Source organism: Cavia porcellus, unplaced genomic scaffold, assembly GCF_034190915.1.
Source record: "Cavia porcellus strain 051 isolate PalLab524CR breed Dunkin Hartley unplaced genomic scaffold, mCavPor4.1 scaffold_12, whole genome shotgun sequence".
Taxonomy (NCBI): Eukaryota; Metazoa; Chordata; class Mammalia; order Rodentia; family Caviidae; genus Cavia; species Cavia porcellus.
In genome coordinates, this window is record NW_026947495.1 from 4915123 (window position 1) to 5059301 (window position 144179).

At 36.3% G+C, this 144179-nt stretch overlaps 1 protein-coding gene across 6 annotated transcripts; it reads right to left on the reverse strand.

Annotated features, from left to right (window-relative positions):
* Positions 1 to 9809: 9809 nt before the first annotated feature.
* Kcnj16 (potassium inwardly rectifying channel subfamily J member 16) lies at positions 9810 to 72613 on the reverse strand. 6 transcript variants are annotated; one of them, XM_013142293.3, is made up of 2 exons: positions 72413 to 72613; positions 9810 to 13296 (listed from the first exon to the last, which is right to left on the reverse strand). In XM_013142293.3, the coding sequence occupies exon 2, from the start codon at positions 13200 to 13202 to the stop codon at positions 11943 to 11945; it is 1260 nt and encodes a 419-aa protein (XP_012997747.1). In that variant the 5' UTR covers positions 13203 to 13296; positions 72413 to 72613; the 3' UTR covers positions 9810 to 11942. The 6 variants fall into 6 exon arrangements, with proteins under 6 accessions (XP_012997747.1, XP_063114783.1, XP_063114785.1 ...); XM_063258713.1 differs by lacking the exon at positions 72413 to 72613 and adding an exon at positions 71089 to 71812; XM_063258715.1 differs by lacking the exon at positions 72413 to 72613 and adding an exon at positions 51500 to 51521.
* Between the last annotated feature and the right edge of the window lie 71566 nt (positions 72614 to 144179).

Consider the following 144179-nt stretch of genomic DNA (forward strand, 5'->3'; position numbering starts at 1 on the left):
CGACTGCCTGACTATCCACTATACTCAATCGTAATGTATTTTCCTAGTCAGAAGGGTCTGGGAAGAGTACTTAAACCTTGTCTGCCTTCACCCAGCTCCCGTGAATAACCTGCACCCTCATCTGGTTATGTGATTTCTTATACTGAAAGTGGCAGCAAAGAGAACAACTTCCCCTTTCACTCCACCTATCTATCTCTACCTGTGTGTGCTATTTCCTGGCTGTGTCTGCCACTAAGATGACATGGGAGTGCTCCCTGCGCCTCCATACTAGGTCCATCTCTTCTCATGTATTCAAGGGCTTTACTTCTTTAATTATCCTCCCTCTCCTACATCATCTATTTTTTCCTTAGAGAGGGATCATTCCCATCTGTTCATAAACATACTGAACTACCTCCCACTACCAAAAGGGGTGGGGGGGGAGGAAAGCTGCCTTTGATTTTATCTGTAGCTTTTCCTCTTTATACCACCATTTTTCAAAAATTATCTGCTTTCTCAAATCTCATTCTCCAGCAAGCCCCCTTCAGTCAGGCATTTACCTTAGGTTCTCTTTACAACGCCTTCAAGACTTTTTTCCGGCACTGACAATCTCTGATTGGGTCACATTCTTCATGGGTTTTTAAGTAACAGTTGCTTTCTGTCTTCTTTCAAATCCCTGGACTGCTCCATCTCAGGTACCTTTAATAAGCTCCCCTATGTCTCAGCCCCTCTAGTGGTGGGGTGGCCTGGCTCCATCTAGTACTTTTCCCCCCCACCCCCCAGGGAGAATAAAACTCAACAATACAAAACAGAATAAAGTCAATCAAAGCAAAGCGGTGAAAGTGGTACATAACATCAAAACAGGACAATAGGTCATCACCAGTGGTTACCATAATGTATCTTGTTATCTTCACACTGGTTGTCCATTTCATCAGACAGTAAAATCCAATAAAACAAAACAGAATAAAACCAATCAAAACAGAGGATTGAATAAAACAAAACAACAAATCGGAACAAAACCAAATAGTAAAAATAATACTGAATTCCAAAACTAAAACCCCTATACGTACCACACTGCATACTGTCATCCTCCTAATAGATGCTTAGACTACAGGCTCAGCCCTGCAAAGTCAGTCAAACAATACAAGCATTTAGTTGCTTTTAACGTTGGTTGCTATCAACTCAGCTTGTCCCGCGAACCAGCTGGTTGTTTAATGGGGCTGAGGGGGTAGTAATCTTGATTTCTCAGCCCTTGTGTTGGTGGGCTCACGGGAAAGGCAGTCTGGCTTTGCTCTTCCTGGGCTCCGCCTGGTTTGCGCAACTTACAGGAAAATCAAACTAGCTTCTTGACGTGCTCTTCCCAGAGCCAGCGTATCCTCTGCTGGCTCACCGAGCAGCGGACCGGCTTCTCTTTTCCTGGGCCCCCGCACGGTCCGCGAGGTGCACAGGAAAGGCCATCTGGCTTCTCTCTTTCTGGGTCTGTCCAGTATTATGATTCCCCTCCATTCCATTCCTTGGAGATCACGTAAAAGCCTGCATTTTAAAAACTGTAGCTTAGGAAGATGGCTTTCAAGTCCACAGTTTCAGCAGCTAAAGTTCTCACGTGAATGTCAAATAGGTATCTGAACCATGCCCTCCTCCAAACTGAAATTTTGCTACTCCATCAAATCCTCAAATCCTGCTTCGGGCACAAGCACTGGTTTGGAACTCTCTTTTTTCAGGGATCTACATGGTTTACTCTCTCTATTCTGTCTGAGCCTGTCAATATATGCATGGGTAAATTCATATTTTTTTCCAAATTCTTTCACAATTCATAACATTAAATTGTGTATTTGTTTCTTTCCTTTTTGTCTCTCCCACCTGTTCAATGAATGCAAAGAATTTTTTTCTACAAAGACATTATTACCCTTATAGTGTGTAGGAATAACACAGAGATGGCAAGTACTCAACATAGTTTAAAAATCAAGTACTGTGACTAAAAATTTACAGTCTACTGACTGTATTACTTTTAACGTTGGACAGAAAGGAAAGATGGAAGGAAGCAAGGAAGAAAGGAAGGAAAGAAGGGAGAGAAAATGAGAGATGCTAGTTAAAAGCAATTCCATGGTTTAAAATGACAATGTTGTTCCTTGTATTGCCCACAAAGTTTTTAATTTTTTATTTGTTAACAAAATGTTTTATTTAGCTCTGTATATAGTTCTCTGTGGGAAGTTGACTAAACACATCTTTTTTGTTCTTCCTGTCCAGATACTGACCCAAGTGGGTTGAAGAAAGCAGAAAAATCCTTCAAATAAATATTACGGTGCTTTGAAATGTGTAAAATTATATAATTAGTCTATATACATTTACAAAGTAAATATTTAATGATGTATTAAAATTTTGCATATTAAGAAATTGTCATATTTACATGATTATTTTAATATAATACTGAAAATTCATATCTAAATTATGGCTTCATTCTCTTGTGATAGATTGCTGAACTATTTATTAGATTCTCAATGGACATTCTCCAGACATCCATGGGCAAACTGATAGATAAATAATGTCAACCTACATTAGCTCCAACTGTATCTTATAAACGTAGACTCTCTGTGGAATAAGTGAAGATTCGGTATCTACTACCCATTCTTAGACCAGTGTCAACTGTTGGTTTTGAATGTATGCCATTTATAAATTCAATGGTTCCCATGATGTTTTGTGCAGAGGTATTTTTGCTAAAATACTCTCCAAGTTGTTCTTCCCAATATTATTCTGTATCAGTGAAAGCAAAATAAAAATTTAATAGGTTTATTTTCCCCCAAATTTAAAAAGAAAAGAAACAAAGCAAAGCAAAACAAAAAATTGTGTTCTTTTGTGACCACAAGGTGGCACAATGGGGACCAAAAATACTCTGTCTTCTAATAGAAATGCAATTATCAGAGACTTTTCATATTAATTATTAGTGCTGTGATTGCAATGATGGTATCGCAAAGGACCAGAATTAAAATATCTTCCAAGCCTTTGGTGAAAATAAAAAGGTCTTTTATTTGTCTTTTTGCCAATAAAATCACCAATATTTTGCATTCCTACAATTTTCCATCCCCAAGAGGGCAAATAGATAGGCAGGTCATTCATTTTTCTTATTGTTCAAACAAAAGAAATAACTTAGATGATAGCTTACATTTCTGGGGAAAGATACACAAAATTTTATGTTTTTTGAGAGATCTGAACATCAATTTATTAGTGTGGGAAGCATATAGTGTACACTGCTGTTCATTCAGTTACCGTCATTCCATGATCATTGTAACATTTATTTATGATGCAACAATAAAAGAGCCATTGTGGATATTTTGTCTTATGCTAAATGCACATATCTATTATTTACAGACTTCTATTTGTCTGATATCCATGCTGGACATGATATTGGGAAGAATACCCAGAATGTCTCAATTTGCTCTCCATCTATTTTATGATTGTTTCCAAGAAAGTATCTTCACAGTCAGTGGGTTAGGAAATCACTGAAGTCTGCTAAACTAGATGGTGTCATAGAGTACGTATGTTTTTAGTGGAAAGAAATATAGATTGAACAGGAACAGTTGTCTGCCATTCACCATAAAATCATTCATCTGAAGATGTGCCCCTTAATAATAATAATAACACAAAAGTTCACTAGCACTCTGGGTAGAACAGTGTTCTCTGACTTCTATAGGTAAAAAGTTCCAGCAGTTTCAAAACTTAATAGCATATTTGGGGACCTTTATTAATTTATGTCATAAATGTATGCTGCCTGCACCAGAATTTTAGTATTTTATTTTTGTTACAACATTTTTATGTCCATTTACTTTCTGACACTGTAACTATGAAAGCTATATTTCATCTATTTTATAATGAGAACTTTTGCAATTTCTAATACCTGTGAATTTTGCTTTTTAAAATAAGCCTGATGCTTTTTGTTTTATTTTGTTTTGTTTTGTTTTGTTTGTCTTTTTCCTTTTTATCGGTACCAGGGATCAAACTCACAACTGCCTGCTTATAAGGCAGGCACTTATGCCGCTGAGCTAAATCCCCAGCCCCCAAGCCTGATGTTTTAAAAAGAATAATTTCAAATCTGAAAATTTTGTTTAATAACTATTACATTCACTGAATGTCAGTTTATTAGTATGGGAAGCATACAGTTTACATTAGTTGCACGTTAAAGAAAGATTCTTAAAGATGTAGAAAATAATGTGAAATTAGATTTTTCAGCCAAATTCAGAATGGACAGAAATCACAAGAGTAGAAAAACTGAACTAAATTTCAAATGTGTCTCACGGCGTTCAGGGGTCTCTAATAAAATACCATAAACTGGATGTATCATCAACAACAGAAATGTGCATTTTATGGTTCTGGAGTTCGGTACGTCCAAAATTAAGGCAAACATTGGGTCTTGGTGAGTCCAGCTCCAAGTTCAAAGACGGTGCCTTCTCACTGTGTCCCGGTTGGGGGAAAGGCGAGTCAGCTCCTTCCTCTCAGGGCACGTCCGCTCATGACCTGATCAGCTCACCAGGGTCCCATCTCTTAGCACTGTCAGCCGGAGCAGTAATACTTTCATACATGAACTTGGGGACTACATAAAATTCAGACTATAGTCATATGCTAAAGAAAATAAAAACATTAAAAATAATCAGAGCTGCAAGTAGAATGAGAAAAAAATCAACACCCTTGTGGCATAAAGTCATTAGAGAATTGTCGTGGGTTATTTGTAGTGTATATAGTGATGGATTATTTCCTCGAAGCCCACAGCTCATGGTAGTAACCCTAAGAGGAAAAGTCATTTCTCATAGAAGCATGAACAAAATACATTTCGAATCATAGCCTCAGATATCCACCACTGCATCAAGATAAAATAATCTTAACTGTTATTTAAGTATCACATTCAGTAGCTAATAGTGTTTCATTTCCAAATTTTTCTGAAACCTACTACTGTTGAATCATATGTAAGAAAAGAGGGAGAAATCAATTACAAAGAAATTTCTACTTTCTATCTTTACTGACTTCCAGTTATGTGTGTGTACATACAGACATATGCTTGTATATTTAATCGTGCCCTGATATACTCCTTGGATTTAGCCTAAACTACAATTTGAGCATTTGTTCCCTACAGAATTTAAGGTAAAATATAATTTCTCTTCTAACAGTATCAAGAGGTGGGGTCTTTAAGAGCTATTCAGGCCATGATGACTCTACCTTCATGAATGAATTAATGCCATTGTCTTGGAAGTGATTTACTTAAAAGTCTATTTCTTTCACTTTCTGTATCTCTGTTTCTGTCTCTGTCTGACTCTGTTTGTCTGTCTGTCTGTGTCTGTCTGTGCCTCTCTGTCTCTCTGTCTCCCTTTCGCTGTCTCACTCTCTCTTTCTCCTTCCTGCTAGAGGGTAATACAGCAAGAAGTGTCTCCACATACGTTAGCAAGCCAGCAGCTCAGTCTTGGACTTTCCAGTTTTGAGAACTATAGCAGATAAACGTCCCTTTACTTCTTTTCATTATATCTTTGCCATTTTGTGATATTTTTGCTATAGCAGCAGAAAACAGACTAAGACAGCAAACAAAATAGATATTTATGCTCTGGAAAAACCTGAGTGCTAATGACAAGTAAAAAATGGTCCCAATTCATAAAAAGTCCATCTATCTAGAATCAGAATCCTCTTCTATCTGATTGAACCATGATCGTTCTACTAAGTATGTCCTACTTTAAGGAAGAAGATTTGCTTTTTGCCACTCCAAGTGAGTTCAAGGCACTTCATCTCTTCCAGGACAGAAAATGTAGCTCAGCATCTCCTGGGTGATTGGCTGTTTTGACTTCTTTCCTTATAGCCTCTTTCTTAAGAACCACATTTATTTAATGAGGAAAGGAAAAAGGCTGTGCTCAATTGAATTCCCTGTTCCCTAAGGGAAGCCTTGGTAGAAGACTGAATGTTCCTGCTTCCAAGGTGACAGGCCGTGTGGCAGGAGAGCAAGGGACTGAAAGGGTTGCTGGCCCAGGCCGGATACTGTAGCCAGTAAAGCCAAGGAGCTCCTATCTCCCCCACCCTTAGGAATTGCCTCTGGCGCCAAACAAAGACCAATGGGCTACCTGTGCATCCCTAATGCCCCCTTAGCTTCCACCCCAGGCGGAGGCTACTTATGTGCCTCACTCCACACGTTCCACAGAGAGATTGCTGGCCCCGGGGTGGAGATGCCACGCCCCAGGGGGTCGGGGGTGTTTCTCCCCGCATTCCCAAAATAAAGGTTTCTTATATTTTATACTTCTTATCTTTTCAGCCGCCACTGGTCCTCCTCCTCTTCCTCCCCTCCACAGTTCTATCAGGGACAAGGTGTGCCTCACTGTGTACCAGCACTTCCCTTTATTTCTCTTCCTTATAACTTTGCCATTCTGTGATCACAAGGTGTCAACTCCTTCTTTTTCTCTTAATTCAGTCATTTTGATTGCCTACATTGTGAGGGTAATCTTCATTCTCTTGGCTCTTAACAGTGGTTTGCCACTTATATTTTCTTTGCCAAACCCTAGTAAATCATAAGGACCAACCAACACTTCAGTAGCACTTGTAGAAAATGTGAAGCCTCTATTTTACAAAGACTCTTTAATCACGTTTTCCCTCTGGTGATTATAATACAATATTTCAACTTCCAGCAGCATCAAGACTCCTGCCATCTCTTCTGAGACCCTAAATTGGTTACTGGTCCTTGTGTCTTTCTCTTCAAGCCTTTTGTGTCTGTCTCTTTTGAGCAGACTAGCTTCTCTGAGTATGAAGTTTCTTCCTCTGTGAAATGGGATCTGATTAAAGGAGCTGATGATTCTGGAATCAGCTGCTGAAGGGGGCTACCTCTGTCCTTAATCAGGTCCCTCTCCATGGCTAGTGTCTCCTCCCCTGGCAAACTGATGTCAAAAAAATCAACAAACAGCACAATAAATCGTTGATCCCCAACATATGCCTCTAATTCTAGAAGCAAATGTGCATCTGATGGTTAAGGGTCACTTAACCACTGTGAGTGTTACATGTGACTAAAGTATTTTATGTAGAAGTTTGACGGTTTTTGATAGCTTTCTGTAAAGGTATTTTCACAATGACTTAATCACCTGGGACTCTTTGTGTCTCGAGTTCATGTTACTTCTTGTTTAAGGATGTTTTATAGGCCCCAGTGGTAAATAATAACAGTCGAGTAAAAACCATTTTTTGGCTATGTAATTTAGCAAGAAAATGTGTTTGCGCTTTCATCCAGAGAGCATGCTGGAATATTTTAAATAATTAACCTATTTCTCTGCAGCCTCAGGAGTCTCCAAAGTTTCCACCCACAGCCTGGGATGAGTGGTGAAAGGTACAGATTGCATTATTTATTTAGAAGATTGTCAAGCTCTATCCAGTTTTTGTCCCCCCTTGAGTGACAGACTCTTCACATCATGGATCCTTTTACCTTTTAGTATTCACAAGACAGAATAAATAAGTGAGACCAGACAACAAAAGGCAACATGCTGTTTTATTTATGTATGCTTTTTATTTTCTTTGTTAGGTTCCCCACAACTGAGAACCTATGCAAGTTCAAAGGGTGATTTCAAAGTCACAAATGTTGAACTTTAGGTGTTAGCCTCTGAACTCTCTCCAAATTTGCCCCCAAATGCAGGTGTGGACATTCTCAAAGAAGGGCTCTTGGGAAGGCACTGGAAGGCCAAAGATAACAGACCCCAGAGCCTAATCTCCAGATCCAGCCACGGAGTCTAAGAGTGTGGTAAGACGCTTTAGTAAACCCAGAGTAATAAGAGCATTTGAGAAGTTCAGACAGAGTTTCCTGCCAAAGTCCCAAAGCAACGCAGTCTAACAATGGCCTTTCAGCAACACTATAATGTATCTTTTTAGGAAAATGCCCCGCCAGGCCTCACATGCTCTCTGCTCACAGATTTATCCAAAATGACTGTCAGGTACTAGATTTTGTTTTTATAAACCTCATATCCAGGAGATTCTTAGAAGAAAATTTTTCAAGTTCTTCCTTTCTGTGTAATCTATGTGCTCCAAGTGACTCCCACTAGCATTTTGTATGGGGTGATTGAATTTTGCTTTTCTAAGCACTGGTCGTGAAACTCCTTTAAAAATGAAAGTAAGAGAGAGAAAGAGATCCTGCTGACATTAGAGAGGAGGCAGGGCTTTGTAATTTAGAAGACCATAGTGTAGCTGTGGTTTCTAGAAATCTTCAGGTAAACCTGACCTCACAAACCACACGGAAGACATTTATAACAGCAACGTCCAGGCCTATTATGGATGAGACTAATGGAATATTACAGGCTGGGTAGAATTTGACATTTCAGCACTTACACAGGAGTGCCTAGAGGATCCTCTAGACATATATCTCAGCCAGGGACTCAAAAAAAAAAAGAATATTGATAGTAAGGATTTAGGTTCCTGGTGAAATTCTAATGTTCTCTGTAATGATCTAAACTGACAGTCCGACTTGGCTGGGGTCTCCTGAGGTAGTATGAGTACAGAGCTTTTGTTTTTATTTTTCATTTTGCTTCTATTTCCCAAGTCTTCCGGGGCTTACTTTACCTGGAGTCCACAGTGAGTTCAGATCAGCAGACCCAGGGAAAGTCCCTAGATAGCAGTGAATATATGTAATACTTCTGGGAGATGGAAGAAGATGAAAGGCAGCCCCCCAGCAGGCCTGCTCAATCCTTTCATCAAAGTGTCCCAGCCACCAATGCCCAGAGGGAGTTCTATAACCAAAGTAATTCCTCCGTGTTTGTTTTACAGTAATAATGGCATTCTCCCAATGCCCTACAAAAAATGTATTGCTTCTATAGTGTCTGCGTCCATCAAATTTCATGTGAAACTTGCACATCTTTTTTTTCTTACCAGCTTTGTTTTCTAGGCAGTTGCCTGTGATGTGTTGCTCCCAATGTCATTCTGTGAACATGTTTATTTTCACCTCACAAAAAAGCCTGGAGTTGCATAATCCAGGGATGCAGTCTCTCCTATCTGTCCATTTACCCTTATAGGAATTGTCCTTAATGTCCCTCTCACTCACAGCTGCCAGGATACCAGCTATGAAATCTCAGGTCTAGATGAAGAGACCATGAGCAGAGATAGTAATGGGGATGTGGCAGCTAAGTCAGCCTTGGTAAAATAGTTTCTACAAAGCTCAACAGAGAGACCTCTGCTAATACCACAGGAGCCAGAATGGTGCCACTTCACCACACCATGACCCTCATCACAGGGAGCCAGGAAGCATAGGTGAAATTTGTATGTTTTTTAACCTGAATACATTACTGTTCCAGTTAGGAATTTGTTTAAAAGAAGCAGAAAGTAGGATATTTGATGAAAAGGAAACTTAAGTACATAGCTCACTGTTTCATTGTGGACACTGCGAATATCTGTGCCCAGGACCCGACAGTGCTTGTTAAATTGGTGTGGCACAAAAACACTGTTTCCTTCTCCCTAGGCATGCTCACTTCTCCAAACCTTTGTGCACAGTGTAAAATATCACATTGTTAGACAATGCCTCAATACCACAATTCATAATTCATCTAATTAACTCCTGTGAGTAATTTCATATTTAGGGAAAAAATAGACTACAGAAGAGAAAAAAACATTCAACTCCATCTCATCATTGACAGATCATTTAAAACAAGAAGTGTCCCTTGGCACACAGCCTTTCTGTAACACTTACAGAAGCCACTAATTGTTATTTCAGATAGGGCTGTTCTGCAAGCTGTTAAAATCCATAAAAGTGGTTTACAATGTTGCCTGTGTTCTAAGTGTATGAGACAGAATTCTTCTTAACAAATACAATTTACACTATAGAGAATAAAATTATACGTGCACACTTTTTAGATTATTTTAAAATCTTTATTATTAAGTAGCTCACTGGGGTTTCAAGGTATGTTATAAATTTACAACAGAATTTGAAGCTAAGTACTTACAGGAATGCTGATTTTATATTCCATTTCATATACAGGAGTCTAATTGTGGGCCCACATAGCTCTATAGGATGCATTTAACTGGACATCAATGCCCACATCCTGATGTTGCCTGGACAGAGTCCAGGAGGCAAAGCACGGTAAAGTGAAACTGATGTGAGTGATACAAACTAAAAAGAGAGATAAATCCTTATTTAATTATTGTGCTGGTGATTGTTTTCTATGTGGAAGATTGTAGCACTCTAATCTTACCAAGTGGTCGCTGCTACAAAATCCAAATCTACATTGTATGTGTAATTAAAAAATGGAATTTACATTACTGAGGCAAGACAGAAAAAATTGCATTAGTTATATTCTAATAATGATGTTCAGGAAAGTTTTGCAACCTATGATTTTAGCAATTTTTTTCATAAAACATAGAAATGAGAGACTTAAAGATCTTTAAAAAGTCACAGCATAGCTCTTAGGTAAGATATAGAAAGAAACATAAAAAAAGGAGGAATAAACAAAAGGAAAAACAGAAACTATAAATTAAAAAATCAATTTATATCTGTATATATTTCACTTTACTTGATAATCTTGGATTATCATTCGGTTCAGTTCATTTGTGTTGCTCAGCTTAGAAAGACAGAGAGAGACACATAGAGAGAAAAAGATGGAGACAAACGTACATAGACAGAGAGACTTTTCAAAAAAGCAGAGAATTTTCAAAAAATAAAAATGATGGAATAAACATTGGCAGCTCAACAACAGAAAAACACACAAATATTCCAAATCAAGCTAATAACTCAATTGATAAAGCCTGAAGTCACTCATATATGGTTGGATTTATGCTTCATGATAACTGAACATGATTGTAACCTGGAATACAGAATACATATTTATCTCATGCCCTAAAATATAAGCACTCTCATAACATTCAAATGGTTTATTTCATGAATATTTAATCACTTTAATTGTATAATATTTCACAAAACAGTACATTTAAATGACTGCTCCAAGTTCAAGAGTTTCTGAAAATCTGAAGTTTGAGTCATTTATGTCTACATAAAATGACAAAGAAAGGAGGCTTAAAGAACTGCTTCTCAGCATAAATAACACCCTCCTTTTATCCAGTCATTCTCAGGTAGACTGTTTTAACCCTTATATAGCAAAGAGTACTGCAACCTTTCAGGACACAACCAGAAAATATTTCTTCTTCATTGGAATGAAGACGTTTCCAGCTGCTCTCCATGCCCTTACCTCATCTCTACAATCCCATCCCTTCACCATGTCCTGAAAGAGGTGGGATGTTGGCATGGAAATCCAGGAAGGTCATGGCTTCATTTTGGTTCCAGATTCGTTGGAGTCAAAGGCAATATATAAGAGAAAAATTCTGCAGTAAATAATGATATTAAATTTTCTTCTGCCATGCTTAGTAAAAATAAATGCTTCAAGCACTGATTAATCATGAGTCATTGCCAGAACAAGTGACAGTGGAAGAATTCTGTGAACTGGAGGGATTAACAGCTTTATAACCACTACCTCTGTTTGTTAATAGCAAGAAACTTTAAGAAGCAGCTATAGTGACTCAGACAACCAACTGCTATAACAGTTGTATGTCTCAGTGTTCCAATGCTGAATGTATACTTTGCGTGTTTTGGCTAGATGCTTTTTATAAGAAATAACTTCCTATTTTCAAGTTTTATAGATCTTAAGACTTACATGCATCCTAATTTACCAGTCTTCCTACTTTTTCAGTTTCAGCACTTTACTCCTCATTACTGAATATCACATCTCTATCCAAAAAATCAATATGTAAGCTAATAGGAGAAGAAGTTTAATAGCATTCCTAACACAAAATTTTGGTAGCACAAAATTTAATAATACAAAACAATGGAAAATTTAGATTACCTTTCACCGAGTTTAACCTATTCCACTTACTACCATCACCATCCAAAACAGGTCTATTAATTTTAAGAGGCATATTTTCAATACTCGCCTTAAGATGATTGGATGATTAAGATGGGAAACTACATGCTAGCCCTCTTTGATGTGGGATTACATCTGGGATTCCATAGAAATTCTGTTTAAAGTGAGAAAAGCTTTCTGATAAGGTGGATCCTTACACACATCTCTGACTGGAGTGGTACTCTCCTCAGGGTTTTCACAGCCACTGACAATGGCAACTGCACTGAATGACCTCCGCCTGCCACTGGTGTCTGACGTGCAGGATTCTCGGGCTGGCGAGGCTTTCTCCATGTTGTGAAGCTGCTGGTCTTTCCAGTCTAATTGTTTGGCACTACAAAAAGGGGCATACACTTCCACGCTTCCCTCGAACTGCAGGCAGTTAACTTTGTAATACTTTCTCTTTACTTCCAAGACGTCGTTAAACCTGTGGCCCCAGAGAATCTCCCTAGGAACGTAGGAACTTCTAGACTGGTGAGATGTCCCAGTGGAATCACCTGTGTAGATAAATGTTACCAAAATCTCAAAATTATCTTTGGCCACTGCTTTGCGATCAAGGGCATACAGAGGGCTCTCATGGTCAATTTCATGAACAATAGTTACTGGTGTCACCAAAATGATCTGGTCATTGACTAATTTGAGGTCTTTAAAAGCCATTGTCATTCGCCCCTCACTGTCTTCTGTGTAGCGCAGAAGTTGAGCTCTAACTGTCCCTTCTACCACATGGTTGGGTCGGAAGTCACCAATACGCCACATGAGGCAAAGCTTCCCATCTCTCATGCCTATGAGTGCAAAGTAGCTGAAACGAATGGTCTGGGCTCTCTTCCGTGCTGTTGCCATTTTAGCCAAGGCTGCTCCAATGATGAAAGTGTTGATGATGCAACTTAGGATGGACTGAAGAATCACCATGAGCACTGCCACGCAGCACTCTTCAGTGACACAGCGGTAGCCATAACCGATGGTTGTCTGGGTCTCCAGGGAGAATAGAAATGCCCCTGTGAAAGAGTGCACATTGTCCACACAAGGCGTGATGTCCGGATCATTTAACAGATCTCCATGATGAAAGGCTATGAGCCAAAAGATGGAGCCAAAGATCAACCAGGAGAGAATGTAAGATAGAGAAAATATCACGAACATATGTCGCCATTTCGTGTCCACGAGAGTGGTGAAAATGTCAACCACATAGCTTCCCCATTCTCCAAAAATATGCTTGAAGTAGACATTACAGCTCCCATCTTTGTGCAGCAGCCGTCTTCTGGCTTTTCTCTTCTCAGCTATCATGTGTTCCGGGGGGCAGCCTGGGTACTTGGGGTCCACATTCACGATCCGGTAACTGCTGCCGTAATAGCTCATTCTTGCTTGTGCTCTAATGGCATTCAAGTGAGTTTTGTAGTGAAAATAATGCTAGGAGTGGTATTAGTGAGCAATTTGAGTTTTCAGTCACAACCTAAAAATAAAAAGGAAGAAAATGTAACATACTTTGTCTTTCAGTTTCTGTCTTTGTAGCAGCTTGCTAAATTTAGAGCAATTTTATGCCGTGCAAAGTGGCTAAGACTTCATTTGAACCGTAGAGACATTTGGTATTGACTTGTCATTTGTTTAGAATTCAGCTCAGTCATTACAGGAAGAAAACATGCAATTAGACAAAATAACATTTTTAATATTCACAAGGCTTGAGTAAAAACTATGATTATCGTAAGTGCTGTCTCCCTACTTTTTTTTTTACCTGACATAGAAAATATTTGCCTTCTTTTTGTAGATGCTTTTTGTATGACGGGATTTAGAAAACAAAGTAATCCATAGTTTACAAAGGCAAAATGCAGCTCAGATATTTGTCTATCAGCCCTATACACTTTCAAATTATTAACATCAAATGCTTTTGCCTTTAAAAAGATAGAGTAGAGTCTCTAGCTTTGCTTACAGTGGAATTTACACATCGGTTCCTAAAATAAATGATACCTTACCTGTAGCACCTGTGGCTCCTCCTGTCTTCCACCCAGGTTTTCTTCTTTGTATATTTCCCAGAACAGAACAAAACTAGCAAGGGGCATCTACTTCTGATTAAACTCCTTTTTCCCTAGCTCCACCTTAGGGTGATTAGAAATAAAAAGTATTCCTTATCCCCAGAGGAGTTAAAACCCCTCCCAGTGAGGTGTACAGTTGCTTCTGCCTTTGTCTAGTAACATTCATCTCTTTTTTTTTTTTTTTTTTTTTTTGGACACTGGCAGCTCTTCTCTTATTTTCTGAATAGAAGCCGAAAATTCGCCAAAGTTGCTGGTCTTGTTTCCCTCTTAAAGGGAGCACCCCACAATACAATTGGACACTTTTCTCTAGTTAGTCAATGTTTTTCTGATGTGTTCAGTCAGTGCTATGCAAAACAGTTTTTCTCCCTTCAAATTAGTCTTTAGAAGATCAAACTACAGTATGTATATTGTTCTTACCAGGCGTAGACCAAAGCATTTCCCAGCTTCAGTCCGGAAGTACATTTAAAAACTGTAAGGTCAAACCTGCTGTTTGTTACTTCCATGGAAAAAAAGACAGCAATGGTAGCAGCTCATTTAATGGTTTGCTTATTTTTAGACCACACATTTTAGATACTAGATCTGTGTAAGAAGGGAGACAGAGAATTCAGGGGCAATCTTATATGAGAGGATCCTGACATTCTGTTACAGAGAAAAAGCAACATGAACCAATACTGTTTCTGTCCTTGAGCTTCCTTGTGCCAAATAGGGAAACTGTTCACTGTTAACCCAGCACCTTCCTTGCTGGAAAATGGCAGAAAGAATAAGGTCCTCCCTGTGAAAAAGAATCATTTTTATCAACCTCCCAGCATCAGGCCCACTTTACAATAGACTCTTTGTTTAATAAACCACTTGCCAGGATAGACTGCTTACAGCCAGGAATTCTGTACTGCACGGATGGACTTCTCTCTGCCTATCTGCCTGCCTACTGGCTACTTCACCCACCCATCACCTCATCTGTTCTGAGTGGTTGCATCTTCCCAGTTCAGCCGCATTTGCAGGGGACTGGGCATGCCAAAGGCTTATTGGAAATGGCAATGTAAAATATTTTCATAAGGTTTGTTCATGATCATAGAAGCTATGAGAATGGGATGAATTATAATTAATGGACCATATGATTTCTAATTAAAGAGCAGATTTATTGATAGAATGACTTTCTTGTTAAATGCTTCCAATTCAGTTCCTTTTAAGGAATGACACAGATCATGCCAGGCTGAGTTAGAAAATACAGTTCATAAATCAGAAGCCACTGTGTGATTCTGCTTTTTTCTACTGCCAAAAGAAAAAGTTTTTATTTGAAATGCCATTCAGTTGGCACCCTTGTGAATACCAATGGTGCCACCAACTATTATAAACAAGATACTTTTCAAATATCTTCCAAAATGGGCCAATCAATGGATGAATTGTCTATTAAGTCATAGACAAGCCAATTTGAGTTTGAAGAAAATTAACTGGTAAGCAAAGTAATAATTTCAGACTTAAAAGTTAGCAGCTATGAGAATTCTGTTCAAACACACATTTTTTAATCACAGCTTCTCGTGTCGTTAATACAAAAGTTCATTTCAATTTATCCAGAAATAAACATTTGAATTATGTTGGTTCACACAATCTACTCATCAATTCTCTGAAGCTCCAATCATATAAATAATACTTATTTTTAGAGATAAATGTCTTTGAGCTGAATGACAGATCATAACTAAACTAATCATATTGTTTTACTTGTTTCTGCTCCTACACAAAAGAAGTATACAGTGGTTCTGTTTAATTTATAAACTCAATATTTCACATTTGCATTTCTTAGGATGAAAAATCAGCCTTAAAACTGTCTTAATGCCTTAATCACCTTTCCACCATCAAATCCATTACAAAATCTTTTGCAGTCTCCCAATTTTGAATATACTTCTTTGCACATTACTCTGTAGAAATTGACCTTGCCTATTATTTCCACTGGATCAAAACTACTGTTTTTAAATGGGAAATGGAAAGATCACTCATAATTACAAAACTGTGGGATATTAAATCCAAGGGTCAATGCTAAATCAGATAAAGTCTATTTTACTAGGCAATTAATGGCAAAATTAAGAAAGAAGAATAACACTGTGATTTTTTTCCTCTGGATTATTTTATAGATGGGTTACAGTGAAGCACAAGGCCTAATCACAAAGGTAAATGCCCAGAATGTCATCAAGGTTTGCTTAAAATACCAACACTTATACAAGTGCTAAAAGGCACCCTGACGTACCTTATCCCACTGGTATAGTGAAAGACAGAAAGTTAGTGGGGTCAGTCAACTCAGTCCTCAAGCCCACTTTTTCCTAACTTTCCTCTTCTGTTAAAAAGATGTTTCTTAATCTACTTTGACTAGAAGAATATCCTTTTAAGCCTCAACTTTCTAGGTCTGTGTATAAGTTCAAGAAATCTCACTAATTTAGCACATTTCAGGCAGGCACTTATACCACTGATCTATTGATAGGCATATGGCTGCTACCAATATTTAGCTATTATGAATTGTGCTGCAATAAGCATGGGTATGCATACATCACTGTTGTCTTTAACTTTTTTTTTTTTTTTTTTTTTGGCTCTTTAACTCTTTGGGGAAGAGAATAACTTGGTCAGATGCAATTTTTGTCTTTTATTTCTCTGGAATCTCCATACTGACTTACATAGTTGCTACACCAGTTTACACTCCCACTAACAATGAAGCAGTGCTCCTTTTCACCACAGCCTTCCCCACAACTGTTATTGGTTGATTCCTTAGAGATAGTCATTTCTTTGCAGGGAGATGCAATCTTCCTGTTGTATTAATGTGCATTTCTCAAATTACCATCGATGTTAAACATTTTTTTCATATATATATATATATATATATATATATATATATATATATATGGTTCTTTTTACTTCTTCATCTTAGAAGTGTCTATTCATCTCAGATGCCCATCCTTAAATTTGGTCTTTAAGTTTTGGAAAGCTAAATTTTTGAGATCTTTATATATACTAGATATTACTCTTGTCTAAATAATAGCTGGCAAAAACTTTCTCAATTTATAGGTTATCTCTACATACTATTGGTTTCCTTTGCTCTACAGAAACTTTTTAACGTGATGTGATCACATTTGTTGATTTTTGATATGACTTCTTGTACAGCAAGGATTCTGTTCAGAAAGTCTTTGCTTTTGTAAGTATCTTCAAGGACTTTACCTAGTTTATCTCCTAACAAATTAAGAGTTTCTGTTTTATCATCTAGATCATTGATCTATTTTGATTTTTGTTTAATGTGTGTGAGAGATAATAAGCCTTGGTTCAAACTTTGGCATGTAGCTAGCCAATTTTCTCAGCACAATTTCTTAAAATATTCTATCTTCCAGCAAACATATTTGGCTCCTTTGTTAAAGACAAGGTAGCCGAGTGTGCCTGGACTTGTTTCTGTGTCTTCCATTGTATTCTAGTGACTCATCAGTCTGTTTTATTGCCAACATCATGCTTTTTTTTTTTAATTAATACTTTAATTTTTAAAGTATCTTTGTAATCTAACTTTAAGCCTGGGATTTTGATTCCCCTTACTTTTCTTTGTTGCCAGAATTGCTTTTGCTATTCTAAGGTCTCTTCTGGTTCCATGTAAATTTTAGGATTGCTTTCTCTATTTCTGTGAAGAATACTATTGATAATTTGATTGATAATGCATACTGTATAACAATTTTTGAAATATGACCATTTTGACAATGGTCATTTTGCATATCCAGGAATGGGAGATAACTTTTCATTTTTTTAAATGTCCTCTTCAGTCTCCTTCAAAGTTCATAATAGAGGTCTTTCACTTCTTTGGTTAGGTTAATTCCTGAGCATTTCATTTTTCTTGATTTCATTGTAAAAGGTATTGTTTCCCTAATTTTTTGTCTCAGTAATTTTCTTGACTATTTGTTTTTGAGTGTTGACTTTGTATCTTGCTATATTACTGAATTCAGTTATTGATTCTAGGAGACTTTGGTGGGTTTTAGGGTTTCCATGTAATGATTCATGCCGTCTGAATTTCTTACTGATATCCCTTCTGTGTAATTACTGTTTTGTGCAGTTCTTTCTCTGTATAATTACTCTGGCTAATTTTCTGAGATGTGTATGGAACAGAAGTGGTGATAGTGAAAATCCTTGACTTCTTCCTGGTTTTACAGGGAACCCTTTTCACTTTTCTACATTTAGTATGATGTTAGCTATCATTTTGTCATAGATGACATTTTTCAGATTAAGATAAAGATCTTCTATACCTATTTTCTTCAGGGTTTTTTATTATGACTGCTGGATTTTGTTAAATTCTTTTTCTGCATCTAATGAGATAATCATATGATTTTTGACCTTGCTTTTGCTTATGTGGTATATTACATTCATTGGTTTGCAGAAATGGAAACATCCCCACATTTTGGGGATGAATCTTAGTCATGATGCATGATTTTTCAGACAATTTACTATATTCTGTTTGAAAATTTTCTCACCTATGCTCATTAAAGAAATTGACCTGTGCTTCTCCTTTATGGCTGGGTCTTTGCTTGGTTTTGGAATCAGGGTAATGCTTGTTTCCAGGATTGACTTTGGGAGTACTGCTTCACTTCTGATTTCATTTAAAACTCTAAGGAGTATTGACATTATATCTTCTATAAAGTTCATATTTAACCTGGCAGTGAATCTGTCAGGACTTAGGCTTTTGTTGGTAGTAATTTCACTGATTTTGGATTACTTAGGATTTTTATAACTTTTTGTTCTAGCTTTGGTAGTTCATATGTATGTAGGAATTTATCCATTTATTTTAAATTTTTCACTTTATTAGAGAACAATTTCTAAAATATTACCAATGTTCTTCTGGATTTTGGCTAGATGCCTTGTGATTTTTGCCTTTTTCATTTTTAATTGCATGGATTTGGTTCTTTCTTTTCCTCATTTTGGTAAAATTGGTTAAGGGTTTACCTGTTTTGTTTATTCTTACATTCTTTTTTTTTTTTTTTTTTTGGATTTTTACCGGTACCAGGGATCGAACTCATGCCGCTGAGCTAAATCCCTAGCCCCCAGGGTTTACCTGTTTTGTTTATTCTTTCAAGTAATTAATTATTCAATTCATTAAATCTGTTTAGTGATTTTTAGCTTCAGTTTCATTAATTTCTTCTCTGATCTGTATTACTGTCTTCCTCATATTTTCTATGAGTTTTGATTGTTCTTGTTTTTTGAGGCACATTTTACATTACTTATTTGAGAGCTCATTCTGCTTCATTGACATAGACTTTGACTCACTGCTGTAAGTTTTCCTCTTTGGAATTTCTCTCATTGTTTCCATAGGTTCCAACATGCTACACTGGCTTTATCATTTGAAGGTAGGAACTGTCTTACTTCTTCTTTAATTTCACTTGTGACCCATTGATTATTCATTAGGGTATTTTTAATTTCCATGTGTTTGCATAGTTTCTATAGGGTCATTTGACATTGATTTCTAGTTTTTTTGTGCTATGACCTGAAAACATGATACATTTTATTATTTTTGTTATGGACAACTATATAGTCTATCATGAAAATAGTCCATGTTCTACTGAGAAGAATGTGTATTCTGTTTTTGGATGGAACACTGTAGATATCTATTAAGTTCATTTGCTTGAAGCTTTGGTTCAACTCTGATCTTCCTCACTGATTTTTGTCTAGTTGATCTATCCATTACAATTTTACTGGTGCTTATCTGAATTTTTATGTCCATTAGTGTTTGTTTTATGAAAGTGAGTACACTGGTTTGGGTACATATATGTTTATGATAGTTATCTCTTCCTACTGAATTTTTTCCTTAATCAATGTGTAGTGACCTTCGTTGTCTCTTCTAATCACTATTTCCTTAATACTTTTGGAGACCACTAGGAAGTGGCTCTGAGCAGGATTTAAATTTTACTAATTGGCTTTCTATGTTTATCTGTGAGTCTGTCCTAGGGCTAGGCCCTTAGCCTGGTGAAGGAAGCTGATTCATAGTAAGTGAACCTCTATGAATCATGGTCCTGGCTGAGGACTATAGTGGCCTGTGAGACCAGAGATACCTCAAAGGGCAAGATAAGGCCACAGCTGTGGACACTTGGCTCCAACCCCAATTAACAGTGTAGAGACTGCAGCTGCAGAAATTACTCCTACAGTCTCACTTCTACCATGTCTTCCTGATAAGACAGTGCTACTGAATTGACTTGATTTATTAGTTGGAGACCTCCTTGAAGTGATTCCCAACATCCTATCATTGCCTGTGCTTTCCTCAGTTTCCCCTCCCCTTGTTGTTGGACTTCATAAATAAAGTGGGCGGTCCAGAGCAGCTTTTATCTTAGCTCTTGGAGTCACGAGCTTAATTAAAGGATTTTGACCCTCCTGGAACCCTAAAAAAATCATACAATTTGTCTGTTTTTATTTAACCTCTGGTGTATACTCGTTTGGGAGATCAGGAATCTAGGTCAGGACCCGATAGAATACCACTTCAACTGAAATTAGTTTAATTACCCCTGCTTTTTTTTCAGTTTTCTATTGCATGGAATATTTTTTCAATCCTTTTATTATTAGTCTGTGAGTGTCTCTTTCAATTAAATGTGTTTCTTGTATAGTGTATATCATTGCATTTTGTTTCTTGATTCCTTTATTTACTCTGTGTCTTTGATTAGGGAATTGAGACCATTCACTTTAGGAGTTACTACTGAGAGATAACGATTATTTCTTGTCATTGCATTTTTGTTTTCTGTACTGAAGTTCTTCTTGTTTTTCCTTTTGCTTAGCTTCTTATCTGGTCAGGTACATTCATTCTTTTTGATTTATTGGCATTGTTGGCATCCATGTCTCATGCTATAGTATACTTGCGCTATGGTTTGTATCTGGATGTCCCCTCAAATTTTCATGCTGTCATAGCTGGGGCTTTATCAGAGGTGGTTGAATATAGAGTATTTGATGCTGGGATTAAGGGTATATTATTACTAAATCAGTACACTAATTGGTTTGGAACTTTCTGAATCTCTGTCACCTGGATACAATGTAAGGGACAAAAAGAGGTTGTCTTCTCTCTTGCTTGTTTGCTTTTGCTATCTTCTCATTGACATGAACTGAAGTTCACTTGTGATGTCTCTCTGCCAACCCACTCTGACGTGGAGCCAGCCAATTAAGGACTTAAACTTCTACAAACTGTGAGCTAAATAAACTTTCCCCCATTAACATGTAGATGTTGGTTATTTGGTCTCAGCAACAAGAAAAGTAATTATGGCATCTTGGGAATTTTTTGTAATGCTGCGTGGGTGGTAATGAATTGCTTTAGATTTCTTTTCATAGAAGTGCCTCATTTCTGCATCAATTTTACAGGAATGTTTTGCAAGATACATAAAGCAATATTGGAAGTTGCTATCTTTCAAAACTTGAAACATTTTACTCCAAACTCTTCTGACCTTCAAGGTTTGTGTAGAGAAGTATACTGTGATTTTAATGGTTTTACTGTTATATGCAGTTTGATGCCTTTATCTAACAGTTTTTAAGATTTCATCATGGGATGGGGGATGTACTTTAAGTATAATGTGAATTGGAGAGATTCTCTTTTGATTATGGCTATTTGGGGTTCTGTATACTTCACTTATCCAAAAGTTTTTTTTTTTTTCCTTTCCCTGCAACTGGGAAGTTTTCTACTATTATTTCAGTGAAAAGTTTCTTTATGATGCCATCTGTATTGTCATCTGTTTTTTCACTTATTACAATTATTTTTAGATTAACCTGTATCATCTAGAAGCTATTGGATTAATGTTTCCTGGGCTCTTGTTCCTAAGGTCTCTGAGTATTTGGTCATTAAAGAGATCATTTCCTTCTAGTTTTAATGTTCTGTGCTTATACTGGTTGATTCTGCTGTTCATACTTTCAGTAAAATCTTTAATCTCCTGAATTTTGGACTGAAACTTTTCAATTGACTCCAATTCTTTGCTAAATTGATCATTAATATTTTGTTAGCTCAGCTATCTTTTTATTAGTGTCTTTTGAAAGTTCTTGCATCTTTTTGTTGATTAATTCTTTTCCTTTTTAATTATTATTTTATCTGATCTCACTGCGTTCCTCTCCAATCTGTTTTCTATCATCCTCTGTTCTGTTCTGAGTAATTCAGGTATGAAACTTGTGTTTGTCTGTCTCTGTGTGCCCTTTGAAGGGGTTTTAAGATAGTTGGGAGTTTGGGAAAGGCATTTTTTGCCTTATATTTTCATATTTCTATTGTTTTGTTTTGTGTTGATGTTGTTAGTATAAAGACTTATAGTTCCTTTTCAGTGATCTCATTTGGGAATCACTAGCCATAACCTTTTGTCATAGCCCCAAGATTTGACCACCAAATGATGCAATGTGATTAGGCAACAACCAAATTTCTAGGAATTTACTCTAGTTTTTCTAATGTCATAAATACAATCTCAGTTTTGGTTACAGAGAAACATAACAAGTCTCTGCTATTATCATGTGAATCATACACAGTAGTATTGTTCAAAACAAACTGGCTATAACTTGTAATAAGAACAGATTAAATATCACCCTTAGTCCTAGAGAAAAAATTCAGTTATTGTGTAAACCTCAGTCCAGTTATTGAGTGACAGCTAATAATATGAAATAAATTTGACAACTATACTGTATCTTCACTAATAGAAAATAATTTGGTAATTTTACAGAGTTCACTATCATAATATTAACAAACATTTACAGTTATGCTATTAAAAGTAAATATTTTGAGTGTGGGGGAATATAAGAGGGAAACTTTGAAGCATAAAACTATGAAATGAGAAGAAAATGAGAAATGGTACAAAGAATTTATTGAGGAATAGAACGATATTTATAAAATTATGTAAAAGCATTAAGAAAACAAACAAGAATTAGAATATAAAAAATGAGGTAGAGGGGCTGGGGATTTAGCTCAGCGGCATAAGCGCCTGCCTTGCAAGCAGGCAGTCGTGAGTTTGATCCCCGGTACCAATAAAAAGGAAAAAGACCAAAAAAAAAAAAAAGGGAAAAAAAAATGAGATAGAAAGATACTTTATTGGGAGTAAAAATAAGAGAAATTGAGAACAATTTAAAAAGGAGAAAAGCAAAAATGAAGAAAAAAAGCAGAGAGAAAAAGAGATAAGAAACAAGGAAGAAAGACAAAGTAAAATTTTTCATCTCCCAGTAAACTGGTGAAGAAAGGAGGACAAAAGAGAAAAAACCTTTCCCTTTCACAACATGTAGTTTATATTTTGGATCTTCTGCTCAAAAAGAAAGAACCACTGGGATAGGTGAAGGGAGAAAAGAAGGAAGGGAAAAAATTATATGTGAGTACATACATTCACACACACACACACACACACACACAGATTGTTAGATAATTATACTACCAGTCACTGCTAGTTCATCAAAAAGAACAGTTTGTGCTTTTGTTGTTCAATTGTTAGATCATTTTTAATGCCTATATCTTGTAATCTGAGCAACATAACTACTTTGAAGATACCAAAGTACAATATATTAACCATTATCAATCTATTATTTTGTTTGAAATTCTGTACCATCATTTTTATTCTTTTTCTTTGCTTTTAAATTTTTTTAAAATTTCAAATGTGTAATTTTCCTCTGCAATCAACAGTCACAACAGTAGCCAGGTCAAACATGTCCCAACTTATGCTGGTAGATAAGCAAGGCACTCAGACCCCGGAACCACGTGGGATGTGGTCTTCAGAGGCTGTAGGATTAGGGTGAGGGCACCAATGCTGCAACTTTTGAATCCAGAGCAATTTAGGTAGAGCCTGGTCTCTAGCTGTGGGGGTGGGGCCTGTGTCTTTTAGCTTAACCCTCTTAGGGAGTCTCTTGCCAACTGGACTATAGCTCCCTGACCTGGCTGTGTACCATGGCTGTCCCTCACCCAGTCAACACGGGAATGTAACAGTGGAGCCTTGAACTGAAGCAGTCCCTCGGTTGCTCAGAGTCCTGAGTTCAATCAACGTTCTCCCAGAAAAACATCAGACCAAGCACCTATCTGCAGGGCCTCGGGCAGTGGCTTGGGCTGGAGTCACTCACCAGGTGTTGCAGCTTACAGGGCTGCTGGTCCCTTCCAAGATGTGTTTCTCCTTGAAATTCTCTGCAGTCCTCTGCTTTCGCTTTGTTTCTTTAGATTATCTCTCCCTTTCTCACAAGTCACAAACCAGGAGTTGGAGAGAAAGTATAGATTGTCTCTTCCTTTTTCTTCATTGTATTCTGTCTCTTTAATTTCTCTGTAGGTTTTACTTTTCCTGGGCGAAACTTTCTGGTTCCTAGGGATCTATTCTTCCCCTCCCCCCCTTTTTTTCTTTATCCTCAAGTTGTTATTTTCCAGTGTGTGGTCCAAATTTCAGAGACAATGAGTTTTTGTTGCTTATTATGCCACCATTTTCCCAGAAACCCTCCTCATGCTTTCAAAGTTAACATTTTACAAGGTAAAACAGCTCTTGCAGACAGCTCTTCAGAGGTAAACAGATTTTCATTAGCAAGTTAAGTTTATAACACAGTTGCTGAGACTTTACAAACTTGAATCCCATCAATAATAAATTTCTATCTTGTTTCTAGCATCTACTTAACCTGACTACGTTACTGTTAATTGTCTACCTCATATAATTTGATATGTACCACAGACATGGTCCAGACATTTATGGTGATATTAATGTGTATGGCCTTTGAGGTTAACAAGGACTATCTCTACACATGAAGAAACTGAGATAGTGACACATGAGTCATCAGTAATCAAGTTACTGTCTTGGCAACTGTTAGATAAGATAAGGTTTGGCAGCAATGTGAGAACTGCTGGGCAGAGGGTAGAAAAGATGGCCCAGTTCTTAACACAATTCACTGTCTTTGAAGACAGACTTGGCTGGAGCTTTGGGGAAGAAGTGGTTACAAGGAAGGGGTGTAAAGAACAGGGACAGAAAGAGAAGAGGCAATCAGGTGGCCTGGGGGTACGCTCTGGTTCATGAAGAGAAAAGAGAGAGACAGAGAGGTGCTAAGTCAAACCTGAAATGTGAGAGTGTTTTTCTACTTTTTTCAAAACCTGTTCCACAACTTTTTGCATTGGAACTATGTGGGAGTCTCATCTTGCCTGGATTCTCAGAAAATATACAGATAACCCCAGAGTTCTCCATTCACTGCTCTACGTTTGCCTCACTTAGAACCTGCTGGATATGAATCCCCACTCTTCCAGCTCCCTGCCCAGTGCCTTAGCTTCCAACATTTCTCCCTTGTTAACAAGTCTGTGCCATTCTCACACTTCCTTCTCAGCCGCTGTCCTCCCCAGGCCTGGATTTGGGATGACCCTGCTTCTTTCTTTCCCTTTCTGATTTGTTCTGTTCTCCTTTCCAGCTCTCTATTTTGACCCTAATAAAATGTTTAAGTAATAATAGATCTTATCTTTCATGATACAGTGTTAGAGTTTCTTCTCCTGAATCAACAGTTTTGAACCAGTATATTATAAAATAGGTGTTATATAGGTTATAAGCAGATACATAGCTCGAGGGCTGACACCGGGAATAGAAAACTACCATTAGAGCTCTGCTAATAGCATTGACCTAAGCTCTTGTTTCCAGCCCAGTGTTTCCTTCAGTGACAGGTATGCCGTAATTATATGTCCTACCTCACAGGAAATGATGCTACATTATTGACAAACAAATTTGGAGACTGGGATTTTACTTCCCCAGGTTTTGGATGGCAAAAATATAACACAATCAATTTTATCATTACGAATCATATAAGGTATTGCAATATCACACTATGTCACATAAATAGATATGGTTATGAATTGTCAATTAAAGATAGAAACAAATTGTAACAAAATAATACAGATTGTAATTTCATACAGTGAAACTTAAAAATAAGACTGTAATAACAAATAGACAAAAAGAAAATCCCTTTCTTTCCTTTTCTTTCTTCTTTCTTACTTTCTTTCTTTCAATCAAAAAGAAACCCTGAATTAAAGCACAGACTCTATTTCCAGACCTGTTGTCAATTACCTGAACATCTTGTATAAGTTAAATTTTTCTGAGCCCCAAAGGATTCACGCATGATATAGGGGCATAATATCTCATATCATTAAGTTACTGTGAAGTTTGAATGTCACAAGCACATAGTAATTGTTCAATAATTATTGCATAAATTTGAATCCTGTGGGGACTCAATTCTTCTCTTTAAAATATAAGGGATTTTGTTTTAACCATCTCAAAAATCTTTCCATTGATATGACATTGGGGCATATAGAATATGGCTCCCAATACATGTTTCTATTTAAATTCAAGAATAATATTAATATATTCTATTAATAAGCTATTAAGACCACGTTTGTGTCTTCTCTCAAATCTTCAAAGCTCCAGAGAGTAGGTGATTGTTTTATCTTTCTAATAACTGTCCAACATGGCACATTCCTCATTCTACACACACACACACACACACACACACACACACGCACACAAGCAATTTAAAAGTTTATATTTATTTTGGAGAGCCATCCTAATGGAAATAAGACATACAACCCTGGCAAGGTAAACAGGTTAAGGAAATCCATAAGGTGATTATCATTTTTAATTTGTCTTGAACTCTATGTATACAATTGACTAAGCTGCTTCTGCTGGTTTCTTTTGTTCTTATTATGTTTGTTGACACAGTTGAAAAAGAGAGAGAGAGAGAGAGAAAGAGAGACAGAGAGAGAGAGACAGAGTTTTTACTGCAGGTGTGGAAGTGTTGCACAAAAGTGCAGAATTCCCTCTGACCAAAACCAAGTGGCTGAACATTCATTAGGCCTGGCCAGGGGTGGAGTTTGTTGGGAAGCCAGCCAGATGACACATTAGCAGCTGATTAGAGGAGCCCTGAAAAAGGAAGGGATTATTTTATCTTGGGCTGAGGCAAGAAGAAGCAGGAAGTTGATGTTCTATTGTTCCTGGGGTCTCCGACCATGTTGAACCCCCACCAGGATGACTCAGCTAGTCAGGGGGAGGCAACTTCCTATAGGCAGAAACCGATATCTTGAAAGCTGCCCTGTCCCTCCTATCTGGATGCCCATCCCATCCTATCTGGATGTTGACCTAAATTGCTTTTTCTGTACCTTGAGATGGATCTGGTTAGGTGAAGCAGTTATATGATAGGATAATATGGTATGTTCTTTTAAAGAATATAATTCATAATCCATCCACTAGTAAATAAAATATACCTAACCCAGAAGGTTAAATGCCGCATGTTTTCCCTAGTATGAGAAACCAAAAATATAAATGATTTAAACAGCAAAAAAAAAAAAAAGAGAGAGATGGTAAGAGACAAGGAAGTGAACTCTTTGGAGATGCACACTGATCTCAGGAAAGAAGAAAAAAGGAGCAGTAGGAAAAAATGATAGAGATCACATATGTATGTATACCAATCCCCCAAGATGGATAAAATTAATATGGATCACAAACATACTAATAACATTTTTAAAAAACATAATCTTTCTTTGTGTGTGGAGAAAAAGAAGTCCCCAATAACTTCTAAATTCCCTATTGGAGAATTTATTACTAATTATTTTCATCTGTTTTGTGTACTTGGTATTGGGGATTGAAACCAGGGCCTTACATATGCTAGACAAGTACTCTAGCACTGAGCTTTATTCCAATTCCTTTTATTTTTTATTTGCCTCCCCCTGACTAGCTGAGATTAAGGTCCTATGTGTGCCACCATGCCTAGCTGCTTCCTCCTCCTCCTCTTTATTCTTTCTTCCTCTTTTTCCTTTGAATGCACTTTTTACGGCAAATCTGCACCCCATGCCCACTCATTTCCAGCTGTGGAATACAGAATCCCACCTTTGGTTGTGGAGTATGCATGCTAGAGTTGTACATCAATAAATATGATAAGCAGTGCAGTCCTGACTACTATAAAGAAAGCAACACAAAGTACCAGTTCCAAGAAGCAAAGGGAGGAAGGAGGAAGGTTGGTTTTTCACAAAGCCATCAGAGGAGGAATAGGCATTTACCAAGTTCCTGTGACTTCAGCATTCAAATTGAGTGCAAGCTCTTCACACCTAGCCCTGGGGAGGAACTCTCCAGCTCAGACCCGTTTCCAGATCCTGTTTTGTTTGTTTAAGACACAATCACTATCTGGTTGTTAAGGCTTTTGCTATTTATAGGTATAATTTGGCTGCTGTGTCTCATGTTCTAAGCTAATTTTAAGACCTAGTTCTCAAAAGAACCTATCATCACAGGAATTTATCTGAGTTTCAGCATTGAATTCAGGCTTTACTAACCCATCACCTGGTTTCACCTGTTTACATAGTAGCCTGCCTTCTAGCCCCAGTCTGGCCACTTTGATGTGGAGGGATCATTCTAAGCCTGATGTATTAACCTCCTGCCACCAAGAGATGTAGACCAAACTCCACAAGACAATCTAACAGTTGAACTGATAAAAGTCATGACTGCAGAGAAAAAACAATTGGATTTTAGTAATTGTTCTATTGTATCTTAGTTGCTTAACATCATCATATTACAAATATCTTTAAGCCCCATTATATTTCTTTAGATCATAGGGACAACAGTTGGTTTATCTCCAAAGAATTTTTTTTTCAAGGAATGAGTGATATTGTATTAAAGAGGACAATAGCTAGTGAAAGGATTTTGTCCCAGATGGGACACTGTAGCCGGTGAAGCCTGGGAGGTGGAACCAAGGGCTCTATCTTGAGGTCACCTTTCCCACCCCTAGGCAATTTACCTGTGGCGCAAAATGAATACCAATGGGCTACCAGTAACATTAGTAATGCCCCTTAGGCACCACCCCAAACCTAAGCTACATGTATGCCCCCACTCCATGCGTCTGGCTGAAAGCCAGACCCCAGAGGGTCATGGAGTCTCTCCCCAAATTCTTAAAATAAAGGCCACTTTTATTTCATACTTCTTATCTTTTTAGCTGCACCAAAAATTCTATCAGATAGTTCCCTTCTGCTCCGAAAATTTTATCAGTGAGCACCTTGGAAACTCTCTTCATTTATAGTATGTTTTTAATCCCTAACCAGAATAACTATCTCTCCTCTAATTGCCTATCACAATTAGTTATCTTGTCTGAGAGATAGATATCCAGCGATGGTGTGAAAAATGAAATTGAGCCAACTATTAAATACAAGAGAAAGAAAAACTCTCCTAAGAAGAGCAATAGGCATTTACCAAGTTTCTATGACCCCAAGATTCAAAAAGGCATGTTTTCAAAGAACTGAATGTGTGCCAGGCTGGAGGAGGAGAGAGTTGAAGCTAAAGAGATCCAGAGTATAAAGATTTTATGGAAAGGATTAAAGTTTTGGGTCTTTAATCTCCCAAGAACAGTGCAAACTGTTGAAACACCTGAATTGAGGACTTGGTTCAGTAATTTTGTGGAGGTCACTTGGGCTAATAGAGCATTACTTGCAGAAATTGAAGAGAACACAGAGAGGGGTGAACTAGGAAATCATTTCAACAATTAGCTATGAAAATAGGTGGTTAGAATAAACATGATGCAGTCAGATGTAACTGATATAAACTCTTACTATTTGTATTTCTTTTTCCAGCAACAGTATCCTTGGAGTAACCAATCAGAATTCCTCAATTAAAACTGACAGAATCTTAAGGAAATGATACAAATATGTTAAGTGTTATTATTTCAGCAAACTATCAGGAGCCATGAGGCCTGTGTTAGATGGGGCATACACCTGTGTAATCAAGGAGAATGACACAGGTCATAATTTCTTAGCAGACAGTCCTTAAGAGCATATTTTCATTTTGCTTTATCTTTCTTTCCACTTATGAATCAGGATCTCTCTGTCCATAATTCCTTCTATGCAATAAGCTCTGTAATATGTTTTCTATATTTTCTTCTGTCATTGGGTTAATCAACGACAATGTGTTTGCTTGCATAACAAAAGTTAGTCAAAACTCATTTGAAGGTACATTTTTAAAATGTCTTCTCTGTGTAAGAGTATGTTCTAATCGACCTTTCCTCTACCTGAAGTCATTTTCTTGTCCCTTGAACACAAAACCTGACATCCTCAGTTTAAAGGAGGAGAGGTTTATTTTGGCTCACAATTTTAGAAGTTCTAGCCCATATTTGGCAGTCCCAAAACAGGAAACAGCCTTGTAGAAGAATGCAGAGGAGGAAATCTGCTCATATCATAGCAGCTGGTAAACAGAGAGAGAAGACAAGAGGAATCCAAGAGGGAGACATGTATTTCTAGACTCCATTGCTAGGGACCTACTGCTTTTGAACAAAGCTCGCCTCCTACCCAGACATTTATCTGTGGCACCCCCATGACTCAGGGACCCTTCAAAAGCACAACCTTTTAATGCATGAGGTTTGGGGGATGTCGACCGTAAACCATAACATCCTGTTACGCATACTATCAGCAGGTTCTAATACATTGTGTCATCTCCCAAGTACTTACTTAGCTGTTCCTCTCTGTTGTCAAAATTGCCACGTTTTCAATGGACCGTGTCTTCAGTGGTCCACTTCAAAAACTTCCTATCATTTTGCCCTTGCTTCAGTTTATTCTATTTTTTAAAAAAATTAAAGCATTAAAATTCCAGTGTCAGGGCTAAGGGTATAGTTCAACTGTAGAGTGCTTGCCTAGCACTGTTAAGGTCATGGATTGGATTCTAGCTCTGCAGAATAAACAAACTCCAAATCCTCCAGAGTCTTCACATTAAAACTGCATAATTGGTATCCCATACTCTTGACTTCTTTGCCCTTCTGTTTAAAGCACCTTCTACTACTCTTTTTGCTATTCTGTATACACATAGCTCTGCACTGCATCTGCCTTTCACTAATACAGAGCTCCAAAAATGACAGCTTGACCCCCAAACCTGAGTTACTAATTGCTTTTGTAAATAAAGATTTCTTGGAACACAGTGAATCCAGTTTTTATACTGCACTGGTTACACATTTTGCTGGACGAGTTCATGAATGTGCCACTTCGGAATGCTGACTAATTTGAAGTGAGGGAACTTGAAGGACAGTGGATGTTAAGGGCTCCTTTGGGTTCCTCTTATCTACCTATGGACAGATATTTCAAAAAAATACTAACTCGATTACCACTGACTCTTTCCCCTAGATTTCCTCAAGTGCAGGAAGTTAACTTGTGTTGCAGGAAAGAAAATTGTAGGCCCAGACCACATCCAATACACTTTGTCACAAATAGTCACCTATGCTTTTATGGACCCACTCATTATTACCTGAATCATTTATTTTTCCTTAAGATGCTTCCCATGTCTCCTTGAATAGGGTTGTGAACAATTAAATCTCACGATTTTTGGAATTCATTCTTTTTTGTGATACACATAATGCATATATATGCATATATGCCATCTACATATTCTTTCTCTTGGTATCATCTCTTTATTTTATAGACTTATTTATTGAACCCTCAGTGGGTAAAGGGAAAATCTTTTCTCTCCTACATCACTCAAACCCGCAGAGTTCAATGGTTGTAACAGAGACCACGTGGTCCAGAAAACCTAAAACATTTACTATCTTCGCTATTATCTTACTTTTGGTTCTTTACAGGAAAGTTCACCAAATCCTGTCCTAACACAAAAGATGGATGATTGCACAAAGAGTTCCTTGGTTACTCCATGGGATAGACTGTAAACTCTGTGAGAAAAGAACCACAACTTCCTATTTCCCACTACACTCACAGCAGCTAATGCAAGATGTGGCATTCAGATATTTACTGATTTTACTTTGAAGAAATGAATGAATAAAAATTGAACCCTACAAAGCCAAAATATATTCCAAGGAAATTTCAGTCCTAATAAAATAACCAGTGTTCCATGACATCTGAGTTTTTCAAATAGCAGAAATCAATTCCTTCCATTTACTCTCCCTATCTTGTCCTATAGTTGGCAGGTTATAGACAAATTTTTTAAATGTTTTTTATTTACAGGCTTTCTCAGGAGTAACTATAGATTCCAGTATAACAGTTTGCCACACAGCTCTCTATGCCACACAGCTCTGTTCTGAACAAGCTGGAGTTGAAAACATCCATACCCAGAATTAGTGTTTAATTAAAATTTTAAAGCCTGTTTATTATCAAAGTCACTCCTTTAGTCTCAGTGCATGTTATTAAATTGCCTTTTTAAAAAGACATTCTCAAGTATCTGTATTGCTGTATTTAATCTGAACTATTTCTAAAGCTCACTTAGCTACATGTGATAATATTCGATAAATTTGTTATATACTTCAAACCAGCAATTCCACATGTGAAAAACCATTCTGAAGAATGAATGAAGAATAAACTACATAAATGAACAAAAAAGCTTGACTACTTTGGAAGTCTATTTGTAGTGACAAAATTTTTGGCTTTAAGTTGGCTGTCTAATACATGTGGAATTGGCTAATAGTTAATGCTATAATCATATAATTACTCTGTGATCATCAAAAGTGAGGAAGTGGAAAACTAACAGAAAAAAATTTTAAACCAATTGTTTAATGCATTTTTTAAAATTACATAACAACTGGAGCACAGTATGATTTTAAAAATTAAAACATTTAAACGAGAAAAGACAGTGATATACAGTAAAATATTAGCTGTGATATTGGCTTGGTATGATTAAACTTTTTCTCCTTTTTCCTCTATTTACATATCTTTATTTCCAAAATTTTACAATAGAACTGCATGTGTTTAGCAAAAAAAGAAAGAAGAAAAGAAAATAGCTATTTTCAGCTTGCTACTTTGAAATGTACCAAGTCTGAGGCTCTGTAAAAAAGAAAACAAACCAATAGCAATCTAAAAGCATTTATTAGACCTTTTAAAAGGCAGCTATAAATAGCCCAAAGAGGCAGACAGTCTTACAGACATTAAAGTCAGACATTGATGCTGTAATTTTTGTTGGAGCAATTCACAGAAACAAATACAGTGACATTTAATTCCTCTAAGTAAAACCAGATCTCATTTAAAACAAGGGGTTGGGGGGACAAAGGAGTCGAATCAGACTTGGCCACTGGAGACCAATTGGTGAAATCACGAAAGCAGCTGGTAACAAATCAGGGCTGGGTCACTCAGCATTGGAACCAAACAGGCATCACCGAGGGGGCCCTGTCTCAGTGCCCCCTTTCTCTCCAATCCCCATTCCAGACCACACAAAACTTCTAGGATCCTCAGTGTGGAAATGGTGTAGCAAAGTTTGGTTTAGGAATATTTTATCTGAATATTTTAAAACAATTTTAGAAAGAAAATGTGGAAAAGCATGCCGTTTGCATATATATATATATAATTTACACCAACAGATTTTAAACCCAAAGAAATAGTCCTTTGGGCTGGAGATGTAGCTCAACAGCACAAGCGCCTGCCTGACAAGTGCAAGGTCTTGAGTTCGACTCCCAGTACAAAATAAAAAACAAAAAAGACTTTAAATATATGCATTTAGAAGAGGGCAATTATGGATTTGGGATATACATTTGCTTACATAGATGACCCTAGCCAATTTTTTTAATGTATCTGTGTGTGTGTGTGTGTGTGTGTGTCTGGTACAGAGCATCGGATCTGGGCCATCACACTGTGTTGCATCCCCAGATTACTTGATGTTTTTATTCTGAGACAAGGTCTCATTATATAACTATGTTATCAGACTGGACTTGACCTTGCCGTCTTCTTGCCTCAGCCTCCCAGAGTGCGGCAATTTCAGGAGCATGTCACCATGCCTGGCTACAATTCTTAATAAATACATGTAATGAACTCCACTATCTCACATAAAGGTCCCACAGGCAGGATAGTATGGCAGTGTTCCCTGAAGTGTTGTCACAACTCTCTTTCAAATGTCAAGGGTCTATCTGATACTTGTGAAACCTTGGGACACCCCTCAGTCACTCTTCCTTGATTGCCCCAGTAGATTCTTAAGCATACTCAAGCCTGAGACTTACTGACTTAAAATCTTAAGAATTGAGACTAGATTCTGGTAGATGTGAATCTGAGTTCATGTGTTTGCTTAATAACTAGTAAGACTTCACATTTTTGTGCAAGTTAATCAACCCTTTTAGAGCTTAATGTTTGTTTATCTGGAAATGCAGATCACTAGACTACTTACGAAAGCAAAACAAAGTGATGATCCCAAACCTCCTCTCATAGAAAGCAGTATTGGGTAAGTATTTAATCACAGTATGACTTGTACCTACAATTACATTCACAACTGAATCAAATAGTGATAGAACGTGGAATCCCCATACGCAGATCAATGTTATCATTTAAATACAGATTCCTACGGGAAAAGAGTGGATTGCTAGCGTGTTTTCTAATGTGAATTGTAAGATGGATATTTTCCAGACTATTTTTTTAAAGAATTCACTTTAACATCTAATTGCCTCAACTTTCATAACCTTCAGGAAGACATGACAAAACTGCCCAGAAGTGCTGCAAGTACCACAAAGTCATGTGGTACTCAGCACTCACATTTTATTATGGCACATTTTTGACAACCACATTTTTTTGCATTGGTTCCAAATGCCAGGTTACCTATGACTAACCTTTAATACTTCCAATTTAGTGTCATTTGAGAGTCTCTTTATTTCATTCGAATTGTTCATTCCAAAAACAAATGCGATTTATGGAAAGCATATGTGAATGTGACTTTTAATTTTCTCAAAGTTTGGTATTTATAGTATTTCAAAATCCAAATACTATCTCTGTTGCTATTTTCCTATTTGTGAGAACTGCTTGTGAACTGCCCTGTTTGGCAATTTAGAGAGTGTCTATTTATTAGTCTACTCCATCTGCCGGGAATCACTGCTTTGCTTGTAGACCAGGAACTCCCTGGATAGTTTCTACAACTTCTCTGACCTTTAAATGATTGCGTCTCTGTTTTAAACTGTCAAAATAGAAACTCGGGGCATCTTTATGGTGGGGGGGGATACAGCAAGTGTTATTGGTTCTTGGCTCAATTCCCACTTCCTCGGTGAATAAAGATAATTGAGAAGACCTTAAAGTAAAAGACAAAAGATTCTCCTAGAAAGATCCAGATAGACTGACTCTTGAGACAGTACATTAAGCTGTTCCTGCCTGTCACACAGTATGAGTTTTCTATCAGCGTGTGCCTTTTCAAGGTCCCTTGGCAGGAAAGCATAGCCACTTGTGATAGATACTAGAAGACATAAGTAGTTGTGAAGTGTAAATCTATTTGATAGACAGTTGGATGCCCATACATCTAATTTTCTATACTTTCTCCTCTGCTTAGACTTTTGATTCCAGTATAGCTGTGCCAAAGAAAAAAAAAATAAATAAATCTTTCCTGATTTAGAAGATATGAATTTCATTATCTATGAATGTTTCATTATCTGTGAAAGCAGTAGCAACCCAAAACAGTGATAACTTCCTTCTAAAGGGAAATGCTATATCCCAATATTTCTCAGACTGAAATATTCATGTGATGATCAAGGGAAATGAATCTGGGGGTATGGGAGTAGTTTTCCCTTAAACCTCACAATAAAGGGTATCTGTAAGCATCTCTGAATTATTTAGTCATATCTTGCAATGCCTGTAATGGTCAGGGAAGGATCATAGATATCACTTTTGTATATTCTTTAATGCAATCAATTAATATTTAACCATATCTGAAGTATTATGAGGTCTGTGACGATTGCCATTAAGGGGCTCAAACTTACCAAGTCTACCACAAATAGACTGCAAGGACAGTTTTCTGGGAATGGAGACCTCTCTGGTGGAGTAGTTATCAGTGAAGGGATGATGCTACTGAATTCCAAAGGGAGATGGCGGCATTAAAAACCTTTCCTAGCATCCACACAGCAGCACTTCCCAGAACTTCGTGCTTGTAGTTGGTGTTTCCTAGGCTAACGAAGGAGGCTGGGATCATAGAAAAGACAAAAAGAAAGCAAGAAACGGAATTGCACTTGACTTAGAGTACATCCGAGGATCTTGAAAGAACATCTCATTTATGTGCATTGCAGCTTATTCAAAATGATTTCCATTCCTTGAGTTCAAGCTGACAGATGAAAAATGTGTAATCAAGGGAAAGATTCTGGATAGTTGGGCAAAAAGTAGTTCAAGAATTTGAACTTTAATTCCTTGAGCTAATTTAGCCAGCACCCAATAGGCTTAAGAAGATTTGAATAGTGCTGGGTTTGATTTCCCACTCATAAATTAAAAGTTATTTCTTAGACAAAAATGTATATAGCATAGTCATATAAAAAAAGATTTCCAATATAATTTGAAAATTCAATTAGGTTTTAACTGCTGATTTTATTAAAGATTATTTATTGTAATTTTAACTGTAAATCACATGGACTCTTGATTTGAGGTAGATTGAAAAAGGGGCCAGGGAGGAGGTAAATGAGTTCTGTGATAATAAAATTACCTTTTTCTTCAAATTAATCAAAATGCCATCTTGAATAATAGACATCTTTTTATGAAAAATTCATTCCACTGGTAAGCTTTGGGGGTATGGTAAAATTTAAAAGTATCAATGGAAAAATTATGCTATAAATGAAAACTATTTTTTTTCCATTCATAGAGTTTAGAGTCAGGGAAAGAAATATCAGCTCTTTCACTGAGAAGTATAAACTTCATTGGCATTTATAGCTCCAAATGTTATATAACTTTCTTATACAAAAGACAGACTAGATGTCCTCATTGAAAAAAAAAGTTAGTGGGCTGGGGATTTAGCTCAGCAGCATAAGCATCTGCCTTGCAAGCAGGCGGTTGTGAGTTCAATCCCCAGTACCGATTAAAAAAAGAAAAAAAAAGTTAGCAACCAATCATCAGGTTGTGAGTGGTGTGCCAGATGCCTTATTCACAAACTATTAAGAAGTAACACATAATAGAAGAAGGAAATACTTGTCCTGTTATTCATATTTAGCTAAATGCTATTCATATCTCATAAAAACCAAAGAAGTTCAAGGCCTGTCCCACCTCACATCCCCCCATGTTCTCCTAGGATTTGGGGTCCTGGAGGTCAGGGTTACCTCAACATTGCAACACCATCTGCATGTCTGTGCATTCACTCTTTACTGAGTAAGATTCTTTGTGAACTCTGTTCGCATTTGAATGAATGGGAACAGAATTTCAACTCTATGCACTACTGGCCAGGAAGTCAACTACAGGGAAGTAGATGGTGTGGTGTAACCTTGAAGGGCAGCCTGTAAGCAAATGGTGATGCAATCAGGATTTCTCTGTGTGCTTCCAGCTTCTGCTTTTCATGACATTTACTCCTCCAACTCCGACCCATACTGCCTGATCTCTTCTTTGAGGAGCTTAGTGTCAAATACCATCAACATACTAATACAAAACCTAAAAACCAAGTTTTATTACAGATTTTATGTTCTATAAATTAATAAGTTAAATCTTAGAGCAATTAAGCAGTTTACTATATGTCAGAGAGCTGCCCAAAGAGCTAGGATTGCAATCCAACTCTCTGAAGTTAATTATAAATGGCAAGTGAAAGTTAATGTCATATCCATAGATGTGCATAGTTTTATGTATAAAGCTAGAGCCAGGTCTCTAGATTGAAGGTTATATACTATCCATCATTACAGACACTAGACTATAGGAGGTATTTCAGTCCTAGAAGTGGTGCTAAAGTTTTCCTAAAACACATCTATTCTACTCTACTTCAAGTATCAGCCCTTGATGTATGCAGCACTATAAACAAGCAAAAGAAGTTGACCAGCAAATCCTAACCAAACGAAACCATTAAGAATATAAAGTGATAACAAAAAAGAGTCTAAATGAAGCCCACACCTGGGCAGCATGCTTTCCATGAGAGCTGATCGAGTGATGGCTTCTCACAGAGAAAGATGTTTCCAAATGTGAGGCTGCACAGACAGTGGGCGGACTGGAAGAAAGGCTTCTAGTCTCTGGATGCCCTTTGGAATTAGGCCAAAATGTTCTAACATGAAGATAAACAAATCCAGTATGGTGATGTCACCGAGCATCCTGAGGAAAGCAGTAAGGATAAAGCTTCCTCCTGCATAGATCCAAAGTACACAGAACTCTCTTGGCATGAACTTCTCCTGCAGTCAGAACTTGAGTATTAGGAGGAATTAACACCAATCAAAGAGACTTATTGGTGGAAAACAGTGTGTGTGTGTGTGTGTGTGTGTGTGTGTGTGTGTGTGTGTGTGCAGACACAGGTGTATGGGTTAGGTTCCTGATTAGTTGGAGACATTCTAATCTCAACTACAGACAAGCTGTTTGTGAATAGCTGAAGGTTATTTTTGCTGAGGAACAAAGAAAATCAGCTTGATTTTCTCAAGGACACTTTTGATGTTGACCAGACTTGTATTCCAATTATTTTAGCATTGATTATCAGATACAAAAAGGATGGGGGTGGAAAATAAAGACCCCCCACAAATGGACTTTATGTCGATGTCAGCACAGCATTGGTAAAATAAAGAGAATTCATACCAAAACTGTAAGCAAGGAGGTATGTTCACTGGATAAAACCACAGATGAAAGAATACCTGAATTTCTGTTGTTCAAATTATGTAAGATTTGGGTCACATAGGAGGAATGAGTTCAAACCCACAAGAGTACTGCATTTGTTGCATTCTTGAAAACTGCTAAGAAAATAGATTTTAAGTTTTCTCACTGTAACAATATTAATGGTATGTGAGGTAATGCCATTCTATAATGTATCCATATTTTTAAAACCATTTCCTATAACAATTAATATATGAAATTTTCACTTGTCAATTAAAAATAAATAAATAAACCTTAGGATTTTTTTGCAACCTGAGGGGGTACATTTCCATCTTCATTTCCAAAGGAACTGTACAAGGATACAAGGATAAATCATCTATTTCCACCGGTATCACTAGAGCTCAGAATTTTTCAGGGAAAATTGTGTCTTCTATGCAGAGAGGTATATCTTCTAGCATGGTGGATGGAAGATATTCAGTGTTCTGAGTCTCCCATCCTTGAAGATCATTGCTACTGTGAACAAAAAGCTAGTTGGTGTGAAAAGCAGCTCATAGCACCTTGCTTGTGGCTCTAGAGACCAAAGAATGCTTTGCAAGATCTGAGAGTATTTATTTAGAAAGAAGATAGTCATGCCTACCTAAGTATCAAATCTGAGGCATATGGATTGATAGGCGATATAACAGTCAATTGCAAAGCCAAATTGTAAAGCCAAAAATTTAGGATGGCCACTATAGGGATGTATTTTCCAGGTATGTGGAAGTTCTGAGATTATAGGGCCCTTATAACGCAATGGAGCTATTGGAGCTTAGGAGGTTAGTGTAGACAGAAAAGAGTGGCAAGGCTCTACAAACTCTACAGAAAAGAGAACAAGGAATGGAAGGAAGGAAAGATACAGAATTGGGAATCTCAGAGATGTGAGCTCAGATAGTACCTATATAATAAGATATGCAGGTATTAGCTCATCAAACACATTTGTCAAAAAGTTACCAAGACCCTGGGATGGAAGGGCCTGGGGATAAAAATCTCCAGACGGTGAATGCTTAAGGGCCAGGCACAATCCCTAGCCAGAGGTAAAACTGCTATTAAGTGCCATATTCTTAATAACTAGGAGTTTATTTAACTCTCCCACCAAACCTGAGAATCAAGTATCAATATCAGCCCCACTTTAAAGACAAAGAACTGATGTCTATCTAGATGGATTGCTTCGGGGTTACTCCGGTAAAAATAGTGCAAGAGAGAGGTCATGAAAAACTTCTTGCAATCAATCACTAATATTTTAAGCTGACTTGAGCAAAATATCTTTTGAAGGTAAAATCAGGGTAAGGATGAGTCTTTGGATATAAGCTCAGGAAAAGAAAAGGCAAAGCCTAGTTCCCTGGACTGGGGTTAACTACGATAAATGCTGGTCAATAACCTGAGTTGTACATTAAAGCCACTTACTTGGGATCTTTAAGCAATGATCCATCTCAGAACACAGAGCAGGAAAGGAATGTAACATCAAACATCCTCAATTCTAAGATTTGAGGCGTTACAGACAGAGAAGTTTGGGTACTGATTCACTAAAAGCTGATCCCATGTTTAGCCCAGAAACCTAGCAAAGACAAGCAATGAGTCAAGAACAGTGTCAAATAAACTGAAGAAAACATCTTTCCCAAAAAACCAAGGCAGTGATTCAACAAAAATAATTTTTCATCCCCACCATATTCCCAGTGAAAGTAATAAAAGTTTGTTTAATTGGAGATATTTCATATCTGCAGAGTAATGCTGGCTTCTGGGTATCTCGTTTCTTGAGAGAATTCTCTGTAATGTGAACAGAATATCAGGAAGAAGAATGCTAAAGGAAATCTAAAAGATGTGCATTTGCACATTCAAAACCTTTACTAAGGACCAGCTGTATTGGGTGACCTACACGACCTGAAATAATTAGGAGATGACTTGGCTCCAGGTAGCTGAGACTTTTGCATGTAGATGTATAGCACTGCACATTCACACACTAGGGAGGGGACACTGCTCTATCACAGAGGGTAGGCGTGAATTTGTTTAGAGAATTCGAAGGGATGTAGGCTTAAGTCCGTGTGAAAAAGAATATTTTTACTATTAGTATCTCTAAAAGCTGAAGACTGAGATTATTTACCAGATTTGGAAAGTTGGTTTTAGAAATTTACAGAAGCATCTCCTGCATTTGTTAGGAGATGAAAGCAAGTAACTCTGAAGCTGGCTTTTAATGCTAAGATGTTAAAAGAACTTATTTGGTGTTATTTATCATTAACTTGTACATAGTATTAACCCCAATACTGTGGGATTGACAGTGGTGAAAATCTGTCCAAAAGGATTGAAAAGAAACAGTATCAGCAAGATTTCAACTTCTCAATAAAGGCAAAATATTTGAATCTTCTTTTTTTTTTTTTTTTTTTTTTTTTTGTCTTTTTCGTTTTTATCGGTACCAGGGATCGAACTCACAACTGCCTGCTTGCAAGGCAGGTGCTTATGCCGCTGAGCTAAATCCCCAGCCCCCTGAATCTTCTAATTAAAATTTAAAAAATGATTTGTTATTCCAACAGGACAGACCCTCCTACCTCATGCTGCAATAATATATGGACCTTTGTCATTCCACTATTTTTCTTTATTTTAGCTAATTTTCATATTCATTTTGTATTCTTTATTTTAGCTAATTTTCATATTCATTTTGTAATTCTGAACATAGGTCAAACTTAAAACACAAAGGAAAACATCTCAGAGTGGATATGAGTTTTCTGAGGGATCCTTGAGGAAAAATCAGGACAGTAATCCTGGGAAGGTGGCAAGAACAGCACATGATTCTGCCTTCGTGATCTTGGGTTCCATGGTGTCTCCACCCAATGTGATATTGGTGGTCCTGCTTCTTAAAGGCAATTTAAATTCATGTTCTGATGGTCTACATCTTCCAACCATCTCGGCATGATCTTATCACAATTTGCCACTCCAGATATATTACTTATTGTTATGTAAACCATATAATGTTTTTTCTTAATCAGTTAGAACTCATACTTGAAATCAGATTTATTCTGTGTGAATCTTATCTCTGATATTTACCTACACAAACTCAGATTTAGCTATTGTACTCCTTTTTCCCCTACCCCTTCAAAAATGGAAAGTATGAGAGATAAATCAGGTAACACTATAAAGCAATCAGTGTCTCTTCAATGTGTGTAGTGTTTGACTGGAACTCAACTACACATATAGCAATTTCTACTTTGGTAAAAGCAACAGTGGTGATAGGGCAGATGAAGCCATTGGGCAAAGTCATCTAAAAGCAGATGTTTTGATGTAGCTGTATTTAAAAGATCAAAATGTGCAATGTTTTGTCTTTATTATACCATGTAAACATAATAGAATGTCCCTGGCGCTAAGTCTTCCGGACCCTCATTACCCTCATGTCAGCCCATCCCAGCATACTTTCCCTGACCTCAACTACCTCACCAATCCACAGAGACTGGGTTCATCTGAGGGATGAGGCCAGTGTCTAAAAGCTAATAGTGGAACAACACCGGTCAAAGATCAGGGGTGATATAAGTCACCTGAACTACAACTTTGATATTGCAACTTTGTGCCACTTTCCTCAACACAAAATTGGCAAGTGGCTTGCATTTTTCTTAAAACCTCAGCACAAACCTGTGCTCCTTGGAATTTAGTCATTAGGGATGTCACTCTGTGTTTAACTATTAAACCACTTTCACGTCTTCTATCCAGAATTTCCTCCCCCTCTAAAATAGAGCTAATAAAAATTGCACCTCCATTTAGCTTGTGTTTCCTATGTGCCAGGTACCATATCAAAAGAGATTAAATAACTTCTATGGCATAGATAATATTCAAAGTTGTTGGAAAGGAGGCAGAGAGAAGCTACCTAACTTGGGAAGGTCATGCTGCTAATGAGAAGGCAATTTGAGCTCTACTTTCTACATTAAGTTTTCTAAACCTTTGGGAATATTGACCTTTGTGTCCCTGGGCTGTCTGGTCTATTCCAAGGATTTTAAAAGAAAAGACTACTGTTTTTCATAAAATAACATTTATGGTTAAACTCATGCATCTATTATAGTCTTAGAATTTCCATTTAGACAGGATGCATTCTTTCACTCTGTTCCCTTTCTCCTAGTGAAGTGGAAACCTGCAGACAGGGGGTGTTATAGCAGGTGTTATTTACTCCATAGCAACAGTCAAGATTATGAATCGAAATGAAAACAATGAACAGAAGGAAAACATTAAAAGTTAGCAAGCCTGGTGTTTGTATACCTAATGAGACACCTATGTTCAAGGAGCTTGTTATTTATTAAAGTTCCCTCTCAACAGTTGTTTTCATGAGGTGTTTTTATAGTGTTTCTCTCTATACTTTTATTTGTGAGGATGTAGTTAATTCTGAATTGATAGCAACATATTTCCTCCCACAGACTCAAATTTCTTAATGCCTTTTTGATGTTGCATCGCAACAGTGGAAGAGTGACAGACATCCAACCAGACGGTTTTATGAATTCCACAGGAAATTAAAGATTCACCTCTTCCACACTGTCCCACGTCAATGAGTGGTGCTCAGCTGCCTAAGTCATCAACCTCTTGGTCTCTTTCTCTGAATGTTACTTCCCTTTCCAGACCTACATATGGCTCTCATTCCTACACTGGTTCAGCACTCTCCAGAAATGATGAGAGAAGAAAGACCAGCTGCCACCATTGACCAAACAACAAGAAATAAATCATGACTACTGAGCCGATGGAAGAACTGCAAAGGTAGCTGTAAGCAGCACCCCCACACACAAAAAAGATGACATTAAGAGAGTAAATGACAACACTGGAACACCTTGTAATCCACTACACAGTCTTACCTTAGTGAAAGCTAATGAAGTTCATGTCCAAACCTAGTGTTTTTCATCCTGCAGGAGCACAGAAATGTAGGCATTTCAGGGTTCTTTTCTTTTTGCCAGTTCAGCACACTCTCTGACGCTGTCAGCACCTACCGCCATGGAGATGAGAAATCCCACAGCAGAATCTCGCCCTTTGCCTTTCCGGACACATTCACCACAGACAATACTCTGCTGAATACGCCGCTTCTCTCTACTGAATGGACACTTTCTTTTACTGGTTCCCATGCCTCCTCATAGTGGATAGTCTTGCCAATGGTGGATAAAGAAAATAAGAATCAAGGAGAAATACCCTTTTCCCAACCCCGTTTCCATCTCTGTCATTTGGTCACACCTCTGCAATCTTCTTCAATGGAGATAACCTCCCCAAATCAAACAGTGGTCCTCAGTTGTCCCTAAATTTGATTAGCCTGGAGGCTAAATCTTCTCTTACTAAGGCTTCCAGGGTTTTTTTTTTTTTTGCAAGTTTATCCAAGTATGAGCTTCTTAAAGGTCCATGACCCATTATTTGTCAAAGTAAATATTTTTTTCTGTGCAAACACACACCCTGTCTGACTATGTAATCCTACACCTAAGATAAATAGCTTCTTGCCCAACATTATTTCTTTTAATTCTCAAAGAAATGTGTGACAACCTCAGTAGTGTTCTTCAGGACAAAGTTCTGCCCTTCTTGAAAGACCTGGATTTAGGCAGCAGCTTGTTTGTTTACTTTCTCCAAGTTTAGTGAAAGAGGGAATAATTTTCTTGTTCAATGAGCACTCTTCACTTATTAGGAAGTTTTGTAACATGGAGTTAACTAAACATGCAAGTGTTGAAAGTTCTAGGAAACAGGGTGCTTTGTACTGAGATAGTGGAATTAAAGGAAGTTTAGAGGTGGTTAACGCAGTAGTTTTTATTGTGGTGAATTTGATTCATTTTCTGACAACCAAATGAAGATGCCAGGCAGACAACGTATCACTCTAGAATTCAGGAAAGACACCACAAATAACAGTATGAGAGGGAAAGCCAACAGTACATACATGGTGTTAATACCATGAGCATTGGTAAATGCACACAAGAAGTCAGAGAAATTAGAAAAAAGAGGAGTTCCAGCAATTATGGTCTGGGGCAACTCAATCTGAGACCGGGAAGATGAGGAGGATCCAACATGAGAGACAAAGATGGAGAATTGCTTGAAGCAAATAACAGAAAACAAACAAACCACAAGATGTGACATAAGATGAAAGTGTTACAAGGAAAGAGGAGTGGTTGTTGGCGTCATGTCCTAATGATAGGTCAAAGCAAACACTAAGCATTGAAAACTGACTTGACAACATTATCTCACTGGTGATCTTGAAGAAAGATGTCACAGTACAATTTTGGTGATGAATGCCTGGCTAGACTAAGAAAAATAGATAAGGCTAAGAATAAATATAAACAGTAGGCACCAAACTTTCAAGGAACTCTGCTGCCGAATGGAAAAATATGATGTATGAGAAGGATATGGGAATCCAGGAAAAGGGCCCTGCTGTTTATTTGTTTGATTTAATGTGGAAAATGTTAGAACTTTGTCACTTAAAATGTTGCCAAATTTTTTAATTACATAGATGTCTTGCTACTATGTCTGTATGTCATTTCTAAAAATAATTACTTTTGATAAACATGAAGAATGCGTCATTTTTAATCACACGGTTCCATGTGATTCCATGGAGTCTGTTATTGAAGCAGCCATTGATTCTCTTTGTTCATTTGGTGTTACTGATCAGTGGTTTCAAACAGTTATATAAAAAAAGAGTAATGCCATCATCTCTTTCTCCTTCTATCTTTTATACTATGTGAAAGACTTTGCCTGATTTCTTCATAAATAGTCCATTGTTTGCTTTTATAATGCATCAAACAACATAAACTACAGAAAACATAAATCCCATAACTTTTCAGCTATGAAAAGTATGAATTAAAATAATCCTATTATGAATCTAAATCTTAATCATAATCTATTTCTAAACTATTTCTTCCTCTAGAATACTGCCAGATAGATACCGTTCATACTCAACCTCCAATTCTTGAGCAAAACGTGTAGTAAATAATACAGCACTGAAGAAGTCTTCAATTATAATCATATATATACAGAAATATATTGGTATTAGGATTCAGTTGTAAGTCTAAGTCCTCTGTAAACCACAAGAGTAGATACAATATATGGATATTTAATAAATAATACAAAAGAGCTTTCATCATATTTATATAGTGTTTCTATAAACTTTTCTTTTCGTTTCCTTTTATTTCTTTTTTCTTTTCCTTTCTTTCCTTTTCTTTGTTTTCTGAGAAGGGGTCTTACTGCATTTTCGTGGCCAACTTTGAACAAAAAAGCAATTCATTTGTCTCATACTCCTTCTCTTGATTGTTAAAACAGGTGTTCACTGCACACTTCGATGTAGCTTTTGTAGCAGTGTTGAAGAGTTACCTAAATTGCACTTAACAGAGTAATTTCAAAGGCACAGAATACTTCAGGCTTGAGTTTCTCAACTTTTATGTTTTGGACCAGATTTTACTCTGTAATGTGTAGATGTTTTGTGCTTATAAGATGTTTACTCCCATTCCTAAACCTGTCCCACTGGATGCCAGTGTAACCCAAATGCTTCTGTTTTGACGGCTAAAAATATTTGATGAAGCCTATCCAAAGTCTCCTGAGAAGTAAAATCCTCCCAGATTGGGAAGCACCATTGTGGACCAAAATACCAGGTGAGTGAGTTTAATTTTTCACAAGTATAATGTGTGATAGAATATGGATTCACAAAATGCACAAATGTCTTTTTTTTTTTCATAAAATGCAACAAAGTCTATTCTTTAAAGAATGTAAATGTGTAAAATGTGTTCCAAAGAATACGTCGTTAATACTAACTTGACTAGGGTTCTGTGGCAAAGCTTATGAGAATGTATGTTATTAAGTAGAATCTGGATTTAAAAGAAAACAAGTAGAAACAAAGCACATTTGCATAGAAAAGATAAAGAAAACACTACCTTTTATGTGACTCATTTTAAAATTGTTATGTGACAACTTATTGTCCTAAAGAGTTGAGCCAGGGAGCCGCTGTGTCAATTACTTACTTTTTAAACTTACTCTCTGCCTCAATCCCCTAATCTGTGAAAGGAACATAATAAAGTATCTATGTCATGCAATTTACAAGAAATAAATGAGTTAATATTTGTAAATCACATAAAACAGTATCAGAAACTAATAAATGCCAGCTAAGAATTTCTATTCTTATTGAGAAAACATAAAAAAGAGATGGGAGTTGGTGGATGAGAGTGAAGTTTCTAGACAGTAAAAGAAGAACAAAAGAAGATGGCAATTATTAAAGGGATTCAAAAGCACAAGGAATAAACAGGTGTTAGGTGAGGACAAAGATATGCAAATAAAACATTTACCTTGCAGAAGAACTACACAAGGTATTATTCTGATAGTCAAACAGATAAATTCAATAAATTAAATAGAGAAAAGAGAATTATCTGACTTCTATGCAGTACCCTGTAGATACTAGGTAGTAGGTAGAATTTTTAATTTTGAGATGTTTCTATAGCCCAGAACTGTTAAACTATAAAACAAAAAGAAAAACAATCGTGGTGTGGTGGCACATTCCTGTAATTCTAGCACTTGGGGGGCTGAGGCAGAAGGATCCCTGTGAGTTTGATGCCAGGCTTGGCTATATAATGAGTCTAAGACCAGCCTGAACTACATAGCAAGAATGTGTCTCAAAAAAAAAAAAAAAAAAAAACCAAAAACAAAACAGAACAAGACAGGAAGAAAGAAAGAAAGAAAGAAAGAAAGAAAGAAAGAAAGAAAGAAAGAAAGAAAGAAGAAAGAAAGGAAGAAAGAAAGAAAGAAAGAAAGAAAGAGAGAGAGAGAAAGAAAGAGAGAGAAAGAAAGAGAGAAAGAAAAAAGCCTCTGTAAACCAGGCATAGTGATGCATGCCTGTAATCTCCATACTCTGGAGACTAGAAGAGCACAAATTCAAGACTAGCCTGGAGTACATGGTGAGTCAAATACTAGCCTGAACCATATAGGGAGTGCCTTGCTCAAAACAAACAAACAAACAAACCACCCCTAAAAAAAAAAAAAAAAAAAAAAAAAAACCCAAACAGTTAAATTGTTCTGTTTCAGCCTCATCTGCAGTTAAACTATGCTGTCAGCTAGACTTACGGTAGCATATGCCACAAATGCCATTCATTCTTGAGATCTGACAGCTTCCTGTTATTCTATCTGCTTGACTGCCATAGGACATGGAGGAAGTGTTTGAAGTCCTCCTTAGTAAACAGCGTGTTCCCCTGGCAAGGCTCTCATAACACTTCCAGTTTTAAAGTTACTAGCAACTTCCTGAGGTTATCCCCTTTCTTTAACAAACTGTGCTCCTTGATTATCCTAATACATATCAAAATCTGGTATCAGTAGTGAATCGGTTAACATTTATTTTCTCTAAAATTAGATTTAATAGTGAAGTATCATAAAAATTTCTGTTTAGATTTCTCTTTCTGAATTTGAATTAATCATTTCTTTTTCAGTGATTTTTATATCTACTCCCCACAACACACATCAGCAAGTGAGCCCCCTCTGAGAATTGGCAAGATGACTGAGTTGAGTAATATCATGAGTAGATTCAGCTCATAACAAGCATCATCAGAAATGTGAGAATACATTTCCAAAGTCGTTTTACTATGTTCTCTCATGGTGACTCAGTCTCTGATCATTTCATGGATTAGGACCTCCTTGATCCTTGTGTATTCTGTTCCTGTCTTACGATGACTCCACATTACCAAAGAGGAAGTCCTTCCTAAACTCAGATAAAAATGTGTCTCCCTGTGGATTTGCTAAGACTTTCCTGTCCTGATACTGTCCCCAGAAGCTCTTCAAAACAAGTTTTGTACTACTTCCATCTGTCAGCTCTTCAGATAAATAAAGATATCTTGCAGTCACTTCTAACCCTCTAACTCTGACTTCAGTTTTTCCTGTGAAAAATCTCCAGTCTTCCAGTATTTCTAATACCCATCATTTAATCTCCTATGGAATGGTGAAAAGAGTAGGGACAAATGTTATAATCCTGAGTCAACAGGACAGCAGGTATCAGCCAGGACTGCTAAACAGGTCAGTGTATTTATAAGGGATGGAATGCTGGTAAATTTGAACAGCAGTTTCCACTAGAATCACAAAAAGACTGATTTGTAGACTTTCCAATTTCTGCAGGATAAGAATTTGTATCACAAATATTTCACGTTACTGAAATGAGGGCTCAGATTGCTGTGTTTAAGATGTGTGTACAATTGGCCACACTGCATTATTAGTCATGTATTAGAATTTGCTCCATATATTGTTTTTTTCCAGATGTAATATATCTTAATTTATTGTTATCAATGCATTGCTTGAACCTCCCAGGATCAGTTAAGATCTCACTGAAAACTCTACTTGAAAGCAACGAGGAACAGAAGTACGTAAAGACATACGGAAGCTTCTAGCTACTAATTTTTGGGTCAAAAAAATAGACCCTTAAGTGTTGCTACTAAAAGTAAACCGGGGCAAAGTCAATGTACCAGTGCACATTCTCATTAAATCATATACACCTCAGAGCACTTTTTTGTGCCAATGAGCAGTATCTGAAGCTTTGTTTTTAATTAATGGAAGGGAAAAGCAACTGGATTTAATGAGAACTAGATTTAATAGCAAGAAGCTGTCATGTTAAGAGAGATACTGTAAAATGATTTATCTTAGAGTCTTAAAATATTTTCCTATAATTCAGTAAAAGCCCTTAAATCTTTCTGAATTAAGAAGACTATAAATATTTAACTTAAATTCTACCAATGACTATACTAAACATGTGTAGCCATTTCCATGCCTAGGTAGGCTCTTAACTTCTTAAAACCCAAGGATAGGTTTGTTTTTGTTCCCTAGTGACTCAATCCGTTCTCCAGTAGCTACTTGTTGAGTCACATTTCCCAAGGGTGCAATTTATACCCTTCCTCTATCCTGAAGAAAACTGATGGAGACAAATTGAGTTAGTACTGAATAGGAATTAGCAGGAAAAGTTTTTTTTTTAAAAAGTTCCCTTAACTCATCTGAGGATCTGGGACAAAGAGAACTAAGGAATACAGCTGGAGTGGTGAGCGACCTCTGATAAATCTGAACACTTTACATTACTGTAAGGGAGCATAAAAAGACTCAGTCCTGGAGATGAACCACCGTTCGACTGGCATGGACATAAAGTATTTCAGTTTGGCAGTGAAGTGTGTGATGCTGTTGATGAGAAGGAACTGGCCAGGTGGGAGATAGAGAGGGCAGTAGGCAGTGTGTGGCATGTCGCTAGGAAGAAAGGAAAGGAAACAGATTGATGAGATGCTTGGGAATCAGAACCCACAACAATCAGAAATCCATTAAGAAGGAAGGCTGGAAGGGAAAGGAGACAGAGGAGCTGAGTAGAAAACAAGCCCCGGAAAAGAATGGTCCCAATAAAATTAAGTCTCCAGACTGAATGTAAGAAGTTGGTGAAGTTATTTTCCTGTTACGTAGGAATGGGCAGTGAGCAGAGGACCCAGCAGCAGAGATCTAAAGAGAATGGAAAGAATTTGAAATAGCCAAAGTAGAGGATATTGAAAAATGTGGCCTGTGTCACTGCACAGAGGCAGTGTTTCCTCAAGAATCCAACAGACTAAGTGACCTGAAAAATAGTTCCAGGTGACACTTCCCACTCCTCTCATTTCTAGTGAAACTCATCAGACACAATAAACACTTCTGATTTAAAAAAAGAAAAAAACCTAATAAGGTAACTTATTCCATTCTTGGTTTCCAGTTTGACCACTAAATGGCTTTTTGGGACAAAAGTCAGTGAAATTCCCACAAAACATTTGTTCCAAAAAATGTTGGTAGGGACTCCGGGTATAAATCCCTGACATCAGCAAGGAGACAGGAGCACACAAACAGCATGTGTGTCCATGTCCTTTGTGGGGAACTCCGTAATTTAGTCAAGGAGCAAACCCTGGTGAGATCATGTCTCACTTGGAATTACATGGCTAACTCTGTATTTGTAATCATATTGACAAAAATGCACGTAAAATAACCAGAAATTTTTTCCTTTGTTTGATTCAGAAATGTTTGTGTGTGCATCATGTCTGCAAACTGAGCATTTTACCATGTCAAGGAATTTAATTATAATGGAGTTCAAAAGTGAACAGAAAACATTTAGAATACACTACCTGTTTGATTGGCTGGGTCATGTATTTGTCTATCTTATGGAATATTTTAAGTGCAGATTTATCTATACTCCAAAAAATAAAGTTTATATCTGAAAACCTTGACCGAGTTTTTGACTGTAACCTGCTTAATTAGTAGAAGCCATCTAAAACTCTGAAATCAAAATTCTCCTAATTGTCTGATTGAAAGTCATGCTAGTTCTGAGAAGGTTGATTTACAGAATTATGAGAAGTTACCATCTCTCTGAATTAGAAGACAAGACATTGACTTTCCTCATCACTCAAAACATGTATTTTCTTTCAGTAGTGCTTATCTGATATCTAATAAAACCTGAAATTATTATTTCCAGCTATTTCCAAATCCTACTTCTGAATGCTGGGTTGCTCCTTCAAATGTATGGAAGCTAGTTCACTTGGAAATAACCCATTTAAGTATTACAGATTAGAACTTTGCTAAGTTTGCTTTACAGAGATGATGTTTTTTTTTATTTAAAGAAAAAACAAAACAGAAAAAAAGTAGAAATAATACATAATTTCAAAAAAATAGACAGTAAGAAATCACTAGTTGATAATTACATATGGCCTTCTTAGTGTTTTAATTTTTCAGCAATTCTACAATGCAGGTACTCAAGTGATCGTATTAATTTTTAAATAAGCAAATGAAGACTTAAAGATGTTAATATGCTATTCCAAAGTCACACAATGAGCAAATACCATTGGTAGAATTTGAATTGATACCATCTAATATCAGAGAATCATGCAGTTCCTTAGTTAATAAATGGAAAAATAGAAATTCTGAAGAAATAGAGCCAAGTTGATATATAGACTGGTGGATATCATTTTACTTCTGAGGAGACCTAGAGAATAAAAACCAAACCCAACCATTCAAACTAGGATGTGCAGGAGACTCACAGCAGTGCTACTTTTGTGGATATATTCTAAGAAGAGGACTATACAAATGCCAAAATACGAGATTCCAGTGAGCTAGCTCACAGGAATTCTTAGCCAGTTGCAACCATTTTCCCAGTTATCCAAAATTCTCATCACTCATGCTATCCAGTGGCCCTAAACAGTTTTCTGATTTGGGCAGTTTATAACTGTTTTATAATACTTCATGTCTCTTACCGTTCCTCCAGTTCATGGTTATTTGTTTCTTTCACTTCTCGCTCTCATTTGGTCTTTCCCTCTCTCTTATGAAATGTGTCTTTCCACTTCATTTACTGTCAGTACAAAGTACATGGCTTACCATCACCTAACCAGTGTTTTTTTTATTTTTTTATTAATTGGTCATTTAATGTCTTCTGTATTAAAAACATAATAAAGACCTGAACATAAACAAAGGCTTTGCAAATCAAAACAGGTAGGGATTATTTATTCGACGCTTAGCTTAGCAAGGGGGTAGAAACCATTACTTTCTCGTGGCAGAGGGAGTGGGACAGCTTTGCAATAAGAAGAAAGTGAGCTCATTGGGGAGCCTCTGACCAAAGCTGTCCTGGAAAGCTGAATTAGGGCTAACTAGGAAGCAAGGAATCTTTTGTAGCTGGCTTGTGGAGCATGAACTCTTTCTTTCTCTGGTTCTGAAGTCTTTATACCAAAAAGTGTAAATCGAGTTACTTGTGAATAAAACCTGAAATTTAAAAAAAGCAATATTCAGCTTCCAGGTTAAGATGGGTCAAAAAATACATTTGGTGTTTTGTATTTTTCAGGAATATTACATTTTCTTAGAAATCTAAAGGTTAATTTAATTATAATTGTATTATTTTGATCTTTAGAAACTTGTTATAGCAGTGCATGATGATGCTGGTTTTCTATGGCAAGAATCTACAGCCCTGCAATACAGAGCCTAAAGAAGAGTCGTCCTGGCCATGTCCCAAGAGTGGTCTTGGCCATGTCCCACATCAAGTCAGAGGGACCGTGACTTCAAAACATGGCTTGCCTATACTGCATATACTTTCAAGGGTGACTCTATGTTTTAAACCTGTGAGGGTTAATAGTATAATAAACTGCATTCCTTATAAGTCTACTAACTCAAAATTTTTTTTGATCCCCAAAAGTTAGATAAATATATTTTACATCTATATTTTCTAATAGCTATATTTATCTGCCCTCTTAACTAAAAAATAGGTCCAACGAATGATTGCTACCATGAGAATAAAGACCAAAAGATAGCTTTGGCCCAAGTATCGAGTCAGTTATTCCATGCAGACTTTCCTTGAAGGTTGCTTTTATTTTCATTTTGACTTTTTCCAAAGCCTTAAGTAAATGCAAATGTTAGTATTGTTATTTCTCTTTAGGCTGGAAATTCTGAAAAATATAGAGGAAGCTGAGGAACACAAGTCTGTCTGAGGCACAGGAAAAGTTATGGAAGAAAATATGAGTCATGAGCTCTTGCGTCAAAACCCAAATCCCAGCTCTGTCTTTGTTTATAACCATTTTTCAGAATACTTCGTGTCACCTACCTTTCACCCAGTCCATGGTAACTTGTTCCTTTTACTTCTCTTTTTCATTTGGCCTTTCCTTTGCGCTTTATGAAATGTACCCTTCCACTTTGTTCATTGTCAATACACACGGGATGTACTGCCATCTAACCAAGTCCCACTAGTTATGGCAAGTTGCAGAACTCTCCGCCGTACCTCCTTGAAAGGATGCACACAGAAAACTAAGCACTTTCTCTAGTGTTATTGTAATATACTATGACATTAGAAATGCAATAAAGTCATAATAAATAAATAATTAATAATGGAGTAAAAACAATGTTGTCTTTTGTTTCTCTTCCTTCCCCATTTTTTTCTGAGGAAAATGCAGTTTCTCATTTCTTTGCTATCAGCAACCATTATGGGTAGAGTTGGATTCCCCAGAAATTATGAAGTCCTAATTTTTAAGACACAAGAGTATGACATTAATTGGAAGTAGAGTACATGGATGGAATCAAGTGGAGGTAAAGTCATTAGAATGGTCCCCAATCTAATATCACTACTATTCTGTATAGGAAGGAAATCTAGACATAGACACGCAGAAAAGAATGAAGGTTATGAGAAGATAAAGGCAGAGTTTGGATTGTTTCTGTTGCAAGTCAAAAAATAAAATAATAAAATGAAATAAAATTGCCCAATGCCACCAGAAAGTGGAAGAATGCTAAGCCATCTGTTTCCTTTAGAGACTTCAGAAGGATCATGACCTCTGCCAACACCTCACTTCATACTTTCAGTGTCCCAAACTGCCAGAAAATGATTTCTGTACCTTTAAGCCACTCAGTTTGCAGTATTTTAGTAAGGCAGTCTTAGGAAATAACTTAGTACCTATATTTGGAATTCAAAGGTTATTTTACATCATTTAGATTTGCTTCCCTCTTTTCTTTCCTTTTTTGTCAACTTTTCAATTTTTGAAAGTTGATGGATGTGATAGTTATTTTTTTGTGACAGCTTGACTGGGCTAATGAATTCTCAGCTAGTAAGACATTATTTCTGGGTACAAGTGTGAGGTTGTTTCAGGAGGAGACTAACTTTTGAATCAGTAGACTGAGTAAACATCACTCTCGCAATCTGAGTGAGCATTATAAAATGAGTTGAGGAGACAGATACTATGAAAAAATGTAGTAAGGTAAAATTACTATAGTACATCTTCCCTGGCTCTCAAACCTCAGAACTCCAGTCTCTCAGGGCTTCAGACATGGTCTAAAGTTAACATTGTTGTTTTCCCTGATTTTCAAGTCTTTGGAAACAGAATTACAATGCTGGCTTTCCTGCTTTTCTAGCTACCTATGGCACATTACGGGACTTGTGACTTCCGTAGCTGTGTAACCCACTGCCTGATGAATATCTCCTAGCTATCTATCTGTCTACAAACCCATCATTTTGATTTTGGTTTGCAGGAAATTTTAACTAATACAGTACACTTGTATTTCTGATATTTCCAACAGTTAAAACCAATTGCCTGATGGCCTAAGCCATTTTCTCTGTTTGTTTTCCATAAATGTTCTTATACTCCTTAATCTTATTCTTAGATTGCCACATATAATTTATTGAAGTCACAGAAAATTTTAAATGTTTCTCATTGAGACTCTATAATCTCTAAGATTCCCAGGTATATATTTCCTGGAGGGTACACCTGAATACTTGGTCTGTTTCAGAATATACAGAATAAGGTAGCAGGCACTCATTTGAAAGATGTTTCTTTGATCTTGCATGAAAACTTAGACTTATAAAATGATAAAATAAAAAAATTCACAGCTTACTATGGCTCACCTCAATATGCTTTCATACGGGTATCTTAGGAATTTGTTATTTGTCAGAACAAATTTTAGACTTTTTTATATTGTGTAACAATTGTTTTCTGTCTATGAAATGGGGGTCAGCTTAAGCAGTACAAGTACCCAACTCTTCTGCCTATCCAAACTATTACTCTCAACCCAGCTACCATAGTTCTTTTTTATTTTTTTATTTTAATTTAATTTAATTTTATTTTGGGAGGAACAGGAATCAAACTCACAACCTCAAACTTGCCAGGAAGGCACTTGTGTCACTGAGCTAAATTCTCAGCATTTTTTTTCCATACCAGGGCTCGAACTCAGAACCTTGTGCTTGCAGCAGGCGCTTATGCTGCTGAGCTGAATCCTTGGCCCCATAGTTCTTGACATGTTAGCATTCATTCCTATAGATTAATGCAGCCAAAAGACTCAACCTAATCGTAAATATTAGAAAAGGGTAAATAAGAGAGAGTTGGCACTCAGTGGAGAATGAAACAGGATGATCCCAGGGTACAGGTTTAAATCAAGCAAGCAGCCTTGAGACCTAAATCTTTCCCTGGGCACCAGCAAGACACTGACGGGTTACAGAGAATTAGAATTTGCAACTAATGGAGCAGGGGAAATGGAAGCACTAGAAATGCTGTGTATGTACGGGCATGGGCTGGAGGGTAGGTGGAGAGCTGAAAAGAGTGAGACAGAACAAATACGCACATTGTAATTTGTTTGTAGTGTATCCTATTGAGGTACAAATCTGTATTTTACTCCAAAAACTAATTTTCATTCCCTTTTTCAACACATCTCCAAATGAATGTTATTTAGTAGATTTTCCCTGCCTACTATGCTCAAGGCAGGTAATTGGATTTTAGCCAAGTTATGAGTTGTGTCACATAGTTCTAGCTCAGAAGAAGCCAGGAGGGTATTTAGAAAGCAAGATGTAAAACAGGAAATTGTCTTATCATTCAAATTGCTTTTATTTCATTTTTAATTTCCATTTCATTTAGAATATTTCCATTAAGGGTCAACTGTGTAATGAAGAGGAGGAGAAGGATATACTAAGGAAGGCACACTCCATGTTGACTTCATCTGCAAAGAAAAAAGGGAAGAAGGAGAACCGGGTTGTAACTCGGAATGACTTGCTTAGAAGGATAAGCGTCTCCCGGGTGAGGACAAGGACTTGCATTATCCAGGTGGGAGGAAAGAATGAGATTTTTATATAGTAAAAAAGTAGAGTCAGGGAAGAGAAATGATGGCAGAAAAGGTCAAAATGTTCAGCTGAATACAAACAGGAAAGCTTTTTACCTGGCTGCCTAAAGACTTGGACTTTTAAAATAGCCATGCATTCCCTAAAGAATATTTTTAGCAATGTGAAATATTATACTTCTAGCAATTGAGCTAAGCCAAATACAAGACACTTCAATGTTACAGATGCTCTAACACATATAGGAAAAGTATGCAGTTATTTAATATATCTTTAGTCATCTGGTAGATAAATCATAGAATGTTTTAAAAAGCAATGCAACTGGTAATTCAAAACAGTGGTGAGGGACTACAAATGGCTATTATGTGAACTTACTAATTGTACCAAGTAAACTGGCAATTTATCTGTAAGTGCCTGAATGAAGTTCATAACTCAGATCAGAAAAGAAAGGTAATATGAAAACAAAACCTAAGTGTTTTCATTGACCTCAATTACCCAAAGAATGTGTGCAATTTTATCCAGCCAAAGATGATCTGTTTTCTGCACTGAGGACTGTGAGATGGTAAACAATGTTTTCAAGTAGACTTTTCTCCTTATCTCAGAGCATTGAATCTGTAGAATTTTCTTTAAAGGAGAAAACAAAAAACCCAGAACAATTATCCCAAACAGCTATAAAATCACTGCCGCTGACCTTTCTCCTACTACCCTTCGGACAGAAGCTGAAACAGCAAGTCTGGCCCGAAGCAGTTGTCCTGTTTTACCAGCACAAATATTTTGGCAGGAAGATGAGTAAGTGATTAAATCTGAAGTGGAGCCCGAAAAATAAATGTTCCAGCAAATGACCGAACAGCATTCTTCAGGTGCAATAAGACAGCTGAGGAAGGCAGAAGTGGATTACACCAGTTCCTTTGTCAAGCTCTCCGTCCTTAAAGTGCCCTGCAGAATTTAGGGTTGGCCTGGGAGTGACAGAAAGAGTTACTTGTCAGTGATTATTACGTGTTAGCACTATCACGTTCTGCCATTTTCTTGAGTGTAGTGTGAGTAGAGAGTCTAAGCACAGTCAAGGTTGAATGTTTACCATAAATACTAGAGTAACTAGTTTTTAATCTCTTGATCTACAAATAGATTTGATAAACAAATTGGAAAACGTTACAAGTGATTTTGAGTCTGGTTTATGGCTAAACGTTTTCCCTCCTTCCTAGAGAGTTAAGCTCATTTAACAGTATGCCACAGTTATAGAATCCTGTAATTTTTTTATTTTAGGAAGTTAGTATGCTGTTTTTCCTCACTCTCTTCCCTAAATATCAGGAATCTCACTTTGGGAAACTAGTAGACAAGTAATTTTTTTAAACAGTAGGAGGTAGAGAATGGGTTTTGTTTCTTTTCCAACCTCATGTTTCAGGACACACTGGTAGTTAAAGGCATGCATAGTACTTTGCTAGTAGTTAAAACTAGTGTGTAAATTATACAAGATACATACTGTTAATAAGACATACTCTTAACTCAATTGAAAAACTAAACTTAGGTGACCAACTGGTCTACTTTAGGCTCTCTCAATTTGTTACAGAAAATTCCCATACACAAAGTCATATAGGAGAGAATACGGTGGCCCAGACCACAAAGCACAGTCGTTGGTACATAGTTAGTGTGTAAAAGTTTTTGTGTCTTAAAGCCTTTGTAGGTACAGGAAGAAAAAAAGGAAAAAAAATTAGAGTAAGAATTGGTTTGATTTACATGTGGACACCTCTTTACTCCATCAAGTAACATAACCTCATTTATAGCTCATTACTGAATGAGAAGGGCGGGTGGGAGACACAGAGAGAGACAGACAGACAGACAGAGACAGAGACAGAGACACAGAGAACTTTTATATGCCTTGGTAGAAAAAGACTAAAAAAATACCATTGATTCTTTAAGTGGAGTTTATAGATGTGTTACACTGAGATCTTTTTTAAGTTATTTAGATTTATAAATTTGAAGTGATGGGACTAAAATTGAGCGTTTACCAAAATGGTTTTGAAACAATGGCCAGAATCATGTGAACAGTAAATAAGATAATGGTAAATAAGATACATAGAAATATACATCTATATTATGTCCACTCCTTTTCTTTCCTCCAAAACTGACTACGTAGAAAAAAATAAATCACTTGCTTTCATTTGTCCTCCACTCCCCAACAGCAGCTGCTAATTACTTCAAATACAGTCAGTGTATCCTTCAGCTACCCACAAATTAAGACTAGCCCTCTCTCTCAGACTCAGAAATAGTCTTGTATCCAAGAAAAGTGATCAATTTGCTTTGCTCCCTGTATACGATCAAATGTTAGGAGTGATTTTGGGATAAACCCGGCAGTAAATTTCCATCCCCAGAGACTGTTACCATTTCTAAAACGCCTGCTATGTGTCATTTTATGTTCATCATCCCAATCCTAGGAGCTATTATTCATTTAACTTACAAAGAAAGCATAAGTTCCACGGTGCTAAAGCATCTGACCCTACACCACTGGTTTTGAAACTCAAGTGTGTGTCAGAAGCGCCTAGCGGGGTTGTTATACATAGATGTGCTGATCACCATCCATAGAATGACTGACTCACTAGGTTAGAGATTAAGAGTGCATTTCTTACAAGTCTGTAGGAAATAAGATACACCTGGCCTGGATCACACTTTGAAACCCACTAATTTAAGTCACATAGCTCATAAATAGCAAGGCCTAGAATAAACCCAGGTCAGTTTGACTCTAAAATGTGTGCTGTTTCCACATAGAGAAGCTACTTACAATCTCTGTAAGATTTCTCTGCTGCAGAGGTGGAAAAGGAAAGAAACTACTAATTGGAAAGGAAATGTATTTGGATAGAATGAAAGATGAACACACACTAGTTAGAGCCTAGAGTTTGAGTTCTCCGTCTGTCACATATGAGCTGCTTTACTTTATCCTTGCTGTTTTCCTCACTATAACACGAATTCTACCACTACTCAGTCTTACTACTCTCACAGAGTAGTTTTGAAGATAAAGTTATAATCAATGTTATATATAAATGTTACAGATTAAAGGTTCTACTCAAAAGAATTATCTAAGTCTCGAAGCTTAGAAAGCACCACAAATGTCCGTTATTTGCAAGAAATCAAATCAGTAAAGATGAACAAAACAAGAAAAAAAACATGCCAGTGTGATCTGATTTTTAGTTTAAAAGCTCAGTTACGTAAAAGGAAATGTCAAACACAACAAAGAAGGTTTATTACAACCTTCAAATGTTCAGTCATCTTTAAAATGGTTTTCAGGGTAGGGAAACAACCAAATGCTTTTCCAGTAATATTTGTCTTCAACTTAAAAAGTAAACATCCGATTTTTTTCAAGAAGCATCCTTTGTAATAAACATTGGAAAATAATGAGCAATTATTGGGACATAATTATTTTTGAACAGTAAAAATTTAATGTTAATAGTTTTATTTCTTAGGAACTGTTCTCTTTTATTCCCATATGACTGAAAATATTTTACTTTAAGATCTTCTTTTATTCCCTGTTAACTTCTGATCTTCTTTTTGAAAAATAGTATTTAAGCTTATTAGTAGTAAATGTTTTGAACCAATGAAATACAGATTTTCCTTGGAAAAAATCACAAATAATACTTTACTAGATGATGTGGTATCACTGTTAGTCTTCACTAAATAAGAGTAAAAATTGTTTGCTTTATTTTCTCATGAAAATTTTCTTTCTAAATACTTCAATATCCACTGGTTTACCTACTTTCTCATAAAAATTCTCTTTGGAAATATTTCTATCAGAGGTTGTTTCTACTTTCTTATGAAAAATTCTCTTTGTAAATATTTACATATCAAGAGCAGTAATTTCTAGCCAACTAATATTCACACACTATTAACCTTATATTAATAAAGACAAGGGTATTATTCTAAGATAAGAAGCCCTAGAAGACTATTGAGATTGAGTTTTATCTATATTTCCCCCTGAAGCAAACAGTGCCACAGTTCAATATTTGCTATACTATATATGCAAACAGACAGCCATATGTCATAAGGAAGATTGCATTGTTCCCTATCAATCAATGCTATTTCTCTTATATTAAATATTATACTTGTTCAATGAAGTGAAACTTTCATTCACTTGTGTTGCTAAAATTTGCTTCTGTTTATTACTTGTGATAAAAATGACAAATTCCTATGCTAACACATCTGGGGCTCTGCCCATTAAATAAAGTCCAGATACCTTCTTTTCTCTCCAGTCTCCTTTTTATTATGTAAATTCTTTGGTAGAGTAAAAGCAGTTTAATTTTTGGCATATAAAATTAAATAGAGAAACATAGTAGCTAATCAGAAGTATTGCTATGGTTTGGGCCTAAAATGACCGGCTCAAGTCTCATACGTTCAGAAGAAGAGGAGTTTTCAGAAGGTGGTCAGATCACAGGGCGTGTGTGCCTCAGAGAAGTAATTCACAAGGCTCAGCATGCTATTAGAAGGTGGATCTGGTTTGAAGCAGAAGGTCATGGGGGCATGACCTGGAAGGGTATTAAACTCCCTGGCTCCTTGCTTCTCTCCGCTGTCTGATTGTCCTAGCAGGAGTGGCTTTCCTCTGCCTGGGCCCTTCCACCACGCAGTTTCTGCCTTGGAGCCAGCTAACCACGGGCTGGAAAGGACAGCCAAAATAAACCTCTCTTCAAGTTGTGGTTGTTCGGTGTTTCGTCCCAATGAGAGGAAAGTTACTAGGACAAGCAGAAAGCAGGATTGAGTGTAGGATTTGATTTAATTTTATCAACTAATGCCTAAGTATGTTCCAGGGTTTTACTTTTGTTTATGTAGAAAGATTTCTTGGTGGGTGGGTGTACAATCCAAACTAGGTGTTTATGTAACATAGCAATTTTAAAAATTACACAGGCAGGTCAGGCCAGGTAGCATACTCCTGTAATCCCAGCACTCAGGAGGCTGAGGCAGGAGGATCACTGCAAGTTTAAGACCAACCTGGGTCACAAAGTGAGCTCAAGACCAGCCTGAATTTCATAGAGAGACTCTGTCTCAAAAAGACAAAACATAAATTAATAGTAATTATTCAGGTATGATTTATGAATTATGCAGGTATGTTAAACATACACACTGTACAGAAAGCCTGCCTAATCCCAACCCTGCTCTGACACTTTGTCTAATAGCTATAGGACTTTCAAATATTATATGATTGCTCTGAGCCTCAGTTTCCCTATCTCTTATGAAGATAAGAAAATGAAACTGAAGACTATCTTGAATATTAAATGGTTACTATTTCAAAACACTTATAGTATCACACCACATGCTTATTTTACCTCACTTTTTAAAAATGAGCATATAATTTCTGGTGTAAACCAGCACATGTTCCTTTATTATTGGTGGATGAAAGTTTCATAATTTCTCCACATATTTTCACATTGTTTATGAAAGATTCAGAAATACATAATTGTTATGACTTGGGTGACAGAACACTTAAAATGTGGGAACAAACCATGTGAAGAATTGATAAGTTATTATTGCACTGTCTTAATGATATTAAGAACACACGGTGTCTTTGAAATGCTCAAAATCCACCCAACATGCTAGATGTGGGGGAACAGAAATTAAAGCAGAAGATTAAGGGAAAAAACTGAGATTGATTCAATCCAATGAAAAAGGAAGGAAAAATCTATAGAAGATGGTACTCTAAGCAAGTTATTTTCATGAGGCAGGTTTGGCATCACATTTTGGGGATCTGTTTCCTATCTTCAAAACTTTAAAAATTTATGGTCATAGAATTTCAGTACTGCTTTTCAGCATATGTTTTGTCAGCTTGTAAGAGGAACAGGAAATATGAAAACAGGACAGACACTGTGGATAAGTGGTTGGCAGCTTAGAAATGTGGGCATCATTTCCTGAAGGAAAGGTCCTGGGTTACTGGAGGGATTGGTTGCTATCCATTCAGCACCACTGCTTCAGAGTGAATTCAGACAAGACCAGGGAATCTCACAGTACCCGGCTTACTAAAATATCCAGAATGAACTCATTTCTCAGTGTTACACTTAAATAACTAGAGGCAATCTAGCATTCAATAGACAAAACGGAACTCTCAAGTCATTAAAACAGCAATACTTTTGAACCATATGCATTAAACTCAAGTGAACCTCGTGAAAATAATCAAAATAGTTCCAATACAGCATACATCAGAATGAAATCCAACTCTGTTACCGCTCAGTGAAATTCCACTGTCACTCTTTTGTGGTAAAGACTATGTGTCGTCATGTGCCTTGTCATCTGACTTGGGGTATCAGCAATGGTATATTTAGATTGTGTTAATTTAACTAAAAGTGAGATCACATACCCAAGAATTCCACTCCCTTCACAGTTTCAAGTTACAGTAGGCCATAGAGACATTGGACATGATTTATGGGGGTAGAAGGGAGCCAGTAGTTATATTCTTTCTATATCAGACATTGCCTGGGGATATATGGTGCTATCTCCACCCAGGAAGGCAGTCACCCATCTCCTAGCAGATGTTGGTGTGGCATTAGCAGGTATGCCTCTGGTTACTCCAGGTTATGCCTTTTCTCTGTAGTATTAGGAACTGAACGTAGGGCCTTCCCACTTAGCTGCATTCACAGATCTTCTCAAAATCTTTTTTGATTTCTCATTTTGAGACAAGATCACAGTAAACTGATAGTATGCCCAGGTTTGGCACAAACTTAACCATATTTCTGCCCCAGCCTCTCCTTCCATTTGTGTGGCTACAGCTTCTCCTACTTACACTCTCATGATCAAGTCTGAATCTTGAAGGCCATCAGAAAATAACCTGTATTCCATTTTATTTTGATTGCATCTAGTCAATTGGACTGGCTGTAATTTTTCACCCTCCTGTATGTCACATCAACTGGTCCTTCCAGCTTGAGTTTCCAGAATCATATATAGAAACAACAGGTTCACATGGGTTGTATAACAAGTTGTGAAAAGTTGAACAAACACACACACAAGTGCAAGCACATGTGTGTGCCCTTATAAAATATGAAAACATCATTAACTTCTTCGATTGCTTTTGTGTTCTCCAGGTTTCTTAATAAATTATCTTCCTTTTCCAGAATCAGTCACAGGTAAAAGTGGTGCAGTCTTAGCATCACAATCCCAAAACATTAGAGAGAGAGAGATGGACACTATATTCCCAAGTTACTTACTACCAGGTCACCATCTTCTACTTTCCATTTTAACAATCTGTTTCCACCTTCACATCAAGAATGCTATAATCTCGCCATGCTGAACTTTCCATGTTTTCCCAAACCTGTTATGTTCTTTATGAACAGGCAGACATTTCTTTTTCCTTTAAGTTAAAACATAAGTACTACTTCCACAATTTTTTTTTCATTTCTCAAGGCCTGGTGGTTTTTCTGCCTAGAACTTCATTTGTTAGACTCTTGCTTTCTCCAAAGCGGGGAATTGATGTTTTAATCTTTGTACCCAATGCTCAATAGAATGGGTCACTGCATATCCACTTAGAAAAAAGGAAATGCCATTTGCCCAACTCATGAAAAGTGTTATGGTTGATACATTGTGTCACCTTGAGAAGTTTAGAAGTTTAACTAAGAGACTCAGCAAGAAGCCAGGATTCTTAACTTTGTAAATATCTTCATCCTGTGCAAGAGGAGGGCACAGAGATTTTTGTGAGTACTACACCCTCCGTGGGGGGCAGGATTTTGGCCTGTGTACAATATAAAGAAGGAAAAGAGGCTTTTCCTCTTGCTCCCACTGCTATCTTGAAGTGTTAACCCTGGGCCCTGCCACCCTGCCTTGGAACCAGCTGATTATGAACTGAAATCTCAACAGACAGTAAGCTAAATAAACCTTTCCTTCCTTCATTTGGGGTGTCAGGTATTTTGTTCTAGCAATGAGAGAAAAGTAAGTAACATAAAGCCAGTGTATAAAAGACAACCTTCTGCTTCTTAATGCCCAGGTGGGTACTGACTGCTGTTATTTTCATCTCTAATAGAGCTGGTCTGTAATACTAGAATCATGGTGTAGTAGTTATTAGTTTGTACATGATTATGCTATGTCCACCCACACAAACATATGAGATTAAACAACTGTCCCCAGGATGCAGTTTTGGACCTCTCCTTCTCATGTACTAGTTTACTCACTCTATGTTTCTGTGCTTTGGTTATACAAGCTAATTTAAAGGCCACAACAAAATTCTATGTGCAACAGGAAAAATAGTTTCATTATTCCCATCAGCAAATAGCAAGAGTGAGATGACACAAATGCACAGGAGAAGACACACAAAACTCTTCATTCTGTAGTAACACAGCATATGAAAAGAGCATGGTAATTCCTATTACATTTTCTATGAAGCTAAAACTTACTGCATTTTTCTTTTGTTCAGCTTTGTTTGGGTCTGTTTATTTATGATTTTGCTTTGTTCAGTTTTGTTCCTCTGAATATTTCTTTAGCATTTAAACACCTGGTACAAATAGTGTAATCTTATCTCTAACTCAATATTGTTATCTAATAAATGAATATTAGTCACAAGGAAATGAAACCACCTCCTATTCCCATAAAGCCTACATTTAAATATGACTAACTTAATTATATCTTGCATAATTTGTTCAAATTAGTCACACTACTTTATCTACTCATAAGTTGGTGCACCTGTGACCCAAACACAAGGCTGATTGAACACACAAATGGAACAATCTTTTTGATGTGAAAATCCTGATGTAGAACTCATAATCTCTAATATTCTGGCATCATCTCAAATTTTAGTTGTAAGTCCATGAAAGGTTTTATTTCACCATCTATAAATAGAACTCAGTAATACAATATAATCAGTAAAATTTTAAATAACTACCAGATTTGCTCAGGGAGAATGGCTAACCATGTCTCGCAGGTACTAGGCAGTGAGAACTTTTAACCTCTTGTATAATAGATTTGATGTGCTGTGCTGCTTTTGATAGCAGAATCTTGGATTACAGATCTACTGAATAGTTTGTGTGGACCAACCATCAGGCTATGTGTCTTGTTTTATGAGATTACTCTGGATTATTTTCCCAAAGTGCAGATAGAATGCCCTGAATTACCTATTGTAATTAGACTAGACTACACTAATATAGACTAGAAAAGCAAAGTTGTGGAAACACTGGCCAGATTTGTGGGTAAGAAGATATTCCTCTGAGTGAGAGCCAACTAGCTAATAAAGTAGTAACCAAAACCAAGAATCATGTCTCACAAAACCATCCTGCAATAATGCTTCTCAAAATTTGCCATTAAAAAAAAAGAAATTTAATAAAAAGAAAAACACAAGTGTGTACTTTGCTTTTATCCCTATCCTAAATTGTCATGCTTTATGTCTGTGGCCCCCAGGCCTCATGCATTTGCATTGCGCATTTGTGATTGGTTCATTGTCTAGTGGTTGGATTGATGGTGTCAGTGCTACACTCACATAGGGGTGGAGCCAGGACGTGATGTAATGGCAGGAAGGTGTGTCTCGCTCCTTTGCCGGTTTCTGCCTTGCTGTTTGCAGCCGCCATGCACTGTGGCCCCGCCATGCCACCCTGCCTTTGAGCCAACTGAGTATGGACTGAAACCTCCAAAAACTGTAAGATAAGAAATAAACCCTTCTTCTCCCAACTTGGTGCATGAGGTATTTTGTCTCAGCAAGTAAAAAGTAACTAAGACACAAATCTTGACAAATTTCAGGGCCTAAACTCAAAATATGCCACAGTATTATAACTTTTCCTTAAATATATTATGACCCTGAATTTTATTAGACATATTCAAACTTGCATTACAAAGATAATTGTTTAAACTGATTATCAGTTAACCCACTTGATTTTCTGTACCGCTATTCAAATCACTGAGTTAAATTAATGCTTCTAAATGACATGTTGTATTTATCCTGTGGTTTGTTAGAGCTCCTAATATGCTATTATCACTATGAACATAGTTATTCAGAGGTAGGAATCAAACACATGAAGAATAAACTAAATGAGATAAAGGAAGGGGTAGGGTATATGAGAGCAAAATGTATGCTTTAGAGAGTGAAGCTAATGGAAACTGAGGAAATGCCATTAGAGGCTGCACTGTAGCTATACTTTAACATAATTTGTTCTTCACCTCAATGAAGACAAATGCTTTTCTTTTATCAAATTGCATTATTAAAATATGAACATACTGTATTAAATTAACAGATGCTTTTGTGTGTAAATGATGGTATTTTAAGCAGATTCGTTTTATGGAATTTAAATATTTTGTGAAATTATAATTTCTTTTTCTGAAACAGAAACTTCAAGCTAGACTTCATGGCACATACTTGTAATTCTAGAATTCTGGGAAGCTAAAGCAGAAGGTTGGCAAATTTGAGCTCAGCTTGCACAATTTAGTGATATTCTACCCCAAAATAAAGTTTTAAAATGTTAAAGGTTCAATACGTGGCTCTTTGCCTTTGATTCAATCCCCTTTGCTGCAAATGAAAGACAGATTTAAAAAAAACTAAAGAAGGAAGGAATGAAAGAAATGAGGAAAGAAGGAAGGAAGTTAGAGGAGGGACAGGGAGAAAGAGAGAAACAGAAAATATGGATGAAAATGTCCTGTTTTCTTGTGATATTTAATTTTCTGTGTCACCTGGGCTAGGCTATGGTGTCCAGTTGTTTCTCACACACCGGTGAACTTACTACTCTGAAGGGCTACACTTTGAGGAAACCAAATTAGCCCTCATGGGTAGGTGGTCTTCAGCCAAGTCAGCAGAAGCCTCAAGAGCTATGATGAAGCAGCCGCAATCCTCCCTTACAACTCAACTGAGAAACCCTGCTCAGTTTCTGTCTGTTGGCCTGGCCTGTAAATTTGGACTCAAGACTAAAAGATCAGCTCTTTCTCAAATGTCTACACTACTAGCATGCCTTACAGATTTCAGACATGCTAGTCTCATAGTCAAGTAAACTAGTTTATCATTTTTCTCTTCTTTCTCATCCTCATCCTCCTTCTCCTTCTCCTCTTTGTAAACTGTTACTTTTAATTAATGTGGTTATAAAACCATAGGGAGAAATAAAAAACTGTGGGAGTGATTTACTGATAATGAAAAATCTTGTGATAGAGTTCAGAGTGAAAATAATATTTCAGTGTATGAAAGTTTTAAATTCTAAAAATATACTCAGGACAACACCAGTATGCCAAAACCTTGGCTATCATTCTGTTACTTTCCTGGAACAAAGTTCAACTTTTGGTGTGCTAATCATACTTTTCGTTATCCTGATACTTCATAATTGCTTCGCCTTAATTATTTACAGATCTGTCTTCTGCTGCCAGATTCAGGGAACGAACTAAGTTTTTGTTAACTTGGTATGCAAATTTTCTGCTACAGAGTGATTCATTAAAGGATTATTGGTTGCAGGGGTATATAGCTCTGATTTAAAATAAGATCCAATGAAAAATTAAAATTTGTCCAAATGATATATATGTATTTTTAAAATTTGCTGGAAGATATGCTTACCTTTAAAAAAGAGAAACCAAAAGTTTATTTTTAATTTGAAGGAAGCAAAAGTCTTGTGGATTGTATTCAAAAGCTGTACAATCATTTGGAAACTCTTTAAAATTATACTCATGTAAGTCGAGTGAGATCAGAATTGTGATATTTCTGGAATACATTAAGGTGAAAATCACCCCTGTGGACAGTTGTTGGGTAAATATAATTTGGGATTCTTTCATATACTAGTTAGCTTTTCCATTTTTCACTTGCACCTGTGGACCGCTTCAAAACTAATTTTGCAAAAGAATGACTGTGAATTCAATGTAACTAAAAAATAGTCATGTATCTTTATTAATAGTAAATATAGTAATAGTAAAATGTCTTTATTAAAATGCTGTATATTTGGCATCTGAATCATTGATTTTGTAATAAGGAACCCTGGAGAAGAAAAAGAAAAAATTGATCCCATCATTTCCATTTGGAAGCAAACATAGAAAATAGATTCATTCACCCCTTATTTTGAATAGAGTGAAATAAATACAAAGCCAAAGGTACATGGAATCTAAAGAATTACAGTAGGAAGAATTCTCAGCCAGGTGTGACAGTATGTGCCTGTAGTCCCACAACTCTAGAAGGTTGAGGCAGAAAGATTATGAGTTGGTGCCCAGTTTGGGCAACTCAGCAACTTGATGAGGCCCTGTCTCAAAATTCAAAAACAAATACATAAAAGGAACTGGGAATGTAGCTCTTGTGTTCATTCAATCCCCTGAGGAGAAAGAGAGACAGAGAAAAAGACAGAGACAGAAAGAGAGAGAAAGGCAGAGAGAAAGAGATTGATATTCAAATATGCAAGTTTATTCAACTACACAGAAATCCTTTAGGCAATGCATTTCAGAGTATAAACAAACTTGTTTTTTCTTTCTGAAGAGGTGGGTGCTTGGCTTTAGAAGCTAACCAAAACCACCTACTTAAGCTTATTTTAACTTTAAGAGACATCTCAGAATAGTTTTCTTGGACGTCATATCAAAGTTTCTATTGGAAGGAGAGTCCAAGGCTGTGAAAGCTGATGTGAAAGATGTGATGCTTACTGATCATTATTTACTAATATATGATAAAAGAACACATTCTGGTTTGGGGGGGTATTTGGAGAAAGTCTTCTGTTTACTATGCAAGAAATCATCCTTTGCTTTGCAGTTGTCTGTTGGCAGCATCTGAGAAGAAGCAAACAGGACCTGGTGTCTGCGTTAACGAGATGCATGTGTCAAGACAAGGTTCATGCAATGGCCATGTTATTACCCTCTGCAGTCTGGGCATTCAGGTAGCTCCCACTTACGCCACTGGACAAGCTAATGGAGCTATGTCTTCATTTATTCTGGTGATTATAATAATTTGGCTCATTTTTGTTTCTGTATTTTAGTCCATTCATATCACCTGCCCATCACCAATACTCTTTCTTTCACTCTCTACTTCTTGAGATGAGTGTCTAGCATCTCAGAAATCTCTGACACACATCACTGGAAGAATCTTCTGCATTTGTAAACTATCATGCCGCTTCCACATAAATTCACCCCTTAGGACTCAAACTCCTGCAACCTTGCATCGACCACACTGGATTCTTCACTATTTCGTAGACGTGCCCAGGGCAAAGCTGCTCCATCAACTAGAGCTGCTCATCCCTCTAGGTCCTGTTTGCTAACCCATTCAGCATCTCCAGGTCTTCACTAAGATGCTTTCTTTGGCCACACTATGCCAATTTATGGTAGGCAGCTTTGACTATGGCACTACTAATCCCTGTCTCCTGATATGAATGGTCTTTTGTAATCCTTCCACATTGAGTGTGATCTCCATTAAACGACTCCCTTCTAATTAGCAGAATACTGCCAAAAGGAGAGGTCACTTTTGACATTAGATTAGCAAAGGACTCTGGCTGCTGGCCTACATCTCACTTGCTGTAATGGAAACTAGCCTCTGTGTTGTAGTTGTTTGGGGGATAGTCTATTTGGCAAGGAGCTGGGGAAGGCACTCTAACAATCAGTGGAAAACAGGGACAGACATCCAACTTCCTAGGAAGGAATCGTATCCTTCCCAATCAAGTAAGTGACCAAAAGATACTTCTCCACGACTGAGCACAGCTGAGACTAGAGACACCATAGCTCCTGGGAACACTGATTGCAGCACAGAGAAGGCTTTGACCCAGATGACCCAAATAAACCTGAATCCTGACCCATAAAAATGTGCACAAAAAATGTTTTTTCTTCTAAATCATTAAGTTTTAAAGTCATTTGTCACACAGCAATAAATAATCAATGCAGCGTTCTCACTATTTGCCTCTTTCCACATGATCATTTCACCCATTCTTTTTTTTTGCTCATATTTCTTGTTAACAATTGGCATGCTATTTATTTTATGAAAGTAAACTTCTACTAAAGTAGAAGATTCATGAAAGAAAGACTTCTTTAATCTTTTGCTTCACTTTAGTATATCCTTTAATATCTATTCAATGCCTGGCACAAAGTAGCCAATTTATAAGTATTTATTCAATACATGAAATAGTAGTACATTATTCTATGATAAATAAGCTGATTTTCCTCCACCAGCTATAATTTCTTCAAGAAAATGGTTTTAATGTAATAGATAGTCTCCCACTAAACTCTCTGGATTTAAGAATGTTTTGTATTTAATAGATGTTTTTTGAAAGAATCAATCTATGAATAAAATAGTGAAAAATAAGTGTTGCTCAATGCAGTACCAAACAAATCAGGGAATGGTTCAGATAACCCATTCTCTTGATTTCAGGGTCTTACAGTGATCAAAACCTTGAAAGTTTTATAAGAAAAAAACTCAGAATCACAGAGTTTCTTTTTATTTAAGCAAAAAATGGTATTATTCTTCACAATAATAAGTGCTTTCCATAGTGCTTAATAATAATTAAGTGCTCTCCATAGTCAGTATCTATGGAGAAAACTTTGGTGACAGGGCACAGAATGTTAGTGGTCCAACTAGGGCCTGTGTACAAGGATAACAATGAGAGGGCTTTGGGGAACCCTTCCTCTTTGCACTCTGGATCAATGCATTGCTGCTTAGATCTTTGTATTAGAGCTCTGGTGTTGGTGGGAGTGGAAAGCAAACGCGTGCATTCTGAAATTCAACAGAAACATCATGTGATCCTCTCTCAGTTACACAGCCAGAAAGAGGAACAATTAAGCTTGATTTACAAAAACTTCTTTACAAGAAAGACCCAACAAATATAGTATTTATGCATCCAGAACACAGCACTTAAATGCTTAAACCTCTCTTTAGTTTCCAAATTTTTACAGTCTATGTGATGCTTGCAATAACAAAATTTCTCATACATTATTCCTAATTTTTTAAAAATTTTAAGCAGAAAATAGTAAGAAATAACAGGAAAAAAGCTACAAAACAGGCAAGTAGGAGAGTAACAATAATCAAAACATTATGTATCATAGAAAGTATTTTTGAATAATATCTTTGAAAATTCTTCCCTCTCAAGTCAAAATGTTTACTTAGAAAAATTAACATAGCATGTCAAAAGCCACTGCCACTCTAGTGTTTCACTTTCACATTATACTATGATCTTGTTTTTATCATTTTTATTTTAAAGAGAATTTTTTAAAAATGGTGTATTCAAAACCATATGGTAGGAAATTAACAATGGTTATTATATCAAACACTATTATTTTCAACATAATTGCTCAGATTACCAAATATAGGCATGCAAAATTGATCAAACAATTCAAGCACTATTTTCTATGAACTACTAGAATTAGTAGTACAATTACCTTAGCTATCATACCTACATTTTTTCTCCTTCTTTCTTTTATCCTTTCCCCCATTCCAGCTGTTCTGTTGTGGTCTTATTTGCTATGCTACTAACGTTTTACAGTTACCAGCATTTTCATATTCTAAAATTAAACAAGATTACATTCATCCATTAGTCCAGGTCTCTGTCTGCTCCTCCCACACCATACTCTTCTTTCCTGGTTTGAAATGAACTCTGGACTCTGGTCATTTTTAAACTTCTTCTTAGTTTGATTTCAGAAACTTCTTAAATATATTCTATAAGCAACCATGGTTAAGATACTTCATGTTTCTTTATTGGTTAAAATCAAGCACAGAGAAAGGCTGGTCTACTTTGCTCCATAGTACCCTAATACAGATATGTTAATATATTCTTTTCTTCATTATGAGGCTGTCAGAGTAGAATTCTATACTATACTACACTATACTTTACTATACTATACTATACTATACTATACTATACTATAACCTAGTATTTCTGTTTCACTCAAGACCTTTCAGTCCATATAACCAGATATGACTTAATGTACAAGATCAAAATTCATCCGTCTTATGCACCACTTAGAGCCACAAACAGTAGAAACAATTTGATCACATAATAGACAATTCAAAGTCTTCACAGAGCAAAGATTTATATGCCTATGCCTTCCTGAATAAATTCAGAAGGATAAAAGTTCTAAGGTCTTACCAAAAAAAAAAAAAAAAAAGAAAAAAAAAGAAGCTTTAGAGAAGTTAAGGTGAAAATAGCAGGTGAAAATTCCTTACTTCAATTCTTGTTAAAATAAGTCTTGAGAAATGGATGTTTTATTTCCTCTCACATTAATGCAGATGACTCTAGGAAAGAGTCAACTTATTTTTCTTTGTGGGGGTATAAATACATGTCAATGCTCATAGTTACATGTTCATAAGTGTAAATACACTCGTACATACAGACATACACATACCCATATGCACAGGCACATACATATGTATCATCTAACAAGCTGGTTTTGAAGGTGAGCATAGTGTACCCATATGGTATGAGTATGATAAAGCCACACTGAAATATCTATGTGTATAATGGCACATAAGATCTACTTAGCAGACCCTGTAAAAGTCATGAGATGTTTTTACCCAAAGCCTCAGAATAAATTAAGGAATTTGACACACTCTTTGACTTAAAACACTTAGATAGAAAATTAAATTATTTAATTGCATTTAATTTGACATTGATGTCTTCTTGCTGTACATAGAGGTTTCTCTGTTTTTCCCCAAACAGAGGCCAGCAAGAACAAACCATAGACAAAAGAACTTTGTCAACAGCAAAAACAGAACAGTACTTACCTTTATTCACTTTCCCCTTCGAGAATCTATGAGCTGGGTGTTCTCAGCTGGGCAATGGCAAGAATGTTCTTTAGTTAATAATAAAGGAAAGAAAAGTCCTGGACAACAAGAGCCTGGGTTAACCATTGACACTGGTTTGTTCTTATGGTTCCACCCTGGGAATCTACATAGGTCGCTTCTGGCATCTTGCAGGCAGCCCATTGCCAGTCAGCTGAGACAGCTATGACCTCACTGACTCTGCACTTCAGAAGGAGGTACAGTGTGAAGGTCACTCAAGTGCATGCAGACTACATTTTCCCTTAGGTCAGAAAGGAGGAAGATTTCCTGGGCCAGAAATATGCTTGGCAATGCCAGTAAGTGACTCAGATATTTACAAACAGGATTGTTGGGAACCAACCTATGGAAACATTCGTGCCAGTTCTCAGACTTTGAACAACACAGAGAAATTCTTTCACCACAACTCTTTGTCTGTATCTTAGCAGGACAAGGTTGGGTTTACATACCAGTGAAAACTGAGAAAGCTTAGCACCCATGTATCTCTCTCTTTAACATGGCTTTTAATGGTTATTTAACCTGAACAAGATAGCTAGTCAGTCCTGATAAGGCAGAAAACAGATTGGTGACGAAGAGCTCTGTTCCTCCAAAAGCCTGATGGAACTAGAGACTGAGATGCAGGATAATAAGATACAGGCTGTGGTCCACATCCTGAAAGTCTGAGAATTACTCTCCTGGCAATGGGTCTTACTGGGTTAAAAAATGTTGAGGTGGTCATATGGTCAGGTTAGCTCACCTGAAGTCAGATTGCTGAGTGATAAAGAAGGAGGTACATTTATAAAAACCAAAGTACGGAAAACAGGAAAGGCAGCCATGAGGAATTAAAGAAACAGCAATCCTGAGGAACCTGGAGGTTCCTCATGTATGCATGTATGCATGAAAGCTCAATCGGAATATTTTACTGACCAGAAATTACTATTTTCTTTTACTCCAAAGAGTATTTGTAAGCAGGAGATCTTAGAGGAGCACTATATTGTAGAACTCTGAATTTTAGGGGCATCTTCGAGATTTGATCCTTTTTGTTGTATTGGGGGTGATTTGTTTTAGGTTTCCATTTTTAAAAGCATGGAGACTTAAGAAAGTAGGAATAGATTTCAGTGTTGGTGTTATCCTGTACTAGCTGAGTGACCTTGAAGCTATCTTGACCTTTCTTCATCTTGGTTTCCTTATCAGTAAAGTGGGGATGATGATGATGATAACAATAATAATAGCCACTATAGAATCAATTGATAATAATTAGATGATAATAATAATAGTAACAATAGGACCTACATCAGGTAGATAGATAATCACTATTTCAGACTGTTAGCTACTGTTATCATTTGACATTCTGCAACCTGATACACAACTGCAGAAAAATCTGAACCTTCCAAAAGATTCAACTTTTCAGTTACATGTAAATGTTAAGGAAGCAGTATACACAGAGGCTGCCCCTGCTGTAAAGAAATTTAAAGACATGACACATATTTACTAATAGATATCTCTTGTTGTCAGGTGCCCATTATAAGATGAGCTTGCTTGTCAAGGGATGATTATCAAATATGCTGCTTGTTAGAATTCTGGGCTCCCTTTAGTAGTACTCCATCTGCAAAGACTTAAGGAGACCAAAGACATACATGACTCCCTAGAGTCTGAAGGGAGAACTCAGGGAAGGTTTCTTGGGTTAGGTAAGCATTTGAGTTGGTCTGAAACAGGAAACATCCACATACAGCACAGAAAAGAGCAGAATAAAAGGCAAGATGAGGAAACTGGGTAGCTTTCCAACTCCAACTGAGTCAGACCTTCGTAGCATGGTTTCATTTGCTTTGTTGGAAGTAAATTCTGGGAATAGCAGGCACACTCATGTACACACATAAGTTGAAAAGCACTTTCCAAAGGCAAATGAAAATGATAACTGAGTTTCTGAATTGGCTTTTCTGCAGGTTCCTTACATCCTCGATCTGTCTTCTGTGATTACTGACATTATTGAAATTCAGCTTTTGTGTACTACAATTTTCCCTGACACAGAAAGAGAAAGTAAGGGTAACTGAAGGAGCACGTTTGCAAAATTATAAGATGATGAAAGAATTCATTACTTGAATGTCTATATTCTAATAATAAATAAATAATTATTAAAAGAAATGATTCTCTTTTTAAATGATCTGCCCTTTACTGCTGTCCAACAATTTCAGTGATCACTTGGGAGATGATTATGCAAAACAAAAGAACTGAATTATTTATTATTCCTCTGGCTCTAACATTAGCGGAGTGTGACTGGCTTCTAGGTTTTGTGAAAACTGAGCTAAGAAGGCTTTCACATTTTTAAATAGTTAAGGGAATAAAGTCAAAAGAAGAAAGTTTTGATATGTGAAAATTACAAAAAAATTCAAAAATTAGTGTCAATAAATAAAGTTGATGGGAAAAACATGCTCATTTATTTTCATATTATCAATAGTTTTTACACTATAGTGACAGAAATCAAAGGACCTCATTTGTAGCAGAGGCCTTGGCCCTTACGGGTTAAATATTTAGTTTCCATCTGCTATGATTTGTGTCTGAATGTCCCCCTAAAGCTTCATGTACTCATGAGAGTGGGCTTTTAGATTTGTGGTTAAGTCATGTTCCAATGCTGAGGTTATGAGTGTGAGTGCTATATTCACCTTAGAGTGGGTAGTCTACATACAATATGAGTGTCAGAGTCTTCTTTCTGCACTCTTCCCTTTTCCCTTTTGTTACTTTTCCTGTCTTCTGCCACCATGAACTGTTATCCTTTGCCATAACCTGCTCTGCTTTTAACCCAGCTGATTATGGATGGAAACCTCCACAAACTGTGAGCTACATAAACCTTTCCTTCCTTGATTTTGAGTACCAGGTATTTTGTCTCAGCAATGAGAGAAAAGTAACCAACACACCATAATTTAACCAAAACTTTAACCAATTTTCAATCTAGCTAAACCATGAAATTCACTGCTCTGCAAAGGTGATGTTACTCTTTTCTGATTCATTATTTCTTCATATGGATAAGTCCAAGTACATTTCTGTAATTGATAACCCTGTTCTTGTAGTTTGGATTGTAAATGTCCTCCAAAGAACCATATGCTACAGGTGTGGTCACCAGTCAGTGATGCTATTGGGAGGAGGTGAAACACTTAGGGATTGGGGTCTTCTAGGAGGAAGTAGGCCACTCTATGAGGGGGATATTGGGACTATGCCTCTCTCCCCATCTCTGCTTGCTTCCTGACAATCAGGTGAGTAGCTTTGCTCCACTACAAACTCCTGTCATGATGTGCTTGCCACAGGTCTAGAATCCACAGAACCAACCAACCCTGGTCTGAGATTATGAGCCAAAGCAAACATTTCCCCCACAAAGTGGATTTATTTTAGTTCTTTGTCACAGTAATGGAAAAGTGACTGATATACCTATCTTTCCTTCAAGATTTACTTTTGCTAACTTCTTCCTTTTCTACTATAAACATCAATCAACAATTTATTTAAAAATTAAAAAATAAAACTTTTTAAGGTATTTTCTTTAAATTTACATGTTATAACTCTCTGTTGCACATCTTATTTCCTTCACCAAATTTTAAACACTAGTAGATGCGAACTGTCTGAATCTTCTCCATCTATGAATATAAAACATTGAGGAGAAAGGTAGGACATCATAGGTACTAAGGATCAAATGCTCTTCTGAAGTAAGCAAGCATTCCATATTTAGGTGTTTGTGTATTTGTTCACTTGTTCTCCTTGATTCTTTTTTTCCGTCTCCACTGAGCTTCCATGGCATTCCTTGCCCATCTTTCCACTTCTCCAGAGGCAAAGCCCGCTTGCTGCATACACAGTTTACTCCTCCCGAATTCACACTTACTGCCATGCCTCAGTTGTCCTCTCTTCATCACTGCAGCTATTAAAATGTCCTGCAGGAGTCTCATTTTCCTGGGAGGGCTGCATTTGTTTTGCTGTATTACAAGCCCTTTTAAAAAATAGGTAGTAAGAAGCAAAGAGAAAAGGAAAAGTGAGCTGACTTGAATTTTCTTATGCAAAGTGCAGCCCAGTTTAGCATCTTAGATTATGCCTGCTAGTTGAATAATGATTCAATCAAAGGAGGCAAAATTGGCTATACCATTTGAAAGAGTCTGATATACTGAACAATGCTCACAGGTTAAAAGGTACATTATTTGGGTGAAAGGGGAAATAGAATGAAAAGATACCTTTAAAAATCATTACTAGATTTTAAAGTTATAGAAATATTTATTATAGATAACATGAATAAGAGTACAAACAAGTTAATAAAAATTAATCGTAATGCTTCCTTTTCTTTGGCAATATTATTTCCAGTCTTTTTCTCTAATGCTTTCACATAAAACAGATTTATTTGAATCTTTTTTTAACCTTTAAAGATCTCTTGTCTTATGACAGAAGAATAAATTCCAAACCACGACCTTGCCAGCATCGGAGAGATGCAGGGCAAGTTGATTTCTTGAAACATGCATGTTGGTCTTCCAATGCTCTCCAATCACACTGAGCATACAGACACTATATTCTTTCCTAGTTTCTTTTTCATATTAGCTGAAGCAAAGAACGAACTTCAGGTAAATTCTGCAAGAAGTGCTTGTGAACTGAAAAGTTGTCAATCTCCAGAAGGAAGTGTTTTTTCCCACAGGAATGAGAATTGTACCAAAGATAATTGGTTTGATTTCAAAAGATACCTTCATTTTAAAGACTGTTTTGTTTTTGTGAATCCTGTTTTCTTCTATCCTAATTTCTTGGCTATTTCATGTTTCGATCCCCTAACTGACTTCACTACCAAAACGATTGATTCATTACGTAATATTGAAGGGAATTTAATTTACCTACATCATTTCTCTATTCATCATTTTTCATTCAGAGGTGTAATCACTTCCTTCACTGCTAATAACCATCTTGTGCTATTTCAGATTTCAGAAATGACCTGTAAAAAGGAAAGTCTTCATTGCCTTCTTCCCATCCAAGACATTTTTTGTAATGGTTTCCTTCCTCTAAAAATAAGAATTAAATGTGATATTTCTTTTGACAGCTGGTAACTAATCCCACTTTAGCAGGAAGGAGAACAGGAAGCCAGCAAAGGAATTTTCCATTCCTGTCTCTTTTAATTTTTTTTCCACATCAGGTACTTTTCAAGATCTAGACATTTCCGGTTACTTGGTGTATAATCTTTTTTGTTTTGTCTACAGGAGTCACGTGTTCTTTAACTTCTTTGGGGCAGATGAGAAACCTGACTGAGCCTCTTTTTGTATTTAGAGGAGAAAGAACTTGAGAACTTTTGAATTTCCAAAGGAACGGGAGCTGAAATGTGATGCCTGTATTTGTGCAAACAGGCGTGTTTTTTTCCCCCTTTGTGAAGATAAAGTTCACATAGTTAGTCCATCAGACCACAAATCCAAAAGTCTCACATGGTAACTTTGATCCCGCAATAAGTCTGTTCATGAATTGTTTCCCTGCCTTCTGGCTTTCCTCCATTCTTCTCCCCTTGCCTCCCATCTTTTCCTCCTTCCTTCTATTCTGTTTAGCCACTAAGGGCTCTGTGTGTTTCACTGTGCTTTCAGCCCTGAAAAATGAGTACAAGATCCAGAGAGGGGGAAAAAAAAGAATCATCTTCCTTTTTTTGTTTTTTTAACCTGGGATCGAACTCATGACCTCATGCTTACCAAGATGCTGCTTTCACCGCTGAGATAGAACCCTAGCCCAAGAGAATTGTCTTGAATCTGCTTGTGCAAAAGATGGGACCAATCCAGTCCCATCTTTTCATAAGACAATGTAAAGTATTTCAACAAATAACTTTTTAAAATTGACGAAATTATAGTTTCCTAAAGTTGAGAGTTAGTACAAAATATAAATGAAAGACAGTCATGTAAGTTGACATCATTTCCCGTGAAATAATTAATCTAAAATGATGTGTCCGGCAGCATGCTATATTCTGCATAAGTGACCAGAGTTACTCTAACAAGTGAATAGACCTTTTATAAAATGGGAGTCTGCTTATCTGTAGGCCAAAAAGAGCAAGTTAAAAAAAGCAAGTTAATGAGAAATGCTGTAATTAGAGGGTAGAGGAGGACTAGGCAGAAATAAATGGAATAAATGTACTTCTATTATTTAGAAGCTGATGAAAGTAAGCAATGTGAGAGAAATAAGGAGTTAAAGATAATTTTGGATGGTGGGAGACTTATTTTGAAATTTCCCATTTTCTTCCTATGAGAGAAATCCTTTATTAACATGAGTCAGTAGAAGCAGCCAAGTAAAGGGGGAGCATCAGGACAGAGAAAGTCAGAGAATCAGATTCTACTTCTAGACTGATAATTCATTTGAGATATCACCCTTGTCAAGACATTTTGTTCCTATGGTTCTTTGTCTTCTACTACACAAATTAAAAGGTTTGGATGCACTCTTCTTAATGAACTATTTTTTTTCTATTGTTCATAGTATAATGAAGTGACGGTACATAAACAAGGACAGGAATTTTGTCACTTTAGCACAGTCCCAGCCCATAATATGTATTTAGTAACTAATATTCTGTAGAATGAATCTACAGAATACTAAATGTTGATACAAAGGCAAATGACTGATCAATTCCACATTTTTAGAAAAGTCAATACCATTTTAATAGTTAGTACAGGTCATAGATTAGATTCATGCAGACATACTATATGACACCAAAGCTTTATAGTCACATCTATGTAGTCTAAATTGTAGAAATCATTTGCTATCATCCACATACAAATGCTTCATTAATGTCAACCTCAGAATAGAAGGCTTAGGTACATTTTTGTACAATTTTATGCCTGTGACCTTTATAGGTTGACAGTACTACACTGTGTAAAGTGTAAATCTAGCCAACCAAAATGAAAGGATTTCCTATGACACCGTTTAAGCTCAGAAGTCTTGCGTTTTAGAGTGAATCTGTATAATGATTTTTTGAAATAAGGTATCTGTTTTTTGTCTCTAAGAAGTTTATTCATTATATTTATATTGTTTCAGCTGTTTCATTATCTTGTTGATAATGGGATAAGGAAGCGACATCTCAACCATTTGTTTCAGTTGTATATAGGACAGAACAAAATGGAATGCAACGAAACAGAACTGTGTAGACAAACTATTGTACACAACTGTTATAGAATGTTTATTTTGTATTCATGGCTTTTTAACCCCCTATGCATATCAAAAACAAATTAATCATTTTAATATGTTTCAAAAATACTCTTTCTCCTCCCCCTCACACATACCAGTAGTATTTTAGAAATCTACATAGTATGTGAAAGAGTTTTCGGCGCGATAAAAGAGAGAATCTAATGTAAAAGGTAGCCTTTATTCCAAGGACGTGGAGAGGAGTCCATGACCATAGATGGCCTGGGCCTCTGTACCGGAACGTCTGACATGGTATATATGTATATACCATGGTTATATATATATATATATATATATATATATATATATATATATAAAACCTCTGACGGGGATGGCGCTTAGGACAGGCATTGATGAGATGCAAGGAGCTGACTGGAGTTTTCTTCACCCGCAAACAGAAAGGGGAGTTGCATTCAATTAAGGCTCAGGAAGAAGCAGGAAGTGGTGGGCATTCCCACTTTGGCCTTCTGCCACATTAGACCACCGCCATAAACACACAATAATTTACTCTACGGCAAGAACCTGTCACTAATGAATTGGTAAAAAAATCAGACCTTAAACTTCAATCCCTTTAAATCACATTAAAATTTCTAATAATGCGTGGCTTTAATGGTACACCATCAGGTTGGCAAGTTAAGTAAAATATTTTAGTATTATCTATATGTTACCTAATATCATAATATTTAGTATGCTATAAGCAAAATACTAGGATGAGCTTACTTATATTCAAAGTAGATACTTGAACATCATATCAAATGGACTAATACTACCTCATCCCAATTGCAACCCATTACCATTTTCCTTTTCTAAAATTTTTATTTGAATTGAATATTTATAGTCAAACCTATATTATAAACCAAAGCTTGCATAAAAATCTACAAACTTCAAAGATTATGTTTAATGTTGTTCCACAATTGTAAAGGCAGTATATTTTAATAATTTTAAAACTGGATTTTATATTAAATTTAGAGAAAATTAAAATAAGTAATTATATCTTTTATCTACTCAATATTTCTAAAGTTTTCTGTTAGGCATCATTATATTCTAAAAGTGAATTCAAAATGGTTTTTAAATGGATTCATTTTCCCCCTCTTATGTAAATTTATGTTTTCGTGGTGTAGGAGTCGTAGAAGAGAGAAATGTCACATTGTACATGCCTGTGTATGTGAGTGCACGTGCGTGTGTGTGTGTTTTAACTAAAAAGCTCAGAAGCTAATGAGCATTCCTGTTGGTTAAACCAGCAGAATGTTCTCAAGCAGGTGAAATGCTTGAGCTCTCCTGAATGTAACAAGGCCCGTTAGTACTGCTGTTTAGATTCCTGAGCCTATCAATTATTGTGCTGCTTCCCAGAGAACAAAAAGATAGACATTATCCTTACAAAATTTTCTTTAGCCTCTTTATCCAAATTTCACAACACAAAGCGCAGTGAAACAATATTCAAAGATCCCCAAATGCCCATTGAAAAGAAGTCCGCTTTTCCCTCATTGGATAACAACACCTACTGACTTGGGTAACCCAGCTTCACCTCCCTACGCCCCAGTGAAAAGATCAGTTCATTCCATTAGAAAATCAGTGAGATGAATCGCAATGAAAAACCATGAAATTCTGCCAGGATTTAGCAAAGGCCATGAATAGCCCTGCTTAAAAGTTGAATTTCTTGTTTTCCTTCCTGTGTGGCTCGCTTTGAAAAGGCAAGGAAAAATGGTACATTTTGCTCTTTGGAAAACCCCTCACAGAGGGTGAGGTACTGCCAGCTCATTAGGTTCATCTTAGGTAATGAAGCTAACGAGGCAACATGAGTAAAATCACAGGAAGGTAAGAACGAAAATAAACACAAAGTAGTGTGCTTAGGCTTTTTTGCAACTGGAGTGAGAGTACGATGAGAATTTATTTCATAGAAAATAGCACCCTCAGGGCTCAGAGTTCTGCATGCTGAAGCCTTTGGTGTCTCACACTCCTACTACCTAGATGCTCTCTATCTGAGGAGCACAGTAATCAAAATGGGTTATGTTGTCTGTGCTGTGATAGGACATTTATGTTCCTAAAAATCACCATGTTGCTCATGATTCACAATGTAAATAAACCAAAGAACTTCCAAGACAAATATAATTAGGGACATGACCCTCAAAAATAGTATCAGAATTTTTTTTAAAAAGTGTGGCAAAGTTTTATACATGTTCAATGTTAAGGAATACATAAAAACTACAATAAGTAGAAGTAAATGCATCTCTCTGATTTTGCAGAACTCTCCAATATACTTGTTGAAGTAGGTTATGAAAAAAAAATAGCAGCTTGTGAGTTAGTCAAATACTGTACAAGCATGATTGTCTGAGAGTTCATGGAAAGTTATAACAGCAGGTGTGGTAAATTCACACCACACACAGTGTCCTGTGGGGCTGGGAGATGTATAAATTTTCTCTCACATATGCTTTGTGCCTGCTTCCACTGCTCCAAGGAGCTGGCTGCCACTTTTTGCTTCACAGGCAGAAGTCTTCCTTGGGCAAATGTGGTATGTTCAAACTTCATTGCATGCTCAAGTGGACAACTTGTTATGTTCAAATATTTCCCCAGAATAACATTTGCATTTTCAAAATGATTGCTATGGACAAATTAAGTGTGCACCTCAGATTATAAATACTTAATATGTTAAAACTCAAAAAGGAAGAGTCAGGATTTTTATTAAACTTTGTATTTCCAAAGAGCTGTTTGGAGTTACATAATTAGACATATAATGTGGCATTTTTCATCTGTCCTCAAAGATAATATTCAGCTCTTTAAAGTAGAGAGATCTAAATAGAGTAATTGAGCTTGTTCAGGAGCTTTTCTCCTTCTCTGATGGAACACCTTACTAACTACATTATGTTGTCTTTCTAAACTATTTTATGTCTTCTGTTGGAGGCTCCTGTCTTTAATTCTGCCATTTGCTCCAGCTCTTAATCACAGCATCTACAGTATATCAGCTTACCACTGGTAATGCTCCTGAAAATGTATCTAGCAATTATTTACCCCTGCAGTGTCCTTTCTTTGTTGTTCAGTAGAAGTTAGAGTTTGTTATTTTTGCTGTTTTTTTCACTTTTCTCAATTGGGTAGTATTGGTCTACTTACAAAAATAAAATACCTCAAGCAAATGCTTTACCATATTTTCTACCTGGTTTTCTAACAATGTGCAGACTCCAGAATATTTTCTGTCTAGGAACTTTACACACTGTTTGGAAAGGATTTTATAAGGATCCAATGTAAACATGAAACAGCAGGAACATTCATAGCATCCTGGACCTCTGCTGCATCACATTTTTAACCACAACCCAACAAAACAGTATGTGAAACAGGCACATGTGTGTCCACGGCAGTTCTTCGTGTAAACATCCCTTCCTTGATTAAATCGATTCCTGAGGAACCGGCCAAGGCAACCGGTACCAAAGGTCATTTTCAAAACTTCCTGTGCCCCTGAAACAGTTTTGTGTTAATAACATGCATTCGTTTTGTAGGGACTTGTGAATACTACCATTATATCGAAACAGAAACAGAACCAAGAAGGGGGAAATCCTAGCACCTCTACAGAAGCAAATTAATATTTCTTAAAATAAGAGAAAGCTGGGTTTGGAAGAATTCAATAAGAATTTCAGTCTCTTTGTATTTTGTCCTGAAGCCTACAGAGAGAAAGGAAGTTGTGCCATCTGGGGACAGAGACTGTGGATTGATCTGGACAGAATGATAGATGAGGAACAGGGAAAAGGACCTGAGCTAGGCACACCAAAACAAACCAACAAAAAAGCCTTCTTAGTGCTAAGGAGCATCCTAAACAAAGTCACCTTCTGTTTCTAAAAAGACTACAAAAATTTTCAGAGATTTTTCAAACTTTTTATATTATTTAGAAAAAATGTTTTCTTAATCTTCTTGAATATCATAAGTAAATATCTATATATCAATCATTTCGGGCCCTTCATAGGGAACACTTTAAAACTGCCACGTGAGTGTACTATATAAAAGCAATATTTGCCATGTAGAATTAAAAAGAAATCAAGACATATTTTATGCAGGTCTACCTGATTTCTTAGAAAATTTTAAATCTTCTTGTTAAAATTTTCTTCAAAGAAATGTTCCTAGTTTCTTTATGAAATAGTATACAGAAGTTCCTAAGTTTATAGTGGTGATAGGGCCTGATAACTCCATAATGAGATGAAAATATCATATTTTAGTTACATTCTTGTAACTGAGACACTGTAACAAGTACCTACAGAATCTTATTTTGATTCACAGTTTGTAGAGGTTTCAGTCCATAGTCAGCTTACTGCAAGAAAAGTGGCACGGCACAGAAAATTAATCATAGCATGGTAGGCACAGAGAGAGACAGACGAGAGGAGGAAGGAGGTAAAAGACTCTTCCGGGCCACACCCCCAGTGACTTACCTCATTGACCAGGTTTCACCCCTCAGCATCACAATTTAGCTACAAACTCATCAGTGGACTGACCCACTGGTGACTGTCACACTCCCATAATCCAGTCACCTCTTAAAAGTCCCATCTATGATCCTATGAAACTTTGGGGGAACATCTAGACATAAAATATAATAGTAAGTCAAAAAAGCATTGAAGCCAGGCATAGTGACACATGCTTAATATCCCAGCCATCAGGGAGTCTGAGGCAAGAGGTTCACAAATTCAAAGCCAGCCTTAGCAGTTTAAGGACTTGACAAGACTTATCGCACAATAATAAAAACTAATAAGATAACAGAGTCAGGAGTGTAGCTTAGTAATCCTTAGTTCAATCACTAGTACCAGAAAAATAATCATAATAATACAACTAACATATCAAACATCATAGTTTATATTAAATGTGTTCACAACACTTTTTGCCCCCATTGAGCAAAGTCATCTAACACAAAGCCTGCATTATTATATAACCTGCCAAATAGCTCATGTAATTTATTGAATACAGTACTCTGTGGAGTACTATGGGCTGATTCCCTTTATGAGCCTGTAGCAGATGGGTGTGTAACTCTTTCCTTCAGCTAGTATCACGACAATAACATATTGCATATTATTCTGTGTACCACTTGTCCAGGAAAAGATCAAAATTCAGAACTGAAAGTACAGTGTCTGCTGAATGTGTACCACTTTTGCACCATTGTAGAGTCAGAAAATACAAATGAAACCCTCACAAATTGGAGACCACCTGCTTTGGACTCTTTACAGAAGCATGATACAGTTTCATGAACCATACATAGCCAGGGAGTTGTTTCTCTTTAAAAAAGAATCAGAGATTATCAAAGCCTGAAGCTTGATTGTTGTGTAATTGTCCCAACACTCCCAAAATAGCTTTCTGACTTTTTAAACAGAAAAAGAAAATGAGTTTTAAATATTAGATTTTTTAAAATGTGGGAACTCAAATTACTGATACCCTGCCCTTACTGGGTTATTGTTTTGATAAGCCACTTAAGAGACTGTCCTCAAATGACTGCAGTTATATACATAACCAGGCAGTTAGAATAGGACATCAGGGCCACCTATAGTATTGCTCAAGGTGATTTGTTGGAACAAAAGGGGACTACAGATAAATGGACCATCAGATAGCAGAGGCAAGGACTCTGAATGGTGTAGTGCATTTAATTTGGCAACTTCATCCCAAGCTCGCCCATTTGAAGCAGCTCAAGTATCAGTACTTGGAGAAGAGTAGGGAACAGTGAAATCAGTTGAAACTACTTGTTTGTGATCCTATTTCTAAGTTTGTGACAGGTGACGTGCTATGTGGGTCCTCAGATGAGTAAGACATAAGAGCCTAGCTACAGGAAAAGCCAGCCGAAATTCTCAAAAGTAAATGCAAGATATTTGAATATAAAAGGAAAAGACCAGAAATAACATATAGCTATCCAAAATAATATACTCAGGAGTTCTTGACATTTTTATTTTAATACTTTATTTTTGTTTGTTTAGTTTAGATAAGCAGGTTTTTTCTTCATCTTTTTATTTGTTTCTTTGTTTTAACCAAAGGCTAATCTTCCCACTCTCACTCAGCTTCAGAAGTTACATCTCTAATCCTCAAACTGTAGCTCAGCTGAGCTCTTGGCTGGGTGCTGTGCTCTCGAAAGATTCACTTGCTGTTGCTGTCTAAACCCTGGTGATGCCTCTTCTCCGGGCTACTATTCTGGAACTTCAACACTTGTTCATATAAAATCTGAATCGTCTCCTCTCTTCTTGGTCATCATATTTTGGATCAGTGACCTCTTTACAAACATGTTACTAGGTTCATTCCTCAACCAAACCCACTCGGTCACTGATTTTTCTGTACATCTTTATATGTAGGCTTATGAAAGGAAAATTCTAACATGGTTGGTGGATAAGGGTTGAGTACCAATACACAGCTGGCCCTTTAAATATATCAGGAGATTGATGTGCTAGTGAATTGATTTGGTAAAGGAAGTACTCAGTTATAAATACTTGGCCGCAGAGTTTGTACACTAAGCTCTGAATACGTGAAGACAGTTTGTGTTTGTGATGACAAGGTCTCACACTTCATGGTGCACTGTCCCCATTTTCCCATAAATTATCAGGAATGCATAAAATAGATTCCACTAATAACCGTTTCTCTAGCATGCTTCAGTGACAAAGATGATACAAGGGAAACTACATGAATCAGCTCTAGGGCATGTGACACTGATGAAGAATCAGTCTATTTGATTCAAGGAATGAGCTTTCCCATCATCCAATCTATTGTCTTAGAATAAAATTTGAAAGACAAACATTTTGTAGCATATAACTCTTTGGGAGAATAATTTTGAAATAAAATTAAAGTTTGCATTATTTCAATAAATCCTATCTATCAAAGGAAGTAAGTCTTTGTTTTGTAAATTACACATCTAGGATGAGAGGAACTAACTTCTTATGGAATAGGATGAGAGGAACTAAAATTTCTTATGGAAAAATGGTCAGTGTTTATTAAATTAACTAAACTAAATCAGATAATGTTAAAGACAAGATGCACTGGATTACATGTTTCAAAACACACTGGTCTTGAAGACTAGGAAGTCCCATTTGAGGTCTCAACTTTGCCATCTACTAATTTGTGCCTCTGAAATTTAACTCATCTTTTCTCACTTTTTCATCTATAAACCTAAGATCACTACATTAAACCTGTCCTTGCAGCAGAGATATAGTATGATTCTTAGACATGTCTTTGTTACATTTCTATAAAATATTTGCAATTTTTGTCTGTACAATTAATCTAAAACTTCTTTGTTTTTGGTACTAGGAACTGAGCTCTCAACCTCACACTTGCCAAGCAGGAGCTTATGCCACTGAGCTAAATCCCCAGCCCATACCTGGAACTTTAAACAGACAGGCTTTCTTTTACTTTCTTTTCAATGAACAGTCAAGTTATTTTTTTTTAATTTAGTAGATTCGAATTAAATGAGCCAATTACTTTACCTTTAAAGGTGAAAAATAAAATTCAATTCTGATTTTCAGGGACATTGCTGGCCTGTGATAACGCAAATCATTTCTGTCTCTGATAATGGAGCTTATATCTGTACTTGCTTAGCCCTGAAATTTTTCTTTTTGAACAATATTAAACTTATATATGAAAGTTTTTCTATTATTTCCTCCCAAGATGAAATTGCTTGGTGTCGGTGTTCTGAGCTATGAAAAATGTGTACTTTATTTTAAAAAATGGGACAGAAGCTGCCATAGAAACACACACATCATGGCATTTTGGACAAGAAGATTTTTGTTTATCATCCTTTAATAGTTGTTGGGTTGTTTAATCGATCAGTGGAGGTTGTTCCAGAACAGCCACTAGTAAAATTAAAAGGTTAATGCAACCTAAGAATTTGAACAGTTTCCCAGTGCCCAAGGTAAAAGTGCATAATCAGACTGAAGTTCCTCAAACTTAAAGCCTGAAACTGTGTGTTATGTCTTCCCTCCTACTGTGCTCAAAGCAAAACCTGCTCTGAATGAATAAAGCAGTGTTATTTCTAAGGCTTATACTAGCCTCAGGAACCATCAAAGATGCATAGGATACAGTCACCAAACTAGAGTTCTCTTCTATTCCTTTATCAGTAAGGCAGAGTATCATCTCTGGGGAGCAGAGGTTTTTTTTTCCTATAATGTAAATCATAAAAAAATTATAATTTCATGTTAATGATGCTTATTCTAACAATGAACATTCTTCAAGAAGTCTAGTAAATCAAGAAAAATAGTGGTGTATCCCATTGTGATTTTCTTCTCTTTGCCTTAGTTACATGGCCATTTGTAATAAACCATCTCATAATACATATGGGTTTCCATGGTATCTTTTTAAGGAAAACTTATGACATCAGACCAAAAAAAAAAAAAAGGAGATTTTCTTTTTTTGTCTTTACTTTTTCCCAAAATAGATGTAAAAACATTGTAGCCATCTAGTTTAAAAAGACTGTGCAGGAGAAAAACCTACAAGGAAACAACCATCTAGAGCTAATAGTGGACTAGAGTTAATACTGGCAGTTATGCTCTGAGGTATAGCATTTGTTAAGGATTAGGCAGGTAAATGTTGTAAGTGTGTTATCTTGTTTAATCCTTATAACCTTGTGAGTCGACACAAAATTATCACTTTTATTTTACAAATAAAAATACAAACGTAGACTTGATCTTGAAGGTCATGTAGCAAGCCAGTAAGAGTCCCAGGCTCGCTTGGCCACTGGTTATCCTCCTGTTTACAGTCTATGCCAAGCGGTACTTGGAGCAGACTAGAAAAGACCTTGTCAGTCCCTTCAATGTGACAATATTCCACTTGAATTGAAACCGATTTTTTAAGATATTCTATAAAGAAGAAAGTGAACATTAGCTGAGCCTAGTTACTGCTTGAATGTTAACAGATTGGGACATTACATTTACTTTGAAAGTGAATAGGAACCACCATTTGTCAAACTTCCTATTAGGTCTCCTCTTCACCAAAAGTGGGCCAGTGTGTTGGTCATTTTTCTTGCCTCAGTTCTTACCATTTCATTAAAAAACCTTTCTTGTCCTCTGAGTATTGAGATAGGGTTTGTGCTGTCACAGACATGATTTGCAAGGCCATCATGAGAAGACGCCAAGAATTATTCAACCAGGCACACTTACTGGAGGTCAGACGGGGTGCTCCCTTCATTTCCTGGAGTTACTCTGAGCCTTTGAAACTGATACTAGGCTGTAAGTTCCTGGATGTTCTGAACACCCAAACCACAGTGTAATTGTGGAAAGAAAAAATCACCAACTGATTCTATGGGATTATTCTAATGGGATTTTCATATGACACTATAATGAGCAAATTGAAACTTGAGAACTTGAGAATATCTCAGTAAAGTCAAAGAATTATGAAACTAAAAAGAACATGATCACCCTCACCTCAAAATCTATACAAGGCATTCCCCCAATCTCATTCAACACTGAACTACATTTTAGATTTAACAATTTTTATTATGAAACCCCCAGAGTTTTATTTCTATTCAAACAATATCTATTCTAAATTTAGCATTAAATTTTCTAACCCATGTTTTTTATGTTATTGTACTCATGGGAAAAATCACCACATTTTGTAGGCGAGAAAATTAGGCTATGTAGTCTGATAGACTGTTTCTGATTTCAAGCAAACCAAATTTAATTATCCCTTTAATGGATTGACTTTATTGAAAAGTATATGAGGGCATGTAGGCAAGCTACCATAAAAAACCTAATTTCATGGTCATGGAGCATCTTTCCTAAGCACAAAACAAAATTAACAGGGACGTCTCTGAAACACCTTTGAGGCTTAACAAACTCAATATACTAACATGAAAGAAGGAAAGAAGGAAAAAAAAAAAAGAAGAACGGAAGGGAAGGAAAGAGAGAAGATTAGAAAAAGAAAGAAAAAAGTAAAGAAAAAAGAAAGAAAGGTACTATTGCCTTGACAGTAAGGAACATATTAGACAGTTAAGACTTAAAAGTTTAATTATTTGATTTCAGTAATGTGATATCACTAATCATGAATTATGAAATTTTTAAATGCATTCCTCAACTTTGCTTTAAAATACAAAGGATCCTCTCATATATTAGTCTATTAATCCATTTAAGAACCACTTGGAAATTAATTTCTTTGCATATTCTGCATAATTCAATCTATTATCCATGATTAAGAATCATCAGTGTGAAATATCAGAAAGCCAATACAGAATTTTATTCAGCTGCCACTAAGTAAGTACACTATGGTTTTATTCCAAATGATTTTCAATTTTCTCCTCTAATCCCTTGCAGTATTTTGGCCAATGATATTTCAGAGAGATGGATTGCACACATCATCAGAAGCAATAAGAATCTGAGGAAAGATAAGGAGCCCAGACGATCAAGAGAATGGAATTTGCTTTCCAATAGAAAAATCTTCCTCCTTCTCCCTTTGTCTTCTTGTATGTGTCTAGTGATCTTTTCTAGATTTACTCAACTCCTGGCTAAGGTCTAAATAAGAGTTATACTCTCCCAACCTCCCCCCCCCTACAGAATAATGGCCAATGAGGTGAGAATATCCACCTCTTAAATTTCACAAGAAGCAAGAAAGAGACAAGAAAGAGGAAATGGTGCATTCAAAGCAAAGTTTTTGCTTGTTTGTTTGTTAGGTTTTTGTTGAATTTGAAGAAGTTATAGAAGGCAAGTTTGAATTCATCTTACCCTCCATTACACTGAATTGATTATCCCACAAGAAACCAGAATTTATGAAGCTTTTGAAGATTAGAGATCTGTCATCCTACCTACAGGTCTCTGGCTTGAAATTTCCGAGACCAGGCTCACAAGCCCTATTCCTGATTCCATTAAAAAAAAAAAAAAGATTTTCATAGGGAGTAAGGTACACGTGTAGTATAAAACATGTGGATAGAAATTGGGTGAGATACTGAGTGTTTCTTGATCATGGACTAGTTTTGTGGCAATGAGGAAGGTCAAAAGCCTGGAAAAGCCAGATTTTCTGCCAAAGTGACCTTAGTAGAGAGGCCAATGCATCCTTGGTAAATCTCTTTTCTTCCCATGCAAAATAGGGTGCTGGTGACATATTGTTCAAGTCTCTATTATTACATCTCTATTACAAATTTTGAGTATTTATTTACACATTTCACATTCCCTACCATCTTGTAAAGTTCTCAAAGCCCTGACTATCATTTTGGTTCTTACTCCCCACTTTCCTCTGTCTCTCTCACTCTTTAAAAAAGGAACTGAGAGGAAGCAGGCATTCAATACATGTTTCTTAAAAAATATAAAGATTGAGTTTGATCCCTGGTACCAAATATATATATTTATACATATATGAAATAATAAAGGTCTTTTGCTTATGTTTCATATGAATTAAAATCTACTCATAATGAAATAATTGACATATATTGTTTTGCAATTTTATGCTTCACAAAATAGGTATGCACTATGAGATTTAATTGCTTCTCAAGTTGCATATTTTTGCTTTGCTTTGCTTTTTCTGTTTAACAAGTTTAATTTGTTTTTCAGATGGTTCACCGAACCAGTACACTCAGAGATGAATCTGATATTGCAGTATTGAAATTTCCTAATACTGATTAGGATTCAAGTTCATCACACACATTTTCATTGTCCTCACACAGAGGAGATGCAGTGACCTTTTATTGACAGTGGTTAGCAATAAAAAAGCTACTATATATAACTGGTATTCCCCAAGAAACCAACTGCTCAGAGTCGCAGGGAGATAAATATTTCATCTTTGATTTGAAGAAAAAGCTGTAGGCTTTCTGTTTGCTGAAGATAAACCTGTTTGCACTTGTCTGTGTTTTGTATTTCTTCTCAGGCTCCCCTCACATAGACACAGTTCCTACCTTGGCCTCATCCTACTCCTTCAAGGCAGAACACATCTAGCCTATTAAACAGGATCTCTCAGCTGAGGATGTAGTTGGGTGATATGACATTTGCTTAGTACACAGGAGGCCTGGGGTTTGCTCCATAGCCAAAATGCAAATTATAAATGAAAATAAAGATGATTTTTATGCTTCTTTAGCATGTTTTCTTTTTTCTTTTATTCTTGTTCTCCCTTTTAAACCTTTGCTCCTTATTGATCTTATTTAAAATTAATATGCTTTGAACCCATATCTTGGGTCACAAAATAAAATGATATTTAAATTAAATTATTCTTGGTGATCAGATACCTTTTGAATTTTTTTAATTACATGAAAGTCAAATTTTCTTTTGAATCCAGACTAAGATATCCTAAATGAAATTTTTTCCCCTGCAGCTGTGATTTGCGGTAGGGTTAGAATGATTAAATTAGATAATCTGAATTTTTAAAGTCAGTCATTCTCATTTTCCAGGAATGCTCAACAAAGGAAATGTTACAGAGATTAGCAGGCTCATGGTAAGAGAGGAGAGTCCACAAGACCAGTTTCAAGGATTCCTCCACTTTGAATGTGATGTCCAGCAAGAGATCTGGACCCAGGAAAGAATGATACTTCCACAGAGTTGGCTGGAAAAGGAAAACAAGGCTCCAAAATGAAGTTGCTTTTGCCTCATTGAGGTGTAAGTAATAACCAAGTATGTTTAAGTATCTTTGATAGCATTAAGTGGTAGGATGCGGTGAAATTTTTTAATTTTCTCCAGTTGCAACACACACCTGAACTTACAAACACACACACACACACATACTCACAAAATGGCTCAATCATGCATGAGTTAGGGCTAGAGTACTGCTAAAAGGTTAGAGAAGTAATCACCCAGTGTCCCCAATAATAAAAACTTAGAACATATCAATAAAACTGTTAATAGCTGAAGAATTCTGCCTCTGACAGTGTATAGACAACCTGGCTAACGCACTGTCTTTCTATTGCTGTGTTGCCATTACAAAAAAAAAAAAAAAAAAAAAAAAAAAAAAAACAGTTTCAAGGATTTGCCTAGGTAGGTGTGTTTCTGACAGAGGAGCAGCAAGGGAGAGAATTTTAGAATCTTTACAACTTCAAAGATCTTTTGAAATTTAAGGAACCCTTTTAACATTTAAAGAGAGACAATTACCTGAGCTCTGTTTCTTACCAGCACAACTGTATCACTGGGTTTTCCCCTAGTATTAGGAAGAAAACATATCAGGGCAACAGATATTATCTGAGAGGGTTTAGAGGAATCTCAAATTCTGTAAAACACAGGCAGATAAAAGTAAATTCACAAAAACAGAGACAAACCAATAAAAAAACCTGCACAGACCTCATGTACTCATGTTGGTATATTATTCTATGATTCCTGAAATGCTAATGCTAATTTTCTTTAAATCTCTCTTGTAAAATTCATCATTAGAAAGAATAAAACCACATTGTGGCACTTATAGTATTGAGGATTGATACTTATTCAAGCCTTAAAAAATCATGGGAAGGATGTCCTGAAGAAAGAGAATTTTAACTTTTAATTTAAGTGAACTTACATTATAAACTAAGAATAATTTGGTCCAGCCTGGTGGCACATATCTGTAACCCCAGCACTCTGGGAAGCTGAACCATGAGGATCACAAATTCAAACTCAGCTTGGGTAGTTTAGGGACTTAGTGAGATCTTTGTTATGAAATTTTGTTTTATTCTTTTACAAATTGAAAAAAGCTATAAAAACATTAAAAAAGCAAAAGGGCAGAGGATACAGCTCATTGCAAAAGACTTGGGATTCATCTTTACCTCTACAAAGTAACTCGCTATCATCATCATTATCATTATTATTTTTATTTCACATTCAGTTTTCTTGAGAAATTATCAAGGAGCTCTTATTTTCAAAGACATCCCCCCATCATAGGGTCTTTTGCATGTTTCTTCTTGGAGCTATTTTATGTGACCTATTCTTTATAATTTCATATGTAAGTTTAGAGTTAATAATTTAATAATCTAATAATAATAATGTTATTAAATATTATAATTATTAAATTATATATCAATTATATTAAATAATTGATATCTTTTATACTATATAATAATATGAAATATATTATATGAATTGAATTATAATTATTGAATATTAAAATTATTAAAATAATAATTAACAATCTAATAATCAAATAATAATTCTCTTGAAAGATAACAGTGAAACATAGTAGTGTAAGTAAACTGAAACCCAATAACATTGAAATTTTACTAGATGTACACTATATGAAATAATCTTGTACGCTAAAAGGATGCATCTTGGTTTTACAACTCTGTGAAATTTGTATTTAAAAACACTAGAGAATTCTACCACAAAAGAAGCTCAGAAGTTACCACTCCATCCATGTAAGTCAACAGTCAAAAAAAATTACAATAAACTACTCTCAGTTCTGTCACAAATGAGATCATAGAGCAAGCCATTGCTTTTCAAGTTGGGTGGACTAACAGGTGAACACAGAGAATCATAACCCACCAGAGCAGAGATCCTCGAGGGCACCATTCCCAAGTAAGGAAACTGGACTGTAGTTGAAGAATTACTGGAAGCTCCATGTGAATAATTCTGAGACACAAAAATTTCAAGGAAAACTAGGCATGAGGAAGGTGGTATGGGAGAATGGCACATGCTTGTGAATTTTGCCTCCAGAATGTTCACCAGGTGCTCACAATGTATATTGATTTAAAAACAAATCCAGACCAACTATTCTGCTCCCTGCCATGCATGGCAGACTCAGGGGTCCAGGGCCATACTGCACCCTCAATTCCAGAGGCTGGGTGACCTGGAGTGAGTGTCCCCATACCATCAGGAACAAGGGAGTTTGAGATCATTGCTCCCACCAGCCAAGGAAATTCAGAGCTTCTTGCCACACTCAACCTGTACCACAGGGTATGCGCCTGCCTGCTACACCCCTAGTGACCCTCTCTCAATCCAGGGAACTGGGTGGCCAGAGTCCCAGGAGCTGAGGGCATAGAAGAGGACCCTCAACAGGCCCTGGGGAAGCCTTGGAATAACACTTGAAACATGGGAATACAGGAAAATGACAAAACAAAAGGCCAAAATCCAATCTCAGACCTCCAGCCAATTCCAAGAAACCTTGGGAGCTATGTACACAGAAGAAAATATATGCCATACACTTGAAATATCTGACATAATAGCAACTGAAATAAAGAAGCAACCCCAGGAAGCTTTAAAGAAATTCAAACTGGAAATAAGACCCCAAGTAAAAGAAGAAATGATAAAAGAAATGAAAGAGATGCTGAACATATCTAAAGAAGACACAGTTAAAAAATTGGAGGAACTAAACAAAAAGATAGAATCCCTGGATGAGCAATATGAGAAACAAAGAGAATACATAAAGCAGATGCAAAGAGATATACAGGAAATCAAAAATTCCATTGAAAGTTGTAAAACTTGCCTCAATGAAAGTGAAGATAGAATTTCAGATCTTGAAGACAAGTTTGCAGTTAGTGAACAGGAAAGGCAAGCTCTTTTAAAATAACAAGGAACCAAGAAATAAAAATCCAACAGCTACAAGATGATGGAAAGAAAAACAACATACAATTCATAGGGATAAATGTAAAAGAAAGGGACAACATAAAGGATGGCCAGAGGATATTTAGAGAAGTAATAGCTGAAAATTTCACACACATGAGAATGGAAACTGATATCAGGATCAGTGAAGCATATAGAACTCCAAATAGCCATAACCAAAATAAAACTATACCCAGACATATAATACTCACCATCCCAGAAATCCAACATAAGAATAGAATATTAAAAGGTGTCAGAGAGAAAAGACAGATCACCTATAAAGGAAACCTATCAGAATCACAGCAGATTTCTCAGCACAAACAATAAAGTCAAGAAGAGCATGGAGTGAAGAATTTCAGATCCTAAAGGAAAATGATTTCAGCCTCGACTGAAGTACCCTGAAAAACCCTGAAGTATCCTTCAAAGTTGATGGAGAATTAAGATACTTCCATGACAAAGAACAGCTAAGAACTTCATGATCACCAAGCCAACCCTGCAAAGAATACTGAAAGACAGATTAGATACACTTAGGAAAAATCCACCAACAAAGCAGGCAATTAAACAGAATGTAAAGATAAAGATGTAACAGCAGAAAGATAACATGTCAACAATAAACCAACATGTAAGGGTTATAACCATTAATGTAAATGGTTTCAATGCACCAATTAAAAGAAGCAGACTGGCACAATGGATCAAGAAACAACATCTAATCATATGCTGTCTACAAGAAATCCATCTGGGCCAAAAGGAAACTCACAGACTGAAAGTCAAAGGATGGAAAACAATACTTCATGCAACAGGAACACAAAAAATGTGGGGATAGCTATTCTATTAGCAGACAATGTGAACTTTATACTAATAATGATCAGAAGAGATAAAGAAGGTCACTATATATTGGTTAGGGGAAAACTTCAAGAGGAAGAGATAACAATCTTAAATATATATGCACCAAATTCCAGAGCACCCAGTAATATAAAGCAAGTATTAGCAGAAATGAAAACCAAATTAGCAGTAACACAACTATAACAAGGGACCTTAGCACACCATTGACACGAAGGGACAGATCAACAATACAAAAATCAAAAAAGAAATAACAGAACTGAATTATATCTGTGAACAAATAGACTTGATAGACATATACAGAGTGTTTGATCCAACAACATCAATATACACATTCTTCTCAGCAGTACAGCAGGACATTCTCTAAAATAGACCATATATTAATTCACAGAGCATATTTAAATAAATGCAAAAGGGTTGAAATTATCCCTTGCATGCTATCAGATTATAGTGCTATGAAATTAGAAATTTATGATAAAAGATACTGCAAAAATCACATAAACACATGGAAACTGAATAACATACTCCTGGGTAATGAGTGAGTCTCAGGGAAAATTAAAGAAGAAATTAAACAATACCTACAAGCAAATGAAAATACAAATATAACTTACAGGAATCTGTGGGATGCAATGAAATCTTTCCTTAGAGGAAAATTTATTGCACTGTTTCCACATCAGGAAAACAGAATGAATACAAATAAATAATCTGATTCTACACCTCAAATATCTAAAAAAAGAAGAGCAAGTCATGTCCAAAGCCAAATGAAGGGAGGAAATTATAAAAAATCAGAGCAGAAATTAAAGCAATAGAGACTAAGGAAACAATCCAAAGAATCAATGAATCAAAGAGTTGCTTCTTTGAAAGAATAAACAAAATTGATAAGCCCCTGACCAATCTTATTTAAAAGGGGAAGACAAAGCTCAAATTCATGCAATAAGGAATAAGAAAGGTAAAATCACTACAGACTCTGTAGAAATACAGAAGATCATCAACACCTATTTTGAAAACCTCTATTCTCATAGATCTCACAGAAGAAATAGGTTCCTAAAAACATATGAAGTACCAAAGCTAGGTCAAGAAGATGTAAAACTGCTGAATAACCCAATTTCTATTAATGAAATTGAAAATGTAATTAAGTCCTTACCTAAAAAGAAGAGCCCAGGTCCAGACGGATTCACTGCAGAATTCTACAAGTACAAAGAAGACTTAATGATGACACTCCTCAAATTCTTCAATGAAACTGAAAGGGAAGCAATCCTGTCTAAGACATTCCTGGAAGCACGTATTACTCTAGTACCCAAACCTGAGAAAAAAACTACAGGCAAATCTCCCTAATGAACACAGACGCAAAAATCCTCAATAAAATATTGGCAAATAGGATGCAGCAAATCATCAAGAAGATTATACACCATGACCAAGTGGGATTCATTCCAGGCATGCAGGGATGGTTCAACATATGTAAATCAATAAATGTAATCCACCATATCAATAAAGCCAAAGTAAGAATCACATGATCATCTCTATAGATTCAGAAAAAGCTTTTGATAAGATCCAACATTCATTTATAAGAACCTTGCAGAACTTTGGAATAGATGGTCTTTACCTCAATATAAGAAAGGCCATCTATGGCAAACCAACAGCCAGTATCATACTAAATGTTCCAAAACTGAAGGCCTTTACCTTAAAATCAGGCACAAGACAAGGATGTCCCTTATCACCACACCTATTTAATATAGTACTGGAAATTCTAGCCAGAGGAATTAGATAAGAGGGAGTAAAGATAGTAAAGATTAAATAAAAGGGGTAAAGATAGGAAAAGAAGTTAAATCATCATTATTTGCAGATGACATAATACTCTATATAGAAAACCCCCAAAACTCCATTGAAAGACTCCTAGATATAATAAATTCAGCAATGTAGCTGGATACAAAATCAATACTCAAAAATCGATAGCATTTCTACACACTAACAACAAAATCACAGAGAGAGAAATAAGAGAAGCCACACCCTTCACACTAGCAACCAAAAAAATGAAATATTTAGGAAATTAAAGAACTGAAAGATCTATATAGGGTAAATTATAATAAACTGAAAAAAGAAATTGAAGAGGATCCTCCAAAATAGAAAGATATCCCTTGCTAATGAATAGGAAGAATAAATATTGTGAAGATGGCCATCCTCCCAAAGTTGTTATAGAGATTCAATGCAATTCCAATAAAAATACCATCAACATACCTTAGAGATCTAGAGAAATCACTCCTCAAATTCATCTGGAACCAGAAGAGATCTAGAACAGCAAAGACTGTTCTACGCAGCAAAAGCAAGGCAGGAGGCATCACAATCCTTGACTTGGAGTTATACTACAAAGCAGCAGTAGTAAAATCAACATGTTACTGGAATCAAAATAGAGCTGAAGGTCAATGGAATAGATTATAAGACACAACCAGAACTACAAACACACTCAACCACCTTATCTTTGATAAAGGGGCCAAACATGTTCACTGGAAGAACAACAGTTTCTTTAACAAATGGTGTTGGAAAAACTGGCTCTCCACATTCCGGAAACTAAAACTAGACCCATGCCTATCACCATGTGTCATGGTTTATGTCTGTGTCCCCAGTCCTCATGAGTTTGCATTGTTCATTTGTGATGGTTCATTGTATAGTGCTTGGATTGATGGTGTCAGTGCTCCACCTACATAGGGATGGAGCCAGGATGTGATGTAATGGCAGGAAGAATGTGTGTCTCTCTCTTTGCTGGTTCAGCTTACTGTTTGCAGCCGCCATGAAAGGCAGCCCAGCCATATCCGCCTGCCTGGGAGCCAACTGAGTGTGGACTGAAACCTCCAAAAACTGTAAAAAATAAACCTTTCCTTTCCCAACTTGGGCACCAGGTATTTTGTCTCAGCGATGAGGATAAAGTAACTAAGACACCATGTACTAAATTAAAATCTAAATGGATCAAAGATCTAAATATTAAAACAGAAACACTAAATCTATTGGAAAACAAACTGGGTAAAAACCTTAAAGACATAGGGGTAGGTAGATAATTCATGAACAGGACTCAAACCACATGGGAAATACTTCCCAGAATCAATAACTGGGATCACCTCTTATTAAAAGTTTCTGCACATCCAAAGAAATTTCCAGCATAGTGAAAAGATAACTCACAAACTGGGAAAAAATCTTAATGAACTGTCCCTCAGACAAAGGACTTCTGTCTAAAACATGTAAAGAATTTTAAAAAATCAGATCCCCAAAATTCAGAGATCTAATCCAAAAATGGCCACCTGAGATGAATACACAATTCTCAGATGAAGAAATACAAATGGCAAATAAACACACGAAAAATTGTTTATCATCATTACTCATTAGAGAAATGCAAATTAAAACCACACCGAAATTCCATCTCACTCCTGAAAGAATGGCCAGGATCAAGAAAACTACCAACAACAAATGCTGGAAAGGATGTGGGGGAAAAGGAACTCTCCTGCACTGCTGGTGAGAGTGTAAACTTGTGCAGCCATTGTGGAGGGCAGTCTGGAGATTTCTTAAAAATCTGGGATTGGAAGTCCCATTTGTTCCAGCTATTCCACTTCTAGGCATATTCCCAGAAGAACTGAAAGCATCATACCACAGTGACATATGTGCACCCATTGTACAGCACAATTTGTAATAGCCAGATCTTGGAAACAACCTAAGTGTCCATCAATGAGGAATGGATAAAAAGTTGTGGTATTTTTATACAATGGAGTACTACTCTGCTATAAAGAATGATCACATCAAAATATTTATAAATAAATGGATGCAGCTTGAGACCATACTCATAAGTGAAATAAATCAAACTCACATGTATAAATACCGAATAGTTTCCCTAGTGTAAGAAATGAATACATAAAAGTATATGGTAATCATGATTCCCAATTATATTGGTTTAAAGCCATATAACGTTTTTACTCATTAATTGCAATTTTTTTAACCTGGGTTGTTCAATTTTAGTGTCGGTGATAGCTCAAATAGCTAATTCGAAGAAAACAACACATCATAAAAGCTAGTGCTGATTTAATATCATTTTTTTGAAGTCCCATCAAGATGTTGTACATCTGTTTCCACTGGTTTTAACATGTTGTATCTTACTATATTTTACTATATGCGATAGTATAAACAAAGTTTTTTATATGCAAAGAGATAATATAGAAAACGTTGTTCGTTTTCTATTAACTGGTTCTAAATACCCTGTAATTCTTTCATTCTCTTGAATGGCTTCACACTGTCTTGATATGCTTGATGCTATAGTATACGAAGTTATACTCAAATAATTCAAGGAAAGAGGCACTATGGTGACTACTATTATGTTAGATTATCTGGGGGTGAAACGCAGTGATGCTTAAATTGTTTAGTTCTGACCTGTGTTGTTCTGTTACAATGTCCTCTTTTATCTCAATCTCCACCTTTTTAAAAATTAATCTATTTTTTCTTATTTTTTTCAATTAAGGGAAAACTAAGTTAAAAAATAGCGGGATATATTATAGTAACTTTTTTGTTTTCCTATTAACTTGATTTAACCAGTATTGCTCTCCCCATCTTGTTCTCTTTGATTTTACTATATTCTATTTTGTTTGATAGTATCAAGTTTGAGGGTATAGGCAACCACTTTGAAGGCAATAAGATTCACTAAGATGCCCATTATGGTGTGACTATTATCTTCTTTTGAAGTCCTCTAAGGCCTCCAGTGTAGGTTTTATTTGTCTTATTCTGTACTGTTTTGATCAATTCTATTATACCTGATGATATAGGCAATTCTTTTTAAAAATAGCAAGAGGCACAATGGTAACCATTTTTGATCACCTGATATTCTATTTTTGCATCATGCACTATGCCCATCCTTCTGTTCTAACCGACTCTGTTTTGTTTAGTCATGTTAGGTTTTGTTCTCTTCAAAAAAAGTAATAAGAACTGTGGGAGTAAAAAAACTCAAAAAGTGTAATTGTTATTGTAAAAAAGAGAGGAAAGAAAGGTGGTCTAAGGAATATAACTGCATGTATGTTTCAGTATGTAGGATGGAAAACCATATTACTGAGCTTTTGTTGAATCATTGATCGGAACTGTTGGCAATCTCACATATGAATGTCCACTTTATATGCTTTAATGTTATAATTTGGACAATATGTAACCTATTAACTAGTGATTTCTTACTGTATATTTTTCTCTTGAAATTCTGTATTACTTGTACCCTTTTACTGCTTTTTTTAAATTTCCTTTCTTTTTTCTCTTTAAATAAATAAATAAAAGAAACAGTCTTTTAATATCATGGAGGTGAGAAATACTATGAAAGATGCAAAAAAAGGCAAGTGCCAGATGTGGAGGGGAAGGCAAGCCCTTTGGTGGTTAGATGGACTGCACTGAGAATAACTCATTGTAGAACTAATTGTAGTAATAAGAAGAGAATGAAAATGGTAAAAGCAACAGCAGCAACAAATGACAACTATTTGTTGCATTCTCCAGTGCAATTATAATTGACAAAGTAATCTCACGCAAATCCTGGTAATGCAAGTGAACTGTCATCGGCTGTTAAAAGCATCATAAAATCAAGATAATTAAGTTCTATGATGAAGAACCCAAGATTTACCAGAAGATAAATTCAAGACATTGTTTTCCATAAGCAGATCATAGAACATGTAGAAGAAAATTAATTGGTAAAGATTACACAACAAACTAATGCAGAAGTAATATGTTGGTCAATAAAAAATTAATAAAGTACCTTATTTATTTGGAAAATAAATAAGAAACTTTTTTCATGCCTTCATACTACCTACTCCAGTAACATCCATGGAAATTTTCAAACTAGACAACAATAAAGTTCACAAAACATAGAGGTACAAGTACAATTGATCACCATGTTGGTAACGACAATTTAATAAAGGAATTGTGCCTTTAATATCATGGACAATACTTACGGAACTTTTAGTATGCCTTAGCAATGTGTACTTTCTTTGTTTTTCTTTTTTTCATTATATTCTGAAATCAACAACGTGATGTAGCTACTCTTATACATTTCATTGGAAAAATGTGGAAGTTGGAGCAAAAGGAATTTAGCCCCCAAATTATGGAGGTATTGGATCTCGAAAGTCTTACACTGACCAGGGGTTTAGCTCAACAGCACAAGTCCCTGCCTGGCAGGCATGAGGTTGTGAGTTTGATCTGGTGCCAAAAACAAAAAAGTCTTAGGCTGTAGATACTGAGAAAATGGATACTTGGTTTAATGTGGTTTTTAGAAAGCTTTAGGAAGGGATGAACTAGACTAAGTAATTAGGGTACAGCAATGGCTGAATCTTGATGGCTTTATAAGGAGCTGGAGAGAGAGAGAAAAAGAGAGAGACAGAGAGAGATACAGACACAGAGACAGAGAGACACACACACCCAAAATCCTACTGTGATATGATCCAGGCAGGGGCAAACTGACTAGACCTGGTCCTTACCATTTGAACCTTTGGGCTTCAAAACTCAGAACCAAAATAAACCTTTTTAGTTTATAAAATAACCTGCTTCGGATGTTTCTACAATAATAAAAAATGAAGTACAACAGCAGTTTCAGTATCTTCCTAAAGTTCACATAGCCAGGGAACATCACAGTCACACTACAAACCTGGAAAGTCTGATTCTATAATCTATGCTCTCGTATTTTTAATAGTTCCATATGTATACTTAATTAAAATAGTAGCAGAAAAAATCAAAATGGTAAGAGGACACAGAAGCAATTGAGCAAAGTTTAAGAAAAAGCAAAAACAAAAATTGGAAATAGAAGTACAATAAATAAAAGTGAAAGAAGATCAAATTTCCATAAAGAGTTATATACACAAGTCTAATACACTGATATATTAAAAAATATCAGAAAATCTGTACAACTTTTAAAATTTGTTTTCCTTTGTAAATGGTCATATATAAAACTATAAGATTTTGGAGAGGGATCACTTAAGTGTTGTCAAACTGCTTTCCAGAAATTACACATCAACTTATACTACTGAGTAGAAAAAAAATAAGATGTCTTAAAAAAATATTTGTAACTTTTACGTATGCCTTCCACTTCTAAGAATGTATTCTAAGGGCAATTTTGAAAATGTAATGTTTTAATCATAAAAAAGAAGCTTCATGAATTTTTATTAGAATATGGAAATTATTGAAACTGTGCTTGTTTCAGCAGCACATAAGCTAAAATTAGAAATTATTAGAGAAATATAAACACTGAGCAGTAAGTGCAGAGACAGTGTATTAAGGTACAGTGTAAGAGATTACACTGCATTACACTAGAGCTAGTTTAGCAAACTAGGGATTGCGCCCCCAAATCCCACCCGTACCCATTCATTTCCATCTTCCTACTTTGGTAAGTAACATTTTGTGGATCATAGCCCTATCCTTTCTTTTACAGATGCCCTATGGATTCTTTTTATAATGCCAGGGCAGAGTTAAGCAGCTGCCACAAGATTGTATGACATGAGAAGCCTAAATTATTTATTATCTGGCATTTTTAAAAGAAAAGTTCATTGACCCCCCTCTTACACCCAGTCCATTAAATTGTGTTTATAATCAATATTTAATGGGAAATTTACAATATTAAATGAAACAGAAAAATATATTTATTCTGATTTGTTAATATAATCATTATTTGCTAATAATGATACAATGATAATAAAGATACGTTACAAAAATACAGTGCCTTGGTATTTCACATAGTAAATTTATAAATGGAATGTGCCTATATTATGATTTGAGTATCATTAAATCTCTTCCTTCCTTCCTTTCTTTTCTCTCTCTCTCACTCTCTCATTTTTTCTTTTCTTTCTCTCTTTCTTTCTCTTTCTCTTTCTCTTTCTCTGTCTCTCGTCTCTCTCTCTCTCTCTGTCTCTCTCTCTCTCTCTCTCTGTCTCTCTCTCTCTCTCTCTCTCTCCTCTTTTTTTCCTCTTTGGTAAATTTTTCCTAATAGCAGTAATTCCTACAACATGCATCATATCTTTTTGTCTCTGTACAAACAATTCTGCACAAACATTCATCTGCGATAATTTATAAAACTTGAGTGTCCAAATAAAGAGGACAGTGTCAATGATGATATCATCCATCTCACTCAGAAGGTCAAATTTGCACCCAACTGACTTTCTGATCCAATGACCATACTTTTCATAGTAAATCAAAATCTGAAACGAGCCACCTGACCTATTGTGTAACTGATGGCTGGAAAATTTGGTCACTGTGCTACTATGTCTGCTTTTAGAGTTTAGAGAAATTGCAAAGATGAATATCGACCATCTAGTTTTTAAAGTAAACAGTGTCTTCCAGTGAGTAAATCACCAACAAGGAGTTGATAGGACAGAGCTCTACATTCACTTCACTAGATTGTTTTTGCTTGATTCAGAAGTCATTAGCACCTGATAGTGGTTTCAGGCCTCACCCAATGGGACAAGGAAGTTCCTGTGCCAGATAGAGGCAATCTTTGCAGACAACGCCTCAGAGGACAGGAGGCCTGCAAAATTTCAGAATGCACTCCAGGCCCTTCACAGTAAGAATTCTCAGTGCAGATTTCATAGACAATTATCAAAGAGAAAAGTTGTGAGATCATTGACAGGGTCAGAGGAGGGCCACCAAACAGATGATAGGGATCTCACCTCATCCCAGTCAGGAGTACATTGTCAGAGTCCAATTGCACTGACTTAAATCGCAGGAAAGAGTCACAGCCACATCTCTGAGAAGCATGGAAAAGTTTATCAGGCAGAAAAACGTACACAGTCAGATGGGAATGTGGGTTCTTGGAAAGTCTGACGTCTGGGGCTGTTGTTGTTTACGTGGTCTTGGAGGAATCCTCGAGATGGGTAATCTAGAATGCATATTTGTACAGCATATCAGGCTACAGATTTAGTGGCCTATGTTAGAATACAAACCAGATAGTACTGGAAGGCTGAGGCAGAAAGATTAGAAGTGTAAGCTCAACACGTACAATTTAGTGACTTACTGAGAACCTGTTTCAAAATAACATATTTAAAAGGGAAGAGGGGGCTTGAGCTGTAGATTAGTGTGACAGCCCTGGGTTCAGTCTTAGTTCTACAGGGAAACAAGACTTGCTTGTTTCAAGTTTAGAGATGTGCTGCCCGCTCAGCAGTGCTGCTTCCTTGAGAAGGAGGGCTGGGGGCGTAGGTATGCAGGCTCAGTTTGCGGGTAAAAAGTACAGCCTTAATTTTCAGGCCTATTATATCTTTAAGAGCCTTAAGGATTTTTTGGACTTTCTGGAAAGCCAAAAAGCCTTTGTAACCTTGGATAATCTTGTGTTTTGAAGCTACTGTTTTCATACAAGTACAATTTTAAAAATGTGATGTCTCATCTCCTTTCAATATGCATTTATTTGCAGTATTTTATCTCAGGCAAGGTTCAGAGGTTTTTATTATGCTTGCATTAATTGATATAAGAAATGGAAAATCAATATTGACTGTGTATTTAAATACTATTTCTTGTTAAAAAAAATGAAGCCATCATATTTAGAAATAGATGTTATATCTGCTTAGGTAATTGGTATGTTTCAGTCATTTTTTAACTACAATATGGACAATATTTGATGTTTAATTTATGTTGTTATTATGGATTATTTATTTGGTTTTGAATAAAATCTCCAATCTATCCTTCCTTTAAAGGATTTTTGCATACTTAATAGGTTGCAAGTATTCTGAAGTGGTTGGTGAGTACAGGGAACTGGAAATGACAGTACCATTTGCTGGAAATGCAAAGTCAGAGACAGAGAACATAGTGGATGAGTAGGAAGATGAGGACAGTGTGTGGAAGCAAAAGAGAGACAGGCTGAAATGTTCCCGCAGGATAGCAGAGACGTCTTTGTGTAGGTGGGATGAAGGAGGTCATTTCAGGTAAAGGAAAACTACAGCCCAAAGCATGCAACCGTGAAATAACTGATTCTGTTGGGCTGAGGAGAAAGAGAGTACAAAGAAAGCCTTGAGCCATACAGAGCTTCTGAACACAGAGCTCTATATTGCCAAGATAAGGAGACTGAATTTATCTGCTAGTTCATAGGAAGTCAATTTAAAGGATTTTTTTCTTCTAATGTTTTAGGAGTATTAATCAGGCACAGTACAAAGGTTAGCTTCAGATTTCAGGGGAGAGTCAGGAACAGAGGCCAGCAGGATACCTTGGCAATAACAGAAAAAGGGAGACGGCAAAGTCCTTAAATGTATTAAGCACTGCAGCAATACTGTTTAAGAAGTGTGTTGGAACTGCATTGTCCAATAGAATTAAAATGAGATTCAGATAAGCAAGTGCAAGCTTCTTCACTTCCAGGATAAAATCCCTGGCACCCACAGCTTAAGGGAGTTTATTTAGTTCACAGTTCCGAAGTGCTTAACCCATGGTTGGCTGATTCCAAGGCAGAAATAGCCCAGTAGGAGGTCTAGTGGAGGAAAGCTGCTGAGCCTGTCATGGCCAGGAAACAGAGAGACAGGGAGGAGTTCACAGCAGGCCCTGAAGGCCATCTTCCCAGTGTGACTACCCACCTGCTCCAACCAGGCCCCGGCTCCCTGCAGCACATTTGGGCCATCCCCATGAACAACTGAGTTTTGAAAGGTCCATCTCTGATACATAAAACTCAGGGGGACCAATTTAAATCTAAACCATAGCAAAAGTTTTAAATTTCCTCATAGACAGATTTTAAAAGGCCAAACAGGGCTGGGATACAGCTCAGTGTTACAGCACCTGCCTGGCAAGCAGAGTCTTGAGTTTGATACCCAGTAAAGAAAATAAATAAATAAATAAATAAATAAATAAGTGAAAAACATGGTGCACAATTAATTTTAATACAAAATTTATTTAACTTAATATATCAAAAATATTATCATTTCAGCATAGAATTGATATAAAATCATTAGTGAGCTGTGTTACATTCTTTTGGTACTCTAGTATTTTTTAAAATTACAGTACATCTTAGTTTTGACCAGCCATTTTTCCAGTGCCCAATCACCATATAGATGAGTAGCTGCCATTTCATTTATTTACATGTTTTTTTGGTACCAGTGTTCAAACTCACAACTTTGTGCATGATATGCAGGTACTTGTGCGTGTGAGCTAAATCCCCAGCTGTATCTGCCATTTTAAGTGATGTAAAGTGAGAAAAAAGAATCTAGAAGTCACAATGTTTAATTGGTAAATAATAACAAGGGAATAGAGCTACCATTTATTGAGTACTATTACAGGACTAGTAATGATGGAACATTGACCAAAAACTAAAGCAGTATCATAGAAATTCTTAACTGCTGAAGAATATTGTCTTTGAAAAAAGGAAGAGAAATTCAGGTTGAACTTGATTATTCTAATGTGAAAAACAGATTGATGGGTAGCTATTCATGACTGTTGCAGTTAAAGTTGAAATCAAATGGAGGATAAGCTCATTTTAAAGTGATTTACTGAAAAAATACCATTTGTTTCTATTATTCATTGTTACTATTGTATATAATATTCCTGACCAAAGATATTTTATCTATTTTGCTGTTGCTTTGATAAAAGTCTGACAGATACTCCATAAATATTGAATGAATGGATGGATATCTGTAAGATGCCACAAATGAGCAATTTGATAAAAATTTCAGGCATAATACAAAAATTTAGAAGATAAGCATGACTGAAAAGCAAGGTATTAATACTGAAAAGAAAAAGAAACCAAAGAAGAAGATATGTTAAGTAGGGTTTTGAAGGCAAAGAATATGGACAGCCAAACTAAGAAATCAAAATCAGAAGGAAGGAGGAAAAACAAATTTAAAACATTATCTTCAGAAACTTAAAAACAGGTGAACATTTAATAAAGGCACATGTCTCGCTATCTACTATAGAAATGATATCAGCAATATATGATTTATGATGAATTCATTGGCTTTGGCAAGATGGAGCTCACTGCGTACCTTTATAAGCATGATTTTGATAAAATGAAAAAGGAAAAGAAAGTCAGGTTGGTTGAGATGAAAACTTACCTGAAGGTCGGCAATTGACGTGATGAATAAGAAGCCTGACTGCATTGCTTTATGATAATGACAAATAGAAGGCAAAACAAATTTCAAAATGCAGAGGTTGGTTAAATAAAAGAGGGTATACCCTTATAAATATTGCAAAAACAATTCTTGTAAGCTACTACACAGCTATACAAAGGAATCACTCCATTTTTACACTTTAATTTTTTTCTTTTTCAAGAAGATGCCAACTCATTAAGAAATTCCCCTTCCTCACTCCACAGTCATTTTTACCTCTGAGTATTGTTTGCTGCAATGGAATGGAAGGGAAGTAAGGGGTGAAGAGGAAAGCTATTGATTATTGCTTGATATGTCTGGGTGTTATAACCACACATCCATTACTTGGCCTTAATCTTTGTGGTAGTTGCTCCTTACACTTTGTCATGTACTAGGATGTCTGTATGCTGATCCTGCCCTAGATAAAACCACTCGTGGAGATTTCCTGTCTCAAGTTTCCTTGGCTCAGGTTACCTTCAGTTTAGCCAATTCTAGGTTACTCTTCTAGCATAATGCACAGGTAGGTCTAATGCTTCACCCAATGAGTCTGCAACCTTTATAAAACCATGAGTAATCCTAACCCTTCCCCCAGTTAGTCTGCTACCACAGGAAACTTGACTCTTCTACCACACCTGACTCTTTCTGCCTTGTTTCCATTTCTACTCAAGTTGTGTTTATCATAGTGGTACTGGACAACTGGCATGCAGAGACCAATTCCTCCTGGTATCATTTAGGAATTCTCTGTCCTTCTTACCATTGAATTCAAGAGGGGCAAACCACAAGCATGGTGATTTCACATTCTCACCTTTTGGTATATGAGGATTCCAGGTATCGCATAAGCTTTTCAAAGCCATATCCCTCAAAGACTTCTATTAGCTTTAGTCTTTCTTCTGTAAGTAGTGATTTTCTTTTAAAATTTCTTTCAGCATCACAACAGTAAAAACCCAAGTTAAGAATGTCAATGAAGGCATGCATGGAATCCTGTTGGAAGAGGGACTGAGAGAAGATGGTAAGGAGCAGGTGCAAGGGTAGTAACAATGTGAAGAAGGGTATGCAAGGGGAAATGCACTTGTTCATACAGCAAGATATCATCCAGCCGCATCACCCACTGAATACTAGCCAGCACTCGAAGATGGCACTGTCGTTTAAATGCAGTGGGACTGATGCTCTTTATGACATATAATATTAAAAATATAAAATTCATACCAGAAAACCTTGAACAACACTGCTTCATTTTAAAGCATTTTATGAATAAAAATGTGCTTGAATTACATAAAATTTGTTAATAATTATTTCTAGTTACTGATATTATCATTCTACCTTCTCTTTTATTATTGCTACTCTTGTATCACTCTTTTATGACTATGCTGCTTTCTAATTTTATATAATGACCATGTATCTCTTTCTGTCGTGTAAACTCACTTTATTCCTTTCAAAGCTACAGGGGGCAGAAGAGTGACAGGTATTAACTGCAAAAAAAGGTACAAGGTCAAAAGAGGGTTTATTTGCAATGGAAGAAATGTGTTTATGTACATAACCGGAAGGAAGGAAGCAGTCTCCCGGAGGAAAGCCTGAAGATAGGAGGCAAGGGGGTCATTGGTGGGGCAAGGTCTTAAGAGAGAAAGCAGAGGAACTAGAATCTAGGAACAAAGGTACATTTGGAAGGACCACCATGATGCCAGAGAGAAATGCTTATCAATCAAGGAAGAAAAACGTGTGGGTATCTCTAAACATCAAAGGACAGAGACAAACCTAGAGAGAGGTTGAGACCAAGTGAGAGCTCATCTTCCTGGAGATGGTGGCTGATTTCTGCAGAAAGCGTGACAAATAGGCAAGCATCGCTGTTAAGAAAACAGATGAGCTAACTGAAACAAAGGATCCAACTGCCCAGTGAAGGTAATGGCTTCATTTTTTAGAAGCACTATGCCACATATCTGAATAATTTTCTCTGTGTTTCAGAAACCTGGGTACAGGAGTAGAGACAGATTCCGGCTCCAAATTTGCAAGATAAAGATAGCCAGAAGAATGAGAGGAAAGGGTTTGAGTTTATCCAGATACCTCATAAATTCAGTAAGTGCCAAATAATGCATGTAAAGCCTTTGCAGGATGAAAAGTCAAGAGGCAGCTCAAAAAATACTTATGTCTCCTTTTTTAATCAGTAAGCTCACCTTTCTCCAGGTTTCCAGAAAGGACTCAGTATTAACAGCTTCTTTTCCTAAGTGATCATCTCCTCTGGATAGCACAAAATCAGATGCTTGCTAGTCAAAGAAAGCAACTATCCTTTTCAGAAATTTTAGACATTAGAATAATCCATAATACAGTTATTGCAATAAATTAGTTTCTTATTAGTTTCATTATTCATTCCCTCTGCAGCAAAATAAAATCCGTCAGATGAGGGTATGACCTTCCTAGCAAGAATGAGCAATGTCTTCCTTTATAAGCAATGCTTTGGGCCTTCCACCACGCTTTCCTGGGGCCTAGTGTAATCTGCACATATCCTAATTTCTCAATAAAACTGCCTTTCTGGGGGGCATTTCAGTTTTATCTTCTCGGAGAGAACAACACAATCTGAGAAGTACCCATTTCCTTAGCTTTCATATTTCTCCTTTCTCAGTCTTGGAGGCATTCCAAAAGCGATCGCTAGTCAAAAGGAATATTTATATCCAGTATCTTACAGTGTTACTGAAGAAAAACAAACAGCCAGATATCACAGTGCCTTCAACACGCAGAGGAGATTCTGAAGAAAAAGCAGTGCCTTAAAGATAAGAACAGATCAGTCAAGTTCAAATGCAAGACACAGTCTTTGCTCTCTCATCCATGGCAAGTTTTACTGAGAGATTAACTTTTCTGAAACTCTACTTGCTACTGTTGATATATCTTTGCACTATGTAATAATTACATTCATTTGAAAGAATTAATATATAGACATTTCACATCTTGATCATTTTTATTTCTTCTTATACCTGTCTTACCCTCACTTCTTCACCCAAATGGATTTCTTTCTTGTCTCCACAAAGTCTACCATACTGTTATCATCACTCTTTCATTTTACTCTTTAATTTACTTATATTTTGGTTCCTCATATAAGAGAAATTATGCAATCTTCTGTGTCTGATTTATTTCACACAGACTGTCCCTCACATTTATCCTGCCTTATTTATGAGTAGCACACCACTGTATACATATACCACTGTACGTATATTTATCTGATTACCTACTGATGGTCATATAGGCTTCTTCCAAGATTTAGCCTTCATGAGTTGTGCTACTATGAACATGAGTATGTTTGCATAACTGTGATATGATAATTTTAATTGTTTTGAGAAAATATCTAAAAGAGGAATAGCTAGGTCAAATAAAATATCTATTTCCAAATGTCTAGTTTCAGTTTTTGAGGGATCTCCATACTAGTTTCCATAGTGGTTGTATTAGTTTATATTCTCATGAGTAATGTATAAAGGTTTCTGTGGTCTTGTTGTGACATCCTCAGTTCTACCGCATGATAATCTTTGTACCAGTAGTATGCTCTTTTTTTAATTGTAGCTCTGATGCATAATTCAAGATCCAGAATTCAAATGCTTTCTGCTTTGCTATTCCTGCTTAGAATGGCTTCAGAATATTGGCTCTATTTCTGGCCTGAAGTTCTTCTAATATTCAGTGGTAAATCCATCAAGTCCTGGGCTTTGCTTAGTTGGTAAGGTTTTTGTTACTGTCTCTATTTCACTGTTCTTGTTTTTCACTATTTACAGTTTTTATATCTTCTTGGTTCCATTTTGGTAATTTTCATGTATCCAGAAATTTATCCATTTCTTCCAGGTTCTCCAATTTATTGGAGTGTAAGTTTTGAAATGGTTCTTACAATTCTCTGAGTTTGGGGATTGTCCATTGTGATTTTTTTGCCATTTTAATTTTTAGAAAAATTTTGTGACAGGGTCTTGCTATGTAGTTCAAGCTAGTCTTAAGCTCACTATATAGCCCAGGCTTCTCTTGAATTTCTGGAAATCCTCCTGACTCATCTTCCCTAGTGCTGAGATTATAGCCATGTACCACTATGTGTTGCATATTTTTTCATTTCTAATTAAATTGATATGAGACATCTCTTTCCCTCTTTGGTGAGTTTAATTAAGAGTTCATAATCTTATTTATCCTTTTAAAGAGTATTCTGATTATTTGATCTATTGTATTGTTTTTCTTTTGGAGAGGGATCTCAATTTCATTAAATTCTGCTCTGATCATTCCAATTTCTTTCTATAAGTTTTATATTTGGATTGCTCTTTTCATCTAGAAGCTAGCGATACATCATTACAATGTATATATGTTTGAGATTATTCAATTTTTTTGTGCCAAGAATCAAACTCATGACCTTATGCTTGCCAGGCAGGCACTATCTTTGTTCTGTTTAATGTGGGATATCTTCATTTAATTAAATTTATTGTTACATTTTAGATATACATAATGATTATATTCACCATAGGGAATTGGTACCTGAACATGATATATTTTGATTCTTCTTCTTTCTCAAGTTGCATCCATTTACTAAAAATGTCTCAAGCTTATTCTTTTTTAAAGCAGAGTAGTACTCCAGTGTATTTTTTAAAAAAACTCACACTTCTTAATCCATGCCTTGGTCAATGTGCACTTCATTTGCTTCCAAGATTTGGCTGTTATAAACTGTGTTGCTATAAACACGAGTATACAAATATTGCTGTGGTATGATGTTTTTAATTCTCCCAGAAGATATCCAGAAGGGGAATAGCTGGCTCAAATGGACCTCTAATCCTAGTTTTTGAAGAATTCTCATACTGATTCCACAGTGGTTGCACCAATCTACATTCCCACCAACAGTGGAAGAAAGGGGTTCCTTTTTCCCTCACAGCTTTCCAGTGTTTGTTATTGGTTGATTCCTTGATGATAGCCATTCTTTCTGGAGTGAGATGGAATCTCAGCATTGTTCTAATTTGCATCTCTGCAATAACCTGTAGTGTTAAATATTTTTTCCTGTGCTTATTTGACATATGCATTTCTTCATCTGAGAAATGTATATTCACCTCAGAAGCACTTTTTGCATTGGGTCTTTAAATTTGGGGGTTCTTATTTTTTTTCAATTCTTTATATGTTCTAGATAGAAACCCTTCATCTGAAGGACAGTTGGCTAAGATCTTTTATCACTCGGTGGGTTATCTTTTCACTTTGTAATTTCTTTTGCAGTGCAAAAGCCTTTAAACAGAATGAAATCTCAGTTATTGATTCTTTGTATTATTTCCCACGTGATCAGGGTTTTGTTCATGAAATCTTTCTACACTCATGTCTTCAAGTGTTCTGCCTATTCTCTCTTCCAACAGATTTCAGATTCCTGTTTTAATACTTACATCTTTGCACTGTTTCAACTTTAGCTCAGTGTGTGGTGATACATACAGGTCTAGTTTTAGTCCTTAGCATGTAGAAAACCAGTTTTTCCAGCACCATTTATCAAAGAGGCTATCTTTTTTTCCTTGAATGTGTTTGGCTCATTTGTCAAGGTTCATGTGTTTGCAGTTGCATCTTCTAACTTGTTACACTCATTCCCAGATCTGCTTTTCTGTTTGTTTGTTTTGTCATCTGCTCTGCTTTTATCACACTACCTTTGTTGTGTAATTTCAAGTCTGAAATGGTAATGCCCTCTGCTTGGTTTTGTCCCTGAGAATTGTTTTTGCTATTCTAGGTTACTTCTGGTTCCAAATTAATTTTAGGAATGTTTTATCTAGTTCTCTAAGGTATGGTAATGGTATTTTGATTGGCATTGTATTAAAACTGCATAACAATTTTGGAAGAATGGCCATTTTCACTATGTTGCTTCTTCCTATATATGAGGAAGGGGCTATCTTACCATTTTCTGTTACCCTCTTCAATCTCCTTTTTCAAAGAACTGTAATATTCAATGCATAGATCTTTGACTTCCTTAGTTAACTTCTAGGTATTTCATTTTTTGGATGCTTTTGTGACTTCCCTAATTTTTCTCTCAGAGTTCGTTCATTGTTTACAGGAATGCTATTAACTTTTGTATCCAACTACACTACTGAATTTGGTATTAAATCTACAAATCTTTTAGTGAGTTTTTAGAGTTTTGTATATAGAGTATTCTGTGATTTGCAAATAAGGATAATTTAACTGCTTCCTTTTTTTATACTTACTCTGTTTATTTCTTTCTCTTATCTAAATGCTCTGGCTAATATTTCCAGAACTATATTGAATAGCAGTGGAGATAATAGACATCCTTGCCTTGTTCCTGATTTTAGAGTGAAAGCTTTCAATTTTGACCATTTAGTATGATGGCTATTGGTTTGTCATGGTTGACACTAATCGAAAGGGAAACAATACTTCTAAAATCATTGCTGGAAGCAACTATTACTCTGATAACAGAACCACAGAAGGACCCAACCGAGAAAAAAATTACAGACCAATCTCCCTAATGAACATAGTCACAAGAGTCCTTAAGAAGACATAGGCAAAGAGAATGCAGCAAATCATTGAGAAAATTATACAACCAACTATATGACCAAGTAGGATTTTTCCAAGGGACAGAGGGATGGTTCAGCATACACAAATCAATAAATTAATACACTGCACTTACAGAGCCAAGGACAAAAGTCACATAATCATTCCAAAAGACACAGAAAAAGCATTTGACAAAGTTCAACACCCATATATGATAAAAAAAAAAAAAAAAAAAAACCTTACAGGAAAATTGAAGTAAATGTTCTGTACCTCAATCAGTTAATATGGGTTTCCTAGTTAATTCAGTATTGAACCCAATAGGAGGCAAGATCATATTTCCATTATTTTATTTTCATTCAAGCATTCTTTGACTTAAGAGATGATCTATTTTGTAGAAAATTCTGAGTGTTGCTGAGAAAAATATGTTTCTGCTGTTGTTGGGTGAAGCTCTGTAGGCATTTGTTAAGCCCTCTTGTTTGATTGTGTGGTTCTACTCTAATAGTTAATGATTTTTTAATGTGCTTGCTCTATTTGTGAGAATGGGGTATTGAAGATCCTCTGTGTGGGTGCGCGCATGCACGCACGCACACACACACACACACACACACACACACTTAAAACCTTTGATTTTACTGGTGTCTTTTTCCATTTAGGTCCAGTCCAGTAATTTTTGTTTTATGAAATTTAGCACACAAATATTTGATGCATTTCTACAACTGTTTTCGTGCTGAATTGTTACTTTTAGCAGTACGTAGTGACCTTGTTTATCTCTTTTGATCAGTGTGGGGTTCTGGTTGTCTGCAGTAGAATTTCCCATCCTTTCGGTTTCACTGTATGTATTTCTCTATGTTGTAATAAATGGCTGAGTTGTATTCTTGGATCCAGTTTTCCAGTATGTGTCTTGATTGGAACATTAAGATCTTAACAACAAGTTATTATTGAAAGGTGTTTACTGAGTTACGGTTAGTGCTGGTTCTTTTATTTTTCTCCTTTTGTTTAAATAGTCTTCCATTTAGATGTGTTCTTCCATTTGGAGGTATTTGCTGATATTGGACTTGCTGTGTCTAGCATTCCCTTCAGTGCTGAGTTGGAAGTCATGAATTTCTTTTGGTTCTCTTGGTTAAGGAGAGTATTTTTCTATCAATTTTGAAGAATAATTTTCCATGATATAGTAATGTTGGTGGGCAACTATTTGTCTGTCCTCATGTGAGTGGGGCTAACTTCCATCTTACTGTTAGATACCTTAAATTGTATTTTAGAGGAGAAGGTACAGTGGGATCAGTTAGGCCTTCAGTCTTCTTCTGCTCATCCCTGGAAGAGCTTTCTAGATGTCTGTGTTCTTCTCTACAATTGTTATCACAAATGCTTATATCTTCTCTTTCTGCAATCCTCTAGGTAACTGTGCCATGTAATACTTTCTAACCCCATTGCTTTTCTCCAGCTTTTTGCCAGTGCCAGACTCCTCATGTCTGTCAAATAATTTCCAGGAGACTATGTGTTCAACAGTATTGAGGGCTCAGTAGAAAAGAGTTCTTTTCTTTGCTTGCTGATGCTTGGAAGGGCCAGGGGAGAGTGTCCGTTATGGCACTTCAGTGTTCACTTCAGATCACACCAGTGACAGCCACTGCAAACATGTGTGACTTACTTACCCCGTAGAACACTCAATGCCAGGTTTGGTGGGCTGGCTGATCCTAACTCAGGTTCTGCCCTCTGAGTGATTCCTTCCTTGGTGCTGTAATCTGAAGATGCCCTTCCTTGAGAATGTCTTGCTTGTTATGATGTATCTTCCCATAAGACAAGAGCCAGAACAGGCGAGCACTGGGTAGTCACTCAAAAAACAGCAGCCTGGCCATCACTGCTACATTCAGCTTCTTCCCTCAGGGTTAGGTACTTCCTTAATATGGACTATTTGCCAGAGTGAGGCTATAAGAACTGCTGGGATTGGACGGCAACTCTTCTTCTTTCTCTAAACCTGCAAGTACTGGAATTCATCTGATAGAATTTTGCTTCAAGTTGCCTAATAGCGTTTGAACTTTTCTTTAGACTTGTTTCCAAGTAACCATGGATCCTGGTGCACATCTTCTGAGCAACTTATGAGCTCTGGCGCCTACCTCAGCCAGCCGTGATGGAAGTGCTCTGAAACTATTTATATCACTGGTCATTTATACCTTTTCCCCTAACATTGAATCATTTCCTGTTGCCTATCCCTGACAGGCAAACTCCATAGCATCCAGCATGTGCATCATTTGCCCGGCCCCATCTCTAAATGCTACTAGGGTTTTGCAAACTCTTGTGTCAATATTCAGCTCTTTTCCCTCAGAACCCTTACTTAAGCAGAATTGCTCTCCCAAACCCTGTCTACAGCCCCAGCAATTACTCCATCCTAGGTGCACTTCTGCAATCATCTCTATGATTACTGCCTTGTCTTGGTACAATCGGAGCTCAGAACAACTCCATGATTATCTGTTAAAACTAAACTATCTATTCCAGATGGGAACTATCAGGCTGAGCAAGGTGAACCAGGGGATGTTGGTCAAAGGACACAACATTTCAGCTTGACAGGATGAATCTATTGTACAGCATAGTAGCCCTGGTGAATATAGCTAATGACAACATGTTATATTATTATTGAATTTGCTCAGAATAGAATTATTTATACCCAATATGGGAAGGATGTGAGATTATTTATGTTAATTAGCTCAATTTTACCACCATACATTGTACACCTGTTTCAGAACAAATTGTCGAAGCTAATAGAATTTTTATCAATTAAAACAAATGAATTAATAAAAAACAAGGAACAAACTCTAAACTACCATTCCACTAAAATACACACCAGCAGCATCTCACATCTGACGCATGTGCATTCAGAGAAGTATCCCTGAACTTTAACGTGCATATGAATCATCCAAGCAAAGTGTTAAGTATTCAGATTCCAGTTCAGGGTCTAAACTGGAACTAGCAATCTTATATTTCTAAGAACTTTCAAGGTAAAGTTGATCCTGGCAGTAAATGTGTAGACAGGGGTTTGTAGGGCTTTGCAAGTTCTACTGTTATTTATTTGCTGAACAATTTTGATGCAGTTGGGTTAGAAATGGTGACTTAATATACATTTAAGATTTATCACTCATTACTCTTCCAGACTGGGAGCATACATTTTTCTGTTTTATTGTAGTTATGTATCTAAGCATACGTTTGACCTATAGGTTGTTAAAAATACAATGATACCCAACATACACCTTTATGCTTGTCCATCTGGTAGCGTGTTTTGGAGAGCCAACATCCAAGAAATGCATGTGGATGGAATAAAATAAATGCTTTGCTGTTCTAATACTAAATGATTATCAAGAAAATGATTTGTTTACAAGGTTTAGGTTTTATTGGACTTGTTCTCTACTGTTTTGTTCAACTTTATAATACCTAATGAGATAGACAATTCTTTTTAAGGAATCAAGAGGCATTATGGTAACCATTGTACTCTGTTTTTACATCATGTGCTATGTCTATTCTTGGTTTTGACTGACAGCTTTGTTTCGCCATATTTGACTTTATTCTCTTCCAAAAAAAAAAAAGTAATAAGAACTAAGGAGTAATAAAACCCAAAATGTGTAAATTTTGTTGTAAAAAAGAGAGGAAAAAAAGTGCTCTAAAGTATACAACTGCAAAGTGTGTTTAGGCGTGTTAAATAGATGCCCATATTAATGTTTTTGGTTGGATCATTGAACGCAACTGTTTGCAGTCTCACTGCATGAATGTCCACTTTGTATGCTTTGATACTGTGACTTGAGCAACTGCCTCTAGGATGATAATTGTAATCTATTAACTGGTGATTTCTTACTGTTTTTTTTTTTTTGTAGTTCTATATTAATTGTACCCTTACACTGCTTTGTTTTGTTTTCTCTCTTTTTCCTTTTAAATAAAATTTAAAAAAAGAAAAATAAAATGATTTCAGAGCTGCTGCTCTACCACAGAGTGGAAATGGAATTATTTTAATTTTGGAGGATTTATTTTAATTTTAACATGCAATTTCCACTAAGTATGATAGGGTGCTCTTGAAAATCCACAGCTGGGCCTCTCAGGTGACACTGTCTGTTGGTTCTCTACAGTTTGCACTATTCAGCCACCTCGGATCTTTGTTAATGACAAGGTATCTTGTTCTTTTCTGCCCACACCTGATGCCAGGATGCTGAGGTCAAATGATCTGCTTTTCCAGTTTCCTGAATCACACTGTACTCTGTTTTGAACACCTGAAATGTATAAAACCTAAGGTTCACATGGATTTTATGTTGTCATTTGGGGCAGGAAAATATAAAACCTGAGCTCCAGAAATGAATGGCATATTTCCTATTTTTATTGGTCATAAAACTTTCATAGTGGGAGCAGGTGGCACAAACAGAGACACAGAATCAGCTAAGCCACAGCAATTCTTTTCTAGAGGAGAGCTAGGCTCTCATTCCATAGTGAAACCATAGAGAACACCTGCACAGAAAATCCAGTGCACTGCTCACTTTCAGTGCTCTATTCAATGTGTTTTAGTAAACGTACACAGCTGTGAATCGGCTATTATCCAAATGCACATTTTGATCATGATTAGAGATCCCTCAAGTTCCTTTACAGGAACTTTCTTAATAGTTTATCTATTTTGTTGCTATTTTTTGTCTTTATGTGTCAAATCACCTACTATCATGTATTAAGTTTCATCCATATTATATTTCTGTGTAAAGTATTTTACCTCATTACTTGCAAATAGCATTCCATTGTACAGAAATACCACATTTTATTTATCACTCCACTAGTCAGTAGACATTATGAACAGTGCTGCAGTGAACATGTTTCTATATATCTGTGTTCACATACATTTAGTTCTCTTGAGAGGAAGCCTACAAGTTCAGTGTTGTGTGGCAAATTTACATTTATCTTACTCAGAAATCGCCAAAGCACTTTCTAACTTGACTGTACCATTGTATACTTCCACCAGCAACTTACGAGAGGTCCTTTATACTTTGTATATTCAATGATTGTTATTGTGAATATCTCATTGTGGCTTAAATTTGCAGTTTCTTAATGTTGATGATATTAAGCATTGCTGTTCAAGTATCTTTCATGGTGAAATTTTTGATTCATCTCATTTCTTTGTAGAGTAAAATGCCCAGGATATTTTTCTTACAAATTGATATCACTTACATGTGATGATAATATAAAACTTCCAAAGACTAACCATTCTCCAAATATAAAAGGGTTTAATAACATTAATAGGAGATGTTGCAATAAATACATTTTAGGAAATATATGCTCCGTTTTTTAGTGCCCAATAAAATGTTTTACTAACCTGAAGGTTTTCCATTACTTAACTTAAATTTCTATTGGCATAGTTTACTTTTTTACTTTTCATTATGGCTTTTACTTTCTGCTAACCCATCACCCTACCCACGTGGTCCTAAACTCCACAGCAGTCTATTATGACATTGAGAACAGATGGTCAAGTTTTCCATAAAAGAGAAAGGAAAACAGACTTGCCTGAAGTGAAGTAAGTAAACAGAGCCCATGAATGGTGAGAACTGAAATGAAGTGCTAAGTACAAATTAAAAATAGAAAGAATGACTACTAAACTTGTTTTGGGAAAAGCAGTCTCTTAAGAATATAGCTAATAAAAGCGTGTATAAACCAAATATTATTTTTATTTACTTTTGGAACATAGCCATGGAAAATTATTAGGGACAATAGGTAAAACATTCATGAGCAATAACATTGTATGTAAGAGATTATGTAGATAACTATAACAATCTAGAATTTTATATGGTATGCCTTTCTTGTTCTCTGTTCATGAAAATTAAATAAATGACTGTTTACATAATCAAACAATGAAATAATTATCCTCTCCAATTTTCCTTCGGATATATGATCAGCCCAGTGATGGCCATTTTTCTCCTGTGCACTTTTTCTCTTAATAAGAAAAATTTCTATGGAACAATTATCACTGTTATCTGCATACATCTTATTGCCTTATATGAAGCCAAAAAACTTCTAGTTTGTTTGTTGTGGTTGTTATGGTTTTGATTTTGTTTCTTAATTGTTTTACTGACTTAATATCCATATTTTTTAAAAGTAAGTAAGATTAAATCAAATCCTCATTCATGTACTCTCAAGAGAAACATCAACTTCTCACTTTGTAATGGAAAGAAATTTTAAAATACATTTTAATGTGTTAATTTGTGCAGAACTTCAATGTGACTCTACCTGTGTAGTTGGTCTTTTTTTTTAAGACTTTTTAAAAAATTTTATTTAAAGAAAGACTAAACAAAACAGAAAATGGGTAGAAATAATTTATACTTTCAAAGAACAAAATGAACAGTAAGAAATCACTAGTTGATGATCACAGATTGTCCTCTTACAAAGTTATTCAAGATACTAAAGTGGAGCATGTAAAGTGGGGATTCAAACAGTGAGATTGCAACCAGTTCTGTTCAACTATCCAACAAAAACTTAGAAATATGGTTATCAATCTTATACGCTTAAACATACATGCAGTTATCCATCTGTTCAATTATGTTGAGACTGAACAAACTCAAGTAGTCTAATATCACTCTGAATAAAGAATAATACTATTGCTGGATGTCACATTATGACACTGCAGGATCAGCACTGGGTACTTTAGTGTCTCTTTTTCTTCAAAGTATCTGTTCATTTCATCATGAGTCATAAGATCAGTTCTCATAAACTGTTTATAGATTTTACACATGCATGAGTCTTAACATGTGTTTCTTTTTTTTTTTTTTTTTTGTCTTTTTCGTTTTTACCGGTACCAAGGATCGAACTCACGACTGCCTGCTTGCAAGGCAGGCACTTATGCCACTGAGCTAAACCCCTAGCCCCTTAACATGTGTTTCTATCCTTTCTATATTAGAGGGAGAAACAAAGCAAGACAAAACAAAACATATTCCTATAAACACATGAAATGAAAAAAGACATATAAGATTGTTGTACAAGGAGTTCTACCATAGTTCCTGTGTTGTCTCTTGTTATCTTCAAAAGAACTGGATATATCTTCAGATGTAGTATAATTGAATATATCAGTACATAACAGTATTAATAAAACATAACTTTGTATACAGTATAAAATTTTAAAAGCAGACAGTTATCAAAGCAGAATGTGTATCGCAGGGTCTTGTCATCTTCAGTGTAGTTGCCTATACTCTCAGACTTGATATTGTCAATCATATCAGTTTTGAATAAAATCTGTGGATACCAAACAGCAATCAAACAGACCAGATTTAACTAAGATCAGTAATGATAAAACAGTGTAAATCATACAGGGCTCCAGATTAAGTTAATAGGAAATTAAAGATGATTTACTATGCTATATCCGGATGTTTTTGGGATAGCTGTCTGTGCCCTCAAATCTAATGCAAATAGACAAAGTGGGACAGAATAAAATATCAAAAAAAAGAATAAAATCTATCTAAGCAGTGGTGCGAGTAATATGTTTTGTTTTGTTTTGTTTTGTTTTGTTTTTAATTTTATTTAAAAGGAAAAAGAGAAGAACACAAAATAAAACAAAGCAGTGTAAGGGTACACGTAATACAGAACTACAAAAAACAACAACAACAAAAAAAAAACAGTAAGAAATCACCTGTTAATAGATTACATATTATCATCTTAGAAATAGTTGCTCAAATCACAGTATCAAAGAATACAAAGTGGACATTCAAACAGAGTGTAGTTGGTCTTAATTACTCACAATGAGTACGACATCAATACAAAAGCAGGAAGAAGTAAATCATTAAACTTTCACCTGTTCTTGCAGTGGCTAGACGACATTTCACACACTTTCAGAAATTCATAAATATTGGCTGGCTGTTTTCATAACTAAATGAGAACTTGATAAAGACAAAATATTCTTGAAATGTAAAAATTTTATTTTACTGATGCATTATAGATATACATAATGATAACATTCATCATAGGGAATTTGTATCTGTACATAGAATTTCTTGACTTTTTTTTTTCACCAATTCCCTCCCCTGGCTTCAGCTATTTCTCTCTTTATTTAGAGAAGCTTTCTTTCTATTTCTTTCTCCTATTCACTTTTTCTTTTCCTTCCTTTTTTCCCCTCTCCTCTCTCTTATTCCCTCCCACATTAGATAGCAGTTTTACCAAAATCTACACATCTTTGCCTCTTCCCTGTGATCACAGCTTTACCTCCACACACACAGAAGAATGCGGTGATTTACAACCGTGGATGTGAGTACAATGTGGACTGAAAAGAAGACAAACACTAACATCTTACCTGTCTTATAAGAATCATATCCCATCTGCCTAAATATACCTCTACCTATAATAGTATATACACAGAAAGATAATCATAGAAGTTTATAGATTATACTGTTCATTGTCTAGTAATGCATGATAATGGCATATACTAATCATTTAAAAACTCAGTTATTATGACATATCCATTACTCTGCTAATTTAATTACCTAAAGCTTAAATTAGGGCTGAGGATATAGCTCAACAGCAAAGCACTTGCCCGGCAAGTGCGAAGTTGTGAGTTTGACCTCCACCAAAAAAATCATTAAAATAGAAAAAAATTAAAAATCAAAGCTTATATTATCTAATCAGCTACTGATAGGCATCTGATACTTATTCATACAGCTCAGCAGTTAATTGCATTAAAATTAGGAAGAAACAGTGACTAATAAATCATTTTTAAAAATAGCAATTTGGCCTTTCATTTACTACAAATTTTTTTTCTCTGAATCTAGAAAAGCGCCTTGACTATTTAATTAAGTTAATGTTAAAGAGATTATAGTTGACACTTTTTTTAAAAGGTTTAAAATACGATAAAAGAATGATAGAAACTAGCTTGAGCTTTTGGAATTGCTCTCTTAATTAACAAGTTGAATAATCACAGGCTTTGTGGGGACAGCATCCATCCGATGCCACCTATGGACAGTACAGCTTGAACTTACTCAGGCAGGCTCTGTGATGTGAGTCTATGGTTAACCTTTCCTAAAGCTGAGCCACCCAATTTTCAGGTAAAATAGTGAAGGATTAACTTTATTCCGTGAGCCATGAAACATGGTGATGGCAGTGTGACAAAGGAGGAAGTAATTGTGCATATAATGTACACATTTAATATAAACATTTGAAGTAAAATCCAGAAATCTAATTAAACACATGATAAATAAACACATGATCTAGTCCCTGCTTTTTATATTTCAACTTCCTAATACTCGTCCTGTCTGTCCAAGTACCTTGCAGCAATTTGAAGACTTCTTAGTATTATACTACTATTTAATCACACGAATTTTCTCTCACTTAATTCACACCAGATCTTAGATCATACAGCATCTCCTCAATACAATGTCTCTGGCCATCTATTTGAAATGGGAATTCCTGACACCACTGGCAATGCCTTATGCCTCACCTTGTTCCACATTTTCCAGTGCATTTATAAAGACCTATTACATATTTATATTATAATATTCATATTAGATGTTTATTGGCTCATTTGTTTTCTGTATTCTATACATTGCTTTAATATCTTAGGAATGAAAAAAAATCATTATTTTTCTAGTTTCTCTCTCTGAAGACCCTAGAATAATGCATTGAGTATAGTAAATATTTGCTAAGTGCACACACACACATACACACACACAAAATATTCACTTTATTTCAGACTCAAAGCTAAAGAAGTATGCATTTCAGCAAGATTAAACCACATGATGCAATGAATTTAAGCAAATTTCATACATGTAATGCATATTGTAGGACTTACATGAAAGCAGTTCCATGAAGTCAGACAAATACAAGGAATTTTAGTACCTTATATTTGGCCTTGAATCCCTGGTTTAAAACTAGCATTGTGTTTCCTTCTTGAAGGCTTCCTGTGTGGTTACCAGCTTCCATGTTATCAGCTCATAGGAGTCTACACCTTTTTCCTTTGAGTCACTTCCTGTGAGTTGCTCACTAATTACAGTAATTAAAGAAAACATCTTCCTATGTGAAATAAGGTGTGAAAGAACAATAAAAAAAGTAAAATGGTGAGAACATTTCTCTGAGCAAAAGTAATTTCCCCTTTGAAAGAGCTCACCTATTATGATCTCTGTGGAGGCATCTATTTAGAGGTTATTACTTCTCTATGATGAAGAATAAAATAACAAGGAGCTAAAATGGGAGGATAAGTCACAAAGATCACATTTTTAGTCTTTGCCAATCAAAACTCATGGGGTACAATGTCGTTAATGGAATCTTGATACAGTAACTTCCAAGGCCTCGGAAGATCCTTTTGAAGAACACTGTTCTCCTTTCACCCTTTAATGTATCATATTAACAGAATAACTTATATGCGCCAATATTTTTACTGTGTTTCTTTGTGGAACTTAGTGTTGTAAAATCAGGAGGACCTTATATTCAATATCTCCAGAAAATTATGCAATATCTAAATGCTTCTTCAGGCTCTGAATCATAGTCCATTAATCAACATACATTTTGAGGCTTTATTATGTGCATGACATTGTGTGTTGTTACATTTTGATGATGGTATTCTAAATTATTTTTGAGATACTTTGCATACAATTGCTATGTAAAGTACAATTGGGAACACATAATTAAAGCATGGCTTTAATTTAAAAGGTACTGATCATAAGATGTTTAGGCAATTAAATATGTCATTTAAATAGGAAGAAAGAATAATGATACAGCAGCCAGTAGGTGAAGCAAGTCAATGAATTCTCCAGACCAAATGTGTTAGAAAGATAGGAAGAAGAGGAGAATATATGTCTTAGTTATTTTCTAATCTCTGACATACAATACCCAACACCCGCAGCTCTAAGGAAGAAAGGTTTCTTTTGGCTCATAGTTTGTAGAGATTTTCATCTGTAATTGGCTGGCTCCAAGGCCTGGTGGCATGGTGGAGGGGAATGGTAGAGGAGAACCAACTCATGACATGGTGGCAGGAAACAGAGATCAGTGGGGAAGAGAGAAAGATGTACTGTTCCAGGCTATGCCCCCAGTGATGTACCTCTTTCTATCAAGCTTCATCCCCTAACATCACATTTATCTATAAACTCACAAGTGAACTAATCCACTGATGAGTATCATACTGCCATGATCCAGCCACCTCCCAAAAGCTCCACTATGAGTGCACATGGCAGGGGACATCCAGATTTAAACCATAGCAATATGTCATATCAGATTTTGGTAGCTAAGTGGTTTTTCTTGGTCACCAAACTTTTAAAAATGCCTTTCACATTTAGATCGCACTCAGTTCACATTGGTATAAACCGTAAATTTCTTAGCTACCATCTCTAGAAACTTTCCTCATCTAACCACATCTTGTTTTTGGCATACAAATGATGCAGTTTAACAGCTGATACATATGTGATTATTTCATTTTACAAATTTTTGTAAGATAAGACTTAGTTGTTCTCAATCTTTGTGGGCCATCATTAAATAAAGTGTTCATAAATGAAATGTGTTGATGAAATGCCACAGAACTGATCTTTGAGCTTAGTAAGCATTGACTTTTTACTCTGCTCCAAGAGTTAAATATTGAAAGTACTTCAAGAGACAATAATACACAATAGCATGTCCATATTCCCTTTCTGGTGTACAAGAGAGGAACATCCATCATACTTTATCTTTTGATGAAACACCAGGGATATAAAATCTGATTTCTCAATATCAAAATGCACTTTTAAAACAGGAAAATGCTATCACAGGCAACACAAACATTATCTAAAATCTGGTTACATTTTAAACTAATGTTATGGACTAAAACTGATGGTTTACATCTGAATTAAACCAGTATGGTACGAGTGTAGACGGCCCACCTGAGAAAAGTTGCCAGCACAAAGGGAGTTTTGGAGTGGAAGAGCGAGGTATTGTGGTTCTTCTAAGTGTTGCTGTTTCAAACCTTTGGTTCTCCTGGAGGAGCTTGTTGTAACTAGCTTCCCCGATATAAATCTGGCCATTATCATCAGAGGAGCTTGAGATCTTGCCACTGAGAGTGGCTGCAGTTCACTTTGAGGGAGGTTTGCTCCTTACATTGAACATCACTTCCTGCCTCCAGAGGGGCAGATGCGTGCTGTTTAATCTCCAGGAGAAGCTTGTCACGTTGCCTTCCTGGCATGTACTCGACTGTTCTCATTGTCGGAGGAGCTTGAGACCTCATTGTCACTGAGGATGGCTGCAGTGCTTCTCAGGGCAACCCTGGTCCTTGTTTTGAGCATTGCTTCTTGGCTCCAGCATAGAACCCTCAACCTACTGACACAGCTACTTCATCCCACTGGCATAGATTTTTCTGGCATCCACCACCGACCTTTGGGCCTTTCCAGCAGATCCGTAAAACAGGCTGGCATGAGTCCTTCTCATGGGCTCTAGACCTCCAGCTGGACTCGTGGTAGGCATTGTCATGGGCTCTGGGTCTTCAGCAGGACTCATGCAGGATATTGCTGTGGGATCCAGGCCATGGCTTAATATTCTGAGTGGACATGTTGTGGACAGATTTCCTGAACTTTCTTGTATTTAACTCTGGGTGACCATCATAAAATAATATAAATTCTGTGTCTTGATTGTAATTGTTCTTCTCACAATCTCTGACTACAACAACTAATGAGGATATAGTTAATTAACATATCTAAACAACAGACAAACTCATACTATGCCAACAAAATAAGATTTATCATTAGGAAGGTAGGTTAAGATGGAATTGTACTTTCTAGTATAAAGAAAAAGGAGCAATACATATGTCCTGCCTTTTGTGCTTCATAATTAGACCTTGGGCATATTACCTAACTCAGTTAAATCTATTTGAAAATTAAGAAGAAAAAAATGGGTGGTAGTTTAGAGCGTATGTATAAAGTAATAAATTTCATGTTGTGATGTGGAGATTTCAGTCACCTACTAAATGTTCAGACAGTGACATCTGGCAGGCAACAGCTGCTGTCCATGGCTGTAGGCACCAGTTACAGCAATAATAAACTCTCTATTGGGGAAATGTCATACCTCGAAGTCTATAGTGGGTGTTATGGCCTGTATCTACATGTCTCCCAAAGCCTCATGTACTCTTAGTGGGGGCTTTTGGGAGTGGTTGGGCTGTGGGTGTATAATATCGAATTACGAATATGTGATAAGTAATTAGCCCCCTGATTGATTTAGCACAGTTGTGGATGTAGTTATCAGGTAAAAATCACAGTGGGTGTGGGTGACACCAACCAATATGCTTGTATCATGAATGGAGAAAAAGCGAGAGGGAGATTCACTGCTGCTTTGCCTCTCCCCGCTGCCCTACCTCTCTGCCATTCCACCCTGCCTTGGAGCCAGCCAGGTATGGACTGAAACCTCTACAAACTTTGAGCTAAAACAGATATTTCCTCCTTTAATTTGTGGGACTCAGCTACACTGTCCCTATAACAACTGACTAAGAGAAGGGGATTTTTAGGTACAACTCTTTTATTTGATTTGTAGTTAGGCCTTGCTGCTGATGTGACCCTGAGAGCACATAGAGATCCTATGAGCCATCACTTCAGTTGACCTGAGTTGGTTTGTCTATTTCTCTTTCAACTAAGAATTCTAAGAGAAGTAGGTGCAATGTCAAATTCCTTAGATGATTGATGATGATAATGATTCTGTTGACCGTTTTAGTTTGAATACTTCAGTTATGAACTGAAAATAGTAAGCTCTTTTAAAAAGCTTGATTTTAGAATGTTTTTCTAAAAATAACCAAGAATTTTGTAACATAAAGCCTTTCTCTGCCTAATGTCTCTTTAAAAAAAGCAATGAAGGCATTCATATAAAGAAAGAGGCTGATATATTTTAAGAAGTCACACTGCTCAGTTGCAAAAAAAAAAAATCTTCAAGGCTTTTGAAGTTCTTGTCAAATTATTTACTTTCATTTTTGAATGTAGCAGTTGAAGCATTAAAATAAACAAATATTAATTTAGGAGACTACAGATGGTGAATATTAATTATGCATACATCAACTTGTAACGGAGCTTTGCAATTATAGTTAATGGATTATAATTGCTAGAGGCCTATGAAAGGGAAAAAATTGTAAAGGATGTTATGAAGCCAAGAAAGATAAGTCTTTTTGGAATGGAGATATATAAAGCACTCATTAAAGTATTCTAATTTGAGAGAATGTGAAAAGAAAGCACCCTGTCCCTGTCCATGAATTGCAGTTTTCATAACAATCAAACAAAAGTCACAACCCTAAACTAGAATGCAATTTCCAGAATGTATCAATTGTGTAGTAAAAATCAGAACTTACTTATATTAATCTGGTTTATGAGACAATATAGTATTGCGATACTGCTGAAAAGATATAAGAAAGTCTGGAACCATATGACAATCTCCTTTTTAAATTTTTTTTTACTTTATTTATTTATTTTTTCATTTATTTATTTTTGGCACTGGGAATCAAACTCAATACCTCACACTTGCCAGGCAGGAGCTATACCACTGAGCTAAATCCTCAACCCCAGATCTCCTTTTTTAAAGTGATAAGTGTTTTATCTTTACAACATATCTTATTAAGGATTATGGTGCCCTGGACTTGGAAGTACCCTAAAGTGTAAATAAATTAAAGAGAAGGGCATATAAAAGGAATTATGGTGTGTCGTATACATGTGTCAAATAGCTATAATCTTACTGTAATAAATAATGCAATCATTATCTATTGCAAATGTGTACTAATGAAAATCTAAAACGATGCATCCTGTTTATTCATATAACAACATATGACTCAATTTAACTCTTATGAATGGTTACTAAACATGGAGACCCTGCAGCTGCCAAGCCATGATCCCAGGATAATTACTGAACATTCTTTCCATTATGTATCATGCCCAGCTCATGAGGAAAAGTCTGAACTTATAAGACAATATTACTTTGGCACCAAGGGTGGGAAAGTAGGATGTAATGAACCCTAGATACCACTTGTTCCTTCCTAATGCATTGAAGCTACAGAAATAGATCTTTTTAAAAAAAAGGACTGATGTCAAGAGTGCTGATGTGAAGAGTTACCCATTAGGCTGAGGTAAGAAGTGGAAAAATTACATTCTCAGATACTTCTCTAGTTAATCTCCACTTGGAACAAGAAGTCAATGGTTAGTTACTTATCACATACATTTCTAAACATAATTAATAGTGATAAGATTTATATAGCTCAGCTCCTTTCTATCTTCTCAGGCAATGTATTCTGGCAGAAGACTCTCTGATTATAAAAGAGATAACTGTATTCATACTTTGCTTAGCCTCATATATTCAGGTGCCCTGAGTAACTTTCTTTCTTCTCTCAGCTTTAGTCTCCACATTTATAAAATGAAGATTTTATATTTTTCAAATTGAGTCCCAGTGATGTGTGCCAAATGTCTTATTAAAGAAGAGAGCAAAGACTCTTACCAATTATTTCATTTTATTTGCATATTACTACATTATGACTTCCCAAAATAAAAGTGTCTATTTCTGCATTCCAGATTTTGTAAATTTCATTTAGTATATAGGAAGCACTAAATTTTATTAAATAAGTTCATTAGAAAAGAAAAACATCCCAAATGATATATATATATATATATATATATATATATATATACCTGTATTTTTCTTTATCTTTACAACATACCTTATCAATAATTTTGTCATGTTTTAGATCTTCCAGTCATGACTCTGGTAGATGGGTGTGAGTTCCAGGAACTAGCAAGAAACACAACGTTAAATTCCTTAGATGATGATAAAGATGATGATACCAGAAAGCACAAGGAGTGCCCAAGTGAAATAGAAAGAAGCTAGTAGAATATTATCAAAGCCAGGACCATTGTGGATAATTGGGGTTTGACTTAATTACACATGCACCATGCACCACCTAAGGCACAGGAGATCTGGAGTATTTATATACTAATAATGCCTATGATATATTCTTCAAAGGATAGATGGCCCAGGTTACTAGGGAGAAGCTCCTTGGATAAAGAGATGCAGAAGTAGGTAGTTGGAAGATAGGCGACCATGAAGTGATATGATAAAGACCAGAGAGTTTACATTAATGATGTTCACTATAGCCCCAGAAAAGTATCTCTCTTATGCATTCCTGTGGAGGACAATCATAGCAAACATTTGTTGTAATACAATTTTTCCCATTTTCTGATCTTCATTCTTCACTGACTTACAATCTCTTTGAAATCAAACATATGGTACTAGGTACTATACCCTCAAGCCCTCGCATAACACACTCATGCTTTTGTTTGTGGAAAAACATGATGAATTTATAATAAATGCTCATTTATTAGATGGTAAAACTATCAAATCAGGCAGTGTAGATAACAGTACAATAAATATAAGGTTCTGCATTAGTTGATTATTCTTTAATGATACCAAAGTACCTAAAACATGATTACTTTATATTTTTTTTAAAAGAGGTTTATGATTTTGGAGGCTGAGTCATCCTAGATTGGACACTTCTATTCATTTGGCCTCTAGCAAGCACATAATTCAGATGTTAGTTAGCATGGCAGGAGTGCGAGTTCAAAGAGCAAGAAGAGAAGCCAGAAGGCAGTTTAGGGGCTGGGCTCACTCTTTTAAGAACTAACTTGGGTGCTGTGAGAACTATTTCATTCCTTTCCACGGGCAGCATCCCAGTGTCCTAATGCTCTGACACTAGTCCCTGCCACATAGATGTTCTACTACTTCCCACATGGTCACATAGAGGATCATGCTTCCAGCATATGAAACCTCGAGGGAGAAACCACATCCAAACCAAAGTCACTGCTACTGATAGTTACAGATAAACTAGAGAAAACTAAACACTGTACCAGAACCAATCATGCAATGTATGATTTCTATCTCAAATAATACAAAAATATTACACGTATTTGTCTTTGACATATTCAAAGTACTAGCAAATGCAATACAAGAGAAATCATGGCCAGATATCAGCATCTTTAAGAAAAGAGGTAAACAGTAAAGAAATACATGAAAGATTCGATTGTTGAGGTCTTTCTGATTGAGAACTATATGACAATCTTTGACATCTTCTATCTAATACTGGAGATTGGACAGGGTTAGAGGTGTGTGTTAGTTACTCTTCTCATAGATGAGACAAATTAGCTAAATCCACAGTTAAAGGAAAAAAGGTTTACTATCTCACAGTTTGTAGAGCTTTCAGTCCATAATCATCTGGCTCCAAGAAAGGGTGGCATGATAAACAGTATTGCAGAGAAGAAAGTTCATGGCAGGTAGAAGATAGCAGATCACATAAGGACTGACCACTGCTCTTTCTATCTCTCATATCTTATCCAGGCTATTTAAGGGGGCCAGCACTCAACTCTTAATCTTAGCACCCTTGGTCCTAGAATTGCAGTAAGTCAATTCCAGCATCACATACTAGATCCAGACACCTCTGCCTCACCTATGAATGCATGAGGCTTGGGTGGGGGCTCTAGATACAAGCCCTAAAAAAAGTGGAAGTGAAGAGAAAAAGACATTCCTCTAGACATCATCTAGAAGAATTCCCTTAAACAATCACCTCACACTTTTAAAATGGTAAGAATAAAATAAACCATGATGCTAAGGGGAGGTACAACTCAGATGCTGTTCCGAACTTTAACATATTTAGTTATGAAACCAAAGGCCAAAAACCAAGGCCAGTGTTTTCCTCAGTGATATGAAAAACCATTTCCCAGATTTTTTTCCCACCAAGAATTGAATTTCTTTCCATTTCCCAGATGAGATTTAAGAAAACCTTCCCATCCCTCTTACTATTCCAAACAAGCAAGAAGTAGATTATAGATACTTTAGTAGCTGGGAACATTCTGACACATGATAAGATTCCTAAATAACATTGTGCTATACCAAGAGAAAATTGACTTTGGGAAACTAAGGATGGCGTCTGATGCAGTCCACAAAAAATCTCCAACATGACTCTCTTAGATCAAGAGAGTCAGTATTCTTCACTTGATTCTTGTGTGTTTAGGAAAAATACTAAATTATGAATGCACTTTGGAGTATGTCTGAACTTCAGCGGCAACTCTTTAGTGTACAACAATCTTTCCAGTTACCTCTTATACCATTTTCCATTACCTAAGGGGAAACAAACAGTAGCAAGTAGATTGATTTGTGCCATCTCCAAGACTATGTTGGACCCAACATGGGTGGTGCACTGGTAGGTCTCTATCCCTATGGGGTAAGGTGTAGATTTATTGAATTTGCCGGTTTCTGCGATTACAGTTCTCCTAGCCATGATCATTGTAAACAACTAATGTAAGCCACTGCATTTACAATGGGAAGAAATGGGTACCACAGCCTCTTGGAGCCAATATGAGCTAAGTTCAGTGAATAAGTGCAACCATCAACACCTGAGTTTCATTATAGGGATCAGCTTCAACAATTACCTTTTCTTCTGGCAGATATTTGGATCCTAGAACTACTTGTTTGTCATTAAGTATTAATCAAGGTATTATATAATCCAACCTGGCTAGTTTTACTCACTGGAATTTTAAAATAAGATTTAAATTTTCCACACTTGTGTTTCCAGGATACCACTATGTTTCATTTCTCATGTAAATTTCCCACTGATCTCCACCCAGAATATACACATACAGTTGCACAGACACGTGTTTGCTAATAGTAAATGTTATTGTTAAAATTAATGATAGGTTTTGAGATGAGAGAAGATACTCAATCATTTAAAAAGTTATTTAATTTTCCCAGATTATATAGCCCATACATGGTGAAGATAGCATGCAAATGCAACATAGGTCATAAGCCCATGACCTTTCTACCTATTAGAAGGATTTTTATTACTTGGAAAATTTTAAATAGGAAAAGTTTTAATCGCTTTAAAAGCATTTAGATGTATATTAACTGATTCAGAATGAGGAATGGGTCAAATAAGTTTTAGGCATTTCAGGCCCATCATAATGTTATCACTCAATTGAATAATCATTTACTAATTTTAAAAGTGAGAAATTTTATACCTTCACTCCTTCTATAATTATCTGGATATTCGCAAGCAAATTATTTATCTCATTTAAAATACACAGGTTTTAGCATTGCTTAAAATTATTTTTCCATGGTAAATACCATGTATGAGGCTTCTCTGGATAAACAGAAAGTAATTCAAGACTAAAAATTAGACTTAACATTAGGCAAACCTAATGCAAAATTATTTTATCTTACTTCAAACAAACTGTATTTGAGGTGCATTGTAATGGATAGAAAAAAAATTCAGTGTTGAATATAAACCTTCTCCCAGAAACACTTCATAGGTAACTTATTACTTATTCTTTTTATAAAAAAGAAATTGCCTCCAGAGATATCAAGAATGTCTACCTATTGATATTAGCAACCTAGGAAAAAGTCAAATACTTACCTCAGAAAACAAAATTGCCTGCACTATGCTTTCTTATGTGCCCTTTTCTGTCACACAACACTAAAGAAACTACTAGATTCTTGTGGTGAATCAGAGGCAATAAAGTTGTTTGAATATCAAATACGTTGTTTGCAACCTGTGGGTATTGTTGGTTCAACCCTCATCTTTTTTTTCTAAGTTTCTCAAATTTTGTATAGATTACTGCAAGCTAAATGATAAAATCCTGTTTACTACAGATGGAAATATACCTTCCAGATAGTACAAAATAGTTAATGATTCAGATAACATTGAAGATCCTGTCTTAAATTGTTGTCTTACAGGGAATCTCAAAGTTTCTTTATAAATTCATAAGATGTACTTTATATGGCATAAAGTAAAACAGATGGTTTTCTCACACAAAAGAGAATATCACTGAAATTAGACAGAGTTCCTGTGCTATTTTTTGCAATTATACTGTTCTGTGCTTATAAATTGGAAAGCCAATTGAAAGGTATAGTCTTATAAAGCACATTTAAAAAACTAACTGCTATCTGTGCAAGGCAAGAAATTAGATAGACAATGCTTAAAATCCCTGAGTGTTTCTAAATCTGTTCAGTTTGGGGTTAAGTGTATAGTAAGGGCCATGCTTGCAGAAACTCAGTCAACTCAGCCAAGAATTACATGTCTTATCTGGCTTTCCTTCTTGGAGACAATTATGCAGAATGGTAAGTTTTTGAGCGATTCTGAATTGGTAAGTAGTATTGCAGCATGTAAAAATCCATTGCCATCTTAGAGGATGACACAGATTATACTGAATAAACTCAACACACTGTCACCCTACATTTTATATATTACTAGCCTGAAGGGACGTAAGAAATTCATATCACTCAAAAGAAACATTCTTTTCTTTTAAAGTAATTTGAAAGTGATCCATACACATGTTGTTTTGGAATATAAACTGATTCGGACAGTGATGAAACAAGTTGATCCAGATTGCTTTGTGAATCTTTAGAAGTCATCATTGCCCAAGTTTTTTGTTCTTCATGTTAGGAAATCAGTGGACCATGCTGCCCAAAGTAAAAAAACGAATCCAGACTTCAGTCACATTATGTTTTATCCACATGGCTCTAAGAAAATTCAAATGTGACAGAAATAGAATTAAATAGGAGAGTGAAATTTCATGCATTTTTGCTACCCAGGCAAACCATTTTCTCACTTTGCCCATGCTGTAGAGTTTCTTGACATAAAAGCAGCTGCCATGAGCTTCATGCTAATTTGCTCTATTCTCCCATTCAGGGGTAAGAAATTGAGAAGATACGGTTCTTCAATTCAGTTTTGCAAGTAGACATGTAGTGAAGAAAGTGAAACTTACAAAACATAATCAGGGTTAAAATCAAGCATTCTGGCAGGAATCCTTGCAGATTGTACTCTAAATGCCATTTTAAGAATTCTAAAATAAGATTATAGATTAAAGTGCTGCATGAGAAAAATATCCTTCTGGGAGGTGTTATTAAAAAGACAAGTTTTCAAGAAACTACTCCAAAAAGCATCCAATTTAAGAAGCAAAGATTCAAATATATTTGCAGTAGAAGATTATTATTATCTTCCATAACTGTAGGATCAGCACTGTGATTTCAAACCAGCCTGTGGCTATGATTTTCTAGGCAAATCATAATTAAATTGTAAAGCACTTAATTTTAAAAATTGATGGGCAAGGTTGATTTAAGGAAATTAATACAAAGTTTTTTTTTAAGTCAAGATTGATCACATACAGCTGATGTCCTACAGCAACCATGTCTGTCAGTCCATCACACAGGATTAGAATCATGCCACTACAGGAGTTTAGAGCTGGCAGAGATTCAGAGATTAGTCTGGATGGTTTGAATTTATTCAGTGCAAAGAAACAAGAAAAATGTCATATCTGTCAATGGGGCTGCTATTGAGCAGGGCTCAGGAATCACTGCACTATTAGGAGACAAAGCAACTTTATAAAAGAATTAATTATGTCATGATTCATAGTCACTCCTGTACTATAAATATTTTTTATGGAAGTGTTTTTCTTTTCCTTTTTCCTTTCTTTTTTTTTTTTTTTTTCAGAAAGTCTGCGTGGATGAACATTGCCTCCAGGATTCACATAATTGCACCTAAAATCATAGAAGGTTAGAAATGGAAGAATTCTTAGAGTTTGCCCAAGAGCCTTCCCCAGCATTTTACAGATGAGAAGACTGGAGTTTAGACAAATTAAAGAACTCTGCGGAGGTCATGGAGTTAGTGCCTGGGAGGCTGCAAGCTGAATCTCTGAATTCCAGCGCAGAGTGCATTCCACCACACCTTGTCATTTTCCAGTGTGGGCAAGGAAGGTGCCCTGGACAGAGCACCATTTCCTACACTTAGATCTCAGCATCAGAGCTGCAAGTAGCTGGAGAACAAGAGGGATTCGTCCCAAGTTCATGGATATTTCTAAATATTCTAAATATTCCACATTACTTAAATGAGAGGGTATTTTTACCTCATCTCCTTCTTCCAACTCCTTTTCAGCACTGCCAGACTCAGGGAAAGGGTAACTTTTACTCTTCCTTGATTTAAGAAAATCATTTCAATAATCCTTTAGTGAATGCTTTTCATGCAGAAAGCATCAAACAATGAGTTTTGTGCCTTCAGATATGAATAATGTGAAATTCCTCTTTTGAAGTAGCTTACAGGCTATTGTAACATGGAGGGTGATGAGCTTCCTCCAAGTGATATTAGAGACAGAGAAGAGCATGAAAACTGAAGTATTAGCATTGACCATATTAAGAATTCGAAAGGTTTTGGTTCAAACTATTACTCACCCATTTAAGAGCCATAGAAAAGTAAACAGTGTAGTGCTCTGGGCTTCAATGTCTTCTTTTACCAAGAGTAGTAAATAATACCTGTCTTCCAGGCCAGTTCTCAGCAACAAATCTTCTTCAGCCTGTTAGGCTATCGTGTAGATTAAATGAGACACTGCATAAAAAGTAGCTGCATGGCAAATACAGTAAAAATGGAATGAATGGTTATTATTGCTCTTTATTTATTTGAACACATCTAGAATGCAAAATTAACTATGAAAGCTATGTACTGAGATAGCACAGTACAGTACATGCACAAGTTGCCTACCTGCTGGGAAGGCTCAATAGATGAGGCAAATTTTAACGATGGTTTAGGATCTCAATAGGTTGAGATATAGAAGAAAATGATTCAGGGGCTGGGAATTTAGCTCAGCAGCATAAGCACCTGCCTTGCAAGCAGGCAGTCGTGAGTTCGATCCCTGGTACCAATAAAAACGAAAAAGAAGAAAATGATTCAGTGCCACCAGTCCATTGCTGATTCAGGACTAGAGGTGATGCTTAGATCTTAGGACATGAAAACAGGAGCAGAAAGAAAAAATACTGAAAGGAATGACTGAGGCTAGAATCCAAAGCCTTGTGTATCTAGAAACTTCTGCATAATTATCAAATTATATGTTTTGGGGTTCAGAAGAGAGCTAAGTTGCAGAACGCTTGTCTAGTTTGCTCGAGGCCTTGGGTTCAATCCTCAGCACCACACAAAAAATTATAGATTTTGTGTTTCAACATCTAAGAGAATTCCAGTTGTCTGGGGTTCTCATTACTATACAAAGAGCAAAATCTTGGCCCTTCTTCATAAATAATTACTAGTCGTACGTCTGGGATATCTCACAGTTTTCCCCAGTGCCTACTGACTTAAAGCCCAGAAATAAAATGAGAGGTATAAGGTTGGGGAGGAGGTTCAGTGATAGAATACTTTCCTCACATGTACATGACTATGAATTTAAACCCAGCATTCTAAGTTTTAAAAAATGAAGCAAAGAGATACTAAAGTCTTAGCCAAGACTTTCCTAAAGAAACATGACAACTAAATGAAATGTATCCTGGATGAGGTCCTGGAACTGAAATGGATATTAAAGGAAAACCAAAGATATCAGAAAACGAGATAGACGTTAGTTGAAAATAAACTATAAATGTTGATTTAATAAGTATACAAATGTGACATACTAAAATAAGATGGTAAGAAAAAGGGTAACTATGCAAGATACGTGAGAGCCCTTGGTACTACTTTTAAAACTTTTCAGTAAATCTAAAATTATTCTGAAATAATATATTTATTCTAACATATTATGCTGTTTTCCTACATGTAACATTTGAAAGGAAAAATAATACTCCTGAACAGACCTATATTTTCACTCATTTGTTAGTCTAGTATATACTTACTAAAGGAAACTAACATGCATAAAATACTTTTAAACATTCTTCACTGAGACAAATGATTTGAGTACTCTCTGTACTTTTGTTCAGAAGCCTCTTGTGCCTTGGCCATATCCAGCTGCATTTAACTGCACTTCTAGCAATTAAAACTGAAAGAATTCAGTTGATTGAGATCTCTAGGATGGAGATGTAAGTCAGAAAGATGAACAATTTTTTCATGATATAGGAAAACAGTTGTAGGGGCCAGGAGTTACGAGTTGGAGGCAGAGAGGAAAGAGACGCAGAAAAGAATCCTACCCTATTAGGGCAGCTGTCTCAACCCTATGAGGGGCACTTGACCATCCTCTGGGGATATTTGGCATTTTCTGGAGATATTTTTGGTTATTGTTTTGGGGAGTCAAGGAAAGGAAAAATCATTCTCAGCAACTATAGATAGCAGCCAAACTTAGCTGGTGATCATTCTATGGTGCATAAAGCAGCTGACCACATAGAACAGAATTCCCATCTGTCCCAGAATGTGAAGACTGTCAATGTCAGAAGTCCCCAGAAGAACAAAACAGTGCATTGCCTCTATTTCCGATCCTCCAAAAAGAAATTGATGACTTTCTGATTTTATAGTTCATTTATATTTTTCCAATCTTACTGAAGGATGTCTATTTTATGACTAACCCATCGCTACAAAAGTGTTTGTAGAAGACTGATCTGGGATCCTCATTCCCTGTCTTTTACTATGACCTCAAGCAGCCAGCTAAGAGCAGTAAAATTTGAAAACTTTTCACTCCAGCTGCACTGCCTGACTTTCACTTTCTGTCCTGAGATCCCTCTCATATACATACAGTGGAAAGATTACAACAACCTTGCCTCCTGGAAGCTATGCATCCTGGAAGCTCTAGGAAACCATGGATCAACACTGGGGCAATGGAAGTTGGAAGCCAGTGATTAAATGCATTCATCTCCTCCTTTCAGAAGGCTGTCTAAGCTGACTCCTGGAGGACAACTTTGGTTTGTGAAGATAAACTCTTGTAATCCACAAATGAGCCCTCAAACTTGAGTTAAAAAAATGAGGTAAAAACATATTTCAAAAAGCAGCGCTGATTTATTTTATCCTGGGCCCAGCGACACAGTGTAGTTGGAGATTGCAAAGCTGTGTGTGTTTCTCCTCTATACTTGCCACCTTTAAGTACATATCACAATTTACAAAGTAAGGGGGTCATGGGCGTGGATCAGGAAATCTGCTAATGAGGCAGACCTTTGTTTTCCTTAGCAGAGGATAGAATAGTCTAGCAGTAATTAACATCCTTTTGTTACCTTATTTTAGCACCACATCTGTTATTTTTAGAAGGCAAAAATGGTTAACATATCAATTAGGTTAGGTTTTACAATTCTTTACAGAGGAGAGCATTGATTAACATATCAATTAGGTCACCCAGAGGAAAAGAGACACGCATATACAACAGTAGGCCACATTACAGGTATTTTGGTATAATACAAATATAATGAAGCTCTTTTTGCTAGTGTACAACAAAGCAATGGAGCTTTTTAACCCAGTAGGGAAGACAATATTCCTATTAATTGGATTTTCCCATTTTTTTTGTGTCATTTCCTTCAGTACACTCTTGAAATCTGAGATTATGTCCAGAAATAAATTACCCACACACAGTCCTTGTCTCTGACCTTAGTTTTTGAGGAATTTAAACTACGACTTTGAACAAAAATTTTCCCCCTGTATGGTAGATATGAATTGTTGTTGAAATAGCTATCATCACACAAACCAAGACTGTTGTATCATGAAGTCAAAGAATGAAATTTCAGACAGAAAGGAGGTTAAAGAGAAAATGGTTATTGGAAATTTAAGGGAGAAAAAGGCTTATGTTAGTTGGAAGGGATCCCAGAAGTGAGGCATCATGTGGTTCCTCAGTGTAGAACATGTTATGAATGTCTTAGTTATTTTTTGCTCTTTCTTGAGACAAAATATTTGATGTTGAAAGTTAGGGAAGGAAAGGTTTATTTCTTACAGTTCTTGGAGGCTTCAGTCCATACTCAGTTGGCTCCAAGGCAAGGTGGCATGGCTGGCCCCAATTCACGGAAGCTACAAACAGCAAGGCCGAAACCGGCAAGAGAAAGTGACACACCTTCTTCCTGCCCTGGCTCCATCCATAGGCGGGTGTAGCACTCAAACCATTAATCTGAGCACCACACAAGGAACCGATCACAAACGCATATCGCATGATTATTGGGGGGACACTGATGTTAGCTATGACAATGAATAAGCAGAGCATGGGAATTTAGTCAATTGTTTAGTGGTCGCCTATGTGGCCACTAAGGTGGCTATGTGGCTTTAAAATCACTAGCTGGAAGTCAGGCCCTCTAATTCAGCTACTCACCATGCAAAGTTAAAATTAACCAAAATTTTATTGTGCATTAGTAAGTTCCTCGAATTTCAGCCTTGAATGTAGGGCGGTGTTTTATTCCACTTCACCTGAGGAGGTCCTCTCAAATAAAAGCCCCAGTTCTACTATTTTTTAATTTATTTACTATCAGTGCAGCTGACTATTCCAATTCCACCTTGTTCTCTCCCTTGCTGGCTGCCTATTCATACGCTACAGAGCTAAATTTCCTCTTACATGATGAGTTTCCCAGAGTCTCTCAGTTGAAATTACAAGTAATCACAACTATCATGCTAAATATTTGTAATATTTATTAGTTATATTAAATAACTACAAAGGCAGTTACTCATGATAGTCTTCCTTACAGAAAAGAATGCAGTTTCAGAGATTGATACGTGCTATAGTAGAAACTTGAGATCTTGGTTTGTCTGAGTTCAAATTTCTCACCACACACAATGGTTACAAATTCTCCTACAAGCAGGACAATGTTTCGGGAAAATGTTGCAGTGCAAAATATTTTATTTGAATAAAATAAAGAAACCTAATTAGTATATTCTAACCTACTGAATAAAATGCAAAGCCTACTAAAACAAGGTATTTACCAGTATATTGAAATTTCTAATGTAGCATATCTGTGTATATTTAAATATCAATGACAAATGGATTATTTACAACTACTGTAGGGCATCAAATATGTTTTATAGCTGTGTATGTGTGTATGAGTGAGAGAGAGAGAGAATTTTGAGTCTCAAACCCTAAAGCCAAAGTGTAACTGATTTTTGTAGCTCATTGTTTTATATTTTCAAAAGTGTCAAACTTCATTTATGTGCACACTAAAGACCTTCCTCCAACTGGTGATCCCAAGTCAGCTTCACCATGAGTGATGTTTTACAGAAAGTGATATGTTTTTTTTTTTTTATAAAGCAATGAGATGCCCACTGCCCTGATTTTACTTCCTTGCATATTAAAATGACAGTAATTTAATGGTGCTGTTTTTATTGTTTGTTTGTTTGCTTTCCTTGATTTTGTTTCTTCACTTAACCAGTACGAGGCTGCCAGGGCACTAGTTGTTGAATCAGAAATACTCAGTATAAGTTTTTTTAACTGCTTAATGTAGCTCCAGACAAAAGCAATAGTGACATTACTTGTAGCAATGCCAGGAGTAATAGCTAATATTAATTGACTGTATTATACGACAGTCATTGCACTAAATGCACTTTGTGGAATAGCTCTTAATTTATCTCTATCTATGTTCTAAGTGCTACTATGACCACTTTTCATTAGATGACGTGTTAACTAAGGGTAGAAAAGTTAGCTCAAAGTGACACAGTCACGTGATACTCAGATATTGTCATATCTCTTTTTATTTTGCAGCCAGAGAAAGCACTCTGAGGCTGAGCTTCTTTGCCTAGAAAATCAGCTAGAAAACTTTCTTCATGTAGGTATCCTCGTAGGGCTATTTATTTTAGGGAGGGTAAGAAGGGGAGAAGTGATACTGAACTAGGAAATTAGGGCATGGAAAGCCAACTGAGCAGGCAGGTGTGGCCTGTCTTTTCCAGAGAGGCAGAAAATGCACAGAAAAACAGCCCCCAAAGCTCTGCACCTGGACCAACCAGAAAACGTTATCTTTAATTCTCAGGAGAAGTCAAGCAGGTTTTTGACACAATGGCCTAGAACTGAAAGCAGCCCGGGAGATAAAAGAGGGGCTTGCCATTAAGCTGCTGGCCACTGGACTCTCTCAGTGGTCCTCTCACCCTGTAGAATATACTTCTTTCTCTACTTTTAATTGGCTTGCAGTGACTTTGCAGAGAATGTTTCTTTTCTGACCTTTAATGAATGCAAAACCTCACTACCTTTCACATTTGTCTCAACCAATTCCTTGTTCAGGACAGAAAGAAGCCAAAAAATACCTCTAGAAGGAGACCTCAGAACCCTAGAACCTGGAAATATATTTTGGCAGCAGATATGACATGGTGTGTCTCCCTCTTCCTCTCCCTACCCCTTCTCCCTTTCTGTCTTTCCTTCCCACCTTCCCTCAATATCTTTTGTAGTGGTCTTGACCAACTCTTTATTCAAAACAGAAAGAGCCCAGAAAATACCTCTTGTAGAAGACTCTCAAGACCCCAGAAACCCTGGTAACAGTATTGCCAGCACACAGAGTCTGAGGAGATTCCCAAAGCTAAAATAGGAAATCTAACCTACTCTATTCATAGAAGAGATTTATTGACTCTCGTTGCAGAAAATGTTTTCAGAACTTGTCAGTAAGGGACAAAGGAAGTGTTTGTTGCCATAAATTTAAGAAATATGCATGCAAACACACAGATTGTGACCCTACAAGAGAGAAAAGCCACCTACCATTTGAAGTTGGGAATATAGATGTATCCTTTGGAAGTGGAAATCTGTGAAATTTGTCAACCTGTTGTCTTGGTCTTCATTTGAAAAGGTATAAAAAAAGATAGCTCCCCCTCCAAGATAATGGTCCATTCAAAAGGGAAAGCCTGTTTCACAGGTGAAAGATAGTGTATTCCTAAGTGAAAGAGGATAATTTGTACGTCAAAAGGAAATAGCTGGTGAAAATGAATTGACCAGGTTTAATGTATTGCTGGAGAAGACAAAAAAAAGAGAGAGAGCAAGAAAGAATGAAAGAATGAAAGAACAAAGAAAGAAAGAAAGAAAGAAAGAAAGAAAGAAAGAAAGAAAGAAAGAAAGGAAGGAAGGAAAAAAGAAAGGAAGGAGGAACTGAACTTGGGTCATGAAGCAGCAGATTTCCTTTCTAAAATAGTGATTTTCTTCATGTTCTTTCTACATATTTTTATTTTTTCTAGCCTATTTTAGTACCAGATCCTTTTCCTAGGAATTTACAGACCAGACTGGCATCTTAGAAAGGTATTTTTAAAACAAATAAAAATGTTACTCTAAGATGCTTATGAAGCATAGCATGCTTTAAGCTCATATTAATAATATTTTATTACATTTGGGAAAATTTACACCTTGAGTTGAACAACAAGTCCTATACATTCTGGCCTGTGCTCATCTCTCAGCTTCATTTCCTCTCATTCTCCTGCTTCTTCCCTCTACCCATTTGTCTAGGTCTGCCTGCCTAGACAAATGTGAAATGTGCCTCTACTCACAGTTGTAATGTATTCTTACCTTTTGCACCAGCTCCCTCAAGGGTGTAGCTCTGCCTGACTGCTGATAATATTTCTAACTAACTTAGCTGTTTACAATTCTGTTGTGTGACCCTGAATCACTTGGCAGATTACAGTCCTTTACTTTAGTGAACGCAAAACATTGCTATTGCTACTGTTTGTGTTTGTCTTGAACAAGTCTTTGCTCAGGAGTGAAAAGATCTAAACACCATCTCTAGAATGAGCTTCCAGCACCCCAAAACCTGATAATAGAATCGGCCCAAGGATAAGAACTGTAATAGTCAGATGTCCTACAGCTGGAATAAAATATCTATTCCCTACTACTGTGAGAAGAAATTTAATCTGACTCTTATGGAGAAACACTTCTAGTAACCAGAAGTATAATAGTCAGTTTTCCCATGGCTGGAACAAAATATCTCTCACCTACCACTTAAAGAAATTTAACTTGATTTACAGTTTTGGGGGAATCAGTCTATGATTGGCTGGCTTCAAGGTAGAAGCAGGATAGTAGAAGGGTGTGGCCACAGAAAGCTGCCCAACTCAGCAGGAAGCAGAGAGAAGGGAAGTACTGGAGATAAGAATGTACACATCCATGACCTGTGTCCTCCAATCAGCCACCACCTCTAAACATGAGTGATAGAACTGTGGAGGGGAGGAAGAGGAGGAGGATGACTGGCAGCGGCTGAAAA

Bases quoted from the DNA above. Each gene is read 5' to 3' on its own strand.
- Kcnj16 (XM_013142293.3), bottom strand. From the start codon at position 13,202: ATGAGCTATTACGGCAGCAGTTACCGGATCGTGAATGTGGACCCCAAG.